General features: G+C 42.7%; 3 protein-coding genes across 3 annotated transcripts in view; 1 reads left to right on the top strand and 2 right to left on the bottom strand.

The window, feature by feature from the left end:
• Positions 1-4322, top strand: part of LOC311148318 (synaptotagmin-1-like) — a gene marked incomplete at its 3' end in the record, with an annotated part of 11639 nt that extends 7317 nt beyond the window's left edge. The window contains exons 5-8 of the mRNA XM_084185243.1: positions 1511-1678; positions 2664-2781; positions 3434-3567; positions 4107-4322. Coding sequence (XP_084041369.1) covers positions 1511-1678; positions 2664-2781; positions 3434-3567; positions 4107-4322 — 636 coding nt within the window. The remainder of the gene's footprint in view (positions 1-1510; positions 1679-2663; positions 2782-3433; positions 3568-4106) is intronic.
• Positions 4323-10854: 6532 nt separating this feature from the next.
• Positions 10855-45245, bottom strand: LOC311147682 (protein phosphatase 1 regulatory subunit 12B-like). Its single transcript, XM_084184437.1, has 7 exons — positions 44601-45245; positions 17482-17498; positions 17155-17284; positions 16366-16470; positions 15986-16036; positions 15658-15708; positions 10855-11545 (listed from the first exon to the last, which is right to left on the bottom strand). Exons 1-7 carry the CDS (start codon positions 44700-44702, stop codon positions 11459-11461), a joined length of 543 nt encoding a protein of 180 aa, XP_084040563.1. The 5' UTR covers positions 44703-45245; the 3' UTR covers positions 10855-11458.
• A 21657-nt stretch (positions 45246-66902) lies between these two features.
• LOC311148104 (immunoglobulin-like and fibronectin type III domain-containing protein 1) lies at positions 66903-126017 on the bottom strand (the record flags this gene model as incomplete). Its single annotated transcript, XM_084185012.1, has 34 exons — positions 66903-66907; positions 67153-67516; positions 72081-72240; positions 72345-72832; positions 78661-78794; positions 82180-82506; positions 82683-82979; positions 83195-83387; positions 83569-83654; positions 83817-84125; positions 84267-84395; positions 84506-84685; positions 84884-85180; positions 85393-85686; positions 85905-86046; positions 86154-86278; positions 89266-89373; positions 100513-100620; positions 101726-101833; positions 103666-103770; positions 104036-104116; positions 104879-104959; positions 106762-107199; positions 107560-107832; positions 107941-108103; positions 108572-108685; positions 109005-109194; positions 112514-112556; positions 118269-118313; positions 118540-118639; positions 118724-118863; positions 119257-119379; positions 123123-123158; positions 125969-126017. 34 exons carry the CDS (start codon positions 126015-126017, stop codon positions 66903-66905), a joined length of 5835 nt encoding a protein of 1944 aa, XP_084041138.1.
• Positions 126018-144179: the final 18162 nt, after the last annotated feature.

Genomic DNA, 144179 nt, shown 5'->3' with positions numbered 1-144179 from the left:
CGGTGATGAAGCATAGCCTTAGAAACCCCAGAGCTGACCTGAGCAGAGCAGAGCAGAGGAGGGGATAGTTAAAGGAGAACGCCACCTCTCTCCCTCCTGTCTGAGTGCTGACACAGCTCTCTATGAGAAAGGGATCAAACCTGCTATACCTTCCAAAGGATAGGACAGGACTGTACTGTTCAGTTCTGCTGAATGAGCAGCACACCATGCAGGCTGGCTCTGGCCCTCTGTTCCTCTTCTCCCACTAATCATCCCCACGCGCCATCACTTCTCTGGGGACACAGAGAGAGAGAGAGCATCTGCTCCAACTGCAGGAAATACAGCCCAGACCCATTATAGAGATGACCAAAGAGGTCTAAGATACTCTGCCCTCAATTTAATGGCTATTCATATTCAGGTTTCTGTATACAACTCCAAATTGTGAGATTCTTTGGATGCTACATACAGCTATTTGTGCATGTCTGGCTCTGATCATTCAAGGTCAATGTATGTATATCAGGTCAAAATAATGCTATGGTTGTTCCACCAATTCGGTGCCTTTTGTGAAGTGTAACTTTGTCAAACAAATGTTTGATTTCACCTAATCTTAACATTTTGTCATAAATAGCACATGGTCAACTTTATAAAAAAAACTGTTTTCCCATCTCAAGAGGTTAAATTAAAAATTTACTATAGCAAGTGCCTATTAAGTGCAAATTAAAGAAACAGGGTTGACCGTAACAGGGTTGACGATTTCATCTTAAATCAGCCATAAATCCCCTTGTAACGAGGGGAATGGAAGCTTGTTGTGTGCAACAGGGAGTGGCAATTGAATGAAAGCTTCATAAACATTTTTGAATTGTTAAAAAATATCTAACCTGTCTATCTATGGGTAACAGGGTTGGCATGTTATGCTCGACCCGCTCAGTTTTCCACCACAAAACCCCAGAAAATGACCAAAAAGAGTAGAACCAGCTTACCTGCTTTTACACTATGATTAGATGTTTAATGTTTCTTTCGAAAACAATATTTAAAAAGGGATAGTTTCACCATATTAAAAATGAGAGTTCAGTTCATGTAACATGGTTGACCTCAAAATGAGGGACAGACTAAATTGATCACTAATCACATTAAATAAATAATAATCTTCAAAAATGACTTTGTCAAAGCAACCAAATAACTAGGGCTTTACAATGATGGTGAAAACTTGGAGAAATGTTGGGGTTAAGTGGGTTAAAATCATCATAGAATCACAGAGGGTGCACGGAGGGACATTGTAAAATGCTGAATTCAGGCTTTTAATAACAGGCTTTTAAAATGCAATATTGGTGCACAATTTCTACTTAAAATATCAAAGGGATGCAAAAGGCACTCTTTTCATGGAAAGACCCTCTGTCTAAAATAGCATTGGCAAACCTGTTAAAAAAAACACTCCCCTCAGCTAAAAATAAAAGGTGTTCTTGCTTCAGAGGGTAACATTTATAAAAGATAGTGATATTAAATGTTGATGTTTTTAAAAAATGTTTTTCAGATTCCATTCCAAGAGATGGGTGGCAAGACTTTGGTCATGCAGGTCTTTGACTTTGACCGCTTCTCTAAGCATGACGTCATCGGAGAGGTAAAACTACCCTTGCACAAACTGGACCTGGCCCAGCCACTGGAGGAGTGGAGGGACCTGGACAGTGCAGAGAAAGAAGAGGTAAATTGGGAGGACCATCTCCCCACTTTTATTCAGTCCTTTGAAATATCATGTTGTACAGTTCAGAACGATGTTCATCCTCGTAGTGTGAATGGTTCCCTATATTTAGGTGTTGTTTAGTGTGAATGGTTTCCTATATTTAGGTGTTGCTTAGTGTGAATGGTCCCCTATATTTAGGTGTTGCTTAGTGTGAATGGTTCCCTATATTTAGGTATTGCTTAGTGTGAATGGTTCCCTATATTTCGGTGTTGCTTAGTGTGAATGGTTCCCTATATTTAGGTGTTGCGTAGTGTGAATGGTTCCCTATATTTAGGTGTTGCGTAGTGTGAATGGTTCCCTATATTTAGGTGTTGCTTAGTGTGAATGGTTCCCTATATTTCGGTGTTTGCTTAGTATGAATGGTTCCCTATATTTTCTGTGTTGCTTAGTGTGAATGGTTCCCTATATTTAGGTGTTGCATAGTGTGAATGGTTCCCTATATTTAGGTGTTGCTTAGTGTGAGTGGTTCCCTATATTTAGGTGTTGCTTAGTGTGAATGGTTTCCTATATTTAGGTGTTGCTTAGTGTGAATGGTTCTCTATATTTAGGTGTTGCTTAGTGTGAGTGGTTCCCTATATTTAGGTGTTGCTTAGTGTGAATGGTTTCCTATATTTAGGTGTTGCTTAGTGTGAATGGTTCCCTATATTTAGGTGTTGCTTAGTGTGAATGGTTCCCTATATTTAGGTGTTGCTTAGTGTGAGTGGTTCCCTATATTTAGGTATTGCTTAGTGTGAATGGTTTCCTATATTTAGGTGTTGCTTAGTGTGAATGGTTCCCTATATTTAGATTTTTCCTATGGACAAGGGCATGCACACAATGAGGATGAACATTGAGGATGAATATCATTAGATTGAACATTATTACATTGAACATTATTACATTGCACATTATTAGATTGAACACGTTTTGTTCTCCTTTTTACCCCCTTCTCCCATCCCACACGCAGCAAGAGAAGCTCGGAGATATCTGCATCTCTCTCCGCTACGTGCCCACTGCTGGGAAACTCACCATCTGCATCCTGGAGGCCAAGAACCTCAAGAAGATGGACGTGGGAGGACTGTCAGGTAAAATATGGAACCATAATGATCACTGTGAACAAAACAATGGAAACAGATGCACAGTGGAGTTTAAGCCGCCCATACAGTATCTCCCATATCCTGGTTCAATGTGCTCCCCTTGGTCAAGGTCAACGAGACAGTACAGGACAAGGAGGCAATACCTCTATTCACACAGTACACCCAAATCTATGTTCCCATCAGAGTGTTTCTTTGTGCATTATTCTGTGGTAAAGGTTAGGCTATACATGAAATAGGATCCAGTAAAACCTTGTGAATCGACCATGTGATTTTGATCTGTATGGTGAGCTGCTGTAGGCTACATTGCAAGCAGCCAATCTCCAGGGCCATTCAGTTTGCCCTCACGTGCTGACGCTGATGTACCCATGACCCTCCACTCCCTTCAGCTAAACTGCACTGCACCCATCTGCTGGCAGTTTACTGCATTACAACCACTGCTGGGTTCCTTTTGTTACTGGAGCCCTGATGGTAATGAAGTATTGTGTTTTAATGATTGAACTCTGCTGAAACAATGTGACAGGGACAATAAGATACATCTATTAAACTACAAAAATACATGTTTGTTAATAATCCCAATAGCGAATCTGCGACCAGGCTTGTTTTAATACATGGCTGTGTATATCACTCCCTCTGTGTGCAGATCCCTATGTGAAGATCAACTTGATGCAGAACGGCAAGCGTCTGAAGAAGAAGAAGACCACGGTGAAGAAGAACACTCTGAATCCATACTACAACGAGTCCTTCAGCTTTGAGATCCCTATTGAGCAGATGCAGGTAGTGTACAGCTGGGAACAAAGCACTCAAAGACAGACAGACAGACAGACAGACAGACAGACAGACAGACAGACAGACAGACAGACAGACAGACAGACAGACAGACAGACAGACAGACAGACAGACAGACAGACAGACAGACAGACAGACAGACAGACAGACAGACAGACAGACAGACAGACAGACAGACAGACAGACAGAGACACACACACACACACACACACACACACACACACACACACACACACACACACACACACACACACACACACACACACACACACACACACACACACACACACACACACACACACATTCCTGACCACAGCACAGCTGTGCTAAAACCAGAATTAATCATGCCCCCTTGTGTATCATTGAATTTGATTACAGTAATGCAAGAGTGTACAGCTGGGTGGGAACAAAGTGCCCAAAGGCATACATACTGTACACCATGGAATTAGAATTCAATGATGCAATTATATTCTGTAAGATCATTCTAAACGTCAATAATATAACACTTTATTTTTCTCATTCCCTAGAAAATCCAAGCTGTGGTCACAGTGCTGGATTATGACAAGATCGGTAAAAACGACGCCATCGGGAAGATCTGGGTGGGCAGCAAGGCGACGGGCACCCAGCTGAAGCACTGGTCCGACATGCTGGCCAACCCTCGCCGCCCCATCGCCCAGTGGCATCCACTGCAGCCCGAGGAGGAGATCGATGCTTCGCTGGCAGCCCTGAACGCCAAGAAGTAAACCTCCTCTACCCACAAACACCCACACCCAAACCTACCCATCATTCTCACCCCTGGTCCTACACATCTCCCAATACTACATTTCAAACTAACACACCAACCAATTCTACACCCTTCACCGCAAAAGATACCTACCTATATCCCAATTGACATGATCAACAAATAATAGAAAATAAAAGCTGTGCCATTCCACAAGGAGACAGTCACAAGATCACTCAATTGATTTTCATATTGGGGTTGCAGTTAGTTACATTGTATCATGAGGATAGGAGCCTAGAGTGTGAAAACAGGGGTCCAATGTGATGGAGGATTAGGGAAGTAAAACCACACATTCACTCATTTTGTACCTTTTCACCCCCTCCCCTTAGAGACAACGTTTGCTTCAATACTGCTTAATAATTAAAATGCTTTATACTGCCATGTAATAGAGGAAAAACACAAGCAAGTTAATTCCTTAGGTGTATTGTTGCACCATGCTCCACACCTGCCAGTTACTTACTTACTACTTACTTACTACATACTACATACAATTCCATTAGTTTGAAGTACATTCCTAGAGTTGGGTAAAGAGTAGAGATACACAGTATCCAGTTAACCCACACTGTTAACACACTGCCTTTTTGATTATTAGCTCATCTGCTCACCCATATTCTCAGGTACACTGAGAGAAAACTGAAACTTCATGCCTTTCTTTCGAAACGGGTTGTTATTAAAAATGCTCCGCAACATGATCAGAGAATAATGTTTTGATGATTTGAAAATCTCAGTCTGGTGCTGGATTGGTTTATTTTTCCATAATCTAAGACTAGTCTAAATTTATCACTGAAATGGCAACAGGAGATAGTCTCTCTAGAGTGTCTCTCAATAACACAGTTTGTGGCTGTCAGTCAACAGAGTTGAGATGTGAAATATGTTTAGGATAAAGGGACTATGAGCCACTGTAAGTGTCTACCATGGCCCTATGCTGGCAAAGCATGCAAGAGAGAGAATATCTGTGTGGAAACTCCAAGGACTGAATGGGACCCTGGTTGACACAATGTTGTTTGTCAGGTGTCCATTCTACTGCCTGCAATCTACCACCTTCCCCTCTAATGCCTCTACAATTTATGATCTATCTCCCTGTTCAGTGCTACTGCCATTAGTCATGGACTCAAAACAAGGATTTCACTTGTTCAAAGGAATCCCTGTATCCGTCTTACAGTCATAAAGGAGACAAGCCTTCCAAGTAATAAAATAAGCAATTCTCAACTACCAGGGACGCCTTCCAATTAGCTGTGTTGTTTTTTACTCACCCTTTTCTTTTCAACCTCAAACACTTTTATTCCTCAAGCACTTTAAATCCAAATGTTCTGTTCTAATTCTACTCTCCGAAAACCAGAGCTTTAACAATTTATTTTATGATGAATAATTCCTGGTAAAAAAGCAAGAGAGTGAATTTGTGTGTGAATCATTATTTTTGTAGGTTTGTTTGATCATTTCTCACCTTGTTTTTCTTGTGAATGCACTTTGATTGTTCTGAGATAATTGTTCTTAAGTTCGATTGAAAGGATAAGATCTGGAAGTAGGTTCCCGTTATGTGTACGTATACACAGATTACCAAACTGCTGAATCTAATTGCACTATACTGGATATCACTATGTTTCGTGGTTATAGATTGTTATTTGATCTATGGAGTTTTTGTGATGAGATGTCGTGAGTTTGAGTCAGGTCTCGTATTCAAAAGTCTTCTGATTGGGAATAAGACACATTTCAATTAAATGATGCTCTTCAGATCCTTCGCTGAATAAGGGATTTTCACATTTTGACTTTCTCTTGAGATACATTTGAGTATAAAACTAATCATATGACTGAATTAAATGTACAATTTAAACATTTAAAAGCCGTAGCAAAATACCATTAGACATTCGAGCCACACTAGTAATTTGATGGGACATGAACTGTCTCTGTGCACCATCTTGTTCCAAACGACAAAATAGTCCAAAGCAAAGCAATGTCTTTCAATGACGGCGGAAAGTACTTGATTGTGTTTAATAACAAGCAGTTTGATGTTTAAACAGTTTGACAACTTTTATACGTTTGGGAATTACAGTAGTAAATGTTGGTTAATGTATTGCTTTTCTCTATTGGACAACTATATCTTTATTTATATGTCCATTAGGGGTCAGATTAGTTATGTTTTATATTTCATTTGATTTAGATTATTCTATATGTTCAAAAAGCAACACTAAAGAAAATACAAAATGCAAGCAATCAAACAACCATCGGTGTGTAGTTTTGCCTATATACATAGTTCATCCATGTTGATACTGCATGTTTCTACAAAATACTGTACAAAAGAGCATGTTTTAGAGATAAAGCAAAAATATATTGTGTACGTATGTGGGTGTCATTTGTCATTTTAATACTCTAACACAATGCAGGAAAAAATATACACTGTATATTTTCTAAATGAAACAAATGTGTATTTATTTTCCATGAATGGGTTATTGGAGAAAATGTCATAATATATTAGAATAATACGATTCTGTCCACGCCTAAACTTTTAGGCAAATTTGTCGTCAAGTACTGTGTGTGAGTTCACGTAGGATGAAAATGTAGCCGCATGCTTGCTATCTAACTCCTTGTGATTTATTTGGATTAATTATAATTTATTTCAAATGTATTTATTTCAAATGTATTTATTTATTTATTCATACAATGTTTTCTTTTGGGATTATTTAAGTCTATGTTTGTCTTCTTGCCAAATATCAGACATTGTAGGGGGGCTCCAAGTTCAAGGAATACAACTATTCCAAAGTGGAACTCTCCAATGATCAGTGCCAATGCTGAAACGTTTACACCATTTGGTTAAAAAGACAAGAAAAAATATCATCCTGATTTTTAGACGAACATGTATTACAAGCATACTACTTAGGATGCTAAAGAGCCTCCCCATAACTGAATCCACACACCTCCAAACTGGACAAAAAGCTTGGAGTCCCCTACTGTACATTCAACTTTTTGGGGGGAGTTTTACTTTGCGTTGGTTTAACGACCTGACACCCTTTGCAATTATGTACATTTTACAGTGTTTATTATACAAATATATGTGTATGTGTAAACAGATAGTTGAATTAGATAAAAACTAAAGCCATAATACTCAAGCACTAACTCTTTAGAGCTCTGCTGTATAACTAGTTATTGATTTGTAAAAAAACAACAACAAAAAAACGTCTTAATCTTTCTAGGTCAGTGTTTCTCATCTATGTTCTGTTCAGAACTCTGTACTCATCTAGATTCTAGAAGGCAAAATACTGAGCACTGAGAGCAGTTGTGAGTTTAGTAGAGTGGATGTGATTTTGTTTTCTACTTTGAAGATGTTGAAGCTGTCTTTATTTTATAAATGTAGTAGCTGATATATTCCAGTGATGTAATTTGTATATGCCTTGTTTTGATAGTATGAATCATGGATCTTCTTATCTCACAAGATGTTATTGAAAATACTAAAAGAAGGCATGCAGAACATTTACATTATTGAAATGTGAGTGTCAGGCTGGCCTGTTGGTGATCCTTGGACTGAGTGCAATTTATTTAGGACCCTAACTGCGATGTGTGGATCCCTCTATTTTCATCCACAGTGGCTTTACAGACATTACATAACATCGTGATCAAAGATATGGCAGAAATATATATCTAACTTGTAACAATGCCAAGCCTCAGCATTATTGATTGATCAACATAGGTTGCGTTCATGGCACACAGTAAAGTTAAGATAAATAATCTACAGCCTAATCTTAGCCACTTTGATGGAAACTAGCTGTTTCAAGTCAACATTTCCTCTAATAGCAACACTATTGAAATAATAATCATAGTGTTGTCTGATGTTTGCAACAATTTTATAACGGGATCATTGATGTTGCTTCTTCACTCAATGTCACAATCAATCCTGTTGAACTGTGACCAAACCAATGCACATGGAACTTTAATCCAGTTGAAGATTTCAGTGTCTTTCCAAAATACTGCCAGTATATCCATCTATATTTACAATTCCATGAAATCATCATCAGTAATCTGTTTGAATCTATTTCAGAGCCAAAATAATTCCACTGATGCGGATGCAGATTAGATGATAAAATAACTGTGATTAAAGGGTCATATGCAGCACATTTTTATTAAAAAAAGTAGATTGTTTCAATGCGTTTTACACTGCCACGGTCATTGCAATCATGACCACCGACTGGACAGTTAGCTGTATGGGGAAAAAGACTGACAACTGTGTATTTATGTATGTTACAGGACAAAAAGCATAGGCCCTTTATAAAGTTAGCGGTTGCAGTGCTAAAACACAGTACTACTGCAACTTACTATACCTTACTATACCTACAGTATACCTATACACTTATATATCTTCATGCCCAGAATACATAAACCATTCTTAAGTGTACATTTAAGTGGTGATGAAAATAATTAACAAACATGTTTTTATTTACAATGTTTAATAGAGTTTAAAATTATTTATATTATAGGATTACCTATTTTTTTGATAGCCTAAATTGATATATCTACTTTATGCACAACTGCTTTAGAAACTAACTGTAGGCTATATCTCAGCGGGGAAGAAACAATGGATTGAGAGCACGATGATTCACACACTACATTCTACAGTTCTTTTGTACTACTGGCTGCTTTGTTTCTATCAGGCTTTTAAATTAAGTATTCAAGTACATTATAAAAAGGGTCAATGTGATTTACAAAGGGATACCATCCGAACTAGAGTCCATCGTATCAAATCAAATTTTATTCGTCACATGCTTCGTAAACAAAAGGTGTAGACTAACAGGGACATTTTTACTTACGGGCCATTCCCAACAGTGCAGAGTGAGAGAAAATAGAGAAATAGTTGAAAAGTCATACAACTTCCATGTAAATAATGTGTTAGGGAGTGTCTCAGTGGGCCTAGGTCACTCACCACCTAACGGTGTGTTCTCCTGTCTCTGTTTGTGTAGCTCACTTTGGGTTTCCTCTTTCTACTGTAATAATCACTATGTTAGTGTTGTGTTTCTATTGTATTATATTTAGAATGCAAAACTGCATTAGGACCAATGGAAGAGACAATTATTGAACTTTTCCACCATGAATTCACTGTTTTTCTGTCTTAGCATTAATGTGCTGTTGTTGTGGAACTGGGCTCGCTGGGGGCTCCTTTGGATCCAGAATGATACTGTCTGATTTTCAGAGGAACGTCGTCCTTCACGTTTACAACATGGATATATATACTGCCAAAAACACGCAGAATAGTACCAACCCTCTCTCTTGAACTCTTCCTTCAATTCTCATTCTCCATACTACAATTGTATTCCTAAACACTCCTTTTTTCTCCTCTCTTTCCCTTCATCCTTGTTTTAAGCCCCAGAGGACCATGGGATTGTGTGTCCTCTGGCTGTGTTTCTACGTGTCTTAGTGTTGTGGTGCGCGTGTTCATGTCAGTACTTGTGCCTACTGTGGATCGCATGTTTTAGCCCTTGACTGGACACAACACGTTGCTCACATACAAACTGCCCACGGGCCGTAAGTGGATGAGCATCGGGGATCCTTGTAAAGTTATCGAGGGAACCAAATAACTCCATACAGATCTATAATAAGTGTTACCAGCTCTGTATGAAACAAATAGGAAATAAAGGCCTTTTAATAAGCTTGGACTCATGTGTTGTCTGTGCATCATGGCTCTTGTCTTTATTCTGTAACCTTTCTACAAGGGGATTTTAACTTCAGCATCAGAGTGTTCATTGGTTGGATTAAGAGCTACCAGTTTCTATCGCAAGATGTCTGGAATTGAGCACACGGTACTGAACAATTCCTTTGAGAAGCACTTAATGCCAAGTGATAAAGATTTTGGTAGAGTGAGAACACACATAATGACAGTTATCACATATTTAACCATCTATAGTTTATTGAGCAAGTGATCAAACCACAGCCATGTGTACAAGTAGCATTTCAGTTTTATCAGTCTCTTATAATACATACATACATGGTAAAGTTGTTTCAACGTAAAATACCGTCTTTAAATATACTTACAGTACATGTGTAGACAGATAGCTGTATTGGTCTTTCAGGAAAGGCACATGTAGTATACATAAAGAGCAGTAGAGGCTGCTGAGGGGAGGACGGCTCATAATAATGGCAGGAACGGCGCAAATGGAATGGCATCAAACCATGTGCTTGATGTATTTGATACCATTCCACTGATTACGCTCCAGCCATTACCATGAGCCCGTCATCCCCTGTTAAGGTGCCACCGACCTCCTGTGAAAAAGAGGCCCTGTGTTGTGCCCTGTGCTATCTGCATTACAAATCATGTACAGGTTTCACTTGAAATAAAAAAATATGCTGTCCATCTCATAACGTGAGGCACTATGTGGACTAATAGTACTGTTTCATAAAATGCTTTGAAGATACATATTAATAATATATTGATTAAAATAGTTGACTATAAGTAAGAATATTCTAAACAAAAAATTCATAAATTATATACAAATATCCAACAAATGTGACATCTGTCTCTCCAGAGACCATGGTACACCACACTAAAATCAAAGCAGGAAAAGGTTAATGAGCAGCTCAGAGAAAATGGTCTGTGATGGAAATTCGGACTTCAATTGAGCTACACACCATAAAGACTAATCATATAAACACCTCATAACAATTGACAATGTGTAATGTTATCAATATCATGAACGATTATTGAAAGTTTTACCTGTGATTGTATTTTCAGTTGTTTTTTCAGCAGTGCACAATGAAGCACAAAATAAACATATGTTTGTGGATGTGATATTGTTTAGAGATTGCTGCCCTGGAGTTTACTGTACCCCAGATCAACACTCTCTTTGTGCGGACGCTGTGGGATGCTATGTGCTCTTCTTCTCACCTTTGACCTCCTGGAATGAAGTGGGCCAATGATCATGGAGGTCAAGGGTCAGGCCAGGGGTCATCTGGAGTTTGATGGTTCCTCACCATGCCTCTGAGAACAGTTAGCAGGTAGGTATCACTGAGCACCATGGTACAGTCTCAGGGTGGAGGGTGCCGAATGCCAATGATAGTGACACACGTTGCAAGCTTCAGGGAAGTATACTGTGACTTGGACAGGGGGCTTCCAATCTCTTACTTGGACAGCTTGCTGATGACACGGATCAGAGCCCCGTTCTCGTCCTTCAGTCTCTGGTTGTCTGATTTAAGCTCTGTCAAGACCTACAGGAACAGAGAGAGCAGCATTATGTTGTCATGGTAGCTAGTTCACTACAAGGAACAGTGGTGACACATACTGTCCTGTAGACAGAAATATGTGCAAGTGACCCTGCCTTGTCCTTTGTCTATGGTCCTTCTTATTTAAGGGACATTGACAGACACATTATATACACATTGTTTATCATTTTCAGGCAAAGTAAGAATGATATGCAATATTTAATCACCAGGAACTCATTGCTAAATTATTGAACACTACAATCTCTACAGTCACTACAAGCAAAGGGTGGACAAAAGGCAGGCTTTCAGCAAAATATGATGTAAAGCAATGAGAGCATGCGGGTACAGTATGATCGTGGAAAAGGTTGGGACATGATTTGGCGTATGGTTCTATGTGAAAACTGCGAACCGAAAGAGAGAGAGAGAGATGCAAGGCAGTCAGCTTCCGTAATCTAGGTCACCTCCCACAGCATGAGTAATGATTAAAAATAACCACAATCTTTGTCAAAATCTCCCCCAACCCCCACAGACAGTGAACAATAACGTTTTGTGCTCGCCTGAAAAAGCCTACCAACACAGACAATGATGAACTCATCCCCCCACTCCTGCCTATTCCAGTTAACGCAATTAAATAGCAGCATATTGTTATGTATTATTACATTTACATTTTAGTCATTTAGCAGACGCTCTTATCCAGAGCGACTTACAGTTAGTGATTGCATACATTATTTTTGACGATGCACACGCGTACACACACACTATTGTGCACATGTTTTTTGGCCAGAGGAAAAGGGTTTAGTGAGTCGACGGATACCAATGAGATCACACATTCCATTCCCACTCCAACATGATTGAGACAAACGTAATAGTTTAAAATGTCAGATTCCCTATCAGCCACTTTGCATTGGACATTGTGGTAAAAGAATGAGCATACAATGAAAATGTCAAATTTGTGAAATGGAAAATTGCAATCATTTTAATCCCTACAAGGTTTCCTTGGCGACTTCAGCACTTTGCCATGCAGCAGTCTCTGAAGCAGCGTCCAGACTGTTTCTGGGTTCGTTCAAGCTGATGATTGAGTGACTTGTTGACTATACTGTAGCAATAATAACCACTGGAGAAACGTCAGGCTGCCACCACTACTGTCCTGGTCTTTACACAGCCTAGTAAATCATGCAGCATGGATGTAGCTAATAATAGATGAAGGGGTTTAAGGGGGTTGCCCTTCATTGGCCTTATGGGACAGTGAGTCAGAGAGAGGCATGCCACATGAGTGAGAGAGGCCTTAAGGTGGAGGAGTGAGAGTGGGAAGTAGGAGGGGGGACCTGCCTGAGAAGAGTGCAGCAGAGAGGAGGGAAGGAGGTTCAGCAGCAAGAGAACCAGAAGGAAGACAGATGAGAGGAGGTGTGGCTGAAGACTCAGGGAGGGGAGAGCAAGGAGGGGTAGAGAGGTGGAGGCGTGGGGGACAGGGGGTTAGAGGTCCTCTGTCTCAGGCAGGAAGGCCATCTGGGAGAGGCGGGCGAGGACACGCAGCATGGCCCTGTTCTCAGCCAGCAGACGCTCGTTGCCGCTTCGCAGTGCCTGCAGCTGAGTCAGATCAGGGAGGGCCTGCAGTAAACACAGGAATACAGAGAGATAGAGAGATAGAAAGAAAGAGAGCAAGGGGACAGGCCAGTGGAAAGGAGGAGGCAGAGCTATAAACACACACACACACACACAAACATTCACACACAAAGAGACACAAAGAGATACTGTAAAAGGAAACAAGAAAGGAATCGGCAAAAGAGACAGCTATGCAAAAGAAAAGCAAAGTGCAGCAGGAGATATCCTTAAGTTTGCTCTCTACAAACCTGGGCAGTTTTAAAAGGCGGTGGGTGGGGAGGTGCTATATGGTTTACATAGCTTGTCAGTCATGCTGGGGTGAGAAGGGGGTGGGGGACTTTCAATATAACCTTCAATTTCAGCCTCAGTCAGAGAGCCCAATAAGTTATAGGTCATAGAAAAAGGAAATTATTAATTTCCCTGGGTTCCCTGGCAGGCTTTAGAGGTAAACCTCAGTGCGGTTTAGTGGAGAGGCAAGGAGGCAGCACACACAGAGACAGAGGAAAACTGAGCCCTGTGTGGCTCAGAGAGTGGCCTCAGAGGCTTCCCCCAAGAAGCCCAGAGAGGAGAGGAAGGCTGGGTAGAAAGGGAAGAAATGAAGGTGAGCCTGGAGGGAAGGGAAAAGCTGGGGAGAAAGAGAAGAGAGAAGCCCAGTGAGGAGAAGAAGGACACAGAGAAAGAGAGAAGAGAAGTGAGGAAGGCCAGGAGAAAAGAGATGGAGGAGATCCAGCTGCTAACACCCCAGGGAACCATTTGAAGTCTGCCTTTACTCGGACTGAAGAATTCATGGATATGTCAGACTGTTTCTCTCTCTCTCTCTCCTCTCCTCTCCACTCTCTCTCTCTCCTCTCTCTCTCTCTCTCTCTCTCTCTCTCTCTCTCTCTCTACTCCTCTCTCTCTCTCCACTCCACTCTCTCTCTCTCCTCTCCACCCTCTTTACTTTCCACTCTCTCTACTCTCCACTCTCTCTCTCTCTACTCTCCACTCTCTCCTCTCCACTCCCTTTCTCTCTCCACTCTCTCTCTCCTCTCCTCTCCTCTCTCTCCTCTCTACTCTCCACTCTGTTTCTCTCTCCTCTCCACTCAAAGAGAAACTTGTCAATAGTGGTTCTTCAGAACAGTGTGCTGTGAAAGACTTACTGAGACTTACGGAGAGAGAGAGGAGAGGAGAGGAGAGGAGAGGAGAGGAGAGGAGAGGAGAGGAGAGGAGAGGAGAGAGAGAGAGAGAGAGAGAGAGAGAGAGAGAGAGAGAGAGAGAGAGTGGAGAGGAGGAGAGAAAGCGGAGAGGAGAGAGAGTGGAGAGGAGAGGAGAGGAGAGGAGAGGAGAGGAGAGGAGAGGAGAGGAGAGGAGAGGAGAGAGAGAGGAGGGGAGAGAGAGGAGGATGTAGCCAGAGGGGTGAGATTGAGAGAGCATGCTTAATTATTTATTCCTCATGATGTTTTAATGCTCTTGAACTCTTTGATTTTTAACCAGAGCTGAGTCCTATAGATAAATTCCCACATTTTGCCAGTGCTGGAGTTTCAGAGGCTGCCAGGAATAATCCTAGCCCATTATCCCAGAGAGACCCATCCCACTGGGCACACCCTGGTTGAATCAACGTTGTTTCCACGTCATTTCAATGGAATTACGTTGAACCAAAGTGGAATAAACTGTGAATTGACGTCTGTGCCCAGTGGGATATTAGAGAGCCATAGAGTAACCAGAATTGTAAAACATCGGACAGACACTATGGCAAAATAAATATGTAGAATCGCATCAGACCTATGTGAAAAGAGGAAAAGTATGTCTGTATAAGGTTGTCTGTATAATATCTCTAACCCAGTGGGCAAAACCGGTTGCAATGATGTCAAAGCAACCGAGTTTCTGGTTGTAATGATGTTGCAGCCTGCCTGCTGGGATATGACTTTACATACTTCTAATGTGTGCCAATGTGTGTGTGTGTATGTGTGTGTGCAATGTGTGTGTTTGTGTGCACAGGCATGTGTTCATGTCCAGGTCTCTAAAGAGGTGAGGTGACAGGCAGGTGTCAATCACTTCTCCTTGGCTCCCAGACAAGACCACTCACCGTCCCCCAGGTCACAACATGGGGTCAAACACTCTGTTCCCATCTTCCGTCTCACTTCTCTGTGTCACATACTGAGTTGTCATCATAACCTTTGGCTATTGCTAGAAGTGGTTCGCACTTGCTTAAGGTTCACATCTATTCAGTCTTGAATTATATTAATTATATTCAGCCCGTCGCTCTTCGAAATGCTAAATATGCACAATTAGTGAAGGAATGCTTAACATAAGCAGGTCCTTTGCTCTTGGACGGAGCCTGGTATTCAGCTGGATCTAGGTCAGTCAGTGTGTAGCCAACAACAGACAGCAGGCCTGCTCCTCTCTCTCTCTCTCTCTCTCTCTCTCTCTCTCTCTCTCTCTCTCTCTCTCTCCCTCAACCTCATCATCACCTGTTTGCCTATAATAACCAAGCAGGGCAATGTAGTGACCTCTCCCTGTTGCAGTGGAGACCTTACCTTGAGCTCTTCCTCCATGTCTGTTACCCTCTTCTCCAGAGCCTGTTTTTCCTGAGGAGAGGAGGAGAAATGTTATAGCAGGTAGTTCAGGTCAGAATCATAATGGACGTTAAGTTAAATTAAGAGTTATTTTTCATTCCCACACATGATGATGAGCCCATAGTGGAATGAACAGACAGACACCAACACACTACAGTAAGTAAGTAAAATATCTGAAAAAAGAGACTGAGATCAGAAAAAAAGAAGAGAGTGGTAGAAAATGTAGATGTCAAGGTGTCAGGATTGGAATGTTGAGAAGTCCTCAAGATGTATAACACGTTATAGATACCCTTTTCTCTGATTCAAGTACAGTGGATCTTTCATATATTCTGTCCTGTTTCTGTAAGACAGAGTGGCACAGTTATCACAAAGTGAAAAATAAATATGCAGTGGGTTGACTTAAAATAGAATAAAACAGAATTTGAAAACTTTGAAGGGGATACACTGGTCCGTTTTCAAAGCACCTTGCGGTTGCCTTGAACTTTGTATAGCTCAAATGCTATATGCATGCTGTTGAGACGTGTGAACTACACTGAACTTAATTAAGATGGTCGACAGAAGGCTATGCAGGACAGTCTCAGTGTTGTGCTCAGTATTGAGCTTGGGGAGGGACTCTATTGTATGCCTGATAGTCATCAGCCAATCAGACCCACTCCTAGTATACTGTACCTGGGTAACTTTGTCCAGCTGGGTGCGTATCTTGGTCAGCTCCTGTTTGCTGTCATCCAGCCGGGACTTGAGCTTGTCATTCTCTGCCAAAGCGTCTTCATACATCTGAAAGAGGACAAATCAAAAGGTTAACGCTTATGCCACTTGGAGATACAGTACCTTGTCATATGATAACATTTTCCCCACAATAGGTCAGCTCTGTAATCTCTGCGTCAGGTGAATCAACAAGAAGTGGTTATGTATTACATTGATCACTTTTTTCCCCATACACAACTCTCTCCTGATTAAAACATGGATGGCACTGTATGTGGGATAAAACAAATGTACATATGGCATCTATTTACCGCAGACCACATGTATGGCGTTGTGTGGGCGAGCGGTTTGCTGATGTCAACGTTGTGAACAGAGTGGTGGTGGGGTTATGGTATGGGCAGGCATAAGCTACAGACAACGAACACAATTGCATTTTATCAATGGCAATTTTAATGCACAGAAATACCGTGACGAGATCCTGTGAGGCCCATTGTGAGGCCCATTTTTTAAAAGGTATCTGTGACCAACAGATGCATATCTGTATTCCCAGTCATGTGAAATCCATAGATTAGGGCCTAATGAATTTATTTAAATTGACTGATTTTCTTAAATGAACTGTAACTCAGTAAAATCTTTGAAATTGTTGCATGTTGCGTTTATATTTTTGTTCAGTATATTTAACGTTTATTTAACCAGGTTAGTTTCGTTGAGATAAAAAATTGACATCTTCTGTTTCCCTTCTGGGTTCTACATTACCTTCTTGTAATCCCTGGGGCTGGTGTCGTCTTCCTGCTTGTTCAGCGCTGCCAATCTGGTTTCCCTACGTGTGTAGGAGCTGGTTCTGCCCAGGGGTTCAGCCCTGTTGTCCCCACCACCAGAGTACAACCTGGGATGAAGGACGAAGCACAGCTCCTTGAGTGGGGGGTGTGCAACATCCAGCAACTCAGCTGACATTACAACAGTGTTTGAACACTGACATACATAACATACAAACATTGAGTGCTGTATGTGTTTCTCATGAAGCTAAAATAGCAATCAGGTTTAGAAGAAAGCAAGAGAAGGAAGATCTGAATCTGTACATACCTTGATGCCCTATCATGCTGTAAATGAACAGAGAAAAAACATGTTAGCGAAGTGTGACAATGTATTACAAAAACCTCTTACTGTATGTATGAAATCATTTTGATTAGAACTAGCAGAGTGGTTGAATCTGAGACATTTAATTTGTATGAAGTATCATGCAGAGACTTCAGACAGAGTAAAACATTTTCCATGAGGACACCATGGAGAGAAAAAGAGAACCTTTATGTGACATCCAACCCACAATGTGTTCAGATTACTTGCATCCCAAAGGACAGGAATTGCATAGGCCAACACAAGTGATATTCTTGTGATATATACAGTGCATTTGTAAAGTATTCAGACCCTTGACTTTTTCCACATTTTGTTACGTTACAGCCTTATTCTAAAATGGATTAAACTAAAAAATGTCCTCAAACATCTACACACAATACCCCATAATGACAAAGTGAAAACAGGTTTTTAGAAATGTATACTAATTTATTAAATATAAAAAACAAAAATATCAAATTTACATAAGTATTCAGACCCTTTGCTATAAGACTCGAAATTGAGCTCAGATGCGTCCTGTTTCCATTGATCATCCTTGAGATGTTTCTATAACTTGATTGGAGTCCACCTGTGGTAAATTCAATTGATTGGACATGATTTGGAAAGGCACACACCTGTCTATATAAGGTCCCACAGTTGACAGTGCATGTCAGAGCAAACACCAAGCCAAGAGGTTGAAGGATTTGTCCATAGAGCTTTGAGACAGGACTGTGTCGAGGCACAGAACTGGAGAAGGGTAACAAAACATTTCTGCAGCATTGAAGGTCCCCAAGAACACAGTGGCCACCATTCTTAAATGGAAGAAGTTTGGAACCACCAAGACTCTTCCTAGAGCTGGCTGCCAGGCCAAACTGAGCAATTGTGGAAGAAGGGCCTTGGTCAGGGAGGTGACCAAGAACCCGATGGTCACTCTGACAGAGCTCCAGAGTTCGTCTGTGGACATGGGAGAACCTTCCAGACGGACAACCATCTCTGCAGCACTCCAACAGTCAGGCCTTTATGGTAGTGGCCAGACAGAAGCCACTTCTCAGTTAAAGGGCACAGTCAAAAGGCACCTAAAGGACTCTTAGACCATGAGAAACAAGATTCTCTGGTCTGATGAAACCAAGATTGAACTCTTTGGCCTGAAAGCCAAGCGTCACGTCTGTAGGAAACCTGGCACCATCCCTACGGTGAAGCATGGTGGTGGCAGCATCATGCTGTGGGGATGTTTTTCAGCGGCAGGGACTGGGAGACTGGTCAGGATCGAGAAAAAGATGAACGGAGCAAAGTACTGAGAAATCCTTGATGAAAACCTTCTCCAGAGCGCTCAGGACCTCAGACTGGGGGCGAAGGTTTACCTTCCAGCAGGACAACAACCCTAAGCACACAGCCATGACAACGCAGGAGTGGCTTCTGGGACAAGTCTCTGAATGTCCTTGAGTGGCCCAGCCAGAGCCCGGACTTGAACCTGATCGAACATCTCTGGAGAGACCTGAAAATAGCTGTGCAGCGACGCTCTCCATCCAACCTGACAGAGCTTGAGAGGATATGCAGAGAAGAATGGGAGAAACTCCCCAAATACAGGTGTATACATTATTATTTTTTATTTGATTTTTTATACAATATAAAATAATACAAAATAAAAGTAACAAATAATTAAAGAGCAGCAGTAAAAATAACAACAGCGAGGCTATATACAGGGGGTACCGGTACCGAGTCAATGTGCGGGGGCACCGGTTAGTCAAGGTAATTGAGGTAATATGTACAGTGGGGAAAAAAAGTATTTAGTCAGCCACCAATTGTGCAAGTTCTCCCACTTAAGAAGATGAGAGAGGCCTGTAATTTTCATCATAGGTACACGTCAACTATGACAGACAAATTGAGATTTTTTTTCTCCAGAAAATCACATTGTAGGATTTTTAATGAATTTATTTGCAAATTATGGTGGAAAATAAGTATTTGGTCACCTACAAACAAGCAAGATTTCTGGCTCTCACAGACCTGTAACTTCTTCTTTAAGAGGCTCCTCTATCCTCCACTCGTTACCTGTATTAATGGCACCTGTTTGAACTTGTTATCAGTATAAAAGACACCTGTCCACAACCTCAAACAGTCACACTCCAAACTCCACTATGGCCAAGATCAAAGAGCTGTCAAAGGACACCAGAAACAAAATTGTAGACCTGCACCAGGCTGGGAAGACTGAATCTGCAATAGGTAAGCAGCTTGGTTTGAAGAAATCAACTGTGGGAGCAATTATTAGGAAATGGAAGACATACAAGACCACTGATAATCTCCCTCAATTTGACCCGTGGGGTCAAAATGATCACAAGAACAGTGAGCAAAAATCCCAGAACCACACGGGGGGACCTAGTGAATGACCTGCAGAGAGCTGGGACCAAAGTAACAAAGCCTACCATCAGTAACACACTACGCCGCCAGGGACTCAAATCCTGCAGTGCCAGACGTGTCCCCCTGCTTAAGCCAGTACATGTCCAGGCCCGTCTGAAGTTTGCTAGAGTGCACTTGGATGATCCAGAAGAGGATTGGGAGAATGTCATATGGTCAGATGAAACCAAAATATAACTTTTTGGTAAAAACTCAACTCGTCGTGTTTGGAGGACAAAGAATGCTGAGTTGCATCCAAAGAACACCATACCTACTGTGAAGCATGGGGGTGGAAACATCATGCTTTGGGGCTGTTTTTCTGCAAAGGGACCAGGACGACTGATCCGTGTAAAGGAAAGAAGAGATTTTGAGTGAAAACCTCCTTCCATCAGCAAGGGCATTGAAGATGAAACGTGGCTGGGTCTTTCAGCATGACAATGATCCCAAACACACCGCCCGGGCAACGAAGGAGTGGCTTCGTAAGAAGCATTTCAAGGTCCTGGAGTGGCCTAGCCAGTCTCCAGATCTCAACCCCATAGATCATCTTTGGAGGGAGTTGAAAGTCCTACAATGTGATTTTCTGGATTTTTTTTCCTCATTTTGTCTGTCATAGTTGACGTGTACCTATGATGAAAATTACAGGCCTCTCTCATCTTTTTAAGTGGGAGAACTTGCACAATTGGTGGCTGACTAAATACTTATTTTCCCCACTGTACAGGTAGGTAGAGTTATTAAAGTGACTATGCATAGATAATAAACAGAGAGTAGCAGCAGCGTAAAAGAGTGGTGGGGGGCAATGCAAATAGTCTGGGTAGCCATTTGATTAGATGTTCAGAAGTCTTATGGCTTGGGGGTAGAAGCTGTTTATAAGCCTCTTGGACCTAGACTTGGTGCTCCGGTACCGCTTGCCATGCGGTAGCAGAGAGAACAGTCTATGACTAGGGTGGCTGGAGTCTTTGCAATTTTTAGGGCCTTCCTCTGACACCGCCTGGTATAGAGGTCCTTGATGGCAGGAAGCTTGGCCCCAGTGATGTACTGGGCCGTACGCACTACCCTCTGTAGTGCCTTGTAGTCGGAGGCCGAGCAGTTGCCATACCAGGCAGTGATGCAACCAGTTAGGATGCTCTCGATGGTGCAGCTGTAGAACCTTTTGAGGATCTGAGGACCCATGCCAAATCTTTTCAGTCTCTTTAGGGGGAATAGGTTTTGTCGTGCCCTCTTTACGACTGTCTTGGTGTGCTTGGACCATGTGAGTTTGTTGGTGATGTGGACACCAAGGAACTTGAAGCTCTCAACCTGCTCCACTACAGCCCCGTCGATGAGAATGGGGGCGTGCTCGGTCCTCTTCTTTTTCCTGTAGTCCACAATCATCTCCTTTGTCTTGATCACTTTGAGGGAGAGGTTGTTGCCCTGGCACCACACGGCCAGGTCTCTGACCTCCTCCCTATAGGCTGTCTCGTCGTTGTCGGTGATCAGGCCTACCACTGTCATCGGCAAACTTAATGATGGTGTTGCTTGAAACATGTTGGTATTACAGACTCAGACAGGGAGAGGTTGAAGATGTCAGTGAAGACACTTGCCAGTTGGTCAGCGCATGCTCGGAGTACAGGTCCTGGTAATCCGTCTGGCCCTGCGGCCTTGTGAATGTTGACCTGTTTAAAGGTCTTACTCACATCGGCTATGGAGAGCGTGATCACACAGTCATCCAGAACAGCTGATGCTCTCATGCATGTTTCATTGTTACTTGCCTCGAAGCAAGCATAGAAGTAATTTAGCTTGTCTGATAGGCTCGTGTCACTGGGCAACTTGCGGCTGTGCTTCCCTTTGTAGTCTGTAATAGGCTGTAACGTAACAAAATGTGGAAAAAGTCAAGGGTCTGAATACTTTCCGAATGCACTGTAATTCACCGGGACCCTGCATGCTCTTCTCTCCTGCTCTGAAAGAGTTCAGGGTTTGTCTTTATTTTTTACTATTTTCTACATTGTAGAATAATAGTGAAGACATCAAAACTATAAAAGAACACATATGGAATCATGTAGTAACCAAAAAAGTGGTAAAAAGATCTATATATATATATTAATATATATATAAAAATATATTTTAGATTTTAGATTCTTCAAAGTAGCCACCCTTTGCATCTCAACCAGCTTCATGAAGAATGCTTTTCCAACAGTCTTGAAGGAGTTCCCACATATACTGAGCACTTGTTGGCTGCTTTTCCTTCACTCTGCGGTCCAACTCATCCCAAACTATTTCAATTGGGTTGAGGTCGGGTGATTGTGGAAGCCAGGTCATCTGATGCTGCACTCAATCACCCTCCTTCTTGGTAAGATAGCCCTTACACAGCCTAGAGGTGTGTTTTGGGTCATTGTCCTGTTGAAAAACAAATGATAGTCCCACTAAGCGCAAACCAGATGGGATTAAGTGTGCCTTGAATTCTAAATAAATCACAGACAGTGTCACCAGCAAAGCACCCCCACACCATCACACCTCCTCCTCCATGCTTCACGTTGGGAACCACACATGCAGAGATCATCCGTTCACCTACTCTGCGTCTCACAAAGACACGGCGGTTGGAACCAAAAATCTCAAATTTGGACTCATCAGACCAAAGGACAGATTTCCAACGGTCTAATGTCCATTGCTTGTGTTTCTTGGCCCAAACAAGTCTCTTCTTCTTATTGGTGTCCTTTAGTAGTGGTTTCCTTGCGGCAATTCGACCATGAAGGCCTGATTCACGCAGTCTCCTCTGAAAAGTTGATGTTGAGATGTGTCTGTTACTTGAACTCTGTGAAGCATTTATTTGGGCTGCAATCTGAGGTGCAGTTTCTTTTTTTTGTATATATATATTTATATTTCACCTTTATTTAACCAGGTAAGCCAGTTGAGAACAAGTTCTCATTTACAACTGCGACCTGGCCAAGATAAAGCAAAGCAGTGCGATAAAAACAACAACACAGAGTTACATATGGGGTAAAACAAAACATAAAGTCAAAAATACAACAGAAAATAGAAAATATATATACAGTGTGTGCAAATGTGTCAAGTTATGGAGGTAAGGCAATAAATAGGCCATAGTACAAAATAATTACAATTAGTATTAACACTGGAATGATAGATGTGCAAGAGATGATGTGCAAATAGAGATATTGGGGTGCAGATGAGCAAAATAAATAACAATATGGGGTGAGGTAGTTGGGTGGGCTAATTTCAGATGGGCTGTGTACAGGTGCAGTGACCGGTAAGGTGCTCTGACAACTGATGCTTAAAGTTAGTGAGGGAGATAAGAGTCTCCAGCTTCAGAGATTTTTGCAGTTCGTTCCAGTCATTGGCAGCAGAGAACTGGAAGGAATGGCGGCCAAAGGAGGTGTTGGCTTTGGGGATGACCAGTGAGATATACCTGCTGGAGCGCATACTACGGGTGTGTGTTGCTATGGTGACCAATGAGCTAAGACAAGGCAGGGATTTGCCTAGCAGTGATTTATAGATGGCCTGGAGCCAGTGGGTTTGGCAACGAATATGTAGTGAGGACCAGCCAACAAGAGCGTACAGGTCACAGTGATGGGTAGTATATGGGGCTTTGGTGACAAAACGGATGGCACTGTGATAGACTACATCCAATTTGCTGAGTAGAGTGTTGGAGGCTATTTTGTAAATGACATCGCCGAAGTCAAGGATCGGTAGGATAGTCAGTTTTACGAGGGCATGTTTGGCAGCATGAGTGAAGGAGGCTTTGTTGCGAAATATGAAGCCGATTCTGGATTTAACTTTGGATTGGAGATGCTTAATGTGAGTCTGGAAGGAGAGTTGACATTCTAACCAGACACCTAGGTATTTGTAGTTGTCCACATACTCTAGGTCAGACCCGTCGAGAGTAGTGATTCTAGTCGGGTGGGCGGGTGCCAGCAGCGTTCAATTGAAGAGCATACATTTAGTTTTACTTGTGTTTAAGAGCAGTTGGAGGCTACGGAAGGAGTGTTGTATGGCATTGAAGCTCGTTTGGAGGTTTGTTAACACAGTGTCCAATGAAGGGCCAGATGTATACAAAATGGTGTCGTCTGCGTAGAGGTGGATCTGAGAATCACTGATCGATAATAGACAGTACTGTGCAGCCGTCTTCATCGACCTGGCCAAGGCTTTATACTCTGTCAACCACCGCATTCTTATTGGCAGACTAAATAGCCTTGGTTTCTCAAATGACTGCCTCACCAGAGAAAAGAGTCGGCCCAAGAATTGAACCCTGTGGCATCCCCATAGAGACTGCCATAGGTCCAGACAACAGGCCCTCCGATTTGACACATTGAACTCTATCTGAGAAGTAGTTGGTGAACCAGGCGAGGCAGTCATTTGAGAAACCAAGGCTATTTAGTCTGCCAATAAGAATGCGGTGGTTGACAGAGTATAAAGCCTTGGCCAGGTCGATGAAGACGGCTGCACAGTACTGTCTATTATCGATCGTGGTTATGATATCGTTTAGGACCTTGAGCGTGGCTGAGGTGCACCCATGACCAGTTCGGAAACCGGATTGCATAGCGGAGAAGGTACGGTGTGATTCGAAATGGTCGGTGATCTGTTTGTTAACTTGGCTTTCAAAAACTTTCGAAAGGCAGGGCAGGATGGATATAGGTCTGTAACAGTTTTGATCTAGAGTGTCACCCCCTTTGAAGAGGGGGATGACCGCAGCAGCTTTCCAATCTCTGGGGATCTCAGACGTTACGAAAGAGAGGTTGAACAGGCTAGTAATAGGGGTTGCGACAATTTCGGCGGCTAATTTTAGAAAGAAAGGGTCCAGATTGTCTAGCCTAGATGATTTGTGGGGGTCCAGATTTTGCTGCTCTTTCAGAATCAGCTGTCTGAATTTGTGTGAAGGAGAAGTGGGGGGGGGGGGGGGCATGGGCAAGTTGCAGCGGAGGGTGCAGAGCTGGTGGCCAGGGTAGTGGTAGCCAGGTGGAAAGCATGGCCAGCCGTAGCAAAATGCTTGTTGAAATTCTCGATTATTGTAGACTTATCGGTGGTGATAGTGTTTCCTAGCCTCAGTGCAGTGGGCAGCTGGGAGGAGGTGCTCTTATTCTCCATGGACTTTACAGTGTCCCAAAACTTTTTGGAGTTAGTGCTACAGGATGCAAATTTCTGTTTGAAAAAGCTAGCCTTTGCTTTCCTAACTGATTGTGTATATTGGTTCCTAACTTCCCTGAAAAGTTGCATATCGCGGGGGCTATTCGATGCTAATGCAGTACGCCACAGGATGTTTTTGTGCTGGTCAAGGGCAGTCAAGTCTGAGGAGAACCAGGGGCTATATCTGTTCTTAGTTCTGCATTTTTTAAATGGGGCATGCTTATTTAAGATTGAGAGGAAAGCACTTTTAAAGAACATCCAGGCATCTTCTACTGACAGAATGAGATCGATATCCATCCAGTATACCTGGGCCAGGTCAATTAGGAAGGCCTGCTCGCTAAAGTGTTTTAGGGAGCGTTTGACAGTGATGAGGGGTGGTCGCGGAGATCCTGGATGTAGACAGCGGAGGTGTATTTAGAGGGTAAGTTAGTCAGGATGATATCTATAAGGGTGCCCATGTTTACGGATTTAGGGTTCTACCTGGTAGGTTCCTTGATAATTTGTGTGAGATTGAGGGCATCTAGTTTGGATTGTAGGATGGCCGGGGTGTTAAGCATATCCCAGTTTAGGTCACCAAGCAGTACGAACTCTGAGGATAGATGGGGGGCAATCAATTCACATATGGTGTCCAGGGCACAGCTGGGGGCTGAGGGGGGTCTGTAGCAAGCGGCAACAGTGAGAGACTTATTTCTGGAAAGGTGGATTTTTAGAAGTAGGAGCTCAAACTGTTTGGGCACAGACCTGGATAGTATGATAGAGCTCTGCAGGCTATCTCTACAGTAGATTGCAACTCCACCCCCTTTGGCAGTTCTATCTAGACGGAAAATGTTGTAGTTGGGGATGGACATTTCTGAATTTTTGGTGGCCTTCCTAAGCCAGGATTCAGACACTGCTAGAACATCAGGGTTAGCGGAGTGTGCTAACGCAGTGAACAACTCAAACTTAGGGAGGAGGCTTCTGATATTAACATGCAAAAAACCAATGCTTTTACGGTTACAGAAGTCAACAAATGATAGCTCCTGGGGAGTAGGAGTGATACTGGGGGCTGCAGGGCCTGGGTTAACCTCTACATCACCAGAGAAACAGAGGAGGACTAGAATAAGGATACGGCTAAAGGCTTTAAGAACTGGTCTTCTAGTGCATTGGGTACAGAGAGTAAAGGGGCAGATTTCCGGGCATTGTAGAATAGATTCAGGGCATTATGTACAGACAAGGATATGGAAGGATATGAGTACAGTGGAGGTAAACCTAAGCGTTGGGTAACAATGAAAGAGATAGCATCACTGGAGGCACCGATTGAGCCGGTCTCCGCGTGTATGGGGGGTGGAACAAAGGAGCTATTTGAGGCAGTTTGAGAGGGACTTGGGGCTTTACAGTGAAATTGTATAATAAGAACTAACTGGAACAGCAATAGGCAAGGCATATTGACATGGGAGAGAGGCATAAAGCAATCACAGGTGTTATTCGAGAGAGCTAAGACAACAACTGGTAATGGTGATGAAAGTTTGGGCTGAGGCTAAACAGATAAACAGGACAGGGTACCGTGTGAAGGAACAGTCCAGCAGGCATCAGCTGTGCAGCTGAGTGATCATAAGGTCCAGTGAACAGCAATATGTGAGTCCGAGAGCAGTTCGAATTGGTGCTACAGCACTGGCTAGCAGGAAGCACGGCTGTTGTTTGCGTGTGCTAGCGGGCCGGGGCTAGCAGATGGATCTTCGTGGTCGTCGCAATGGGAAGCCTGTTGAAACCACAGACGATTACATCGGCAGACCAGTCGTGATGGATCGGCGTGGCTCCGTGTCGACTCTAGGAGGTCCCGTCCGGTTTACAGAGAGGTAGATAGCCAGGAGATGGGCCTGACTCGAGGCTAGCTCAAGGCTGATTAGCCAACAGCAACATCCATTCGGTTGCGGCTAGCTAGTTGCGATCCGGTGTTAATGTCCAGTGATTCAGTTATTCCGGCAGAAAATCTGATGTTCTGGGTGAAAACCCGTTAACGGTGGCTAATAGCAAGTAGCTAGTTAGCTGGCTAGCTAGTCTCAACTGGAGATTCTAGATAAAAGGTAAGTCAATAATAGAATCCGTTCCACATTGAGTGAGGCGGGTTGCAGGAAAGTATATTTAGTAGAAGGATGAAAAGTGTGATAGGGAAATATGTACGAAAAAAATAAAAAATATATACAAAAATAGGCTATTTACACGGACACACACATAGTACACGACCGCACTGCTACGCCATCTTGGATTCCTTTCCTGTGGCAGTCCTCATGAGAGCCAGTTTTATCATAGCGCTTGATGGTTTTTGCGACTGCACTTGAAGAAACTTTCAAAGTTCTTGACATTTTCCGGATTGACTGACCTTCATGTCTTAAAGTAATGATGGACTGTCGTTTCTCTTTGCTTATTTGAGCTGTTCTTGCCATAATATGGACTTGGTCTTTTACCAAATAGGGCTATCTTCTGTATACCAACCCTACCATGTCACAACACAACTGATTGGCTCAAACGCATTAAGAAGGAAAGAAATTCCACAAATTAACTTTTAACAAGGCACACCTGTTAACTGAAATGCATTCCAGGTGACTAGCTCATGAAGCTGGTTGAGAGAATGCCGAGAGTGTGCAAAGCTGTCATCAAGGCAAAGGGTGGCTACTTTGATTTGTTTAACACTTTTTTGGTTACTACATGATTCCATATGTGTTATCTAATAGTTTTGATGTCTTCACTATTATTCTACAATGTGGAAAATAGTCAAAATAAAGAAAAACCCTTGAATGAGTAGGTGTGTCCAAACTTTTGACTGGTACTGTAGGTAATCCTTCTCCTGTAAGCCCTGTTAATCTTTTAGTGAGTGTTGTCCACGCAGATGCCTGCAGCGCAGAGATGACATCATGCTCTGAAAGGCCCCAGTTTACTGGGTGAGAAACTCCAAGCGATGACCTCAGGGTACATCATGCTGCTGATATCATACTGACTGTGTCTCAAATGGCACCCTATTCCCTATATAGAGTGCTAATTTTGACCAGAGCCCTATGTAAGGTGCCATTTGGGACACATAATGGCTTGGCGTGATCTGGTCCTGACTAGATGACTGCATGGCTGCAAAGGCCTGGCCTGAGATGTATACTGCCTTTCAGTTCAGTAAATTGTGTACAGATATGAGGCATTTACTTAAATAAAGTGTAAAGTCTAGACTATGTTAGTTCCAAAATGTTTATCTTCAGTTTCCATCTGTGCTCTCCATTCTTAGTGAATCAGGCACCAAATATGATTGGCTGCACTCAATAATGACTAGGCCTATCTGATAGCATGGAAAGAGCCCTCTATGTTCTGACAATCTGTTACGTGCTGGGAAGTTCCTTGCCAAGAGTCTATATACATGACCCATGGTGGCTGATCTTTGATCAGTGCTCATTATGACATGACACGATAAAAAGTGAAATTGTGAAAGAGAGAGAGAGAGATAGTGTGTGATCTCCTTGTGATCTCTGCTCAGATCTCATGTTCTCTTGCATTCTTTGAGATTAGGAGCTGTTCTCCTGCCTGGGAGAGGGACCCCTTTAAACACACAAAATAACAGATCAGTTTATTCCATGGCCACTAGATCGTATCCTGTTTGGAAACACTCTGGATGACAGACTGGTCTGTCAGTGTTGGAGAAGCTACTCTGAAAATATAGTTTACCAAGCTACCAATTACTTCACACTGGAAGAAGTTGAGCTACACTAAATCGAAGGGGGAAAATAGTTTAGAAAACTAAAACTACCTTGTGAAAAAGTATTATATTAGCTATTGCACATGCAGCAGCTACTCTACCTGGGGTCCACATAACACATAAAATAAATAACAGAGTACAGAACAGTTATAGACAAGAACAACATAACATAATATTTAATAAAAATAAAATAAATATATTGTCAAGACACAACAAAAACACTATTTTCCCACTATTCATGTACACTCAGTTGCCAGTTTATTAGGTACACCCATCTAGTATTGGTTAGGATCCCCTTTGCCTCCAGAACAGCATGAATTCTTTGGGACATGGAAACATTGCTCAATTGGTATCAAGGGACCTAACGTGTGCTAGGAAAACATTCCCCAAACCATTACACCACCGCCACCAGCCTGTACCGTTGACACCAGGCAGGATGGGGCCATGGACTCATGCTGCTTACGCCAAATCCTGACTCTGTCATCAGCATGACTCAACAGGAACCGGGATTCGTCGGACCAGGCAATGTTTTTCCACTCTTCAATTGTCCGGTGTTGGTGATCACGTGCCCATTGGAGGCCACTTCTTCTTGTTTTTAGCTGATAGGAGCTGAAATCCGGTGTCGTCGTCTGCTGCAATAGCCCATCCGTGACAAGGGCCGACGAGTTGTGCGTTCCGAGATGCCGTTCTGCACACAACTATTGTATTGCACCGTTAATTGTCAGTTTGTGGTCCGCCTGTTAGCTTGCAAGATTCTTGCCATTCTCCTTCGATCTCTCATCAACAAGCTGTTTTCGCCCACAGGACAACCATAGTCCCTGTGCCCAAGAAAGCCAAGGTAACCTGTCTAAATGACTATCGCCCCGTAGCACTCATATCTATAGCCATGAAATGCTTTGAAAGGTCTGGTCATGGCTCACATCAACACCATCATCCCAAACACCCTCAACCCACTCCAATATGCATACTGCCCCAACAGATCCACAGATGATGCAATCACTATTGCACTCCACACTGCCCTTTCCCATCTGGACAAAAGGAAAACCTAAGTGAGAATGCTGTTCATTGACTACAGCTCAGCGTTCAACACCATAGTGCCCTCAAAGCTCATCACTAAACTAAGGACCCTGGGATTAAACACCTCCCTCTGCAACTGGTTCCTGGTCATCCTGACAGTCCGCCCCAAGTGGTGAGGGTAGGCAACAACACATCCGCCACGCTGACCCTCAACACAGGGGCCCCTCAGGGGTGCGTGCTTAGTCCCCTCCTGTACTCCCTGTTCACCCACGACTGCATGGCAGCGCACGACTCCAACACCATCATTAAGTTTGCCGACGACACGACAGTGGTAGGCCTGATCACCGACGACGAGACAGCCTACAGGAAGGAGGTCAGAGACCTGGCAATGTGGTGCCAGGACAACAACCTCTCCCTCAAAGTCAGCAAGACAAAGGAGCTGATCGTGGACTACAGGAAACGGAGGGCCAAGCACGCCCCCATCCACATCGACAGGGCTGTGTTGGGGCGGGTCAAGAGCTTCAAGTTCCTCGGTGCCCGCATCACTAAGCAATTATCATGGTCCACACACACCAACACAATCATGCAGAGGGCACGCCTCTTCCCCCTCAGGAGGCTGAAAAGATTTGGCATGGGCCCTCAGATCCTCAAATAGTTATACAGCTGTACTATTGAGAGCATCTTGACTGGCTGCATCAACGCTTGGTATGGTAACTGCTTGGAATCCGGCCCAAAGGCGCTACAGAGGGTAGTGCGTACTGCCCAGTACATCACTGGGGCCGAGCTCCCTGTGTCAGAGGAAGGCCCTAAAAATGTACAAAGACTACAGCCACCCAAGTCATAGAGTGTTCTCTCTGCTACAGCACGGCAAGCGGTACCGATGCACCAAGTCTGGAACCAACAGGACCATGAACAGCTTCTACCCCCAAGCCATAAGTCTGCTAAATCGTTTCTTAAATAGTTAACCAATAGCTACCCGAACTATCTGCATTTAAGCTTTTGGAACAAACTCTTTTGACTCATCACATATGCTGCTGTTACTGTTTATTATCTATGCTGTTGCCTAGTCAATTTACCCCTACCTATATGTACATATCTAACTCAATTACCTCGTACCCCTGCACCTCGATTCGGTTCTGGTACCCTGTGTATATAGCCAAGTTATTGTTACTCATTGTGTATTTATTCCTCATGTTATTATTATTTGCATTGTTGGGAAGGGCCCGTAAGTAAGCATTTCATCCTTAGTCTACACCTGTTGTTTACAAAGCATGTGACAAATAACATTTGATTTAACTGAATGCCTCGATGCCGGCCAGCCTACTTTATATAGCAAGCCATGGCCACGTGACTCACTCTCTGTAGGAGGGAACCATTTTCGTGAACTGGGTGGAGTACCTAATAATCTGGTCGCTGAGTGTATATACATATTCTTATATACTGTACAGTTAAATTAGATCTTCAGAAAGAGTAGAGGCGCTGTGATACAATATGTTTTTCATCTGTTTCTTAAAGCTAAGCTTTGTTGTGAGTCTATGCAGGACAAACCAAGAGCAGAAGCAGAACTAACTGCCTGGTCTTTATTAGGAGGCTCATACACTAACAGCCACATGGATTTTAGAGGGGAAGTAAATTCTAGGCGCACCACGAGAGACCTCCTCTGTGAATGTTTAGACAGCACTGCTAAAGCTGCCTGGCCTTATGTGGTCATGTGTTAGTCTCCGTCCAGGGACAGAGAGACCCCAATAAACTCTGATGAAGAAGGGCCATGGATGGAGAAGGCAGGATGACCGCTCTGATGAACTGTTCATACAACACTAACACTGGATGGTCTCATGTCTTTGACAACCTATCCACAGTTTCACTGACAGGCAGCTCACTTGAGTCTCACTTTAGGCTAAAATGTGTCTCCAAACTGGCATATTTAGAGACTAAGACCTACCAGATTTATGAGACCTATCAGCTCACTGTGTACCTGCTGGACACATTTTACGGGTACTTGAGTGCTAATTTATACTGAACTAATAGTAAAGGAACTTGGACTTTGAGTAACAGGTCAAAGTAAAATGGACGACCTGATCATAGCGAAAAAGAAAGACGCCGTCTTTGGTCCTGTCCTGACGGACCGTCTTTTTTTGGTGTTTTACAAACGGTAGGCCTACCAGATGGATGGGCATTCATAAAGTTCCATTGCGGGCCGACACTGTAGACCACACCCCAGTAAGCATGGACCGATGTTGACATCTTTTGGACCGCTTTTTTTGTGGCCCGGACCGGCCTTGATTTCCATGGACGTTGATTTTTGGTCCAGTCCGGACCAGCCTTGATTTGTCCCAAACATAGACGTCTATGTTTGGTTCAGATTTGGTTCAGTCTAGACCGGCCTTGATTTGGTCCAAACATTGATGTATATAAATGACGTCTTTTTAACTTTAATTCAGAGCCCAAAATTTACCTGATTTAAACGTCTGGAAAATACGTATTTTCAATGTCCGGAAAATACTATTTTTTAACGTCCAGAAAATACATATTGTCAACTTTCATTCAGAAACGAAAATGAATATGATTTCAACGTCCGGAAAAGACGTATTTTAACCTTTCATTCAGAAACTAAAATGAACCTACAGTGGGGAAAAAAAGTATTTAGTCAGCCAACAATTGTGCAAGTTCTCCCACTTAAAAAGATGAGAGAGGCCTGTAATTTTCATCATAGGTACATGTCAACTATGACAGACAAATTGATAAAAAATTATCCAGAAAATCACATTGTAGGATTTTTAATGAATTTATTTGCAAATTATGGTGGAAAATAAGTATTTGGTCACCTACAAACAAGCAAGATTTCTGGCTCTCACAGACCTGTAACTTCTTCTTTAAGAGGCTCCTCTGTCCTCCACTCGTTACCTGTATTAATGGCACCTGTTTGAACTTGTTATCAGTATAAAAGACACCTGTCCACAACCTCAAACAGTCACTCTCCAAACTCCACTATGGCCAAGACCAAAGAGCTGTCAAAGGACACCAGAAACAAAATTGTAGACCTGCACCAGGCTGGGAAGACTGAATATGCAATAGGTAAGCAGCTTGGTTTGAAGAAATCAACTGTAGGAGCAATTATTAGGAAATGGAAGACATACAAGACCACTGATAATCTCCCTCGATCTGGGGCTCCACGCAAGATCTCACCCCGTGGGGTCAAAATGATCACAAGAACGGTGAGCAAAAATCCCAGAACCACACGGGGGGACCTAGTGAATGACCTGCAGAGAGCTGGGACCAAAGTAACAAAGCCTGCCATCAGTAACACACTACGCCGCCAGGAACTCAAATCCTGCAATGCCAGACGTGTCCCCCTGCTTAAGCCAGTACATGTCCAGGCCCGTCTGAAGTTTGCTAGAGTGCATTTGGATGATCCAGAAGAGGATTGGGAGAATGTCATATGGTCAGATGAAACCAAAATAGAACTTTTTGGTAAAAACTCAACTCGTCGTGTTTGGAGGACAAAGAATGCTGAGTTGCATCCAAAGAACACCATACCTACTGTGAAGCATGGGGGTGGAAACATCATGCTTTGGGGCTGTTTTTCTGCAAAGGGACCAGGACGACTGATCCGTGTAAAGGAAAGAATGAATGGGGCCATGTATCGTGAGATTTTGAGTGAAAACCTCCTTCCATCAGCAAGGGCATTGAAGATGAAACGTGGCTGGGTCTTTCAGCATGACAATGATCCCAAACACACCGCCCGGGCAATTTCAAGGTCCTGGAGTGGCCTAGCCAGTCTCCAGATCTCAACCCCATAGAAAATCTTTGGAGGGAGTTGAAAGTCTGTGTTGCCCAGCGACAGCCCCAAAACATCACTGCTCTAGAGGAGATCTGCATGGAGGAATGGGCCAAAATACCAGCAACAGTGTCTTGAAAACCTTGTGAAGACTTACAGAAAACGTTTGACCTGTGTCATTGCCAACAAAGGGTATATAACAAAGTATTGAGAAACTTTTGTTATTGACCAAATACTTATTTTCCACCATAATTTGCAAATAAATTCATTAAAAATCCTACAATGTGATTCTCAGGATTTTTTTTTCTCATTTTGTCTGTCATAGTTGACGTGTACCTATGATGAAAATTACAGGCCTCTCTCATCTTTTTAAGTGGGAGAACTTGCACAATTGGTGGCTGACTAAATACTTTTTTCCCCCACTGTATCTTTCAAGTCTGGAAAATATGTATTTTAGACATCTTTTCAACGTCATTTTGCTTACTGGGACTTGTATCGTAGACGCAGGGAGTCAGGAAAAAGGTGCAGTTAGTGAGTTTAATAATAACGAACATGGAACGACACAAAACAAGAGAAGCGTCTGACATAGAAACATAAACAATACTACCTGATGACTGATAACAAAAGAGTGCTATATAAAGGGTAAGTAATCAAGGGAGTAATGAAGTCCAGGTGTGACTGATGATGAGACACAGGTGTGCGTAATGATGTGTTTTTTTAGTGTTTTTTTTAGGGGGTAGATCAGCTTTAATATTGCAGATAGATTGTAACTTCCATCAACGTAATTGTCTGCATCACTTTCAATCCTCCATATGTTTTTTTTTCTCGCAAATATATATATTTATATATATACATATACATATATACACATACAGTGAGGGAAAAAAGTATTTGATGGTAGGTTTATTTGAACAGTAAGAGACAGAATAACAACAAAAAAATCCAGAAAAACGCATGTCAAAAATGTTAAAAATGGATTTGCATTTTAATGAGGGAAATAAGTATTTGACCCCTCTGCAAAACATTACTTAGTACTTGGTGGCAAAACCCTTGTTGGCAATCACAGATGTCAGACGTTTCTTGTAGTTGGCCACCAGGTTTGCACACATCTCAGGAGGGATTTTGTCCCACTCCTCTTTGCAGATCTTCTCCAAGTCATTAAGGTTTCGAGGCTGACGTTTGGCAACTCGAATCTTCAGCTCCCTCCACAGATTTTCTATGGGATTAAGGTCTGGAGACTGGCTAGGCCACTCCAGGACCTTAATGTGCTTCTTCTTGAGCAACTCCTTTGTTGCCTTGGCCGTGTGTTTTGGCTCATTGTCATGCTGGAATACCCATCCACGATCCATTTTCAATGCCCTGGCTGAGGGAAGGAGGTTCTCACCCAAGATTTGACGGTACATGGCGCCGTCCAACGTCCCTTTGATGCGGTGAAGTTGTCCTGTCCCCTTAGCAGAAAAACACCCCCAAAGCATAATGTTTCCACCTCCATGTTTGACGGTGGGGATGGTGATCTTCGGGTCATAGGCAGCATTCTTCCTCCTCCAAACACGGCGAGTTGAGTTGATGCCAAAGAGCTCGATTTTGGTCTCATCTGACCACAACACTTTCACCCAGTTCTCCTCTGAATCTTCAGATGTTCATTGGAAAACTTCAGACTGGCTTGTATATGTGCTTTCTTGAGCAGGGGGACCTTGCGGGCGCTGCAGGATTTCAGTCCTTCACGGCGTAGTGTGTTACCAATTGTTTTCTTGGTGACTATGGTCCCAGCTGCCTTGAGATCATTGACAAGATCCTCCTGTGTAGTTCTGGGCTGATTCCTCACCGTTCTCATGATCATTGCAACTCCACGAGGTGAGATCTTGCATGGAGCCCCAGGCCGAGGGAGATTGACAGTTATTTTGTGTTTCTTCCATTTGCGAATAATCGCACCAACTGTTGTCACCTTCTCACCAAGCTGCTTGGCGATGGTCTTGTAGCCCATTCCTGCCTTGTGTAGGTATACAATCTTGTCCCTGACATCCTTGGAGAACTCTTTGGTCTTGGACATGGTGGAGAGTTTGGAATCTGATTGATTGATTGCTTCTGTGGACAGGTGTCTTTTATACAGGTAACAAACTGAGATTAGGAGCACTCCCTTTAAGAGTGTGCTCCTAATCTCAGCTCGTTACCTGTATAAAAGACACCTGGGAGCCAGAAATCTTTCTGATTGAGAGGTGGTCAAATACTTATTTCCCTCATTAAAATGCAAATCAATTTATAACATTTTTGACATGCGTTTTTCTGGATTATTTTGTTGTTGTTCTGTCTCTCACTGTTCAAATAAACCTACCATTAAAATTATAGACTGATCATGTCTTTGTCAGTGGGCAAACGTACAAAATCAGCAGGGGATTAAATACTTTTTTCCCTCACTGTATACACATACATACATATAAATACATATACAGTTGAAGTCGGAAGTTATTAAAACTAGTCATTAAAACTATTTTTCAACCACTCCACAAATTTCTTGTTAACAAACTATAGTTTTGGCAAGTCGGTTAGGACATCTACATTGTGCATGACACAAGTCATTTTTCCAACAATTGTCTACAGACAGATTATTTCACTTATAATTCACTATATCAATTCCAGTGGGTCAGAAGTTTACATACACTAAGTTGACTGTGCCTTTAAACAGCTTGGAAAATTCCAGAAAATGATGTCATGGCTTTAGAAGCTTCTGATAGGCTAATTGACATCATTTGAGTCAATTGGAGGTGGATGTATTTCAAGGCCTACCTTCAAACTCAGTGCCTCTTTGCTTGACATCATGGAAAATCTAAAGAAATCAGCCAAGACCTCAGAAAAAACATTGTAGACCTCCACAAGTCTGGTTCATCCTTGGGAGCAATCTCCAAACACCTGAAGGTACCACATTCATCTGTACAAACAATAGTACGCAAGTATAAACACCATGGGACCACGCAGCCGTCATACCGCTCAGGAAGGAGACGCGTTCTGTCTCCTAGAAATGAACGTACTTTGGTGCGAAAAGTGAAAATCAATCCCAGAACAACAGCAAAGGACCTTGTGAAGATGCTGGAGGAAACATGTACAAAAGCATCTTTATCCACAGTAAAACGAGTCCTATATCGACATAACCTGAAAGGCCACTCAGCAAGGAAGAAGCCACTGCTCCAAAACCGCCATAAAAAAGCCAGACTACGATTTGCAACTGCACATGGGGACAAAGATCGTACTTTTTGGAGAAATGTCCTCTGGTCTGATGAAACAAAAATAGAACTGTTTGGCCATAATGACCATCGTTATGTTTGGAGGAAAAGGGGGGTTGCTTGCAAGCCGAAGAACCCAACCGTGAAGCACCGGGGTGGCAGCATCATGCTGTGGGGGTGCTTTGCTGCAGGAGGGACTGGTGCACTTCACAAAATAGATTGCATCATGAGGAAGGAAAATTATGTGGATATATTGAAGCAACATCTCAAGACATCAGTCAGGAAGTTAAAGCTCGGTCGCAAACGGGTCTTCCAAATGGACAATGACCCCAAGCTTACTTCCAAAGTTGTGGCAAAATGGCTTAAGGACAGCAAAGTCAAGGTATTGGAGTGGCCATCACAAAGCCCTGACCTCAATCCTATAGAAAATGTGTGGGCAGAACTGAAAAAGCATGTGCGAGCAAGGAGGCCCACAAACCTGACTCAGTTACACCAGCTCTGTCAGGAGGAATGGGCCAAAATTTACCCAACTTATTGTGGGAAGCTTGTGGAAGGCTACCCGAAACGTTTGACCCAAGTTAAACAATTTAAAGGCAATGCTACCAAATACTAATTGAGTGTATGTAAACTTCTGACCCACTGGGAATGTGATGAAAGAAACAAAAGCTGAAATAAATCATTCTCTCTACTATTATTCTGACATTTCACATTCTTAAAATAAAGTGGTGATCCTAACTGACCTAAGACAGGGAATTTTTACTAGGATTAAATGTCAGGAATTGTGAAAACTGAGTTTAAATGTATTTGGCTAAGGTTTATGTAAACTTCCGACTTCAACTGTATATTTCCTTTTATTACTTTCCAAACCCACCACCCCTTCCCTAATTGGAGTACACTAGTGAACAACAATGCTTAGGCCTCTACTTCCAGCTTGTACATACTATATACATTTTATGGACAAAGTCAATTTTACAATAATTATATTTTGTTTGTTTTTACTCCTGAACTTCCTCTACCCTCAACCTCTCCGATCATTTTCATGATGCCCACCCGGTTTGCTTCTATATGCGTAGTGATGGTTGCCAGGTGTGCGTAAAGATGGGTTGCAAGGACCGGTGGTTAGTAGACCGGTGACGTCGAGCGCCGGAGCAGGAGCGGACATGACAGGACTATTCTAGTTTTGCGGGGTATACGGCTGCAGAATGACCACGACCGGGCCAGCAAGTCTCTATAAAGATTCTTGATAATCACTTAAAACACAGCAAGACACAAAATGCAGTAGTCCTGGAGCTGGCTTGGAGATAGCTGGGGTACCCGAACATGTACCATAGTTTGGAAACCACAGATATAGGTCATGCAGAAACATCCATTGTGACATTTCTAAATCTCCTTCCATTTTAGCTCCATTAGCCTTACAGTGAGCCAGGCCAGGCTCGGACGTCAGACAAGTGGGATCTATTTCACAGAGCAGGATTTAATGAATTACAGAGAGGAATTTCCTAAATGTTTTGTTTCACTCTTGCCAAGTACATTTATTTCTAATTAATTTACAATGTGTATGCATCGTGAAACATTGTAAACTTACAGAAACCTACTCTGTCTTCTGACTAACCAGGAGGCAATCCTTAAAGGGCAGCAGATAAAGATATGATGGGCACCTGCTGGCACTGCGCCTGGTCAAAGTTATATCTCTCTATTTATATAAAAAGCACCAGAATCTGCATTTGAGGCTCCATAAGGCCTAGCAAATGACTGGGGAGACATTCCATGAGGGTAGAAATAACAGCACAGCCTTGGATTAATGGAACTGGCTGTGCTGAACGGGTGCGTGCCTGAACTGCACTATGGGCTCTGTGTAAACACACAGCCGATTGGTTTACGACTCGTCACGACCAACCAACACAGCAAGCTGGGAGTCTGCTGCTGTACAGTACATGCGCTGGGGGTTGACTGGGATCCTTAGTACACTCCCCAGTTAACAGCACTCCCTTCTATGCAGCCAGTAAAACCATCACCATCACTCCCTCCAACACACTATCTATGCTTTTTAATCAGCTCCCGACTGTGTCACAGCTCTGATGCAAAGCCTATCACAGTGTCGTGACGTGACTTACTTTAATGTGGTGACTGTTATTTATCGAATCAACTAACTATGTTTAATTGTCACTCAATTAAATTAATCTTGTAACAATTAACTCATTAGGAATTTGGGTCACCACGGAAGAAGTTGTTTAACGAGTTACCATCTCCCGAATTAAACTCTTAGAAGATATATGTTATATATCGATAACAGTCACTTATTAAATAATTACCTCTTATTAGTCTCATTCTGAACATCGCATATTCCTTGAACCTGCAAGAACCCTAACCTTATTGATGAATCAGCAATACACAATTTGTCTTAATTACTTATTTACTAACTAACTAAATAATAACACACACACACACACACAGGTTATTGATTACTAACGTAATACAATGAAAACAGGTCCCTAGTGGACTGGACTAAGAATAGCATGAATGCTTGGGTAGAAGGAGGGTTGGCTGATTCAGAGAGAGGGAGGAAAGGAAGAGACAAAGGAATTCACCTATTGGACATTTGTAAACTACGCTCACGGAAATACAAATGCTTTGGACCCGCTAATTCGGATTAGAAATGCAACATGTATTTACGTGTAGCTGTCCTCGATAGTTGAGTTGATGATGTAGGACTCTGGTTTGCCCACCAGAGATCCCAATGTCATTGGTAGAGTTTCTGGTCGTAGTGGTGATTAGAATGGATACTTCAGCGTACCCTGTAGTTCGTAGAGTTGATCTGTTAGGATAGATACTTCAGATGTACCAACAGTTGTCTGAGAGGGATTGTCCTTCCCAACTCGTGTCTTTAGTGAAAGTTCTCTAGACGACATACATGCCAGCTAAGTTCTAGTGCATTGTCTTCTTCTTCACCTCATGTAGAGGTTGAAAGTTTCTGAGTTTCACCAGTTTGCCATATTCAGCTCGCGCTGCATGTCGGCTGGTCTGTAGAGTGTCAACCATTATTCCGGATGACTATGTGATCACGCTCTCCGTAGCCGATGTGAGTAAGACTTTTAAGCAGGTCAACATTCACAAGGCCGCAGGGCCAGACGGATTACCAGGACGTGTACTCCGAGCATGTACTGACCAACTGGCAAGTGTCTTCACCGACATTTTCAACATGTCCCTGACTGAGTCTGTAATACCAACATGTTTCAAGCAGACCACCATAGTCCCCGTGCCCAAGGACACTAAGATAACCTGCCTAAATGACTACCGACCCGTAGCACTCACGTCTGTAGCCATGAAGTGCTTTGAAAGGCTGGTCATGGCTCACATCAACACCATTATCCCAGAAACCCTAGACCCACTCCAATTTGCATACCGCCCCAACAGATCCACAGATGATGCAATCTCTATTGCACTCCACACTGCCCTTTCCCACCTGGACAAGAGGAACACCTACGTCAGAATGCTATTCATTGACTACAGCTCAGCGTTCAACACCATAGTGCCCTCAAAGCTCATCACTAAGCTAAGGATCCTGGGACTAAACACCTCCCTCTGCAACTGGATCCTGGACTTCCTGACGGGCCACCCCAGGTGGTAAGGGTAGGTAACAACACATCTGCCACGCTGATCCTCAACACGGGGGCCCCTCAGGGGTGCGTGCTCAGTCCCCTCCTGTACTCCCTGTTCACCCATGACTGCATGGACAGGCACGAATCCAACACCATCATTAAGTTTGCCGACGACACAACAGTGGTAGGCCTGATCACCGACAACGATGAGACAGCCTATAGGGAGGAGGTCAGAGACCTGGCCGTGTGGTGCCAGGATAACAACCTCTCCCTCAACGTGACCAAGACAAAGGAGATGATTGTGGACTACAGGAAAAAAAAGAGGACTGAGCACGCCCCCATTCTCATCGACGGGGCTGTAGTGGAACAGGTTGAGAGCTTCAAGTTCCTTGGTGTCCACATCACCAACTAACTATCATGGTCCAAACACACCAAGACAGTCGTGAAGAGGGCACGACAAAGCCTATTCCCCCTCAGGAGACTGAAAAGATTTGGCACGGGTCCTCAGATCCTCAAAAAGTTCTACAGCTGCACCATCGAGAGCATCCTAGGCCAGTATGAAAATGTATGCACTCACTAACTGTAAGTCACTCTGGATAAGAGTGTCTGCTAAATGACTAAAATGTAAAATGTAAATCCTGACTGGTTGCATCACCGCCTGGTATGGCAACTGCTCGGCCTCCGACCGCAAGGCACTACAGAGGGTAGTGCGTACAGCCCAGTACATCATTGGGCCAAGCTTCCTGCCATCCAGGACCTCTATACCAGGTGGTGTCAGAGGAAGGCCCTCAAAATTGTCAAAGACTCCAGCCACCCTAGTCATAGACTGTTCTCTCTGCTACCGCACGGCAAGCGGTACCGGAGCGCCAAGTCTAGGTCCAAAAGGCTTCTCAACAGCTTCTACCCCCAAGCCATAAGACTCCTGAACAGCTAATCATGGCTACCCGGACTATTTGCACCCCCACCCCATCTTTTTACGCTGCTGCTACTCTGTTAATTATTTATGCATAGTCACTTTAACTCTACCCACATGTACATATTACCTCAACTACCTCAACTAGCCGGTGCCCCCGCACATTGACTCTGCACCGGTACCCCCCTGTATATAGCCTCCCTACTGTTATTTTATTTGACGTCTGCTCTTTTTTTCTCAACACTTTTTTGTTGTTGTTGTTTTATTTTACTTTTTTATTAAGAAATAAATGCATTGTTGGTTAAGGGCTGTAAGTAAGCATTTCACGGTAATGTCTACACCTGTTGTTTTCGGCGCATGTGGCAAATAAAATGTGATTTGATTTGATTTGATTTTAAGCCGTGTAGCTTCAGCTTCACGCTTCCTGGTCTGGTAGAAATTCAACCATTTGCAACATCCGGCTTATACCGTAATCTGCTTGGTCTGAGGTGAATTTCATCAGGAGGGGTTTTATACTTGAGTAGAAAAGGGGGCGTTTCATCATGTTTTTGCTCATCTGGGCGTGGCCACTGACTGAGAACAAATCAATATGGAAAACAATCATCTCATCTAGAATGCTAAAATCACAATGTTATCTTCACAAAAGTATTATTATACTTAATCATTCGTTTTATACAACAATTAGATGCAAACCTCATAACTGGGAAGTGTACACCCCCAGAGATCCAGTTATGTTGTTCCACTGTCTTTAATGACATCACAACATAGTAACAAATTTGACATGATTGTTCTTTAAGTTTCCCACATTCTTTGTGGTAGAAATATTGTTTAATTATCCACTTTTGGTTGTTGGAGTTTTGGCTGGAAGAATCTCTGTGTTAACAAAGGGGTCCTTTCTCCCAATACTTCATGGCACGGAAGAGAAAGTCTGCCCGGTATTTACGACCGGTCATAAAACTGGCCCCCAGGAGAGGGGGTGTTCAAACCTTTGCCGAGCCGGCATCTTTGATCCTCAGCTCATGAGGGCAAGTCATGACAACAGTGAGGCTGTGCTTGATCTTATTGCTCTGCAAAGTTTTTCATTTCTTGAAGGACCCCTTTAATGGACAGCCCTCCTCTCTCTTCTCTCTCACCCCCTCATCCCATAGGCTGCCTGCCTGGACTACTGCCTATTCACCCCACTGGAAAACCTGAGTTAGTTTCACCCCACCGGAATGACCATAGGCTACTGCACTGTACACACAACCATAAAAGCTAATGTTGCTTCCCCAGATATTCACTGCAGATCTCTCCCTTTTTTCACTCCCCCTTCCACGTCTTTATTCATTCTCTCCAGCCGTTTCTGGATATAATTTAGGAGTTACTGATAAGAGTAAACAACTAAAGTACCTCTCCATTTTGGGTTATTATTATTATTTTCACTTGGAAGAGTTTTCCTCGTCCAAGTACTGAGAGGCGGCAGGACTTCTGGCCAAATCTCTTGTCTTGTCCGAAGTGTGACATGAAGAATTGCCTCTGAGGAGGCAGATGTGTTTGCTTGTTTACAGTCAAGGCCTGTTGCTTATTGTCTGCAGCTGTGCTTCAACACAACACAACATCTCCTTTCGCAGAAAGAAATGCACCAGGTTTTCATCATAAAAAATGAGGAGAGTTCTAATATCACACCAACAGCAACGTGCCCTTCTGGAGTTTTTTATCTCTCGCTTACATTTTTCTACCTGGAAAAGTTTGCCTATATGGGCTTGTTAGTGTGCTGACATGACGGACATTTCATGCATGAGCTCACTGTGGATATATATGGGAATAATAGAAAAGTACAGTTAATGAAAAGAAAATGATGGACAAAACCGTGACTGTATTCTTTGGATTTCTACTGAAAGCATTGGATGACCGTGATACTGTCAGTACTGCAGTAGTGGGGGGTCATGATACGGTACTGTCAGTACTGTGGTAGTGGGGGGTCATGATACGGTACTGTCAGTACTACGGTAGTGGGGGGTCATGATACGGTACTGTCAGTACTGTGGTAGTGGGGAGTCATGATACGGTACTGTCAGTACTGCGGTAGTGGGGGGTCATGATACGGTACTGTCAGTACTACGGTAGTGGGGGGTCATGACACGGTACTGTCAGTACTGCGGTAGTGGGGGGTCATGATACGGTACTGTCAGTACTGTGGTAGTGGGAGGGTCATGATACGGTACTGTCAGTACTGCGGTAGTGGGGGGTCATGATACGGTACTGTCAGTACTGCGGTAGTGGGGGGTCATGATACGGTACTGTCAGTACTGCGGTAGTGGGGGGTCATGATACGGTACTGTCAGTACTGCGGTAGTGGGGGGTCATGATACGGTACTGTCAGTACTGCGGTAGTGGGGGGTCATGATACGGTACTGTCAGTACTGCGGTAGTGGGGGGTCATGATACGGTACTGTCAGTACTGCGGTAGTGGGGGGTCATGATACGGTACTGTCAGTACTGCGGTAGTGGGGGGTCATGATATGGTACTGTCAGTACTGCGTTAGTGGGGGGTCATGATCATTAAGCACCTGTTTCTGTGCCTCTCTAAACAGATGGAATCCCATTACTTCCATCTGAAAACCCATATCTTCTTGTTTGTTAAAATTATTTAAATGAGCATATTGTGCTACTAAAGGAAAGGCAAGACCATGAAATAAATAAAACATCAATAAATGGCAATCATATCAATTAATAAGACATGAGAATAAGACATTCTGAAAAACAACAACAGGAAATCGCAGATGGAATGTTTCAATCCAAAAGCATTTTCCAGAATGAGCGGCCATGCGCACAGCACTTCACAGCAGATACTCCCTCCTTCCCTTTCTCTCTTTCAAGGGTTGTGAAACGCTCAAGTGGTTGGAACAGTGACACGTCCAATCATGTGTTAAGGAGCCTCCAGAGCACACATCTAAATACATATAATCTACAGAGAAGCCTTTTTTCTCTCTATGAGTAACAGATCAAATGAGTATGGATGATATATCAGGTACTAACACCCATGTACTGTAAGGTGTTTTGTTTAGGTTGAATGAAAAGTGATATTGGATTAGCACACTACAGAGGTGACAATTCCAGTAGGAGCTGGGAGTAAACCGGCCACAACATGATCAGCATGTAAGAGCCTTTGATAGCTACAAGTCGATTTAGATGTCACACACCCCACACACAGTTGATTACGGACTATCAGTGATACTCTGAGACAGATGCAAATTCTTAGGAATTCATACGAACAGAAAGCGCTTGTTTCTAAAGTTCAAATAAGTTTAAAGGGGAAACAGTGACTACTCTGAGGATCCGACAGAGAAAAAGGTTGGGGTCTTACTCTGAAGTTCTTGGCGGTAGGAGAGGGTGAAGAGGGTGGTGAGTCGGACAGAGCCTTCCTAGTCCTGGACAGCTCCTTGGTGCGGGGGTACATGGATGACATTTCCACACTCTACCCAGGACAGAGAGGCAGGTCTGGTCAAGCCTCTACAGTAACATCCACAAACAGAGGCTTCTATCCAGAACAGCTGCACAGATCCACAGATCTCCTCTTAGGCTACGACTGCGCAGACACCTATGGCTGTTGTTGCTGCTGCACTCACCCTGACTGGGGATCCTGACCAACAGGTGTGTGTGTGAGGAGCCCGCTCCACAGTCCAGAAGGCTGGAGAGAGAGACTGCTGCTAACTTTAGAATGATTGCTGCTGATATGACCTACCTTCCCATCTTCCTCCACAAAGTAAAGACAGCAAAGTGATCATTTGACAAGAATGAAAACAACCAAAATAGCTATTTCTCCTCTTAGCTAGTACAACTCCTACAAAGACATGCACCTCTGTTTTGCTTAAAAAGTAGACTAATCAACTTAGTTGTGGATTGTTAGACCACAGCTTCAGCACTCCGAGACCCTATCGCACATCAAAGTCGACATAACGCACTAAGTCCTCGCATCCAAAGATAAACCCAACCACAGTGAAAAGTTTGTTCCAGATGATCTCTCTTCCCATGTTTCTCTAAATATCCACTCTCTCTCCATCGCCCTCCCCTTCTTTCTCTCCTCCCCAACTCTCCTCTCTCCTGTCCCAACTCACTCTCTCACCCGCCTCCCCTCTCTCTCTCCCTTCTCCCTGCTCACTCTAGCTCTGGCAGTACTCTCTGGCAGGCTGCCAGAGGCTCTGCTGTGTACAGGCTCTGGGCTAAAGCTGTCCATTGATGTGGATGAGGATAAGGAGAGGGGGGAGTAGACAGACAGAAGTAGGGGGGCTGATACTGAGTCCCAGAGGTTCAGCTTTACCACTCGGGGGGAGTCAAGATCAACAGTGACCCGTCAAGTAACCCTGTCCTCCCATGATGCTCTGGGGAGAAGTAATGCTAGTATGAGTGTTGACATTTGGATGTAGAGCCACTGTGTCCGAGCCCTCTCTCCTTTTCAAAATCTGTTTCATTGTACTTGCTTTGCTGCACTGTAAAGTGAGCTAAGCTCACAGGCTAATTTTAAGGCAACACTTCACTGCATAGTGGTTTTGATTTCTTCCTGCATTGTCGGTTACCTCACACACACAGAGGCCTATCAACAATGACTCAATCTATGGCAACTGCACTGGGTTCTAGAACACTGAAATATTAAGTCGCTGCTGCGTTTCTCTCTCTATCGTACACAATCCCCCATCCCCCCATCCCTTCCTCTCAGATTCTGCACACACAGGCCAGAGGCTCACTGCTACCTTCCTTTTAAAGAGAGGTTTGCAGCGCTGTGGCTCTTCCTGAACTCTTTTATCCTCCTCGCTCATCTACTGAAAAAGACAGAGAGAGAATGAGACAGAATGAGACAGAGAGAGAGAGAGAGAGAGAGAGAGAGAGAGAGAGAGAGAGAGAGAGAGAGAGAGAGAGAGAGAGAGAGAGAGAGAGAGAGAGAGAGAGAGAGAGAGAGAAGAGAGAGAGAAAGAGAGAGAGAAAGAAAGAAAGAAAGAAAGAAAGAAAGAAAGAAAGAAAGAGCATGAGAGAGAATGAATGCTGGCCTGGCGGTCTTGTGTTGAGCCCTAGCCTGGCACGCTCCCATCCCAAGCTCTGAGTCATAATGAGGACAGAGGTCTGTCTCTCCTGTTTCCCTCCTTTTTAACGAGTGGACCCAGTGACCGTTGCACAGGGTAAATACAGCCATTCAACTGCAGCAAAGCAATGAGACACAATAAGAGAAAAATAAATCTGCAAACTGAAGATCTGAGCACATTTTCAAAGTTAGATTATAATTTTTTTATGTCCGAAATTTGACGAATGTCCTATGCACATTGATTTTGCACATTAGATCTCTCTGTGAATTAAAATATTGGTGTGCAGGCAGAATATTAATTTTTCCTGGAGTTTTGACTTGTGTCATGTCATATCAATGATACATTATATGTGCTTTATGGCCCATAGGTTATGATAAGCACCACAGAAGTTTCACATATAACAAATCCTGATATATGAGATTCCAATCTGACCGTATGGATTGTTCCAATACATATTCAACCAGCTTTGCAGACCATCTGTGCGAGTCTGCTGGACAGTCTGAGTTTCTACTAGCTCATCAGGAAGTCCAATGGCTTCCCTGTGGCAGTGAACTGCACTGGTCCTGGCTGTGGAGATAGGCCTGCTGAGACCTATATAAAGAGTTGATTTCAGCTGAAGTTCCACACACTGGATCTGGGGTTTAGGTTGAGTAGACTGGCTCTCTCCTTTTATGACATTCAATATGGAACATTCTCATACATCACTTGGCTAGGGTCCCCTCCTCTCCTCTCTCTCCCATTCCAACTCAGAATAACTCTGGTCCTTAAACACTTACTTTTAAGTAAAGTCGTGGTTACTGTCATCCGTGTTTTGTCATATGTTACTCTGGCAGGTGTAAAATAACGAGTTTTCAAGAAGTGGATAGTGGCTGCTCCACTAGTGTAAGTGTTCCTGACAGAGACAGGTCCCTGGTGTGTGGTCATTCTGCAAGTCACAGAGAGGCCAAAACCCAAACAGTCACGGAGAAACAAAAACACATATAAATGCACAGAGACACACATAATAAAACTACAGATACCTTCAGACAGACAGACTCTCTCTCCATCTGTTTTCTTGCCTTCACTGGTCTGGTGATCTTTAGCATCTTTACGGGGGATGAGCTGTGCCTTGGCCTAAGTCACAGCTGAGAGATGATGAGTTCTGAGAGAGGTCACAGATACTCTGGGGTTCTAATCCTACCCTCAACCCTCCTAAACCAACCTGTTAACTGCTGAATCTCTGTAGCACACATAGCTAAGCTCCATGCCGTGATGGGCTATCCAGAACTATCTCTCCTTACATTGAGAGTGGGTCTATCAAACACTCCTGTGTTTAGCTCTCAGAGCTGTCATGAATTCTGAATAAGTGAATAATCAGGTCTATGACGATAGAGGGAACAGAAGGCTCTCTCTGATAACTTAATCTAAACATCAGGAGCAGGAGAAAGTAGTAATTATGCCTGGCAGCAAAGTCTCTCCCTCTATTTTTCTCTCTCTTTCTCTCCCTCGTTCTTTCTCTCAGCCTCCCCGTTAATAATCCCCTTTCAGAGCAGTGAAAGCCGTGCACCTGTCTCTGGGCTCTGTTCTTGAAAATCAGAGAGAGAGTGGAGAGAGTCTGCTCAGATCATTATAGAGGCAGGCAGAGGTCATCGTTGGTAATGAGGCCTGCGGTCACCTTTCCATCCTTTCCAGATGAAACCATGCTCGCTGGTTGGGGGGGGGGGGGGGGGGGGGGGGGGGTCGTCATTATCACAGTCAGATTTAGGCCCTTGGTTAACGCTGTGGAACACTCATGTTACTAACCGTCCATGTCTGGGATTCGACCTAGTGATAGCTCAAAAAGCTATCACTACCCCTTTCACACTATAGTATACAGTATACCATCCCCATGTTAATCTACATTATTCTCTGGGACTCCCCTCCACTGCCATGGCATCCACCAAATTGCCTCAGCTCACTCCCATTCTCCTTTCCCCTGTCAGTATCTATTTCTGGGCATCTCCATTTCACTGTAAGCCCATTAAAGTTGGAAACCCTAATGGTGAAACTGCCACGACCGTTTGCGATATTACAACAACAAAGAAGTTACTGCAAACAACGAACACTGTTATTTTCCCTCTGACATAATTGCACGCACGATAGAAGAGCACAATATGTACTGCAATTATGTTTACCAGGCTCCTCAGTTCAGCAATAACAACAATAACAACGGTGGTGGGGCGGCCAGTGGCGCTGTTTCCCCCTACTGAGGATTCTATCTTTAAGGGAAATCAGTAACTCTGTGAGCTTTTTGCTGAAACACATTGTTTTGAAAGGGATTTCCAGCCTCATAGGGTCATTCTGCCCTGGGAGGAATGTACACAGTGGGCTGCATGGAGACATTCTGTGCAGATGCCTAACCTACAGGTGGAAGGAACACACCATCATAGACAGAGAGAGACGGAGCTAGACAGAGAGTGTGTGTGATAGAGAGAGAGAGTATTGAATTGAGAGAGTACAGTATAATTATGGCTGTAGAATTCAACGCTATGAAGCAGAAGAGGCGCTCCCAGTTTTGCCCAATATGGTATGGAATGTCAAGATACCTGGAGCATGTATGATGAGGTAGGAGAGGGAGAGAGAAGGGAATGGGAGGAGAGGGGGTTTGTGGGTACTGCAGCCTGCCCTGGAATTCTCCCACTGTGATAGCAAAACAGCCCTATCACAAACACTCCCAAATCAAACTACACTAACATTGCAGTACATCTATAAACATTGCATCACAGATCCTCTGGCAATAAAACACACTTTCATGGCCTCTGTGTGCAAGGCTATTGTTAATATGTGAATCAAAAGTTTTATCAAAGAAATGCACCTTTGAACACACACACACACACACACACTAAATTGCAATACAATATGATATTTCAAGAATCATAGGAATCCCCCACTATGACAATAGAATCAGTGAGGTGTGTAATAGAATATAATAATAAAATGGCCCATTGCGAACGCATCTAATGTTGCTCAACAAATGCCCCATCATCTGGGAGGAAAATGGTACTGTCCTGAAATCATACTTTTTTCGGGCACCACCTACTGGTAGCTGAAAATGTCACAGACATTTCTCGAAGGAGTTTGCTCACTATTTGGATTTCGTTTTTATTCACCTTTAATTCTGAAAAATGTCAAATCTATAGGATCATATCTTTGACATTGTTAGTAAATGTGCTGCTTTTAGTAGGCGCCATACACCACATACCTCAAAAGTCTGGTAGGCTTCATCTGACTCTTGGTCACAGACAGGGACGGCTTGTTCAATAGGGCGATATGGGCGACGCACTGCCAAACGGGAAAAGGAAGGGATTTTTTTTCTAATCAATTATATAAAAAAAAAAAAAAAAAATTTTTTTTTATTTTTATAAATTTATAAAAAATTATATCACGGCAACAGCAGTTATCAGTGTTCACGTCTGATCTGCCAGCCACTAAATGTCAAATCAGGCTAAAGTCGTGCTTCAAATGGCCCCGCCCGTTTTTTGGGCGATTTCAGTCAGGTTGAAAATCGCCCAGAAGTCTGTCATAGACTCCCATGTAAAATCTATTTTTGTCACATTTCAAAGCTTTCAATACATTCTCTATGGGTGTCTGTGGGCTTGCACTTACGTGCTTTCGTCATACATAACGTAACCACGAATGAACGTAACTAAGAAAAGACCAGGTAGCAGCCTCAATCAATTCACTACTACTATCAAAATGGCTAGGCTTCAGTCCAACTCGATTGTGTCTTTGAAAGAAGTTCCTTTTTGTCGGCGAACAAATTAAGATAAATTGGCAACGAAACAATTAGGACCTCCCAGACCAAATTTAATAATTCAACAGGTGTCTACTAAAGGGGGGAAGTCCTACACCCGAGGATTTTCCCAAAATTGGTATGAACGGAAAACCTGGCTAGCAGGCTGCGATGTAGCTAATGCAGTTTTTTGCTACCCCTGCTTACTCTTCCACCCTGAAGGCGGCACAGCAGACAGCACCGCTTGGACAGCGACTGGTGTAACCGACATGCACCATCTTTCAGAAAAGATTAAGAAAAATTAGCTGTCAAAGACCCACATATAGCTGTTTGAGATTGTCTGCTTTTGGGAGAGTGAATATTGCCACTCAACTGGATGAGGGATACAGGCTAGCTGTCCGCCGCCACAACGATGAGGTTAGCAACAGCAGAGTCGTGAACACTGTCTACGAGAATCGAGACGACCTCATATAATGTTTTGAAGCCATCCGGACGGGTTCATTGGGTTCATTTGACCAGCACACCTTGAGAGAGGCAGCTGGCTACGTGAGGATACTACATGATGAAGATGTAATTTTTTTCCTGCGGCTTTTTCACAAAATCATGCCCCACGTCGACATTCTGTACCAGAAGCTACAGAAGAAGGACATCGATGCTGTCTCTATCAAACGTGCCCTCGACAGCTTCACAAGCAAGTGCAGGCCATAAGGTAAGATTAAACAGATATCAAAAAATGTGGTAAAAGCTCTTGTTGATCCTGCAATCTGAACAAATACCAAGATGCTGTATTTTCAGCTGATATTTCATTTGTTTATGGAAATGCATATTGTTTATGCAGTGTTGAGGAATGTGAAAGAACACCCTTGATTATTTTTACTGTGATAACTTATTTTGCTTTTGTAAGCCAACACTTTTGAGATCAGTCAATAAATGCTTCTGGTATTGACTTATATGCTGCCCCTGTCTTCATGTTGTTGCTGGACATATCTTTTTAAAAATGTGTGTAGGTCACCTAAATCATCAGAAAAATTGCCCTCCCTGAGAATTTGTTCAGGAGCCGCCACTGGTCACAGAATTGAACTTGTTTCTCTCTTGTATTGAGGACATGTTTGGAGGGATCCTCAATGGGGTTCTGGTTTTCATCTTTCCATTCAACAACTACAGTATTCACATGATAAGAAACAATTACTAAACAGTTACTGCACCTTACCATGACAAGTTCTTTATCCTATAGAGATCTTGCAGTAAAAAATAATAATCTAAAAACAACAACTGATGCACTGACTGCGGACAGTCTTACATAAATTGGGTGGCAGGTATAACCTGTTCTTCCTATGGTACAGTACGTCACATGACAAGGATATACTGGTAGAGTAAAATTTCTGTAACAAAGCAACTTTCTTAACATGATTAAGCAGAACAATTGAAACACATCTGTATTGAATGGTTGGGTTTCTGACCTCTGGAGGATGTGCGGTTGGCCAGGTTAGTGGAGGTGTAAGGTAGGGTATAGGGCCCACTGGCAGAGGAATACTCTGCCTCCATGGTCCCCAGCCTTGATCTATGATTTCCAAACTTGAAATGAGAAAACAGCACTTCAATGCTTGGCTCATCTGAACCTCAAACTACACAGCTACTGTAGTACAAGATGACCTCTCACAAAATTACATTATAATAGATGATCTATCGTAACAAAAACCAATGACAACAATACGATCCTGAGGTGAAAGGTTAACGCTAAATTATTAAAGTTTTATCCCCACCTCGTCTATCTCCCTGCTCCATGTGGGACTGTGATCCTCTGTCTCCATAGACTGAGCCAGGTTGGCCCTGGTCTCTTCTCTGTCCTCTGCAGCCCATCTCCCCCGCAGACAGGACCTGTCAGTCAGTCTGCTACGTCCATCCTCTGTCTGTCTGTCTCTGTTCAGGGTAGACAGACTGTTGGTCCTCTGAGCCTCCTTCAGTTCAGCCAGGGTCACACCCTGAGGAAGATACAGACAGTACATCCTAAGATCAACAAGATACTACAGATAAATAGTCCAATAAAATCACATTGATACCAAATAATATCTTGGGGCCGCTTTCCCTGAGACAGACTAAGCCTAGGCTTGGGTTCGTAATGGAGAATTTCCATTGAACATGCATTTTCAGTCCTGGCCCTTGGAGTGTATTTTGTTTTGTACCTGTGTGGATCTGCGGGTTTGCCTGGCTTGGCGAGATCTGGCCTTCCTCTGAGACTCTGCCTCCTCATCTCTCACTGGGGTTAGATAGGACCTGCACAGGTTGGAAACAGGGCAGCAGCACTTTGTAGGACATACAGTGCATTTGGAAAGTATTCAGACCCATGACCTTTTCCACATTTTGTTACGTTACAGCCTTATTCTAAAATGGATTTAATTATTTTCCTCATCAATCTACACACAATTACCCATAATGACAAAGGGGAAACAGGTTTTTAGAAATGTTTGCTAATTAAAATTTTAAAAAATAATAATAATAATACCTTATTTACATAAGTATTCAGACCCTTTAATATGAGACTCGAAATTGAGCTCAGGTGCATCCTGTTTCCATTGATCATCCTTGAGATGTTTCTACAACTTCATTGGAGTCCACCTGTGATAAATTCAATTGATTGGACATGATTTGGAAAGGCACACACCTGTCTATATAAGGTCCCACAGTTGACAGTGCATGTCAGGAGCAAAAACCAAGCCGTGAGGTCGAAATCATTGTCCGTAGAGCTCCTAGACAGGATTGTGTCGAAGCACAGATCTGGGGAAGGTTACCAAAAGATGTCTGCAGCATTGAAGGTCCACAAGATCACAGTGGCCTCCATCATTCTTAAATGGAAGAAGTTTGGAACCACCAAGACTCTTCCTAGAGCTGGCAGCCCGGCCAAACTGAGAAATCGGGGGAGAAGGGCCTTGGTCAGGGAGGTGAACAAGAGCCCGATGGTCACTCTGACAGAGCTCCAGAGTTCCTCTGTGGAGATGGGAGAACCTTCCAGAAGGACAACCATCTGTGCAGCACTCCACCAATCAGGCCTTTATGGTAGAGTAGCCAGATGGAAGCCACTCCTCAGTAAAAGGCACATGACAGCCCGCTTGGAGTTTGCCAAAAGGCACCTTGTCACGGATTCTGCCGAGGCTGCTCCTCCTCCTTGCTCGGGCAGGCTTCGGCGTTCGTCGTCCCCGGAGTACTAGCTACTGCCGATCGATGTTTTCGGTGTTTGTCTTGTGTTGTCTAGTTTATACACCTGTTGCTTATTTTGTGTTGATTGTGTAACATATAAGTTCCTTGTTTTACGTTTGGCCTTTGTGTGTTATTGTCATTTTGTCTCGTTGATGTTCGGCATATTTATTTCGCCTTTTTACGCACAGAGTGTTTTTCTCCTCCAGTGTTGTGGAGACTTTTGTTTGTGCGTTTTGCATTAAGTAAAGTAGTCATCCTGATTCTCTGTGTCCTGCGCCTGACTTCACTGCCGCGTACACATCACCCCTTTTGACAGAATAACACACCACCATGGAGTCAGCAGGACCAGCGGTGGTAACGGAGTCTCTGGAGGATCGTGTCAGCAGCCAGGACGCCATGATCCGTAGACTTGGCACCGCCATGCAGGATGTGATGGACACGCTGAGCCGATGGGAAAGAGGAGGCTTGCCCACACCTCCTCCTACAATACCACCACCATCGGCCAGACCCATCGTTCCATCTCCGGAGTCCAGTGGGATTCGGCTCTCGCTCCCGAGGGCATATGATGGCACCGCAGCCGGGAGTCAGGGTTTCCTACTTCAAGTAGAACTCTACCTGGCAACCATTCACCCGGCGCCCTCGGGATACGAGAGCGTTTCCGCCCTCATCTCCTGTCTATCCGGCAAGGCATTGGAGTGGGCCAATGCCGAATGGAGGGGAATAGACGCCGCCACCATCAGCTATGCGGAGTGTCTGTTCCACCTCCGACAGGGGAAGAGGAGCGTGCAAGAGTTCGCCCTGGATTTCCGGACTCTGGCGGCCAATGCGGGGTAGAATGAGAGGGCCCTCATCGACCACTATCGGTGCAGCCTACGAGAGGACGTTTGCCGAGAGTTGGCCTGCAGGGACACCAACCTAAGCTTCGATCAGTTGGTGGACATGTCGATCCGTCTGGATACCCTGCTGGCTACCCCCGGACGTCCGGAGTTGGGGCCGTCCATTCCATCCCCCAGCACCTCCGAGCCGAGCCCTATGGAGCTCGGGGGTGCTGGTGCTAGAGAGAGGAGGAGAGAGACCCGGAGAGAGGCCGTCCCCTGCACCAACTGTGGCCGTAGAGGACACACTGCGGCTCGGTGCTGGGGAGGGTCTCCTGGGAATCGAGGCAACAGGTCACGCACTGATGAGTCATTTCAGGTGAGTAGGCGCCCAACTCACCCAGAGCTCTCTGTTGTCCACTTGTGTATTCAAGTTGAATTTCCCCAGGTTTCATCTCATTCCCAGCATAAGGCGCTAGTCGATTCAGGCGCAGCTGGGAATTTTATTGATCGTAATTTCTGTGTTAAGTTAGGGATTCCCCTCCTACCAGTAGATGTGCCTTTCCCTATCCATGCCCTAGACAGCCGTCCTTTGGGGTCAGGTTTAATTAGGGAGGTCACAGTGCCACTAAAGATGAAGACGCAGGGGGGTCATGAGGAAATCATACAGTTGTATCTGATCGACTCTCCTGCGTTTCCCGTGGTGCTGGGGCTTCCTTGGTTAATCTCTCATGACCCCACAATTTCGTGGCAACAGAGGGCTCTCAGGGAGTGGTCTGATCAGTGTGTCGGGCGGTGTATAGGTGTTTCCATAGGGGCGACCACGGTGGAAAGTCCGAACCAAATGCCCGCACTGCACATTCCTCCTGAGTATGATGATTTGGCACTCGTTTTCAGTAAGAAGAGGGCGACACAATTACCACCTCATAGACAGGGGGATTGTGCGATAGACCTCCAGGCAGGTGCTGCACTTCCGCGTAGTCATGTGTATCCTCTGTCTCAAGAGGAGACGGCGGCTATGGAGACATACATTGCAGAGTCTCTGGGACAGGGATACATACGGCCCTCCACTTCTCCTGCGTCCTCAAGTTTCTTTTTTGTGAAGAAGAAGGATGGAGGTTTGCGCCCGTGTATTGATTACCGTAGTCTCAATCAGATCACTGTTAAATACAGTTATCCTCTCCCTCTGATTGCGAGTATGACGGAGTCATTACATGGAGCGCGCTTCTTCACAAAATTGGATCTCAGGAGCGCCTACAACCTGGTGCGCATTAGGGAGGGAGATGAATGGAAAACAGCATTTAGTACCACCTCGGGTCACTATGAGTATCTCGTCATGCCATACGGGTTAATGAATGCTCCTTCAGTCTTCCAATCATTTGTGGACGAGATTTTCCGGGATTTGCATGGGCAGGGTGTAGTGGTGTATATTGACGACATTCTAGTATACTCTGCTACACGAGCCGAGCATGTGGCCCTGGTGCGTCGAGTGTTGGGTAGGCTGTTGGAGCATGACTTGTATGTGAAGGCGGAGAAATGCCTGTTTTTCCAGGAGTCCATCTCCTTCCTGGGCCATCGGTTGTCCGCGTCAGGGGTGGAGATGGAGATTGACCGCGTTTCAGCCGTGCGTAATTGGCAGACTCCTACCACGGTTAAGGACGTGCAGCGGTTTTTGGGTTTTGCCAATTACTACCGGAGGTTTATCCGGGGTTTTGGACAGGTAGCAGCTCCCATCACCTCCCTGCTAAAGGGGGGCCCGGTGCCAGTGGCGGCTCCTGAAAAAATTCTCAGGGGGGGCAATTTTTCTGATGATTTAGGTGACCTACACACATTTTAAAAAAGATATGTCCAGCAACAACATGAAGACAGGGGCAGCATATAAGTCAATACCAGAAGCATTTATTGACTGATCTCAAAAGTGTTGGCTTACCAGGGTTGGTGGAGCCCTCAGTTTCATCTTTGCCTCGCAAAGCTAACTCAAACACTCCGCAAAACTTCACACACTGGATTAGCCGGCTGAGGATGTGGCGGTTCTTGCTAATGTCGTAGTAAATATATTTGTTATAGTGAATATGGAATATGATATGTTGAGTAAAATGTTGTGCTAAGATCTATTTAGGTCAGGAGCTGGTTATAAGTTCTGTTCCTATCCAATAACAATGGACAAAAGGGTCCTATCTTGTCAGCCTTGTCAGTTTCAGTTCTCCAGTAAACTTGTGATTATCAACACTAACCTCATCGTTGTGGCGGCGGACAGCTAGCCTGTATCCCTCATCCAGTTGAGTGGGAATGTTCACTCTCCCCAAAGCAGACAATCTCAAACAGCTATCCATGTGGGTCTTTGACAGCTCATGTTTCTTAATCTTTCCTGAAAGATGGTGCATGTCCGTTACACACCAGTCGCTGTCCAAGCGGTGCTGTCTGCCGTGCCGCCTTCAGGGTGAAAGAGTAAGCAGGGGGTAGCAGAAGACTGCATTAGCTACATCGCAGCCTGCTAGCCAGGTTTTTCGTTCGTACCAATTTTTGGAAAATCCTCGGGTGTAGGACTTCCCCCCTTTAGTAGAAACCTGTTGAATTATTAAATTTGGTCTGGGAGGTCCTAATTGTTTCGTTGCCAATTTATCTTGATTTGTTCGCCGACAAAAAGTAACTTATTTCAAAGAGACAATCGAGTTGCACTGAACGCTATAGCCATCTTGATAGTAGTACGTGAATTGATTGATGAGGCTACCCGCTCTTTTCTTAGTTACGTTCATGGTTACGTTACGTATGACGAAAGCGCGTAAGTGCAAGCCCTCAGAAACCCATAGAGATTGTATTGAAAGCTCTGATATTTGAAAAAAATTGATTTTACATGGGAGTCTATGACAGACTTCTGGGCGATTTTCAACCTGACTGAAATCGCCCCAAAAGGCCATTTGAAGCACGACTTTAGCCTGATTGGACATTTAGTGGCACTGTGGCAGATCAGACGTCTAGATTACAACACTGATAACTACTGTTGCCGTGATATAATTGATTAGAAAAAAAATCCCTTCCTTTTCCCGTTTGGCAGTGCGTCGCCCATATCGCCCTATTGAACACACCGCCCCTGCCCGGTGCGTTTGCAGTGGTCGGCTGAGGCGGACAGGGCGTTTAGACAACTGAAGGACCTGTTCACCTCGGTTCCGGTGCTGGCACATCCGGACCCCTCTTTGGCGTTCCAAGTGGAGGTGGATGCATCAGAGGTGGGTATTGGGGCTGTACTGTCTCAACGCTCGGGCACGCCTCCTAAACTCCGGCCCTGTGCTTTTTACTCTAAGAAGCTCAGCCCGGCGGAACGTAATTACAACGTGGGGGACAGGGAGCTGCTAGCTGTGGTCCAAGCCCTAAAGGTGTGGAGGCATTGGCTTGAGGGGGCTCAACACCCTTTTCTCATTCTGACTGACCATCATAACCTGGAGTACATCCGGGCAGCTAGGAGACTGAACCCTCGTCAGGCTAGGTGGGCCATGTTTCTGGCCCGGTTTGTCTTTAAGCTCACCTATATACCAGGGTCACAGAACGTTAAGGCAGACGCCCTGTCCCGGCAATATGACACAGAGGAGAGGTCCATTGAGCCCACTCCCATACTTCCGGAGTCTTGTCTGGTGGAACCGGTGGTGTGGGAGGTCGATGCGGAGATCGAGCGGGCGTTACGTACCGACCCTACTCCTCCAGAGTGTCCGGAGGGGCAGAAGTACGTGCCGCTCGAGATTCGTGATCGACTAATTTATTGGGCTCACACGTCACCCTCCTCTGGACATCCTGGTATTGGCCGGACAGTGCACTGCCTTAGTGAAAAGTACTGGTGGCCAACATTGGCAAAGGACGTGAGGGTTTGTGTCTCCTCCTGCTCGGTGTGCGCTCAGTGTAAGGCGCCTAGACACCTGCCCAGGGGGAAGTTACAACCCCTACCCGTTCCACAACGGCCGTGGTCTCACCTATCGGTAGACTTTGTCACGGACCTTCCCCCCTCCCAGGGGAATACCACTATTTTGGTCATTGTGGATCGGCTTTCTAAGGCCTGTCGTCTCATTCCAATGCCGGGTCTCCCTACTGCCCTACAAACTGCTGAGGCCCTGTTTACTCACGTCTTCCGGCACTACGGGGTCCCCAGTTCACCTCTAGAGTCTGGAGGGCGTTTATGGAACCCTGAGAGTAATGGGCAGGTGGAGAGAGTAAACCAGGATGTGGGTAGGTTTCTGAGGTCTTATTGCCAGGACCGGCAGAGATTGCCCAGAACACCCTTCGCCACTCCTCTACGAATCTGACTCCTTTTCAGTGTGTGTTGGGGTATCAGCCGGTTCTGGCACCCTGGCATCAGAGCCAGATCGAGGCTCCTGCGGTGGATGAATGGTTTCGGCGCTCGGAGGAAACATGGAACACTGCGCATGTCCATCTGCAGCGGGCTATCCGTAGGCATAAGGCGAGCACCGATCGCCACCGCAGTGAGGGTCCAGCGTATGCACCTGGAGATCGAGTCTGGCTCTCGACTCGAAACCTGCCCCTTCGCCTGCCCTGCCGGAAGCTGGGTCGGCGGTTTGTGGGGCCATTTAAAGTCCTGAGGAGATTGAACGAGGTATGTTACAGGTTACAACTGCCAAATGATTATCGCATTAACCCCTCGTTCCATGTGTCTCTCCTCAGGCCGGTGGTAGCTGGTCCACTCCAGGACAATGAGATACGGGAGGCTCCTCCGCCCCCACTGGACATCGAGGGGGCTCCGGCGTACTCAGTCCGGTCCATCGTGGATTCGAGACGTCGGATGGGGGGTCTGCAGTATCTCGTGGAGTGGGAGGGGTACGGTCCGGAGGAACGGTGCTGGGTGCCTAGGAGGGACATCTTAGATCCCTCCCTCCTGACGGAGTTCCACCGGAGTCATCCCACTCGCCCTGCTCCACGTCCTCCTGGCCGTCCCCGAGGCCGGGGTCGGCGCACGGCTGGAGGCGCGCGTCAAGGGGGGGGTACTGTCACGGATTCTGCCGAGGCTGCTCCTCCTCCTTGCTCGGGCAGGCTTCGGCATTCGTCGTCCCCGGAGTACTAGCTACTGCCGATCGATGTTTTCGGTGTTTGTCTTGTGTTGTCTAGTTTATACACCTGTTGCTTATTTTGTGTTGATTGTGTAACATATAAGTTCCTTGTTTTACGTTTGGCCTTTGTGTGTTATTGTCATTTTGTCTCGTTGATGTTCGACATATCTATTTCGCCTTTTTACGCACAGAGTGTTTTTCTCCTCAAAAGTTGTGGAGACTTTTGTTTGTGCGTTTTGCATTAAGTAAAGTAGTCATCCTGATTCTCTGTGTCCTGCGCCTGACTTCACTGCCGCGTACACATCACCCCTTTTGACACACCTAAAGGACAACAAGATTCTCTGGTCTGATGAAACCAAGATTGAACTCTTTGGCCTGAATGCCAAGCGTCACGTCTGGAGGAAACCTGGCACGATCCCTATAGTGAAGCATGGTGGTGGCAGCATCATGCTGTGGGGATGTTTTTCAGCGGCAGGGACTGGAAGACTAGTCAGGATCGAGGGAAAGATAAACGGAACAAAGTACAGAGAGATCCTTGATGAAAACCTGCTCCAGAACGCCCAGGACTTCAGACTGGGGGCGAAGGTTCACCTTCCAACAGGACAACGACCCTAAGCACACAGCCAAGACGATGCAGGAGTGGCTTCGGGACAGGTTTCTGAATGTCCTTGAGTGGCCCATCCAAATCCCGGACTTGAACCTGATCGAACATCTCTGATGAGACCTGAAAATAGCTGTGCAGTGACACTCCCCATCCAACCTGACAGAGCTTGAGAGGATCTGCAGAGAAGAATGGGAGGAACTCCCCAAATACAGGTGTGCCACGCTTGTAGTGTCATACCCAAGAAGACTCAATTCTGTAATCACTGCCAAAGGTGCTTCAACAAAGTACTGAGTAAAGGGTCTGAATACTTATGTAAATGTAATATTTCCGTTTTAATTTTTTATTAGCAAACATTTCTAAAAACCTGTTTTTGTCATTATGGGGTATTGTGTGTAGATTGATGAGAAAAACAATTTAATCAATTTTAGAATAAGGCTGTAACTTAACAAAATGTGGAAAAAGTAAAGGGGTCTGAATACTTTCCGAATGCACTGTAGCTGTCATGCCCTATAAATAGCTTCAATGAACTCTGGCCACACTCTGGTCACACGCTTGTCACCTAGTACTCGAGCACAGCACGAGGTGACGACATATCAGGGTGAGGTGACATTAGGCTCAAATTATCAGCACAACCTTTCAAGATTAGAGGGTGGCAGTGCAATCAAGTGATCGTTTTGAAAGGTACTGCACCAAAACAGATAATCACAGGAGGTTACATATAATTATTATGTGTTACATGCAATGACTTTGGTGAAGCTGTTCTTCTCTACATACTGTTTCTCACAATGAAATGCATGCAGAATTTGTTCAGTTGTGCATACAGTGCCTGATGAAATCACAAAACAACTATGGATTGTTCAAAGCACACAATAAGTTCACAGTAAATAACCCCCTCAATCAATAGTACAGTCGTGGTCAAACGTTTTGAGAATTACGCAAATATTAATTTTCACAAAGTCTGCTGCCTCAGTTTTTATGATTCTAATTTGCATATACTCCAAAATGTTATGAAGAGTGATCAGATGAATTGTAATTAATTGCAAAATCCCTCTTTGCCATGAAAATGAACGTAATCCCCAAAAAACATTTCCACTGCATTTCAGCCCTGCCACAAAAGGACCAGCTGACATCATGTCAGTGATTCTCTCGTTAACACAGGTGAGAATGTTGACGAGGACAAGGCTGGAGATCACTCTGACATGCTGATTGAGTTAGAATAACAGACTGGAATCTTTAAAAGGAGGTTGGTGCTTGAAATCATTGTTCTTCCTCTGTTAACCATGGTTACCTGCAAGGAAACACGTGCCGTCATCATTGCTTTGCATAAAAAGGGCTTCACAGGCAAGGATATTGCTGCTAGTAAGATTGCACCTAAATCAACCATTTATCGGATCATCAAGAACTTCAAGGAGAGAGGTTCAATTGTTGTGAAGAAGGCTTCAGGGCGCCCAAGAAAGTCCAGGAGGTGTCAGGACCGTCTCCTAAAGTTGATTAAGCTGTGGGATCGGGGCACCACCAGTGCAGAGCTTGCTCAGGAATGGCAGCAGGCAGGTGTGAGTGCATCTGCACGCAGTGAGGCAAAGACTTTTGGAGGATGGCCTGGTGTCAAGAAGGGCAATGAGGAAGCCCCTTCTCTCCAGGAAAAACATCAGGGACAGATTGATATTCTGCAAAAGGTACAGGGATTGGACCCCTTTCCGATTGTTTGGGGCATCTGGAAAAAAGCTTGTCCAGAGAAGACAAGGTGCGCGCTACCATCAGTCCTGTGTCATGCCAACAGTAAAGCATCCTGAGACCATTCATGTGTGGGGTTGCTTCTCAGCCAAGGGAGTGGGCTCACTCACAATTTTGCCTAAGAACACAGCCATGAATAATGAATGGTACCAACACATCCTCCGAGAGCAATTTCTCCCAACCATCCAAGAACAGTCTGGTGACGAACAATGCCTTTTCCAGCATGATGGAGCACCTTGCCATAAGGGAAAAGTGATAACTAAGTGGCTCGGGGAACAAAGCATCGATATTTTGGGTCCATGGCCAGGAAACTCCCCAGACCTTAATCCCATTGAGAACTTGTGGTCAATCCTCAAGAGGCGGGTGGACAAACAAAAACTCACAAATTCTGACAAACTCCAAGCATTGATTATGCAAGAATGGGCTGCCATCAGTCAGGATGCGGCCCAGAAGTTAATTGACAGCATGCCAGGGCAGATTGCAGAGGTCTTGAAAAAGAAGGGTCAACACTGCAAATATTGACTCTTTGCATGAACGTAATGTAATTGTCAATAAAACCCTTTGACACTTATGGAATGCTTGTAATTATACTTCAGTATACCATAGTAACATCTGACAAAAATATCTAAAAACACTGAAGCAGCAAACTTTGTGAAGACCAATACTTGTGTCTTTCTTTTTTCTTTTTTCTTTTTAAAAATTCTCTAAACTTTTGACCATGACTGTACAATGGTCTTAGGACGTTGTGTGTTATTCCTTTCATGATCATGTTTAATGCCTCTAGCGTGGATAGTAGCCAATCAATGACCTCTAAGAGACAGCCATGTTAGCAGCCATTGGGCTCCATAGAGAGAGGAAGAGTCGAGTAAGCAGCATTCAGTCTAATGGCTCATGTTGTTCCCACTAGTACCGGCTGCCAGCTGCCGGCTGCACTCCCTCCCTTTTACTGTACTGAGTATCGATCAATCAACTTCTGCTGTGCCGGAGAAGCACCATCCACACCCTCTATTCTGAGAGAAAGCTTAAGTCGACCGACGGTCAGGACGTCAGTCTACTGCATTATTTAACACTGACTACAGGGCTGTGGATGGCTACATTACTAGCAACTGTAATGTATCCTGGTAGCCTACCAGTTAAGCGCACTGGGCCAGTAACCAAAAAGTCACTGGTTTGAAACCCTGAGCCGACTAGGTGAAAAATCTGTCGATGTGCAAGGCACTTAACTCTAATTGCTGCTGTAAGTCACTCTGGAAAAGAATGTCTGCTAAATAATTTACATGTAAACTGTGATTCTACAGCAACATTACAAATCATATTTCTACACAGTGGAATGACTTGAGGCAAACATGATACAGGAGACGTCCTACAAAACATACAGTACATTTGCTTACGTTGCAGGATATAAAAAAAACACTTGATTTAAGCATGTCCAATTTGATTTAAGCATGTCCAATTTCCAATGCAAATGCATTATATAGGATGCATTTGTTGGGGTTGTAATTTAAACATACTGATGGGAGGTATTTGAGTGCCAATGCATTTAGAATACTAAATATGTACAGCACTATACACACACCCACACTCCAAGCCATTCAGCTAACACACACAACCCAGGGGCACCAACTTCCCACACAGTACAATACAAATACCAGGGAAGGGTATACCTTCCAATTCTAGGAAATCCCAAACAACACCAGTGAGAGAGGCCGCACCACGTTCACTCTCGGATCAAAGTAAAAGACCTATAGTCTCACATTCTGCCTGCAAAAGCACAGGGAAGTCATGCAGATAAGGGGATAGGATAGGGTTCGGGGGCAGAATTAGTTCCATACCTGGGCAGGCAGGCTTGCATAGTCCCAGGCTAGCTGAAGGTCAGAGACTGAGAACGGTGGAGAGAGACGCAGTGGGAGAGGCCAGATAGGATCCTGAGAGAGGGAGTGATTGGAAGAGAGAAGGAGGGAGCGATAACGGGGAACGGGGGAGGGGAAGAAGAGTGGGACAGGAGAGAGAGAGAGAGAGAGAGAGAGAGAGAGAGAGAGAGAGAGAGAGAGAGAGAGAGAGAGAGAGAGAGAGACTGTTTCCTCCCCATCAGCTGGGCAAGACGAGGCACAGTGCGTTCAATACACAGACTCATAGGCGGGCCGCGGGGCACTCTGACCCAATTGTGTCTCCAAGAGCCTGATGCAAGCAATGCAGTTTATACACCACAAAGCACACACCAAGCGTGTTCGATGGGATCGACATTAGCAAGTGCTGTGCAGATTCGCCTAACTTGATCACAATATGAGGGTGGTAGATGATTTGTAGATCAGTGATTCTGTGCTGAGCTGTCGTCATGCCGATCCTCTCAAACATGCTGAAAAAATGTTCACATACAGCAGTTTAACATACACACAATGGTTGCAGTCTTTACAAATTTAGAAATAATTGTATAACATGATACTAATCCATTATGAATTGTTAGAAAGCAATATCACTTCCTGGGGCCTTACCCTTTACCGTGTAACAATGGAATAAGACAATATTTCTGGTCAGTTGAATGATTTCCAAGTATGCAGTAGCTCATCAACTTAGCTTAATTGGATGAAATAATAGCAAACCATAGTGTTTGGCAGTACCAAACCAGAGTTCAAGTTATTCTTAACCAGAGGATTCCACACGCAAATGCACACACAGGCGTGTGCCACCATACACACACGTCTTATCTGTGTTTTTCAGGATTTCATCATGAGTCACTCCTCACATTAGTCCAAGGGCCACATAACAAAAAAGGCCTCAGAAAAGGAAAGGTAATTTTATTAAGCTGAAGAATTTGTGATCTACAACTTGTAAAAGTTGCACATTAATTAAATATTATAAATAATAGGTACGATTTCGAAATCATAGCACATTTTAGGTAATTTCCCCTAGCAACATTATGAGGTTGCCATGTTACATCTTGGTTACAATTGTTACACACCGAAAACAATGCATGTACCGGACCGGAGGAATCACAAAATCATACGAGATATGAAGCTGTTGAAACATGCTAAATCTATTTTTCTTAGATGCCAGAACAGCGCTTTATTTAGCTGTCTTTATTTAGCTGCTTGCTTGTTTTTAGCCTAACCGGCCGCCAGATGGCACTATTAATCCTTTTAAATTGTCATATTATGCGTACAACTTTAACCCAGCTGCCTATACACTCCCCGGCGACCGCCTCATACTTAAAACACCCTTCATTCAGGAAGTAGCAAAGCCACTCTAGCATGGTGGTGGAAAATTGTGTTGTATTAAGACAGTATTATTGTCAGACGCAAATGGCAAACGACGTAAAAGGAATAATAGTCCCATCTGGCGGCGGGCCGGGTCTGCTAGTTTGTTTTGAGAGCTGTGTTAGCTAGCAAACGTTGTACTGTCTTTAGTTTGGCTAGCAGGCAAAAGCAACGATGGCCCTTGTAGGCTAAATACAGCTGCCAAAACATCTTATATTAACTGAGAAAACCACTGTACATGGTTAAAACATATTTCCTCATTTCGAGGTTCATCTGGATCAGTGAAGATGCTTTTGCTGATGCAAGGAAACTGAACGCACAAATAGTTCTGTGCACCAGTGTGCAACAAAATTAACCAAGGTGAAACATAGCAACGTTCATATTACCCAAGATGCACAGTGATTTCTATGCTAAGTATCATAAGTTTGATTAATGATAAAACAATTGCAACTTTTACAAGTTTTGAATCACACAGTATTTATGTTCATAGAATTATCTTCATAGTGTTGCTGAAATGTAACAGTTCCATTTTCTGGGTTATGGCACAACACATTTTTGGTGGGTGGCCCTTGGACTACATGGCATGCACTGACATATGGAAAACAAATATTACAGACACCCACTCTTCCACAATATATCTATGCTGATAAGTAGCACTAAGTGGGACCACCGTACACAGCAGTAAATTAATAGGAATGTAAAAATGGCAACACAACATTTTGACCTTGGTGAAGGTGTCTCAGATGCAGTACAGGCTACAGAGCTGATTGTACAGGGAGAATGAGTGTGTCACTGTCACCACATGTTCACTCACTGTCCCTGGAATGAAGGCATTTTCTGCAACTGTAAAATTACAAGACTGCATCCAACACATTCACTTCAGTTCATATGAGATACAATTCAATCAATCATTGAAAAATATTTTTAAAACAAGGAGACAGAAATCAGTGTAAAAAATAACAGAGGAACCAGGGTTTATTTGATCAAAGATACATCACAGAGACCTGAGATGAGCAATACATTGTGAAAGACGGAGACATTAGACGAACCCATGGCTTGGCAGTAACAGTGCACTTTGTGTACAGACAAAAGTCAAAAGAAAAGTAAAACAAAAATAAAACTTCTAGACGAACATCATCTTTAGTGAAGCTGCATGAAAATGTTAGAATTTCATAGATATGGCCCTTGCTACCCCCCCATGCTATTCCTTTAGTAAGCGGGTTTGCCTGTGTAAACAAATAAGATACAGTAACTTATGTTCAGTAACTTTCGTTCTGTATCCCTTATCCAATCAAAATCCCAAGACACATTTCAGACAACAACAAAAGGAAACCATTTTCATGTCAACAAGACAAGCACATTTTATGTCTTTGTTTGAATGTGTGTGATTGTGTGACTGTGTGTGAGTGAATGAGTGTTTTTCTATTGGCTTTTAGTTTTCTCCCTGTCACATTGAACTCTGACGGTTAGAACTGAGCTTGCAGAAAAAGTGGGACAGTTTGGTGTAAGGAAAATAATCTATAGAAATACAGCTGTGTTGTTAAAATAGATTAAGGCTTCTTGAGGTTGGTATTGGCAAGTGAGTCCTGAATATTATTAACCATTGCCTGACCAGGTAGCCCTCTCATACACACATTCATTGAGGTAACAATACTGATTCCAGAGAGTTGTGTGGATTCTATTGACCAGCCATTTCCCTTGGAGAGAAAAACTAAATGTTTTTGCACCTCAACATCAGCAATGCCTTCCCATTTGTCATGATGCAGACTGAACGTGTCGATTATCCTCTGTGAGTTTGGTGGCTGTCATTGCTGCTTACATTCACACTGTAATATAGAATAACATAACAGTTAACGTTACAGTTATTAGAGAGGTCAATGGCAATGTTCTTCACTAAAGGCCTTAGAGCTGACCAGGCAAATCAGAAAAACAACATTTCATATACTATTGCCCACAACAACTTTTAGTGAGGAACACTGCTCTACCAATGAGAGAAGATTTTGAAATCCTAAATGGTCTGTTGTCATACTTTGTAAGTGGAGTCGGTAAAACTTTACATTATATGGAGTACAGGTTACATTAACTGCACTTTGCTCCTATACTGTGTAATAACACTGTAATTTGACTAGTAACAACATTGTATTCCCATGTTAGTGCTCCTCACTTGAAACAACAATTTCTGTAAGGTCAGGCTAAAAGAGGTCAAAGAGAAATTGTAAACACCTTGAAATAAAGATGGATAACCTCACAGTGTGCACATAACATCAGCCTGACGAAGGGCAGACGAGGACTTTGAGTTGAAACATTGCACAATAACACTGAGGAGCATTCATCGGTGTGCAGGTATCTATCTTTATTTCATTCATTTTGTACTCTGCACCTTGCAGTCACTGGATGTTTGTACTCTAGTTTGAAATTGATTTTAAGACAGACTTACATTCCTCCTCAGGAGAGGCCTCATCTTCTTCTGGTTGTTCCTCCTCTTCCTCCATGGCCTGCTCCTCCTCTGCTTCAGAATCCTCTTCTTCCACCTGCTCTTCTACATTCTCTACCGCCTGCACCTCCTCCTCTGGTGCTGCCTCTGCCAAGTCCTCCTGCTCCTCCTCCACCACCTCCTCCTCTGCAGGAGCAGTCTGTTCCTCTGTGACAGCAGAGTCCTCCTGTTCAACAGACTTCACATCTAAGTGAGCCGCCTCCTCCTCTTCCACCTCCTCAGCAGCAGCAGCCTGCTCTTCTTCCGCAGGAGCAGCCTCTTCCTCCACCTCCTCTGAGGGCTCATCTGCTTGAACCCCTCCTTCCAGCTGGAACAAACAGAATTATAGTGATTTAGTACTTACAGGAAGTACAGGGCCTATGGTGACTTTGTAATCACATTGATGTAATGTATTTGGCCTACATTGCAGTATATGAATGGGAATACAACATTTACCCAGAATTCATCAGAGAATCCACAGCAGGCAATTAGCCTCTACATACTAATGGGTTAGCAGCAATCTCATAAAAGTTCCCCATGGGCACATGCTGGGCAAAAATAGTTATGAGAATGTGCATGCTCCAAAAATATGTGCCATTAGGAACACTAATGCTGAGATGAGAAAATGTGATGAAAAGGTTTTAAAAGGCATTATAAACTGGGTGGTTCGAGCCCTGAATGCTGATTGGCTGACAGTCGTGGTACAGTTCAAGTCGGAAGTTTACATACACTTAGGTTGGAGTCATTAAAACTCGTTTTTCAACCACTCCACACATTTCTTGTTAACAAACTATAGTTTTGGCAAGTTGGTTAGGACATCTACTTTGTGCATGACTGTCACGATCGTCGAACACAGTGGACCAATGCGCAGCGTGATGAGTGAACATACTTTATTTTGATTCACCACACGAAACAAAACAACAAAACGATAACGTGAAGTCCTTGGTTACAATACAAAACCAACACGGAACAAGATCCCACAAAACACTGTGGAAAACAGGCTGCCTAAGTATGGTTCCCAATCAGAGACAACAAGCAACAGCTGACACTCGTTGCCTCTGATTGAGAACCACCCCGGCCAACACAGAAACACATGAGCTAGATAACGAACCTAGAACCCAAATACATAGAAACTACACACCCTGGCTCAACATAACAGAGTCCCAGAGCCAGGGCGTGACAGTACCCCCCCCCCCAAAGGCGCGGACTGCGACCGCGCCAAACATAAACCGAACAGGGGAGGGCCGGGTGGGCATTCCTCCTCGGAGGCGGTTCCGGCTCCGGGCTTGACCACCACCCTCCGTAGCGCCCCTGGTCCGGTCTGGCCCCGCTGGCTGGAGCTGGACATCGGTGGAGCGGATTGCTTAGGCTCCGATGTGGAGCAGCTGACCGGTACCTGACCAGGCACCGGTGACCCAGGCACGGGCTGTGCCGGACTGACGACGCGCACCACAGGCTTGGTGCGGGGAGCAGGGACGGGCCGAACCGGGCTGACGAAGCGCACTACAGGCTTGGTGCGGGGAGCAGGAACAGGCCGGGCCGGGCTGGCGACGCGCACCATAGGCTTGGTGCGAGAGGCAGGAACAGGCCGGGCCGGGCTGGCGACACGCACCATTGGCTTGGTGCGGGGAGCAGGAACAGGCCGGACCGGGCTGGCGACGCGCACCATTGGCTTGGTGCGGGGAGCAGGAACAGGCCGGGCCGGGCCGGGCTGGCGACGCGCACCATAGGCTTGGTGCGAGAGGCAGGAACAGGCCGGACCGGGCTGGCGACGCGCATCACAGGCTTGGTGCGAGGGACAGGAACAGGCCGGACCGCACTGGGAACACACACCACTGGCCTTACCCGGGGATCAGGAACGGGCCGGACCGGACTGGCAACACACCTCAGTACCTCTCGCCGTGCCTCTACATTTTCCTTCCCTCTACTCGCCAATGGCTCCCGTAACCCGGTGGCCTTCTCTCCTCGTCCACTAACTCGCCCCTTATCTGCCTCCAGCAGTCCCGTCGTCCACGGTGTGAGACCCCCCCAAAAATGGTATTGGGTTCGTCTCTCCCCCGTGGCTATGGCCTCCATGGCTCTCGCCAGACTCTCCAGCCTCTGCTCCCAAGTCCAACCTCTCTCCTCTTCACGCGACTTGACCCAGTCGAGGTGGATATCCGCTAGAGTTACCTCTGGCGTTGGCTCCTGGACACGCTGCTTGACCCAGTCGAGGTGGATATCCATTAGATTCACCTCTGGCGTTGGCTCCTGGACACGCTGCTTGGTCCAGTTATGGTGGGATCTTCTGTCACGATCGTTGGAGGAAGAGTGGACCAATGCGCAGCGTGATGAGTGAACATACTTTATTTTGATTCACCACACGAAACAACACGATAACGTGAAGTCCTTGGTTACAATACAAAACCAACACGGAACAAGATCCCACAAAACACTGTGGAAAACAGGCTGCCTAAGTATGGTTCCCAATCAGAGACAACAAGCAACAGCTGACACTCGTTGCCTCTGATTGAGAACCACCCCGGCCAACACAGAAACACATGAGCTAGATAACGAACCTAGAACCCAAATACATAGAAACTACACACCCTGGCTCAACATAACAGAGTCCCAGAGCCAGGGCGTGACAATGACACAAGTAATTTTTCCAACAATTGTTTACAGACAGATTATTTATAATAATTCACTGCATCACAATTCCAGTGGGTCAGAAGTTTACATACACTAAGTTGACTGTGCCTTTAAACAGCTTGGAAAATTCCAGAAAATGATGTAATGGCATTAGAAGCTTCTGATAGGCTAATTGACATCATTTGAGTCAATTGGAGGCCTAACTTCAAACTCAGTGCCTCTTTGCTTCACATCATGGGAAAATCAAAAGAAATCAGCCAAGCCCTCAGCAAAAAATGTGTAGACCTCCACAAGTCTGGTTCATCCTTGGGAGCAATTTCCAAACGCCTGATGGTACCACGTTCATCTGTACAAACAATAGTACGCAAGTATAAACACCATGGGACCACGCAGCCGTCATACCACTCAGGAAGGAGACGCGTTCTGTCTCCTAGAGATGAATGTACTTTGGTGCGAAAAGTGCAAATCAATCCAAAACAACAGCAAAGGACCTTGTGAAGATGCTGGAGGAAACAGGTACAAAAGTATCTATATCCACAGTAAAACGAGTCCTATATCGACATAACCTGAAAGGCCGCTCAGCAAGGAAGAAGCCACTGCTCCAAAACCGCCATGAAAAAGCCAGACTACGGTTTGCAACTGCACATGGGGACAAAGATCGTACTTTTTGGAGAAATGTCCTCCGGTCTGATGAAACAAAAATAGAACTGTTTGGCTATAATGACCATCGTTATGTTTGGAGGGAAAAGGGGGTAGCTTGCAAGCCGAAGAACACATTTTTATATTTTACATTTTAGTCATTTAGCAGACGCGACTTACAGTTAGTGAGTGCATACATTCTTTTTATTTTTTTCATACTGGCCCCCCGTGGGAATCAAACCCACAACCCTGGCGTTGCAAACGCCATGCTCTACCAACTGAGCTACATCCCTGCCGGCCATTCCCTCCCCTACCCTGGACAACGCTGGGCCAATTGTGCCCCGCCCCATGGGTCTCCCGGTCGCGGCCGGCTACGACAGAGCCTGGATTCGAACCAGGATCTCTAGTGGCACAGCGAGCACTGCGATGCAGTGCCTTAGACCGTGAAGCACGGGGGTGGCAGCATCATGCTGTGGGGGTGCTTTGCTGCAGGAGGGACTGGTGCACTTCACAAAATAGATGGCATCATGAGGAAGGAAAATTATGTGGATATATTGAAGCAACATCTCAAGACATCAGTCAGGAAGTTAAAGCTTGGTTGCAAATGAGCTTCCAAATGGACAATGACCCCAAGCATACATTTACATTTACATTTAAGTCATTTAGCAGACGCTCTTATCCAGAGCGACTTACAGGAGCAATTAGGGTTAAGTGCCTTGCTCAAGGGCACATCGGCAGATTTTTCACGCCCCACTTCCAAAGTTGTGGCAAAATAGCTTAAGGACAACAAAGTCAAGGTATTGGAGTGGCCATCACAAAGCCCTGACCTCAATCCTATAGAAAATGTGTGGGCAGAACTGAAAAAGCGTGTGCGAGCAAGGCGGCCTACAAACCTGACTCAGTTACACCAGCTCTGTCAGGAGGAATGGGCCAAAATTCACCTAACTTATTGTGGGAAGCTTGTGGAAGGCTACCCGAAACGTTTGACCCAAGTTAAATAATTTAAAGGCAATGCTACCAAATACTAATTGAGTGTATGTACACTTCTGACCCACTGGGAATGTGATGAAAGAAACAAAAGCTGAAATAAATCATTCTCTCTACTATTATTCTGACATTTCACATTCTTAAAATAAAGTAGTGATCCTAACTGACCTAAAACAGGGAATTTTTACTAGGATTAAATGTCAGGAATTGTGAAAAACTGAGTTTAAATGTATTTGGCTAAGGTGTATGTAAACTTCCGACTTCAACTGTATATCACACGTATACCATGGGTATGACAAAACATTTATTTCTACTGCTCTAATTACATTGGTAACCAGTTTATAATAGCAATAAGGCACCTTGGGGGTTTGTGGTATATTGCCAATATACCACGGCTAAGGGCTGTATCCAGGCTCTCCGCGTTGCATCGTGCATATGAACAGCCCTTAGCCGTGGGATATTGGCCATATACCACACCCCCTCTCGTGCCTTATTGCTTAAATAACCTGTGACCAGTCCTGATGTACCTCTTTATCAGACTATTCATAAAAGGAAGTATATTTGAGGGTGACCCAGTCCCCTTCTAACACAATATTCGAAACCCTGGCATGTGTGAGACTTCCTGTAGGCGTTACCCGGGCGACCTGTTTCTGCACGACCTCCAGCTGAGCGCGGAGCTCAGAGTGCAGACTGTGGGCCGCTGAGTTCTGCTCCTGCAGACTCTTTTGTACTGTCACCAGCTGCCCCTCTCTGGCCTGCTGGGCCCTCTGAGTCTGCTCTTTCTCAAACAGTTCTCTGAAACACATGTATGCACACACAGTGAAACCAACCAATACAATGGAAGATACAACAACACCAAACATTTCAAACCTCTTTCCAATACCCAATACACTACATACCTGACACTTGTGATCTCCGCTGTACTGGCCTCCAGTTGAGCCTGGTTGGCAGACACCTGTTCCTTCAGCCCCAGGAGGTCTGATGCCTGGCCCTCCATGGTGGCGCTCAGGGTGCCTAGCAGCCCTGCCATCTCCTCCAGCTTGGCCTCAGCCTCTGCCAGGCTCCCTGTCAGGCCCTCCATGCTCTGGGCCAGCTCTGTGCTCAACCCTACCAGGCCCTCCACCTGCAGCCGGACAGCCTCAAACTCCTCGCTCTTCCCCTTCAGCTTGGCCTGAAGCTGGGTCAGCTGCTCCGTGGACACGGTGGCATGCTGCATCTCAGCCAGCCGGGCCTTCATCTCTGTGTGGAGGGAGAGGACCTGGGCGGGCAGGTCTGAGGTCTTTAGCTGCTCAGTCATGGCCAGGGCCATGACTACCTGCTTCTGGGCCAGCGTGTAAGACTCTTCCAGGATGTTGAGGCGATGCTCGAAGCCACCGGTACCGTGCTGCTGCAAGGACATAAAACAAAAATAGCTCAGAGTCAGCACATAGTGCAGCCATAAGCTGTCCCGTGTAGCTCAGTTGGTAGAGCATGGCGTTTGCAACGCCAGGGTTATGGGTTCGAATCCCACGGGGGGCCAGTATGAGAAGAAAATAAATGTATGCACTCACTAACTGTAAGTCGCTCTGGATAAGAGCGTCTGCTAAATGACTAAAATGTGAAACAAGTAAGTCAGCACTCTTTATCAAGTATTTTACCTCTCATTCTATTCATCCTGATTGAAAACGATCTATTGGTGAAGACAGTTACAGTAAGTGGGTCTAAAGAAATGAGAACAAGACATTGACCAGGTACTGCAGTGGCTGTAGGATAATCCTATGATTTAAGTAGACCAATTTAATTATGTCAGCAGTTAAGTGAATCCACATCCTGGCCCCATCAGTGATGAAGTCCCACTGTGTGAAGGCTAAACTTTGATCTTATAAGTTAAGGAGGGCCTCCCTTCCTGTGCCGGGGGAATACCACTTTAATGACTCTCCCCACAGTATGAGGACAGAACACTGTGGCTGCTTTCCAGCCATACTGACACTATTCATTGGATACTAGTTCAAGCATTTACATTTTACACATTAGTAATTTAGCAGATGCTCTTATCCAGAGCGACTTACAGTTAGTGCATTTATCTTAAGATAGCTACAGTGCCTTGCAAAGGTATTCATCCCCCTTGGCGTTTTTCCTATTTTGTTGCATTACAACCTGTAATTTAAATTGATTTTTATGTGGATTTCATGTAATGGACATACACAAAATAGTCCAAATTGGTGAAGTGAAATGAAAAAATTAACTTGTTTCAGAAAATTCTAAACAATAAATAACAGAAAAGTGGTGCATGCATATGTATTCACCCCCTTTGCTATGAAGCCCCTAAATAAGATCTGGTGCAACCAATTACCTTCAGAAGTCACATAATTAGTTAAATAATGTCCATCTGTGTGCAATCTAAGTGTCACATGATCTGTCACATGATCTCAGTATACAGTGGGGAAAAAAAGTATTTAGTCAGCCACCAATTGTTCAAGTTCTCCCACTTAAAAAGATGAGAGAGGCCTGTAATTTTCATCATAGGTACACGTCAACTATGACAGACAAATTGAGGAAAGAAATCCAGAAAATCACATTGTAGGATTTTTAATGAATTTATTTGCAAATTATGGTGGAAAATAAGTATTTGGTCACCTACAAACAAACAAGATTTCTGGCTCTCACAGACCTGTAACTTCTTCTTTAAGAGGCTCCTCTGTCCTCCGCTCGTTACCTGTATTAATGGCACCTGTTTGAACTTGTTATCAGTATAAAAGACACCTGTCCACAACCTCAAACAGTCACACTCCAAACTCCACTATGGCCAAGACCAAAGAGCTGTCAAAGGACACTAGAAACAAAATTGTAGACCTGCACCAGGCTGGGAAGACTGCATCTGCAATAGGTAAGCAGCTTGGTTTGAAGAAATCAACTGTGGGAGCAATTATTAGGAAATGGAAGACATACAAGACCACTGATAAAATCCCTCGATCTGGGGCTCCACGCAAGATCTCACCCCGTGGGGTCAAAATGATCACAAGAACGGTGAGCAAAAATCCCAGAAACACACGGGGGGACCTAGTGAATGACCTGCAGAGAGCTGGGACCAAAGTAACAAAGCCTACCATCAGTAACACACTACGCCGCTAGGGACTCAAATCCTGCAGTGCCAGACGTGTCCCCCTGCTTAAGCCAGTACATGTCCAAGCCCGTCTGAAGTTTGCTAGAGTGCATTTGGATGATCCAGAAGAGGATTGGGAGAATGTCATATGGTCAGATGAAACCAAAATAGAACTTTTTGGTAAAAATTCAACTCGTCGTGTTTGGAGGACAAAGAATGCTGAGTTGCATCCAAAGAACACCATACCTACTGTGAAGCATGGGGGTGGAAACATCATGCTTTGGGGCTGTTTTTCTGCAAAGGGACCAGGACGACTGATCCGTGTAAAGGAAAGAATGAATGGGGCCATGTATCATGAGATTTTGAGTGAAAACCTCCTTCCATCAGCAAGGGCATTGAAGATGAAACGTGGCTGGGTCTTTCAGCATGACAATGATCCCAAACACACCGCCCGGGCAACGAAGGAGTGGCTTCGTAAGAAGCATTTCAAGGTCCTGGAGTGGCCTAGCCAGTCTCCAGATCTCAACCCCATAGAAAATCTTTGGAGGGAGTTGAAAGTCTGTGTTGCCCAGCGACAGCCCCAAAACATCACTGCTCTAGAGGAGATCTGCATGGAGGAATGGGCCAAAATACCAGCAACAGTGTGGGAAAACCTTGTGAAGACTTACAGAAAACGTTTGACCTGTGTCATTGCCAACAAAGTGTATATAACAAAGTATTGAGAAACTTTTGTTATTGACCAAATACTTATTTTCCACCATAATTTGCAAATAAATTCATTAAAAATCCTACAATGTGATTTTCTGGAATCTTTTTTCTCATTTTGTCTGTCATAGTTGACGTGTACCTATGATGAAAATTACAGGCCTCTCTCATCTTTTTAAGTGGGAGAACTTGCACAATTGGTGGCTGACTAAATACTTTTTTTCCCCACTGTATATACACCTGTTCTGAAAGGCCCCAAAGTCTGCAACACCACTAAGCAAGGGGCGCCACCAAGCAAGCTCCCGGACCAGGCAAGAAGGGCATTAATCAGAGAGGCAACAAAGAGACCAAGGATAACCCTGAAGGAGCTGCAAAGCTCCAGAGCGGAGATTGGAGTATCTGTCCATAGGACCACTTTAAGCCATACACTGCACAGAGCTGGGCTTTACGGAAGAGTGGCCAGAAAAAAAGCCATTGTTTAAAAAAATAAATAAGCAAACACGTTTGGTGTTCGCCAAAAGGCATGTGGGAGACTCCCCAAACATATGGAAGAAGGTACTCTGGTCAGATGAGATTAAAATTAAGCTTTTTGGCCATCAAGGAAAACGCTATGTCTGGCGCAAACCCAACACCTCTCATCACCCCGAGAACACCATCATGTTTTTCATCGGCAGGGACTGAGAAACTGGTCAGAATTCAAGGAATGATGGATGGCACTAAATACAGGGAAATTCTTGAGGGAAACCTGTTTCAGTCTTCCAGAGATTTGAGACTGGGACGGAGGTTCACCTTCCTGCAGGACAATGACCCTAAGCATACTGCTAAAGCAACACTCGAGTGGTTTAAGGGGAAACATTAAAATGTCTTGGAATGGCCTAGTCAAAGCCCAGACCTCAATCCAATTGAGAATCTGTGGTATGACTTAAAAATTGCTGTACACCAGCGGAACCCATCCAACTTGAAGGAGCTGGAGCAGTTTTGCCTTGAAGAATGGGCAAAAATCCCAGTGGCACGCTCAAGTTTTCTGTTTTTTTTTGTCTTATTTCTTGTTTGTTTCCCTATAAAAAATATTTTGCTTCTTCAAAGTGGTAGGCATGTTGTGTAAATCAAATGATACAAACCTCCAAAAAATCAATTTTAATTCCAGGTTGTAAGGCAACAAAATAGGAAAGATGCCAAGGGGGGTGAATACTTTTGCAAGCCACTGTAGGTGGGACAACCACATATCACAGACATTGTAAGTACATTTTTACTCAATAAAGTAGCTATCAGCAAAGTCAGAGCTAGTAAGGGGCAAAAGAGTCAAGTGCGAGTGTTAGCTCACCAAAATCTTCCTTCTACTGAATTCCTGCCTCTCAAAAATATGGGCTTCACCTTACTCTGCATGCACAAAGTCTATGACTCTGGCCCCTCAAGTGTTGCATAATCCCCAGCCTCAAATGGAATTTACTGAACAAGGGGCAAACAAACCTTCACTCATGGGTGTAACAGCTACATAGGTTACTAACTTTTCATATTTGCTGTGACCCACAAGGTCAAATTGCAGCATAGTGTGTGTATGGTGAGGTCAATGTGTAAACATGTTAGGATTTGTATGAGGAAAATCACATGCCTGTATTCAGCCCTGCTGAGTTCTTTTAAAAGAACTTCAACAAACTTGTGAATGGTGGTTTCTTATCTCAACTGTGTGTATGAAGTACCTGTAATACCTGTAGGTGGGGCCATGTTTTAATACTACAAAGTGACTTCTTATTGATGCAGGTTATTCTGGTATGTATAACACATGTTCCAAAGTAACTTAGAACATGCGTTAAGCATGTGCAGATAATGGTGTATATACCTCCTCATCCTAATTGAGAAGTAAATTGAGCCCATAAACGGGTTCAATTAGTCTACAAATTCCCCTTGGCAAAACTTTTGTTTTGGTAACATTCATCCGGGTGGCCACGTCTGAATCAGTTTAATCTCTAGAACATGTTTCTATGTATGATTAAAGACCAGCCAGGGAACCATTGCAATGAAGCTGGAAAACTAATAGGAGGACTTGTTATAGGGACTAACCACAACTAGGGTCAATATCTGTTGTAGCAGGCTATTTTTATCCCCATGTAGACAACTGGCTTCTTTATTTGAGCCACTGGACAGTGCACACTGAAATCAGTACCATGACTATGTGAAGCATGGTTTCAAGCAGGGTCAACTGCTGTAAAACTGTAGTCGATTTGGAAGTGTAATGTGTGTTTATTTCAAAACGCTTCTACATCTCATCTTTTATTGAAATATGCCTATATTCTAGGGACATTCAGTGGCTTATGTTATGTAACCTAACGAAATATTGGTGCAGTCAGTGTTCCCACATTGTAGGTCAAATTTAATCTCCATTACAAATGGCAACAGCTGCATGATGTGCACCTCAACCTGGTCTCAGAGCATTTCGTATTATTCTGTACATAAAACCGAGAGACTCCGTTCAGTATGATATGTTACGTTTCATATGGTATGTATTAAATTGTGGCTGTCCATCACCCATTTCCTATAATATGTTACAAATTACAATTTTGATTATATGTAATGAAATCGCAAAACGTACAATATGCTACTAATTTGCTGAACATATGATATGTTACGAATTGTAGCTAGGTGGCTAGTTGGCTAACGTTAGCTAGCTTGCTAACTTTAACTAGGCTAGGGATTAGGGTTTGGGGTTAGTGTTAAGTTTTGGAGTTAGGATAAAGGGTTAAGGTTAGGGGAAGGGTTAGCTAAAAGGGTAAGGTTAGAGTTAGGGGAAGGGTTAGCTAACATGCTAAGTAGTTGCAAAGTAGCTTAAAAGTACTAAGTAGTTGAAAAGTTGCTAATTAGCTAAAATGCTAAAGTTGTCTGTGATGAGACTCGAACTCGCAACCTTAGAGTTGCTAGACGTTCGTGTTATAAGTTTTATACAACCAAAACCAACCACCCTCATTTCGTTTTTGCCTTAAGTAACCATCTGTCTTATGTAACCATACCAAACGTAACGTATCATACTAAACCATTTTGTATCGGATTTACATACAGAATAATACGAAATGCTCTGAGACCAGGTTGCGCACCTTGGTGGCGGTTAGAAATAGAATCATTTGGCAGTATTACATTTGATATGAGTTCAGAACTATCATATCCTATCCTGAAATGTTGCTGACAACTGCAGGCAGGCTATAGGAAGGCATATAAATACCGACTGCTAGAGCTTTCCATAGTACTGAATGCAAAATAAATTAGGACGGTCGGAATAGTATTGCAATGGGTCTAAACACAAAATGATTTTGACCACAAAAAACGTTGCACAGAATGTTCTTTTGAAATTTTGCTGACGCATGGAAACTTCAGAGCCTTTGTAATGCGCCTATTATTTTTGCCCATGTTCTTATTACGCATGGTTAACTATTTACCTTTTCATTTGTCTGTCGAATTTCTTCCTGGAAGGACTGAAGCTTCACCATCTTCATCTGCATGCCCACGAAGTTGTCTGCTAGGTAGGTTATACTTTGGTGCTGCTGGAAACAGTACCATGTCGCCGTGGCACCTCCGACCACAATCAAAAGGAATAAAATGAACAAAAGCACATTCTGGTTTTCACCTCGCGCCTCCGGTTCCGAAGATTCATGATTCAAATGGTTAAAGTCTTCGTGATTGTGTTTGTTCTTCTTCCCTCGGTGCTTTGCTGTCATTTTAACACAGTAGCGTAGTAGTTACTGCAGTATAATGGCCAGAGGTGGTGGAGGACCAGTGGTTGAAAGATGGATGTTTGCTCCGGTGATATTACAAAGCGTAAATGGGTCCTCATTCAAAACCAGTCAACAAAGTAGGAAAAAGAGAGAGTTCTTATTGAAGGGGTGGTTTGGGCTGCAAATAAGAAAATAAAGAAGCGTGTAGTACCCGGTTCCAGGAAGAGAGGAGTGCGTGAGGGGGCGTTCCATGCCCGAGAGTGGCTAGTCTCCCTGTACGTGTGCTGCGCTGTCTTACCTAATCAGTCCCTCCAGGATTCCGCTATGATTGTGTCCAATTTGTTGCAAAATGGCTTGACGTGTGGCTTGATTGAACGATATTATGCGGTAAATGTGCGTTGATTGGTTGAAATTGCCAGCCCTCTTTTTGTACTGAGGTGATGGGTCAGTTTTGTGCGAAAATATTGCTACGAATTGACTCTTTTATGCCGAAATAGTGCAGTGATTGGTCAAATTTGCAAGCCCTAGCTTGCATAATATGCGGGGAATTGTTGATTTTGCAACTAAAAAAATTTGATTGTAGAATCCTGGAGAGATTGCCTAATACGAAGGCCACACGTGTGCCTATGGTAATGATGTACAGTGCATTCGGAAAGTATTCATACCCGTTCACTTTTTCCACATTTTGGTTACTTTACAACTTTGTTCTAAAATGGTTGAAATGAACATTTTCCCTCATCAATCTACACACGATACCCCTTACAATACCAAAAACATTATTATTATTTTTTTTTTTTGCATATGTATTACAAATAAAAGACTGAAATACCTTATTTACATAAGTATTCAGACCCTTTGTATGAGACTCGAAATTGAGCTCAGGTGCATCCTGTTTCCATTGATCATCCTTGAGATGTTTCTACAACTTGGAGTCCACCTGTGATAAATTCAATTGACTGGACATGATTTGGAAAGGCACACACCTGTCTATATAAGGTCCCACAGTTGACAGTGCATGTCAGAGCAGAAACCAAGCCATGAGGTCGAAGGAATTGTCCGTAGAGCTCCGAGACAGGATTGTGTCAAGGCACAGATCTGGGGAAGGGTACCAAAAACTTTCTGCAGCATTGAAGGTCCCCAAAAACACAGTGGCCTCCATCATTCTTAAATGGAAGAAGTTTGGAACCACCAACACTCTTCCTAGAGCTGGCGGCCCGGCCAAACTGATCAATCGGGGGAGAAGGGCCTTGGTCAGGGAGGTGACCAAGAACCTGATGGTCACTCTGACAGAGCTCCAGAGTTCCTCTGTGGAAATGGAAGAACCTTCCAGAAGGACAACCATCTCTGCAGCACTCCACCAATCAGGCCTTTATGGTAGAGTGGCCAGACGGAAGCCAGTCCTCAGTAAAAGGCATGCCAGCCCACTTGGAGTTTGCCAAAAGGCACCTAAAGGACTCTCCGACCATGAGAAACAAGATTCTCTGGTCTGATGAAACCAAGATTGAACTCTTTGGCCTGAATGAAAAGCGTCACATGTCTGGAGGAAACCTGGCACCATCCCTATGGTGAAGCATGGTGGTGGCAGCATCATGCTGTGGGGATGTTTTTCAGCGGCAGGGACTGGGAGACTAGTCAGGATCGAGGGAAAGATGAACGGAGCAAAGTACAGAGAGATCCTTGATGAAAACCTGCTCCAGAGCGCTCAGGACCTCAGACTGGAGCGAAGGTTCACCTTCCAACAGGAAAACGACCCTAAGCACACAGCCAAGACAACGCAGGAGTGGCTTTGGGACAGGTCTCTGAATGTCCTTGAGTGGCCCAGCCAGAGCCCGGACTTGAACCCGATCAAACATCTCTGGAGAGACCTGAAAATAGCTGTGCAGCGACGCTCCCCATCCAACCTGACAGAGCTTGAGAGGATCTACAGAGAAGAATGAGATAAACTCCCCAAATACAGGTGTGCCAAGCTTGTAGCGTCATACCCAAGAAGACTTGAGGCTGTAATCACAGCCAAAGGTGCTTCAGCAAAGTACTGAGTAAGGGGTCTGAATACTTATGTAAATGTGATATTGCCGTTTTTATGTTTAATACCTGTTTTTGCTTTGTCATTATTTACATTTTACATTTTAGTCATTTAGCAGATGCTCTTATCCAGAGCGACTTACAGTTAGTGAGTGCATACATTTTCATACTGGCCCCCCGTGGGAAGCAAACCCACAACCCTGGCGTTGCAAGCGCCATGCTCTACCAACTGAGCTACACGGGGTATTGTGTGTCGATTGATGAGTAAAACAAAACAATTTAATCCATTGTAGAATAAGGCTGTAATGTAACAAAATGTGGAAAAAGTCAAGGGGTCTGAATACTTTCTGAATGCACTGTATATAATTTTAGTTCGGCACCACCATGTCATGTAGCTTCTTAGTGACTGAGTAGGCCAATTATCAGTATGTAGCCTAAAATATGAATAGGTCTTTCAAAAAGCCTTAAAAAACATTTCACAATCACAACAACTTTGCCAAACTCTTTATTTGCATTGCACCTTACAAGTGACATAGTTGAGTTCTCAAAAAAATTGACAGCACAGCTCAATTCTTTTCTGTTGTCATATTTTGTATTTCATGGGACCTACAGTAATCTGTCCACTGCATTCATGTCTATTGCCATCACTTCCACAGGCTTTACACAACACTTTCTGTATGTGTGTGTGTACACTTTCGGTCACTTTCTAATATTTTTTTTATGAGGAATGTCAACATTATTCAGCATTAAATTTGTATGTTTAACATTACAAAAAAATTGGAGAGGGTTTTGGTAATCTCAAGTGATTTAGGATCAGAATTAATTTAAATCTAGGAAACTCCAACTCCCAGGTTGGGTCAATGCCATCTCAATTCAGGTCCTTTTAGGTCGTGAAATATCCACATCAAACATAATGATCAAAAACGATAACTCTGATTTTTACTTCCTATCCTCAACAAACACAGTGCATGTCTTACAAGCAGTACAGCCATGCATTTTGGAAAATAACTTAATTCAATCATATAACAAACTTGACATTTTCCACCTTGATACATAATAATGCCTCTACATACTGAAGCACTGTAAAATGTTTCTTCATTCTGTGAGCAAGAGAGAGAAAGAGAGAAACAATATTACCCTATTTTTATTACATTTAATTATATTCCAACTCACACCGAGGTACTAAACATATTTATCAGAGTAGGTCAGTGGAGTTCTCACCTCTGACTGTGAGTTTGGTGGAGCACTCGGCCCTCCCCAGGGCACTTTCTATTTGGATGTTGTACTCGCCCCAGTCTTTGGGGGTCACACGGAGTATCAGCAAGGAGCAGACGCCACAGATGTTGGTGATCAAGTAGTTGGTGTTAGTGTTGAGACTGATGTTGTTGCGGTACCAAGTGATGCGAGGCTTGGGATTTCCCTTTATGGCACAGCTCATATAGCACTCGTAGCCTTTGGGTGCTGTGTGCTGTCTCAGTGGCACAAGGAAGGCTGGAGCGGTCCGCAAATCACAGGTTTTGTAGGCTGGCATGTTCAACACAAATTTGTCTAGAGAAGAAACATGGCAGAAAGATAAAATGCTTATACATTTGTAATAAACAGTTATAATAACACATTAGTACTTGTCAAATGTTGCGCTTAATGACTGTATTAGTTCCAGTCTATCCATAAAAGCTGATTTATATGACTTGGCAAAGAATCTCTCTGTGCCTGGCTACTAATACCTTTCCTCCTCTCGCTTCCCCAAGTGGGAGACTCAGACGGGGCAGACATGCCCATGTCGTTCTTGGCGTAGACCCTGAAGTGGTACTCCCTGCCGTGCATAATGTTACAAGCCGTGAACTTGTTGTTGAAGAGCCTGTCGGCCACTGTGCTCCATGAGCCTTTGGTGGAGTCCCGTTTAGACACAGAGTAGTGGAGGTGGTCGTCACGCTTCTCATCAGGGGATGGCTCCCAGATCACTGTCACAGTGCCTGGGACGTTCTCCTCAAGTTCTACTGGTCCTGGAGGCTTGGGATCATCTAGAGCCAGAGTCAGAGATGATAGTCAGTAGGATGTTACACTTTGGGAGGACATTCTATCATTTGGTGGTAATTGTTGTTGATTCAATTATGGCCGATGTTCATTGTGTCTGCTGATATTTTGCTGGCCCTGGCTGTCTTTTTCATTTTGTGCAAGTTCTAATCCCTTCTCAGTCTGAAACACACTAGGAGAGCTTTACTGTATGTTACTGTACCTGTAACCCTGACCTCCACACTGAAGCTCTCCTGGCCCACCAGATTTTTTACCACTATGGTGTAGATCCCTGAATCAGAGCGCTCAGAAGAAGTGATCAGAAGTTGAGATGACGATTCAGAGTTGGAGATATTGACCCGCTTCAGCACTGGAACATCGTCCTTCAGCCACGTGACTTCTGGCCATGGGGATGCCTGTTAATAACAAGATGATAATCAGGATTCAAAACATCACGATAGTATGCATTGCACATGGATCATGCTCTTAAAGCATAAGCCAATTCCAGGAAACTACCGGAAAGACCTACCAATGCCATCTAAGGATAATAGCGTTTAGAGAAAGATGAGTTAACAGTTTCACCTCTTACCCTCTTACCTCAAAGTTCAAGAGGATCCTGACAGAATTCCCTGCTCTCACCACCATGAAACTCTTCATCTTATTATCGGTGAAACATGGTCTCACTGAAAAACAGTGACAAAAATAAATGAGGACATTTGAAACTCATCTTATGTAATGCTTACTTATATATGCTTATAAGGACTCTTGGGAGATTATCCCCATTGTGGGCTAAAACAGACAAACAATCCAACACTATTCCTAATGAAAGCATCACCGTCACCCACCAGGTGGAGGCATGGCCAGGATGTAGTTGTCCAGATCCTGGGGCACTCCCTCTCCTCCATCATTGATAGCGATCACCCTGACCCAGTACATGGCCATGGCCTTCAGGCCTTTCACAGTGAAGGCGGTCAGGATGATGGGGGTGGCATTACAGCGGGTCCAGTCTATGCACTCAGCCTGCCTGACCTCTATAAAATACCCTTTGGCCTCATCCTGGACCCCCACTTCCTCTGTGGGTTTGTTCCAGGACAGGGAGAGGGCGGTGTAGGAGGTGTCTGTCACCTTCAGATCTTCCACTTTCCCTGGGGGATCTAAAACAAACAAACAAACAAACAGAGGCAGTCTTGATTGCAGGAAGTAGAGCTAAGCACAATTATGAAACATTGTTTATCCAGTTAATGGTTTTGATAGTTGTACATGTTGCTCGCACTTTGAAAGGATGTGTGACTTACTTTTTGGGTCCTTTGCGAAAATAAACTCTGAAGGTGCACTGGGCTCGCTGAATCCAGAGACGTTGATAGCATAAACTCTGAACTCATATTCGTTCCCTGCTACAACATCTGTCACTTCACATTTCTTTTCTAGTAGTGAGGATAAACAGAATCAGTCACAGAAAGTCCAATACAATTGAATAAATTAAACCAAAGAAGCTGTGGTATACTAACGGCCCTAATTCACAAAAAGCAGAGACCTTGGATAGGCTCATCTGTAGGGTTGACGGGACTCCAAAGATTACTCCCCTTCTTGCGTTTTTCCAAGTTGTAGCCCAGTATGCGAGATCCGCCAGTGTCGGTCGGGGTAGACCATGTCAGGTTGATGCAGTTGTTAAAAGCACTAGCCACTTTTGGTGGGGCGGGGCTACTAGGAAAGGCTGAGATATTTCAGGGAAAGTTACATAACATTTCATGTTCTTTGGGTAACACTTTTCAAAATGTTCTGTCATAATATCTAAATAAGGTTATCGTAAGCACAACTTTTGAAGTAGATTCTAATGACAGCATATAACAACTTACATCACATTGTTGAGATCAGCTATAAACCTGCTATCTATGCCATACAACTAGCTCACCCAAGGTGCCAGCTGTGAGGTCATCAGTCTCCATCATCTCACTGACGCCCTCCTCGGTGACCACCCTGATACGATAGCAGTACTTCCTGCCATGTTCCACGTCGTTATCCTTGTATTTGGGCACGCCAGGGATGTCCCCCAGCTTCTTCCAAGTGTTGCGGCCCACTTGCTGGCGCTCCAGGTTGTAGTTTATTACTGGGCAGCCACCGTCGTCCTTTGGAGCTCTCCATTTGATATTAATACAAGAGGCTGTGCTCTCGAGGACCTCCACAGGGCCTTGGGGCGGGGTGGGTTTGTCTACCAGATCAGATAGAGAGAGAGGGAGGTCACATTACCCTGGCCTAAACAGTCTGCAGTCATGTGTCTGCATTGGAATGTAAGATAGAGAACTGACTGTCCACAGCACAGATACACCTGAATATCTGTGAACAATGATTGAGCTGAGACAGTTCTTACCTTGAATTCTTGAATTGAACTAATTCTAACATTGGTTCCATTTCTCAACTCACCGAGGACGATGAGTCTTGTGATAGCCTCCATGGTACCATGTTCGTTCTTGAGCTTGATCTTGATCTCTCCAGTGTCTTTGCGCTGGCACTTGCTGAGGAGCAGGCGGCTTTGGTTGAAGGACTTCTCTATCTTGGTGGTGTTGTCGTCCAGGAGCTGCTCTCCTTTTCTGTACCACTGGATCTTCATGGGCTCGCGGCCCACAAAGGGCAGTTTGAACGTGGTGCTATTCCCCACTTTGACTATGACCGGCTGAGAGAATGCTGACAGGTCATCAGTGTCAAACCTAGGAGGGTCTGGAATAGGACACAGATCATGCAATGTAACTGACAGTTGACTCAACTGCAATGATGTCAGATTTTGTAATCTGAATACTAAAATTGGATATGATTTTTTTCAAATGCATAATGATTTTATAATTTGAGTATTGTGAAATGGTAATTAAAATTATGTTGAGACAGTGTAGACATCGTAATGTACATGTAACCAAAATTAATGCCTTTCATTTTCTAACCTTCCACATTCAGCATTGCCTCAGTTTTACGCCCGTCTGCCTCAAAGCGGTATTTTCCAGAGTCTTCCTCCTGACAACGGTTGATGACCAGCTTGTGGCTTGCACCATCTCTGGACATTATGTGTCCATCGTCTGCAGTCAACTGTCAGTAAAGATATAGGCACCAATAATATATTATCGTTTATCTTAAGATATTATCAAATCAAAAAAATGTTGGGGGTGAGCATGACAAAGATAATTCAGTCTAACCTTCTTGCTATCTCTGTACCAGGCCCCTTCACAATTATCACTGCTCAGCTTACACATCAGTTCAGCAGGCTGGCCTATGAGGGCATGGACGTTCGACAACCCGCTTACGAACTGAACCCCTGGATCTGGCATACACAACAGCAAACAATTAGGAACTTAAGACTGGTTTTATTACATTTGGATCAGACATACTTACCAGATGTTAACATCTAATGCCATTTTATAGTGCTCTGAATAAATTATTATTTTGGCTGTCTTGAGTAGGATAATGGGTAGTCGATGTATGTCCAGTCAATGTTATCACAAGAGTTCCATTTTTTTTCTTGTTCAGATTATTTTCTCTTCCTCTTTTTTGGGGACTGTTTCATCATCCACTTCATGTACTGCTCCCCGCCACATGGTTGCTTTATGTACTTTTCAAATTATTACTCTTGATCAATGCATTTCTGATTTATCTTCTTCTTCTTCTTCTTCCTTTTTTTATATATATCATTTTCACTTAATGTATTTTTCACTTCATGTATTTTGCCCTCCTGCCACATTTGGTTCCTTTGTGTATTTTATTATTATTATTACCCTCCTCATCATTTAGGCACTTTGTAAAGTTATCATTGTATCTGTGTTTATCATGTGCATCTTCTCGCAAATGTCCAATCCACTAGTATTTTCAATTTGTTAATAATGTCTGGTTGAACTGGTAACGGTGTAAAGATTCTTCAAGAAACTGTAGTTCATCCATGGTTGTCCTCTTCATCTGGTGTTTTGAATTTTTTACTTCTACTTGGAATAAAGTAACAGAATAATAGAACATTGACAACTTTGTCTTCTGATCTGTAAAATGTAGTATTTCAGTTCAGAGCATATGAAGTGTTGGTGTCTACTGACATCTTCTCATGACGAACAGATCCTCAACCAGTAGGCCCGGAAATTCTGGTAGTCTTGGCATAGGGTAATTTTCTTGTTGTGGAGATCCTATCCACAGTTTGATTTACAATGATTTGTGGAACATTTGAAAATCAAGAAGCTTTCAGTGTCTTGTGAATTGAACACATAAAGCATTACAATAATGCACACAAACACACAACACAACAAGCATTTCTATGGCATCAGATCTTATTTTTTCAAGATACTAGGAATTAGAACTTCATTTCTATAGCTACATCTACAGTATAGTTAGAAGAGTTCTATGGAACATAGAAGAGTTTCATAGAAAATCTGCCCAGAAGAACACATTGCACAGAATATACTATTGATGTTATTATAGGACTACGTAAATCCATTCTCAAAAATTAACATTCTATTGGTTACTTTGAGATGTGCGCATACATACAGTACTGTATGAGATGAGATTCAACATTCCCCTTTAAGGTACATGTACAGTGGGTAAAAAAAGTATTTAGTCAGCCACCAATTGTGCAAGTTCTCCCACTTAAAAAGATGAGAGAGGCCTGTAATTTTCATCATAGGTACACGTCAACTATGACAGACAAATTGAGAAAAAAAAATCCAGAAAATCACATTGTAGGATTTTTTATGAATATATTTGCAAATTATGGTGGAAAATAAGTATTTGGTCACCTACAAACAAGCAAGATTTCTGGCTCTTACAGACCTGTAACTTCTTCTTTAAGAGGCTCCTCTGTCCTCCACTCGTTACCTGTATTAATGGCACCTGTTTGAACTTGTTATCAGTATAAAAGACACCTGTCCACAACCTCAAACAGTCACACTCCAAACTCCACTATGGCCAAGACCAAAGAGCTGTCAAAGGACACCAGAAACAAAATTGTAGACCTGCACCAGGCTGGGAAGACTGAATCTGCAATAGGTAAGCAGCTTGGTTTGAAGAAATCAACTGTGGGAGCAATTATTAGGAAATGGAAGACATACAAGACCACTGATAATCTCCCTCGATCTGGGGCTCCACGCAAGATCTCACCCCGTGGGGTCAAAATGATCACAAGAACCACACGGGGGGACCTAGTGAATGACCTGCAGAGAGCTGGGACCAAAGTAACAAAGCCTACCATCAGTAACACACTACGCCGCCAGTGACTCAAATCCTGCAGTGCCAGACGTGTCCCCCTGCTTAAGCCAGTACATGTCCAGGCCCGTCTGAAGTTTGCTAGAGTGCATTTGGATGATCCAGAAGAGGATTGGGAGAATGTCATATGGACAGATGAAACCAAAATAGAATTTTTTGGTAAAAACTCAACTCGTCATGTTTGGAGGACAAAGAATGCTGAGTTGCATCCAAAGAACACCATACCTACTGTGAAGCATGGGGGTGGAAACATCATGCTTTGGGGCTGTTTTTCTGCAAAGGGACCAGGACGACTGATCCATGTAAAGGAAAGAATGAATGGGGCCATGTATTGTGAGATTTTGTGTGAAAACCTCCTTCCATCAGCAAGGGCATTGAAGATGAAACGTGGCTGGGTCTTTCAGCATGACAATGATCCCAAACACACCGCCCGGGCAACAAAGGAGTGGCTTCGTAAGAAGCATTTCAAGGTCCTGGAGTGGCCTAGCCAGTCTCCAGATCTCAACCCCATAGAACATCTTTGGAGGGAGTTGAAAGTCTGTGTTGCCCAGCGACAGCCCCAAAACATCACTGCTCTAGAGGAGATCTGCATGGAGGAATGGGCCAAAATACCAGCAACAGTGTGTGAAAACCTTGTGAAGACTTACAGAAAACGTTTGACCTGTGTCATTGCCAACAAAGGGTATATAACAAAGTATTGAGAAACTTTTGTTATTGACCAAATACTTATTTTCCAGCATAATTTGCAAATAAATTCATAAAAAATCCTACAATGTGTTTTTCTGGAGAAAGAAATTCTCATTTTGTCTGTCATAGTTGACGTGTACCTATGATGAAAATTACAGGCCTCTCTCATCTTTTTAAGTGGGAGAACATGCACAATTGGTGGCTGACTAATTACTTTTTTTCCCCACTGTATCTTCTCAGTATCATATCTTGTCAGTGTAACAGATGACCCTGTTACATCAGTATCATATTTCTCCAGTCATTTCCCAAACTTGAGTGATACTCATGTGAACGCCATCTCCTTCATGCAGTTAGTGCACGATGTCACGTGTAGTCTCTTACCAATCACTGTGTCCTTCAGCAGTGGGCCTTGCCTTGTGCGTACTGAATGCTTGCCAGATGCATCAGTGCACTCCTCAGTTTCTCCTGTACCACTTAGTGCATTGGGATCTGTGGTTTGGCCGTAAAATAATAAAAACCTTGCAGGCATTTTTTGTTCAATCTGAAATTAAACCATCAGCTGTAGGCTTGGAGTTCTTAAAATGGTCTTGACATGGAGATATTGTTTGTTTTACAATGATTTGTTAAATATTTGGAAATCAAGGAAGCTTTCAATGTCTTGTGAATAGAACACAAAAAGCATGACAGCGATAACCAAACACACAACTCAACATGCCTCTCTATGGGATCAGGGATTAGATCTCCATATATATACACATATACACTGAGTGTACAAAACATTAGGCCTGGCTCGCAGTTGGCGTTCCAATTCATCCCAAAGGTGTTAGATGGGGTTGAGGTCAGGGCTCTGTGCAGGCTAGTCAAGGTCTTCCCCACCGATCTCGACAAACCATTTCTGTATGGACCTCGCATTGTGCACGGGGGCATTGTAATGCTGAAACAAGAAAGGGCCTTCCCCAAACTGTCATTGTATGCTGTAGTGTTAAGATTTCCCTTCACTGGAACTAAGGGGCCTAGCCCGAACCATGAAAAACAGCCCAAGACCATTATTCCTCCTCCACCAAACTTTAAAGTTGGCACTATGCATTCAGGCAAGTAGCGTTCTCCTGGCATCCGCCAAACTTAGATTATTCCGTCGGACTGCCAGATGGTGAAGCGTGATTCATCACTCCAGAGAACGCGTTTCCAGGCTTGTGTGCGGCTGCTCGGCCATTGAAACCCATTTATGAAGCTCTCGATGAACAGTTCTTATGATGACGTTGCTTCCAGAGGCAGTTTGGAACTCGGTAGTGAGTGATGCAACCGAGGACAGACGATTTTTAAGCGCTACACGCTTCAGCACTGGGCAGTCCCATTCTGTGAGGTTGTGTGGCCTACCACTTCGCGGGTGAGCCGTTGTTGCTCCTAGATGTTTCCACTTCACAATAACAGCACTTACAGTTGACCGTGACAGCTCTAGCAGGGCAGAAATCTTACGAACTGACTTGTTGGAAAGGTGACATCCATGACGGTGCCTGGTTGAAAGTCACTGAGCTCTTCAGTAACGCCATTCTACTGCCAATGTTTGTCTATGGAAATTGCATGGCTGTGTGCTGAATTGTATACACCAGTCAGCAACTGGTGTGGCTGAAATAGCCAAATCCACTAATTTGAATGGGTGTCCGCATACTTTTGTGTATATATATATATATATATATATATATATATATATATATATATACAGTGAGGGAAAAAAGTATTTGATCCCCTGCTGATTTTGTACGTTTGTCCACTGACAAAGAAATGATCAGTCTATCATTTTAATGGTAGGTTTATTTGAACAGTGAGAGACAGAATAACAATAAAATAATCCAGAAAAACGCATGTCAAAAATGTTATAAATTGATTTGCAATTTATTGAGGGAAATAAGAATTTGAACCCCTCTCAATCAGAAAGATTTCTGGCTCCCAGGTGTCTTTTATACAGGTAACGAGCTGAGATTAGGAGCACACTCTTAAAGGGAGTGCTCCTAATCTCAGTTTGTTACCTGTATAAAAGACACCTGTCCACAGAAGCAATCAATCAATCAGATTCCAAACTCTCCACCATGGCCAAGACCAAAGAGCTCTCCAAGGATGTCAGGGACAAGATTGTAGACCTACTCAAGGCTGGAATGGGCTACAAGACCATCGCCAAGCAGCTTGGTGAGAAGGTGACAACAGTTGGAGCGATTATTCGCAAATGGAAGAAACACAAAAGAACTGTCAATCTCCCTCGGCCTGGGGCTCCATGCAAGATCTCACCTCGTGGAGTTGCAATGATCATGAGAAAGGTGAGGAATCAGCCCAGAACTACACGGGAGGATCTTGTCAATGATCTCAAGGCAGCTGGGACCATAGTCACCAAGAAAACAATTGGTAAAACACTACGCCGTGAAGGACTGAAATCCTGCACGCCCGCAAGGTCCCCCTGCTCAAGAAAGCACATATACAGGCCCGTCTGAAGTTTGCCAATGAACATCTGAATGATTCAGAGGAGAACTGGGTGAAAGTGGTCAGATGAGACCAAAATCGAGCTCTTTGGCATCAACTCAACTCGCCGTGTTTGGAGGAGGAGGAATGCTGCCTATGACCCCAAAAACACCATCCCCACCATCAAACATGGAGGTGGAAACATTATGCTTTGGGGGTGTTTTTCTGCTAAGGGGACAGGACAACTTCACCGCATCAAAGGGACGATGGATGGGGCCATGTACCGTCAAATCTTGGGTGAGAACCTCCTTCCCTCAGCCAGGGCATTGAAAATGGGTCGTGGATGGGTATTCCAGCATGACAATGACCCAAAACACACGGCCAAGGCAACAAAGGAGTGGCTCAAGAAGAAGCACATTAAGGTCCTGGAGTGGCCTAGCCAGTCTCCAGACCTTAATCCCATAGAAAATCTGTGGAGAGAGCTGAAGGTTTGAGTTGCCAAACATAAGCCTCGAAACCTTAATGACTTGGAGAAGATCTGCAAAGAGGAGTGGGACAAAATCCCTCCTGAGATGTGTGCAAACCTGGTGGCCAACTACAATAAACTTCTGACCTCTGTGATTGCCAACAAGGGTTTTGCCACCAAGTACTAAGTCATGTTTTGCAGAGGGGTCAAATACTTATTTCCCTCATTAAAATGCAAATCAATTTATAACATTTTTTACATGCTTTTTTCTGGATTTTTTTGTTGTTATTCTGTCTCTCAATGTTCAAACAAACCTACCATTAAAATTATAGACTGATTATGTCTTTGTCAGTGGGCAAACGTACAAAATCAGCATTGGATCAAATACTTTTTTCCCTCACTGTATTTATACAGTGCATACACACAGTGCATTTGGAAAGTATTCAGACCCCTTTACTTTTTCCACATTTTGTTATGTTACAGCCTTATTCTAAAATATATTTTTTTCCTCATCAATCTACAAACAATACACCATAATGACAAAGCAAAAACAGGTTTTTTGGACAATTTATATATCACATTTACATACGTATTAAGACCCTTTACTCAGTACTTTGTTGAAGCACCTTTGGCAGCGATTACAGCCTTGAGTCTTCTTGGGTATGACGCTACAAACTTGGCACACTTGTATTTGGGGAGTTTCTCCCCTTCTTCTCTGTAGATGCTCTCAAGCTCTGTCAGGTGGGATGGGTAGCGTCGCTGCACAGCTATTTTCAGGTCTCTCCAGAGATGATCGATCGGGTTCAAGTCCGGGCTCTGGCTGGGCCACTCAAGGACATTCAGAGACTTGTCCCGAAGCCACTCTAGCGTTGTCTTGGCTGTGTGCTTAGGGTTGTTGTCCTGTTGGAAGGTGAACCTTCACCCCAGTCTGAGGTCCTGAGTGCTCTGGAGCAGGTTTTCATCAAGGATCTCTCCTTTAGTCAATTCTTAGTATGGTTGAGACAGAAAAAACAACCAAGATGGCGTATTGAACACAGCGGTGCAAATCGCCTCAAGATAAAAACGTAATATTCAATATCAGTAAGTTAGACTAAATATTAGCACTTCATATACTCGTGGGTAATAACATTCAATCTGAATAATAACACGAAACAAATCATAAGGCTAGAGAAATGTATCGACAAATATTACGAAAACAAGCAATACTCAAATATGTGGAAAGCGATCTGTTAAAGTCGATAAATGACAAACTGGATATACTTGAATTAGTCAGTAAGGATATAAAGGAGTTGAAAGCGAGCCTTGAAATGAGTGACGAAAAAGCAGCGATAATGGAGAAAGAAACAAAAAAGCTGAAAGGGACAGTCCCTAAGATAGAAACGGATGTTAATGAACTTAAAAAGGATAACATCTTTCTGAGAGAAGCCTTACTAGACATACAGACTAGATCTATGAGAGAAAATCTAGTACTTACGGGTATCCAAGAAAGAGAAGGAGAGGTTCCCAAAAAGGTAGTGAAGGAATTATTTTTTACAGCGCTTCAAATCCCACACGATGCTGTCGATAAAATCCAACTCGAACGTGTACACCGTTTCGGACAAAGTGGACAGAGATATGAGCATCCAATCGTTGCCAAATTTGCTTTCTTTAAGGATAAAGTAATGGTTAAAAGCCTGGGTAAAAGATTTGCTGGCACAAAAATAGGCATTAATGTTCAGTTCCCGAGGGAGATTGCAGAACGGCGCAAAGTTCTGTACCCAATCTTCAAGGAGAATAGATTAAAAAGGAAGCGTGTAGCTCTCGTAGTCGATAAACTGTATATTGACAACCAAATGTTCTGAGACACAAAGACTACCATGGCTATTCTAAAAATTACGAAGTTCTCATAGATGAGTTGAATAATGGAACACACAAAACTAGCCATGGTAGGGATTGGAATAATAAAAAATATAGATAGAAAAGCAATAAAATAAAACATTTGTTAAATAAATATAGTACAACTACCCTGTACCTTACAAGATAGGGAATGATGTAAAAGAATTAGTATTCCATTTTCTATTTATAGTATTTTATAAATGGATAAAACATAATTAGAAGAAAGGATAACTAGCAAAATAATACATTTTCAAAATAACTAATTGGAACACAAAAGTACTCAATCAACATGATGGAGATAAAAACACAGCAAACAGAAGACATAGAAGGCACAGTATGTGGATATGTGTGGATGTATTGTGATGGAAGGTGTGTTGTGTGTTTTTGTGTTTGGAAAAGTGTGGCGTTAATTGATTGAGAAAGGAAAGGGTTGCATATCCCAGAACCAATGTGTGTCTGTGAGCAGGGTTTTTGAGAGAGAGCTTTCAATTTTGTGCAGATGAGGGATATACATTTTAAAATAAAGTATACATCTAATTAATTATTTTCTTGTCCTATCATGATGGAACGGTCCCCAACCCTATACCCTAGACACCCACCTGAGGGACCCATACACCAAAGAGAAGTCCCTATCTGTTTTATGGGCCTGCTGTAAGTTGCCTATATGCAGCCAAAACAGAAAGATAAATGCGGTCAGAGACCTACTAGAGCAGCACCGCCCCCTCAAGATTCTGAGCCTGCCTGGCAGGGTTGGTCCTACAAAGCCAGAGCCCCCTGATGGGAGAGCATAATATACAAGGAAATTCTAAAAGCTGCTAATGAGAAGCTTGACGACCTTGTACCTAGTTGGTGGGGATTCCGGTGGGGTACCCCCACCCAGGTAGTGGCAGTGCTGGCAACACTGGCTGCAGTAACCCATGGGGAGGGGGTCACACTCGAACAATCAGAGAGGGGGCATATTATTGTGGCCCTGGTGGCACAAAATAATCAAAGGTCTGACTGCACAGAGATGCTTGGGAAAATGGTCACAACGGGGGACCAGCGTGTGTGTGTTTCAGGGGAAGGATCTGATCTCCATCACCTAGGTCTTGACATTGGTTAATCAAATCTCAAATTGTTGCCAATTATTGCTCAATCTTGCATGCTTTCTCAAACAGCTGTAACTGTATATGCATTCGTAAATCAGGTCCTTTCTTGAGTTGGGCTCTGGGATGTAACAACCGTTGAGCATCTGAGTTTATGGTTGATTGTGGGGGAAAGGGGTTGAGTTTGTAAGAGTATGTGTGTGTGTGTGTGTGTGTGTGTGTGTGTGTGTATGTGTATGTATCCCACATCTGTTGGAAGAGGGTAAGGATGTTAGGGACAATATAGGATGAATCACAATAACTGTTTGCTAAAACAATAATTGCTTGACAAAAATGTAATGTAATGCAATGGCAATCCTGGTTATAGGTAACAATCCTTTGCATGAAATGCCGACATTATTACACATATTAATTGTTAATGATGGAAATTAAGATACGCAAGATATTTGAATAGATACATATTTTTAATAGCTACAATTGAAGTCGGAAGTTTACATACACCTTAGCCAAATACATTTAAACTCAGTTTTTCACAATTCCTGACATTTAATCCTAATTAAAATTCCCTGTCTTAGGTCAGTTAGGATCGCCACTTTATTTTAAGAATGTGAAATGTCAGAATAATAGTAGAGAGAATGGGTGAATTTTGGGTGAATTCACGTTGGGTGAATTTTGGCCCATTCCTCCTGACAGAGCTGGTGTAACTGAGTCAGGTTTGTAGGCCTCCTTGCACGCACACGCTTTTTCAGTTCTGCCCACACATTTTCTATAGGATTGAGGTCAGGGCTTTGTGATGGCCACTCCAATACCTTGACTTTATTGTCCTTAAGCCATTTTGCCACAACTTTGGAAGTATGCTTGGGGTCATTGTCCATTTGGAAGACCCATTTGCGACCAAGCTTTAACTTCCTGACTGATGTCTTGAGATGTTGCTTCAATATATCCACATAATTTTCCTTCCTCATGATGCCATCTATTTTGTGAAGTGCACCAGTCCCTCCTGCAGCAAAGCACCCCCACAGCATGATGCTGCCACATAATGATGGTCGTTATGGCTAAACAGTTCTATTTTTGTTTCTCCAAAAAGTACGATCTTTGTCCCCATGTGCAGTTGCAAACCGTAGTCTGGCTTTTTTATGGCAGTTTTGGAGCAGTGGCTTCTTCCTTGCTGAGCGGCCTTTCAGGTTATGTCAATACAGTGGGGAAAAAAAGTATTTAGTCAGCCACCAATTGTGCAAGTTCTCCCACTTAAAAAGATGAGAGAGGCCTGTAATTTTCATCATAGGTACACGTCAACTATGACAGACAAAATGAGAAGAAAAAAATCCAGAAAATCACATTGTAGGATTTTTAATTAATTTATTTGCAAATTATGGTGGAAAATAAGTATTTGGTCAATATCAAAAGTTTCTCAATACTTTGTTATATACCCTTTGTTGGCAATGACACAGGTCAAACGTTTTCTGTAAGTCTTCACAAGGTTTTCACACACTGTTGCTGGTATTTTGGCCCATTCCTCCATGCAGATCTCCTCTAGAGCAGTGATGTGTTGGTGCTGTCGCTGGGCAATACAGACTTTCAACTCCCTCCAAAGATTTTCTATGGGGTTGAGATCTGGAGACTGGCTAGGCCACTCCAGGACCTTGAAATGCTTCTTACGAAGCCACTCCTTCCGACGGGAGCTAGCCTGCCGAGACACCATGTTGTCCTTCAACAAACTGGTGGACATGGCCATTCGTTTGGACAACTTGCTGGCAGCCAGAGGACGTCCTGGTAGGGGTCTGCCCGGCAGCCGGAGGACAGTGACAGTGCCACTCTGGTGGCACGAAGGGACAATACACCACACGTCGTAGTCAACGTTATTTTGGGCTGGGAGGCGGCAGGCAGTGCACTCTCGCATCACCCCAGGTATCGAACACCCACACTCGTTCAGAGCCCTCTGCTGCGCACTGTAAAATACACATCTCCTTTCCTGAGCACATGGTAGTTCCCCAGTGTAAGGCGCTAGTCGATTCAGGCGCAGCTGGGAACTTTATGGACAGGGCATTCGCACACCGTATAGGCATTCCATTGATTTCCCTATCCATTCCACGCCCCATCAGAACACTTGATAGTTGACCATTAGGGTCCGGGTTGGTTAAGGAAGTTACTGCACCAGTCACCATGATTACCCAGGAGACTCATTGTGAGCAGGTTACCTTTTCCATTATTGAGTCTCCTGCTTTCCCTGTGGTATTAGGTATCCCTTGGCTAGCACTGCACAACCCCACCTTCTCATGGCCGCAGAGGGTTCTCACGGGGTGGTCGCGAGAGTGTCAGGGTAGGTGTCTAGGTGTTTCCATTGGTGCAACCACGGTGGAAAGTCCAGACAGTACCTCCACCGTGCGCATTCCCCCTGAATACCTCGATCTGGCGCAAGCGTTCTCTAAAACGCAGGCGATGAAATTACCACCTCATCGGGCAGGGGATTGCGCGATAAATCTCCGGGTAGACGCTGTACCTCCCAGGAGTCATATATACCCCCTGTCACAGGCTGAAACGGTCACTGAAGCCCTGCGCCAGGGGTATACAGTGAGGGAAAAAAGTATTTGATCCCCTGCCGATTTTGTACGTTTGCTCACTGACAAATAAATTATCAGTCTATAATTTTAATGGTAGGTTTATTTGAACAGTGAGAGACAGAATAACAACAAAATAATCCAGAAAAACGCATGTCAAAAATGTTATAAATTGATTTGCATTTTAATGAGGGAAATAAGTATTTGACCCTTCTGCAAAACATGACTTAGTGGCAATTTACATTTTTACATTTCAGTCATTTAGCAGACGCTCTTATCCAGAGCGACTTACAGGAGCAATTAGGTTTAAGTGCCTTGCTCAAGGGCACATCGACAGATTTTTCATCTAGTCGGCTCGGGATTAGAATCAGCGACCTTTCGGTTACTGGCACAATGCTCTTAACCACTAAGCTACCTGCCGGCAATCACAGAGGTCAGACGTTTCTTGTAGTTGGTCACCAGGTTTGCACACATCTCAGGAGGGATTTTGTTCCACTCATCTTTGCAGATTTTCTCCAAGTCATTAAGGTTTCGAGGCTGACGTTTGGCAACTTGGACCTTCAGCTCCCTCCACAGATTTTCTATGGGATTAAGGTCTGGAGACTGGCTAGGCCACTCCAGGACCTTAATGTGCTTCTTCTTGAGCCACTCCTTTGTTGCCTTGGCCGTGTGTTTTGGGTCATTGTCATGCTGGAATACCCATCCACGACCCATTTTCAATGCCCTGGCTGAGGGAAGGAGGTTCTCACCCAAGATTTGATGGTACATGGCCCCGTCCATCGTCCCTTTGATGCGGTGAAGTTGTCCTGTCCCCTTAGCAGAAAAACACCCCGAAAGCATAATGTTTCCACCTCCATGTTTGACGGTTGGGATGGTGTTCTTGGGGTCATAGGCAGCATTCCTCCTCCTCCAAACACGGCGAGTTGAGTTGATGCCAAAGAGCTCAATTTTGGTCTCCTCTGACCACAACACTTTCACCCAGTTCTCCTCTGAATCATTCAGATGTTCATTGGAGAACTTCAGACGGCCCTGTATATGTGCTTTATTGAGCAGGGGGACCCTGCGGGCGCTGCAGGATTTCAGTCTTTCACGGCGTAGTGTGTTACCAATTGTTTTCTTGGTGACTATGGTCCCAGCTGCCTTGAGATCATTGACAAGATCCTGCCGTGTAGTTCTGGGCTGATTCCTCACCGTTCTCATGATCATTGCAACTCCACGAGGTGAGATATTGCATGGAGCCCCAGGCCGAGGGAGATTGACAGTTATTTTGTGTTTCTTCCATTTGCGAATAATCGCACCAACTGTTGTCACCTTCTCACCAAGCTGCTTGGCGATGGTCTTGTTGCCCATTCCAGCCTTGTGTAGGTCTACAATCTTGTCCCTGACATCCTTGGAGAGCTCTTTGGTCTTGGCCAAGAGAGTTTGGTCTTGGTGGAGAGTTTGGAATCTGATTGATTGCTTCTGTGGACAGGTGTCTTTTATACAGGTAACAAACTGAGATTAGGAGCACTCCCTTTAAGAGTGTGCTCCTAATCTCAGCTCATTACCTGTATAAAATACACCTGGGAGCCAGAAATCTTTCTGATTGAGAGGGGGTCAAATACTTATTTCCCCCATTAAAATGCAAATCAATTTATAACATTTTTGACATGCATTTTCTGGATTTCTTTGTTGTTATTCTGTCTCTCACTGTTCAAATAAACCTACCATTAAAATTATAGACTGATCATTTCTTTGTCAGTGGGCAAATGTAGAAAATCAGCAGGGGATCAAATACTTTTTTCCCTCACTGTATATATGTGGGATTGGAAGTGATGCAGACAATGATATTGATGGAAGCTACAATCTATCTGCAATATTAAAGCTGTCTACCCTTTAAAAAAAAGCAAAAAAATAAAAGGTTCTCTCTGTACTTTGCTCCGTTCATCTTTCCCTCGATCCTAACTAGTCTCCCAATCCCTGCCCCTGAAAAACATCCCCACAGCATGATGCTGCCACCACCATGCTTCACCGTAGGGATGGTGCCAGGTTTCCTCCAGACGTGACACTTGGCCTTCAGGCCAAAGAGTTCAATCTTGGTTTCATCAGACCAGGGAATCTTGTTTCTCATGGTCTGAGAGTCCTTTAGGTGCCTTTTGGCAAACTCCAAGCAGGCTGTCATGTGCCTTTTACTGAGGAGTGGCTTCCCCTGGCCACTCTACCATAAAGGCCTGATTGGTGGAGTGCTGAAGAGATGGTTGTCCTTCTGGAAGGTTCTCCCATCTCCACAGAGGAACTCTGGAGCTCTGTCAGAGTGACCATCGGGTTCTTGGTCACCTCCCTGACCAAGGCCCTTTGCCCCCGATTGCTCAGTTTGGCTGGGCGGCCAGCTCTAGGAAGAGTCTTGATGGTTCCAAACTTCTTCCATTTAAGAATGATGGAGGCCACTGTGTTCTTGCGGACCTTCAATGCTGCAGAAATGTTTTGGTACCCTTCCCCAGATCTGTGCCTTGACACAATCCTGTCTCGGAGCTCTACGGACAATTCCTTCAACCTCATGGCTTGGTTTTTGCTCTGACATGCACAGTCAACTGTGGGACCTTATATAGACAGGTGTGTGCTTTTCCAAATCATGTCCAATCAATTTAATTTACCACAGGTGGACTCCAATCAAGTTGTAGAAACATGTCAAGGATGATTAATGGAAACAGGATGCACCTGAGTTCAATTTCCAGTCTCATAGAAAAGGGTCTGAATACTTATGTAAATAAGGTATTTATGTTTTTTATTTTTAATACATTTGCAAAAATGTCTAAAGACTTGTTTTCACTTTGTTATTATGGGATACTGTGTGTAGATTGATGAGGAAAATGCTTTATTTAATCAATTTTAGAATAAGTCTGTAAAGGAACAAAATATGGAAAAAGTCAAGGGGTTTGAATACTTTCCGAATGCACTGAATATAGTGCATATATATATTTAAGCCCCATCATGTAAAATTTTGTTAGAAGATTACATCACAAGGAAGATACTATGGATGTTATCATAGGAGTATGGAAATCCATTCCAGATAATTATCATACTATTGGTTATTCTTCTCCTAGTCATTTCCCAAATTTGAATGACATTTGTCACTCATGTGAACGCCATTGCCATCTCCTCCATTCAGTCAGTGCATGATGTCACGTGTATGACATCACGTGTGGTCTCTTACCAATCACTGTGTCTTTCAGCAGTGGGCCTTGCCTTGTGCGCACTGAACGCTTGCCAGCCGCATCAATGTCCTCCTCAGTTTCTCCTGTCCCACTTTTCGCATTGGGATCTGTTGTTTGGCCGTAAAAAATAATAACAACCTTGATGGCACTTTCCACAATTACTTTTCATTTGATTAAATATGATGAGACAGAAACAGAGACAGAGCAACAATGAACAATACGTGACAAAATAGCCATATATATACAGATTAATAGAACAAAAACACAGTCAGACATATTATTGTGAACAAAACATACACTGGGACATACAAGCAAACCAGTAACGCTTTACATTAAGGCATACTTAAAAGGATTTATATAGGGGTTTATAAGTAGTTTATAAAGAGTAAATTATATTTTTATTGTTTATGTTTTTACAAACCACTTATAAACCCCTTTTAAATCCTTTTAGGTAAGTATTCGTTAATGTGAAGTGTTACCAACAAACACTGCTCTACACATATGAACAATCTTGAACAAGTCACAGAGACGTAAGCACAAAGTTGTGGACAGACAAACATGTTTGACCAATTGTTTGCAGGAGAGGTCATTCTAAGTAATACTGTGTCTTCTAATCTAAACTTGGACAAGAACAGATGTTGGGTTGGTGTCTATTGACATCTTCTCATGATGAACAGATCCTCAACCATGCTGTTGGCTTGGAGATTCTGGTATCAGAGTTATTGGAATGGTCTTACCATGCAGATACTGTTTCCATGGTTTGTTTTACAATGATTTGTTGAGTATTTGAAAATCAAGGACGCTTTCAAAGTCTTATGAATACAACACAAAAAGCATGACAGAAATATACAAACACACAATACAACAAGCCTCTACGGGATTCAGTTATTAGATATTTTTTGTATTATTATAGATATGTAAAGTTTAGTTTGAGTTCTATGGAACATAGTAAGGTTTCATAGATCTTCCATTGAAGATACTACTGATGTTAGAGGACTGCATACTGTACATCCATTCTCAAAAATAAACAGACATGGATTATTTTGAGATACTGTATGAATGATTAGATTCAACATTCCCCTTGAATGAACATTTCAGTATCATCTCGTCAGTATCATACTTCTGCAAGTAATTTCCCAAACTTTAGTTATATTTGTACGAACGTCATGTCCTTCATGCAGTCAGTGCACAACGTCAAATGTGATCCCTTACCAATCACCATGTCTTTCAGCAGTGGGCCTTGCCTTGTGTGCACTGAACGCTTGCCAGACACATCAATGTACTCCTCAGTTTCTCCTGTCCCCATTTTCGCATTGGGATCTGTGGTTTGGCCTTAAAGTTAGAATAATCCTGCCGACACTTTTCATAATTACTTTTTGTTTGGTTAAATATGAAACGAAACAATCCATTCCATGATTGTAATGGTAACGATGACACGGTAGAGTAACAAATAACAATATATGACAAAATTCAGACATATTATTGTGAACAAAATATACACTGGGACATACAAGCAAACCAGTAATGCTTTACATTTAGGCATACTTAAAATGATTTATATAGGGGTTGACAAGCAGTCTATAAACGGTTAATTAGTAGTTTACATAGATAGTTTATGATTCTGTTATAAATAGTTATAACACAATGGTTATTTTGGTACTGGCCAAATAATGAGCTAATATATGACTGCAATGTTATTGATTATTATTGTGAGTAAAGCCAGTGCTGTCATATAAGCTCAGTATTTGGCTAGCAGATAAATGAGAAGCACAATTTTCACCAATGTATCATTACTGTTTATTACAGATTTATAAACTATCTACAACAGTTTATAAACTACTTATAAACCTTTTTAAATACTTTAAGGTAAGTATTCCTTAACCTGTTCAACTCTGATGCCCTCTGGTGGCATTTTCTAAACTACACATAATATTGTATACTACATGCTTAGTAGTGTTAGAAAGGTAAGAACTGTGGGATTCTAATTGTCAAATGTTGGGGAATAATACATTTGAAAGTCTAGGTTTTTTCATAAAATATGTCACTAATTACTGTTCCAAAAGGATAAATAGGAACACAGACATTTCAAAAGTGCAGGGCTTGTGCAACTTAATTTCTCGTCTTACATGAATAATTTATCCTCTTACAGGAATGATATACATACGAGGAGAAAGCTGAAGTCTCTACCTATCCATTGATGTAAATATATCCCCTGTCTGATTCCCAGTTCATCCACTAGAAAGCAGTAGGTGATCACATGACGTCTCTTGGCCTCTTGAAACCAGTTGCGTCTGGTTTGGGTAGTGTGTCACTGTGTCAAAATGGCTGAACGGATTTTCAAGCCTGACATATTTAAATGACCATAGCAATCACGACTTTCGGGTTATCACTTAAAAAAATTTAATAAGACACAGACAGGTGAGGAAACTTCAAACTTATTTTCCCATTCACTTTTGCTATTGTAAACGAGTGAAATAGATCAACAGCGCATGTGGAAGATGCATATAAGGTCATGTGGATGGAGAAAGAAATGCATTGCTTTACAATGACCATCAGGGTGTACCTTTTCCATACATACTAAATGTTTGCACTTTTGGTGACTTGACCTACATTGCATACTCTATGAATATGGCCAAAGCAGGGAGTGGGGATAACCAAACTGTCTGGACCTGGAACCAGGTCCAAAACAGCCTCTCAGTGTTTACAGGTTTTTAAAAAGTTACTAACAAGAGCAAACTGTTCTAGACGAACAGACGTGAGTAAGTCACAGAGAGATAACATACATGTGAACAGAAGAACTTGTTAAAAAATGTATGCATGACATTCAATATTTGAAATATTTACTATTTTTAGGAGGGTTTTAAAAAATACATTTTGCTTGTTAAAACTGTTTTTAAGTAAACTGCATACTGGTTAATCACTTGATGTCAAGTGGAATACAAAGATACTGTACGTTTATTACTGCGTGTTACTCTAAGTTAAATTACTGTACAATTAGTTAAAATGTTGACTAATTAAAATCAAGTTTGTACACTTTTTAGTTTTTATCGTTTAATGCAATCCTAAGGTTACTTGTTAATTCATTAAGATGCATCTGAGATTTTAGAGACTACCTCCATGCAGTAACCAAGGTGTCTCAGTGTATTTCTTACCAATGACTGTGTCTGGGATAAGTGGACCAGTATGCCCCTTACGTCCCTTACTGTCTCCATCGCCATCCCCGTTTGCGTTTGGGTCAATATCATCGTTTGATGTTCCTGTCAGTAATTATTATATCAGTTTGAAAAATCGTAAAAAAATTGCATAAACCAGTATACAGTACATCTGAATACATATTGTACATTCCTATTAATGTAGGATGTTGTGCCAATGTGTTATCATTTCCATTATACATAGTATTTTAAAGGGTTTATAAGTAGTTTATACTATTTTATACTTTTCCAAGTTGACTATATCATATTTTTCAAGTACAGTATATAACATGTCCAATGTGTTTTTAATAGAGATATAATTTTGTCTTACCTTTGCCTTTGTCAGAATCATCAGTGGATTTCTTGTTCTTCTTGTCATCTCCTTCCTTCTCAGCATCTTTGATTTTACATACTTAAAAGGATTTATAAAGGGGTTTACAAGTCATTTATAAATGGTTAATTATTAGTTTATATAGATAATATAGTATAAACTAATTATAAACCCTTTAAAATTATTTTAGGTAAGTATTCCTTAACGCAAAGTGTTACTAACAAGAACAAATGTTCTACACAGACTTGAATAAGTCAATGAGACATAACATACAGTGAGGGAAAAAAAGTATTTGATCCCCTGCTGATTTTGTACGTTTGCCCACTGACAAAGAAATGATCAGTCTATAATTTTAATGGTAGGTTTATTTGAAGTGAGAGAAGCACATTAAGATCCTGAAGTGGCCTAGCCAGTCTCCAGACCTTAATCCCATAGAAAATCTGTGGAGGGAGCTGAAGGTTCGAGTTGCCAAACGTCAGCCTCGAAACCTTAATGACTTGGAGAAGATCTGCAAAGAGGAGTGGAACAAAATCCCTCCTGAGATGTGTGCAAACCTGGTGGCCAACTACAAGAAACGTCTGATCTCTGTGATTGCCAACAAGGGTTTTGCCACCAAGTACTAAGTCATGTTTTTCAGAGGGGTCAAATACTTATTTCCCTCATTAAAATGCAAATCAATTTATAACATTTTTGACATGCATTTGTCTGGATTTTGTTGTTGTTATTCTGTCTCTCACTGTTCAAATAAACCTACCATTAAAATTATAGACTGATCATGTCTTTGTCAGTGGGCAAACGTACAAAATCAGCAGGGGATCAAATACTTTTTTCATTTTGTCTTACCTTTGCCTTTGTCAGAATCATCAGTGGATTTCTTATTCTTCTTGTCATCTCCTTCCTTCTCAGCATCTTTGATTTTACATACTTAAAAGGATTTATAAAGGGGTTTACAAGTCATTTATAAATGGTTAATTATTAGTTTATATAGATAATATAGTATAAACTAATTATAAACCCTTTAAAATTATTTTAGGTAAGTATTCCTTAACGCAAAGTGTTACTAACAAGAACAAATGTTCTACACAGACTTGAATAAGTCAATGAGACATAACATACAGTGAGGGAAAAAAAGTATTTGATCCCCTGCTGATTTTGTACGTTTGCCCACTGACAAAGAAATGATCAGTCTATAATTTTAATGGTAGGTTTATTTGAAGTGAGAGACAGAATAACAACCAAAAAATCCAGAAAAACCTATGTCAAAAATGTTATAAATTGATTTTAATGAGGGAAATAAGTATTTGACCCACTCTCAATCAGAAAGATTTATGGCTCCCAGGTGTCTTTTATACAGGTAACGAGCTGAGATTAGGAGCACACTCTTAAAGGGAGTGCTCCTAATCTCAGTTTGTTACCTGTATAAAAGACACCTGTCCACAGAAGCAATCAATCAATCAGATTCCAAACTCTCCACCATGGCCAAGACCAAAGAGCTCTCCAAGGATGTCAGGGACAAGATTGTAGACCTACACAAGGCTGGAATGGGCTACATTGCCAAGCAGCTTGGTGAGAAGTTGACAACAGTTGGTGCGATTATTCACAAATGGAAGAAACACAAAATAACTGTCAATCTCCCTCGGCCTGGGGCTCCATGCAAGATCTCACCTCGTGGAGTTGCAATGATCATGAGAACGGTGAGGAATCAGCCGAGAACTACACGGGAGGATCTTGTCAATGATCTCAAGGCAGCTGGGACCATAGTCACCAAGAAAACAATTGGTAACACACTACGCCGTGAAGGACTGAAATCCTGCAGCGCCCGCAAGGTCCCCCTGCTCAAGAAAGCACATATACAGGGCCGTCTGAAGTTTGCCAATGAACATCTGAATGATTCAGAGGAGAACTGGGTGAAAGTGTTGTGGTCAGATGAGACCAAAATCGAGCTCTTTGGCATCAACTCAACTCGCCGTGTTTGGAGGAGGAGGAATGCTGCCTATGACCCCAAGAACACCCCATCCCCACCGTCAAACATGGAGGTGGAAACATTATGCTTTGGGGGTGTTTTTCTGCTAAGGGGACAGGACAACTCAAAGGGACGATGGACCGCATCAAAGGGACGATGGACGGGGCCATGTACCGTCAAATCTTGGGTGAGAACCTCCTTCCCTCAGCCAGGGCATTGAAAATGGGTCGTGGATGGATATTCCAGCATGACAATGACCCAAAACACACGGCCAAGGCAACAAAGGAGTGGCTCAAGAAGAAGCACATTAAGATCCTGAAGTGGCCTAGCCAGTCTCCAGACCTTAATCCCATAGAAAATCTGTGGAGGGAGCTGAAGGTTCGAGTTGCCAAACGTCAGCCTCGAAACCTTAATGACTTGGAGAAGATCTGCAAAGAGGAGTGGAACAAAATCCCTCCTGAGATGTGTGCAAACCTGGTGGCCAACTACAAGAAACGTCTGATCTCTGTGATTGCCAACAAGGGTTTTGCCACCAAGTACTAAGTCATGTTTTTCAGAGGGGTCAAATACTTATTTCCCTCATTAAAATGCAAATCAATTTATAACATTTTTGACATGCATTTGTCTGGATTTTTTTGTTGTTATTCTGTCTCTCACTGTTCAAATAAACCTACCATTAAAATTATAGACTGATCATGTCTTTGTCAGTGGGCAAACGTACAAAATCAGCAGGGGATCAAATACTTTTTTCATTTTGTCTTACCTTTGCCTTTGTCAGAATCATCAGTGGATTTCTTGTTCTTCTTGTCATCTCCTTCCTTCTCAGAGTCTTTCATTTCGCCAACTGATTCGCCAACTGATTTGCCAACTGATTTGCCAACTGATTCGTCAACTGATTTGCCACAATCTTTGGATTTGTTTGATCCACTTTTAGACTTGTTCTTTCCATCTCCGGTGTCTTTGCCTTCCCCACTGTCTCTATCCCCAGTATCAGGAGGAGGGGGAGCCAGGAGTGCCTCTCGGGCTAACCTCTCCTCCTCCTCCACTCTGGCCTTGTTTGCAGCGTCGATCCTCTCCTGCCTTTCCTTCGCCAGTTTTTCCTGCTGTTCTTGAGCCAGTTTCCCCAGATCCAACCCTGTTCCACCAGCCTGGGTTGTTTTACGGGACTTCTTTTTACCATGGGAAGCAGGATCGCTGTCAGCTGAGAGAGAGAGAGAGAGAGAGAGAGAGAGAGAGAGAGAGAGAGAGAGAGAGAGAGAGAGAGAGAGAGAGAGAGAGAGAGAGAGAGAGAGAGAGAGAGAGAGAGAGAGAGAGAGAGAGAGAGAGAGAGAGAGAGAGAGAGAGAGAGAGAGAGAGAGAGAGAGAGAGAGAGATTATTGATATGGAACATTTCGATAAGTGTTGAGAAGACATAGTACCTCGCAAATTTGTCATGAGACCAGAACTGAGTTACTGAGGTGAAACTACATAGTATATGTTGTTCAACCAAAAATGAACCCCTCTGCTGTTTCCTTCATCTGAAAAATTACATATTGTGCAAGATATGAAGATGTCATGTTACCTTCCACTATCAGCCAGGCACTGCATGTCTTGATTCCTGCCGCAGCAGAGTAGATGCCCTTGTCCAGCTGGCTACAGTCTTTTATTAGCAGTCTGTGTATCAGCTTGTCTTCTGACACAGTTATAGTGTATTTCTCTCCCTCCTCCAGAGTGGCGTTCTTGCCCATCCATTTGCTTCTGGGGCAGGGATGTGACAGGACACACTCAAACATAGCATCCTCTCTCTCTTTGGCCTTCACCTCCTGGATCTTGACAATGAAATCCACTGTGGAAACTGGAATGAAAAGGGCAAATGGAGCAAGGTCATGTTAAGAAATAAAGAACGTTTTTTATCTTCTATCAAAAAGGAATGTTATTCATAATCATTCTGTTGTCATCTTACACTTGAAGTCTGTAGAGAAGAGATTGACCTCCTCAACATCCACCTGATAGAGCCCAGCATCCTCTGCCTTAAGGTCCCGCACACTGAATATGAACTTCTTCCCAACAGTCTTTAAGCTGTGTTTCATATCTTCCTCATCACTGTAGGGAATCATTACACCATCCTGCAAGATGATACGGAGTTGCACACAGTGACAGCTACTATCAGATATGACTTGAAATTGAGTTAATAAAATTTTTTTTTTTTATGAAAAAACGAAAATCCTCATAGTTGATGGGATGTATGACTATTGACATGTTTTGACATGGATGTGTTCCATTATGATGGCAAGATGATAACAGGGGATGAAGTTACTCTGGAACCAAAGAAAATGTAATTCTATGCCCGGAACTTTGGGTGATGGGCAGAACTTTAAAGGAGATACTACTGCCTTACAAGAAAGACAGTGACACATTCTGTTCTAATTGTGCAACGTCAGTCTTTCTTGTAAGGCAGTAGTCATCCATTAGAATGCTGTACAACGTTGAATGATAAAATTGTTGTGTAAGTTGAGATAAAAGCTAAATTATGTATAATGATACCTTTGCCTCATGTGGAAACTGAATCAGAGGTCAACTTCTAGATGTCTCACCTTGTAGAGGAAAATCCTACTGGCGGGGTCTTTGAGCTCAAGGTCAAACTCAAACGAAGCAATGCCTACTCCTTTAATATCAATATGTTTCAGGTTACTGATGGTCTCAATATACTGAGGAAAGGATGGCAGATGGTTTGGAAGATCACAATGAGGAAAGTGGTGGAGAGAAAATAATGGATGAGAGGGAGGGGAGAGAAATGGAGTTTAAAATCATGAGGATGAAATTATAGGTTAAGGCTATTGCCACAATGACTTAATGTAGTTAACTGGTTACACTCAAATTAATCAGTGCCACCTTTGAGACATTATGAACCCTGAGGTTCATAGTGGTCATATAGGTTTTCACACAGTCCATTAGCTACATTATATGACCAGAAACAGTACACACAGAAGAAGTTTTGCACATACTGAATGTGCCCAATTCTCAAACCTTGGCCTGTTCCTCCTCTCGCTCCTTTTTCTTCTCATTGAGTTTCTTCAGCATCACACGGAAGTCTTTGACACCAAACTCAGCACAGATTCGTTCATAATCCTTCCTGTCTGCAGTCATGATGATTTCCCAGAACCTTTCATCGATTTCTCCAGGTTCTTTCACGGCTTCCTGTTTGTCCACTCCCTTCCTGGTTGAAAAATGACAGAAGCATTACTTGAGTATTGGTACAAAACCATATAGGTTCTTAGTCAGTGGCGGTCGGTGCCGTTTAAGATGTGGGAGGATGATACTTAAAAAAAATTAACTTGGCCTTATTTCTATTACAGCATATTGGATGACTGTCATTCATGTTCCATTCACCCAGCTCAATGTAACATCGATAGGTTTAGGCTACTACATGATACTAGAATTTTCCCTGTACCCATCATGAGTTTGCTACAACCTAGCCTGTGAATGAAAGTTTACAACTTAGGTGCACAGGTCGAGAGAATTTTGAGTAATCAAGGTTACAGACAGTGACACATTCAATACCGCCTTGCACACTCTTGCCTGCATCTAGCTGATCTAGGGTGTAATCATTAGTCCAACAGTTGCAAACAAGAGTTTCTATTGGACAAATTCAGGTATGTTTATCCCCGTTTCGTTTGCTTCCTTTTAAGAAAAGACATTCAACAGAATCGGCGTAATGAATACACCCCTGATCACACGCAAACACATTTCACTTTCATGCCAGACACATACAAACAGCTCGTTGTATATACAGTTGAAGTCGGAAGTTACACTTAGGTTGGAGTCATTGAAGCTCGTTTTTCAACCACTCCACAAATTTCTTGTTAACAAACTATAGTTTTTGGCAAGTCGGTTAGGACGTCTACTTTGTGCATGACACAAGTAATTTTTTCAACAACTGTTTACAGACAGATTATTTCACTTATAATTCACTGTATCACAATTCCAGTGGGTCAGAAGTTTACATACACTAAGTTGACTGTTCCTTTAAACAGCTTGGAAAATTCCAGAAAATTATGTCATGGCTTTAGATGCTTCTGGTGGCTAATTGACATAATTTGAGTCAATTGGAGGTGTACCTGTGGATGTATTTCAAGGCCTACCTTCTAACTCAGTGCCTCCTTACTTGACATCATGGGAAAATTATAAGAAATCAGCCAAGACCTCAGAAATTATTTTGTTGACCTCCACAAGTCTGGTTCATCCTTGGGACCTATTTCCAAACGCCTGAAGGTACCACGTTCATCTGTACAGACAATAGTACGCAAGTATAAACACCATGGGACCACGCAACCGTCATACCGCTCAGGAAGGAGACGCGTTCTGTCTCCTAGAGATGAACGTACTTTTGTAAATCAATCCCAGAACAACAGCAAAGGACCTTGTGAAGATGCTGGAGGAAACAGGTACAAAAGTATCTATATCCACAGTAAAACGAGTCCTATATCGACATAACCTGAAAGGCCGCTCAGCAAGGAAGAAGCCACTGCTCCAAAACGGCCATTAAAAAGCCAGACTACGGTTGCAACTGCACATGGGGACAAAGATCAAACCTTTTGGAGAAATGTCCTCTGGTCTGATGAAACAAAAATAGAACTGTTTAGCCATAATGACCATCGTTATGTTTGGAGGAAAAAGGGGGTACCTTGTAAGCCGAAGAACACCATCCCAACCGTGAAGCATGGGGTGGCAGCATCATGCTGTGGGGGTGCTTTGCTGCAGGAGGGACTGGTGCACTTCACAAAATAGATGGCATCATGAGGAAGGAAAATTATGTGGATATATTGAAGCAACATCTCAAGACATCAGTCAGGAAGTTAAAGCTTGGTCGCAAATGGGTCTTCCAAATGGACAATGACCCCAAGCATACTTCCAAAGTTGTGGCAAAATGGCTTAAGGACAACAAAGTCAAGGTATTGGAGTGGCCATCACAAAGCCCTGACCTCAATCCTATAGAACATTTGTGGGCAGAACTGAAAAAGTGTGTGCGAGCAAGAAGGCCTACAAACCTGACTCAGTTACACCAGCTCTGTCAGGAGGAATGGGCCAAAATTCACGCAACTTATTGTGGGAAGCTTGTGGAAGGCTACCCGAAACGTTTGACCGAAGTTAAACAATTTAAAGGCAATGCTACCAAATACTAATTGAGTGTATGTAAACTTCTGACCCACTGGGAATGTGATGAAAGAAATAAAAGATGAAATAAATAATTATCTCTACTATTATTCGGACATTTCACATTCTTAAAATAAAGTGATGATTCTAACTGACCTAAGACAGGGGATTTTTACTAGGATTAAATGTCAGGAACTGTGAAAAACTGAGTTTAAATGTATTTGGCTAAGGTGTATGTAAACTTCCGACTTCAACTGTATAATTCCTTCTCGCATCTATCTACGTTCTCTCCTCTCACCTTTTCCCTTTGCTTGTGGACTTCAGTGGACTACACATCAGCTGTCTGTGACCAGGCGAAAAAACTTTGCCAAACCAAACCTTCATATCATGACCGCTAACTGCTACAAACAGCCTACATCGTTGTCACGTCATAGTCAACATAGCTACTAGAACTAACACGTTAGTAAACCCGCTACAATCATGCAGTAAATTGTACTCAGTAGCAATCAGTTTAGCAGTTACACCGGCGGGCCCCAGTGGTAATAAATTAATAAAACCAAAAGCTTACCTTGACATGGAAGAGTTCCAGTGTTGGATAGCATAGCCAGCTAGCTAACATAGCATCTCTCTCTGTTTGAGCTGGGTGTTTGAGTAGGCTAAACTAGCTCCATTTGACACTAGCTAAGTAAGTGAAAGTGAAAGAAATTATACTACGAAATATAGCTAGCTCTCTCTCTCATTTCTCCTTAATTTTGGAATAAATTAATTTGTTCAAAACTGTTCAACTATTGTCTTTCTCTCTCTTTGAGTCAACTACTCACCACATTTTATGCACTGCAGTGCTAGCTAGCTGTAGTTTATTCTTTCAGTACTTGATTCATTCTCTGATCCTTTGATCGGGTGGACAACATGTCAGTTCATGCTGCAAGAGCTCTGATAGGTTACTGTGGAAGTCTATGGAAGGGGGTGAGATCCATGAGCCTCATAGGTTTTGTATTGAAGTCAATGTACCCAGAAGAGGACAGAAGCTAGCTGTCCTCCGGCTACACCATGGTGCTACCCTACAGAGTGCTACTGAGGCTACTGTAGAACTTCATTGCAAAACAGTGTGTTTTAATCAATTATTTGGTGACATGTGAATATATTTAGTATAGTTTTATCTAAAAATGATTTTTATTTTTATGAAATTCACTGAGTAGGAAGGTCTTCCCTTCCTCCTCTGAGGAGCCTCCTCTGATCTTAGTCTCCCCATTTTCATTGTGGTCATCCCATCGCACTGTTTTGTCAGGCACAGAGGTCCCTGTTTACAAATACATGTAATGTCAATAGAAGGATCTGGTTAGTGATATCATGATATCATGAATCATCATCTCATATCTTACCTTTTTCTGAGCAATTTCCTGAACTCTGCTGGATCTACTGAACCTAAACAAAATAAAGGACACTCAATGTTACCCAACTTAATGTAAAGTGACAGAATACCAGTGGAGTCTGGTGGGAGAAGCTATAGGAGGGGATCATTGTAATGGCTGGAATGGAATAAATGGAACAGTATAAAACTCCTCAAACACATGGAAACCACGTTTGACTCCGTTCTATTTATGCCATTCCAGCCATTACAATGTGCCTGTCCTCCTATAGCTCTTCCCATTAGCCTCCACTGCAGAATACCCACTGGGCAAAAACTGGTTGAATCAACGTTGTTACATAATTTTAACAAAATAAATCAATGTGATGACGTTGAATCAATGTGAAAAACTGATTGGATTTGCAAAAAGTCATCAATGTAAGGGAATTTTGTCTTTTTTTCACCCAACTTTTAACCTAAATTAACTCCAATGGCATGGTGAATTTGTTTTTGGATTTCATGTTGAATTCACAGTAGCTGACAACTCAACCAAATGTAAATCAAACTAGACATTGAACTGACGCCTGTGCCCAGTGGGTAGTCAGATTAAATATCTGCTTCTCATAACACGTTATTTGGATAGTCCCAAATAGATGTTCAAGTAACTGTCAACAAACTATTCAACCAACTACTCACTACCCAGAGTTTGATAGTTTGAACATCTATAGATCGTCTATATATCCAAATGTCAAAAAGTGGTGCTATTGGTGGTGGAGTGTTCAGTAAGGAGGAAACTAGATGGTAACAGGCCAGCTAAACCGGACTCATGTTTTCAGAGCAGGATACCATCATATTAATTTAAATGAAACCAGGCATAAGAGCGCCGGCTATGTGAGATTATGCTTTGGTTCTATTTTCAAAATTTCAACATGCAGCTCACGCCCGAGAACAGGATAAAATGTCTCATTCTGCTCAAGGCAGCAAAAAGTAACGATTCCAATGTAGCAGATAAAAAGCGTACTGTTTTCTCAATGCCCCATTGTAGTTGTGCAATGCCCATGGTGAGGCGGTTACTTTTTACTGTGATGTAGGTAAATAAGCAGTAGCAAATGTATGTACAATATGTACAAAGTATATACAGTGCTTTCGGGAAAGTATTCAGACCCCTTGATATTTTCTACATTTTGTTACGTTACAGCCTTATTCTAAAATGGATTGTTTTTCCCCTTCATCTACACACAATACCCCCTAATGACGACGCAAAAACAGGTTTTTAGAAATGTTTGCGAATTTATTAAAAATAAACAACTGAAATATGACCTTTACATAAGTATTCAGACCCTTTACTCAGTACTTTGTTGAAGCACCTTTGGCAGCGATTACAGCCTCAAGTCTTCTTGGGTATGATGCTACAAGCTTGGCACACCTGTATTTGGGGATTTTCTACCCTTCTTCTCCGCAGAGCCTGTCAAGCTCGGTCAGGTTGGATGGGGAGCGTCGCTGCACAGCTATTTTCAGGTCTCTCCAGAGATGTTAGATTGGGTTCAAGTCCAGGCTCCGGCTGGGCCACTCAAGGACATTCAGAGACTTGTCCCGAAGCCACTCCTGCGTTGTCTTGGCTGTGTGCTTAGGGTCATTGTCCTGTTGGAAGGTGAACCTTCGCCCCAGTCTGAGGTCCTGAGCGCTCTGGAGCAGGTTTCATCAAGGATCTCCCTGTACTTGGCTCCGTTAATCTTTTCCTCGATCCTGACTAGTCTCCCAGTCCCTGCCGCTGAAAAATATCCTCACAGCATGATGCTGCCACCACCATGCTACACCATAGGGATGGTGCCAGGTTTCCTCCAGACGTGACGCTTTGCATTCAGGCCAAAGAGTTCAATCTTTGTTTCATCAGACCAGAGAATCTTGTTTCTCATGGTCTGAGTCCTTTAGATGCCTTTTGACAAACTCCAAGCGGGCTGTCATGTGCCTTTTACTGAGGAGTGGCTTCTGTCGTGGTGAAAAGTTTTGAGAATGACACAAATACAAATTTTCACAAAGTCTGCTGCCTCAGTTTTGATGATGGCAATTTGCATATACTCCAGAATGTCATGAAGAGTGATCAGATGAATTGCAATTAATTGCAAAGTCCCTCTTTGCCATGAAAATGAACTTAATCCCCAAAAAACATTTCCACTGCATTTCAGCCCTGCCACAAAAGGACCAGCTGCCATCATGTCAGTGCTTCTCTCATTAACACAGGTGAGAGTGTTGACGAGGACAAGGCTGGAGATCACTCTGTCATGCTGATTGAGTTAGAATAACAGACTGGAAGCTGTAAAAGGAGGGTGGCGCTTGAAATCATCGTTCTTCCTCTGTTAACCATGGTTACCTGAAAGGAAACACGTGCCGTCATCATTGCTTTGCACAAAAAGGGCTTCACAGGCAAGGATATTGCTGCTAGTAAGATTGCACCTAAATTAACCATTTATCGGATCATCAAGAACTTCAAGAAGAGAGGTTGAATTGTTGTGAAGAAGGCGTCAGGGCGCCCAAGAAAAATCCAGCAAGCGCCAGGACCGTCTCCTAAAGTTGATTCAGCTGCGGGATCGGGGCACCACCAGTGCAGAGCTTGCTCAGGAATGGCAGCAGGCAGGTGTGAGTGCATCTGCACGCACAGTGAGGCAAAGACTTTTGGAGGATGGCCTGGTGTCAAGAAGGGCAGCAAAGAAGCCACTTCTCTCCAGGAAAAACATCAGGGCAGACTGATATTCTGCAAAAGGTACAGGGATTGGACTGCTGAGGACTGGGGTAAAGTCATTTTCTCTGATGAATCCCCATTCCGATTGTTTGGGGCATCTGGAAAACACCTTGTCCGGAGAAGACAAGGTGAGCGCTACCATCAGTCCTGTGTCATGCCAACAGTAAAACATCCTGAGACCATTCATGTGTGGGGTTGCTTCTCAGCCAAGGGAGTGGGCTCACTCACAATTTTTCCTAAGAACACAGCCACGAATAAAGAATGGTACCAACACATCCTCTGAGAGCAACTTCTCTCAACCATCCAAGAACAGTTTGGTGACAACCAATGCCTTTTCCAGCATGAAGGAGCACCTTGCCATAAGGCAAAAGTGATAACTAAGTGGCTTGGGGAACAAAACATCGACAGTTTGGGTCCATGGCCAGGAAACTCCCCTTAATCCCATTGAGAACTTTGGTCAATCATCAAGAGGCGGGTGGACAAACAAAAACCCACAAATTCTGACAAACTCCAAGCATTGATTATGCAAGAATGGGCTGCCATCAGTCAGGATGTGGCCAAAAAGTGAATTGACAGCATGCCAGGGCGGATTGCAGAGGTCTAGAAAAAGAAGGGTCAACACTGCAAATATTGACTCTTTGCATAAAGGTAATGTAATTGTCAATAAAAGCCTTTGACACTTATGGAATGCTTGTAATTATACTTCAGCATACCATAGTAACATCTGACAAAAATATCTCATAACACTGAAGCAGCGAACTTTGTGAAGACCAATACTTGTGTCATTCTCAAAACCTTTGACCACGACTATTATAAAGGCCTGATTGGTGGAGTGCTGCAGAGATGGTTGTCCTTCTGGAAGTTTCTCCCATCTCCACAGATTAACTCTGGAGCTCTGTCAGAGTGACCGTCGGGTTCTTGGTCACCTCCCTGACCAAGGCCCTTCTCCCCTGAGTGCTCAGTTTGGCTGAGCTCTAGGAAGAGTCTTGATGGTTCCAAACTTCTTCCATGTAAGAATGATGGAGGCCACTGTGTTCTTGGGGACCTTCAAATCCGCGGACATTTTTTGGTACCCTTCCCCAGATCTGTCTCGGAGGTTTAAGGACAATTCCTTTGACCTCATGGCTTGGTTTTTGCTCTGACATGCACTGTCAACTGTGGGACCTTCTATAGACAGGTGTGTGCCTTTCCAAATCATGTCCAATCAATTGAATTTACCACAGGTGGACTCCAATCAAGTTATAGAAACATATCAAGGATGATCAATGGAAAATTGATGCACCTGAGCTCAATTTCGAGTCTCATAGCAAACGGTCTGAATACTTATGTAAATAAAGTATTTCTGTTTTTAAATGTTAATACATTTGCAAAAATGTCTAAAAACCTGTTTTCACTTTGTCATTATGGGGTATTGCATGTAGATTGATGAGGATTTTTTAACAATGAAATCCATTTTAGAATAAGGCTGTAACATAACAAAATGCAAAAATTCAAGGGGTTTGAATACTTTCCGAATGCACTGTATACACAAAGAAAAGAGGGTTCCTCAAGGGTTCTTTGGGAAGAATGTGGAATCATACTGACTCTAATAACCCTTTGAGCCCTTCAATAGTTCTTTGCTGTTCTCAAATGGATTCTTTGCTCTGAGTGATAATTAAAATGTAGGGGCGGCGGTTCATTCTAATATTTTTGGGTGTGGTTTGCGCACAGCTCTTTTTGTGTCATTGTGCCATTATATGCTACGCATGACTATGGCCAGTGTCAGAGTCTTGTGAAAGAATCACACAATATGGACTTGTGTCAACTGAGACACAGTAGTTCACAAATCTCTCCTCAGGGACCCCCAGCCGTTCCAGAGCTAGTGTATAAAATCCTGGTCTTCTTCTCTGCTTTTCAAATACAAAATCTGAACACTTCTTCCACTACCACAAAAATAATTTTCAAAAGCTAAAGCAAGTACCACAATTTTACTTCATGTAAAATTACCATCTAGTTCATATTTAACAATGGTTTTGCATGTGTCACTGAGCTGGAAGTTGAAAGACAAACGCGTTTGAATGGCTTTGGGCTACATGACGTTAATACAAAACAATAAACAGGACGATGAACAGACAGGAAAATAAACTGGACAGAAATCAAATAATAAGTAAACCAAAGTCAAAACCAAGATTTTAAGGGCTTAATAATGCCCGATAATAGCCATGTAGCAATCTGTCCCCTGAATGGCTGCAAGAGGAATGACAGAGCTTACATATGTTTCCATTAAGGCCTCACATTTCAATATAAGCCTACCACTGCAACAAATTAACAAATAATGGAATGATTTTTTTTAAATTTTGTGGCCCATGAGAGGGCCACAAAAACACATTCAGGTAATACAAGCACACAATTACCATAAATACACACTTAAATTATTAGTGGAGAACCATGCCTAAGTATTAAATTAAACAGGGTACACATTGCTCTCCCCCTGGGATTTAGCCAACGGGGCATTACCCAACACAAAGGATGGACGAACACAAGGACGAACGTAGTTCTGGTTGATACGCCCCCTTCCTGAGCACGACAAAAGGAACAAACATTTCACCTCTTAAATTACGAGGAATCAAAGGTAAGTTCTAACCATTACTTAACATAGGAATAGCGATCCTAATAATAAAATATGTGCACTTTGTAGTGGTAACATTAATACCCAAAAAGCATGATTAACAGGGTGAAACTAGTGGAGCAACAAACAAATGTTTGGCGCCAAAACCAATTGAATGACTGCATCCTACAAACTTCCCATACGTTTCTTTCTCTTTTAAAAGTTTTACATGTTGGTTAATGATCAACAGTACCAGATGACATGGTAAGCAAACACATAAATGCAATTATTAAATGTGCTTTTCATAATTAATAAATGGTTTCCATAAGCAATGCTGTTTTTTTAGAGAGCAGGTCAGAATATTAGGCCACGGTTTGACACATCTCCTCCAAATACTCTGCCTCTTTTGTAGGTTTCTTACTTTTATCATGGATGGATGGATGAATGAATGAAAAGACCCACCTATGTCTTCTAACTGCTCCATGGCCTTCTGCTTCTTGAATCCAACTAATAACAGATGTTTAGGATTAGCACCAAATACAAAGACTCAACTGTAGCTCAGTTGGTAGAGCTTGGCGCTTGCAACGCCAGGGTTGTGGGTTCGTTTCCCACGGGGGGCCAGTATGAAAATGTATGCACTCACTAACTGTAAGTCGCTCTGGATAAGAGCGTCTGCTAAATGAGTCAAATGTAAAGTAAGTTATATGAAGTGTAAAGAAACAAGCATTCTCACCCTCAATCACATTCAATGCAGCGGTGCAAATAGCCTTGCCATATTCATTGGTAGCATAGCATTTGTAAGTGTCTGCCTCCTCTCCAGACACTCTGGGAATCTGGTGAAATAAATTAACTGTTTAATCACAACTGAACAGAATCATGGGTTATATGCACACTCTTGTGCACAAGTTTAGACTCACCTCTAAAGTGTATTCACCAGTAGGTTCATCATATTTCTTTTGAAATCTTTCTGTGTCTGACATATCCCCTTTAGCTCTTCCCCATGTCACCTCTGGTTTGGGATCCCCACACACATGGGCTTTGAAAATTGCTAATTTACCTGTAGGATGAGCAAAAACATTGATTCATTATAAAATACCCCAATCCCAACGTGAAAAAGGATTGAAAGGAATGTGAGTCTTATTTAGTTATTGCTTGCTTTTGTAAAGTCTACCAACCTTGCCAGCAGGCATGCCAGCTAAGATAGTTAGACAAGCTAGCTACTCTAACTTGATTGATAGCCTGAAATGGCTTCTTGGTAGCTAGTTATGAGTTTGGGAGATTGGGAACTTATAGTATTACAGAGAAAAAAAATGTATTTAAAAATGTTTGACAAATCTTAGGGGGCACGTGCCCCTGTGCCAACTATGGGCATGACGCCTCTGAGCACATAGACCAACACTAAGAGGGCCTAGGCCTGATAAAGATCTCCTATAACACCCTGGGGGCTCACCCTCTTGAATGGTTAGAGCGATGGGTTTGCGAAGGAAGTCTGGGGTGCTCTTGCCCTCCGGTAGATCCTCTATAAACTGCGTGATCATAACCCCAGGGACCTTGGACCTCTTCTTGATGCCAGCTGGAGAAAAGATGAGAAGCAAGAGAAAAATAAGTCTGATTAAGCCCCAACAAATGTTAAACAAAAACATAAATCCAACCAATGAATAAAAACATGAACTGCACAAAAATGTAATTGATCAATTATTAAAAACCTACACTCGATCCCTCCGATGTCAACAACTACAGACCAGTATCCCCTCTTTCTTTTCTCTCCAAAACTCTTGAGCGTGCCGTCTATAGCCAACTCTCCTGCTATCTCTCTCAGAATGACCTTCTTGATCCAAACCAGTCAGGTTTCAAGACTGGTCATTCAACTGAGACTGCTCTTCTCTGTGTCACGGAGGCTCTCCGCACTGCTAAAGCTAACTCTCTCTCCTCTGCTCTTATCCTTCTAGACCTATCTGCTGCCTTTGATACTGTGAACCATCAGATCCTCCTCTCCACCCTCTCCGAGTTAGGCATCTCCAGCGCTGCTCACTCTTGGATTGCGTCCTACCTGACAGGTCGCTCCTACCAGGTGGCGTGGCGAGAATCTGTCTCCGCACCACGTGCTCTCATCACTGGTGTCCCCCAGGGCTCAGTTCTAGGCCCTCTCCTATTCTCTCTATACACCAAGTCACTTGGCTCTGTCATATCCTCACATGGTCTCTCCTATCATTGCTACGCAGACAACACACAATTCATTTTCTCCTTTCCCCCTTCTGATAACCAGGTGGCGAATCGCATCTCTGCATGTCTGGCAGACATATCAGTGTGGATGTCGGATCACCACCTCAAGCTGAACCTCGGCAAGACGGAGCTGCTCTTCCTCCTGGGGAAGGACTGCCCGCTCCATGATCTCGCCATCACGGTTGACAACTCCATTGTGTCCTCCTCCCAGAGTGCAAAGAACCTTGGCGTGACCCTGGGGGACACCCTGTCGTTCTCCGCTAACATCAAAGTGGTGACCCGATCCTGCAGGTTCATGCTCTACAACATTCGCAGAGTACGACCCTGCCTTACACAGAAAGCGGCACAGGTCCTAATCCAGGCACTTGTCATCTCCCGTCTCGATTACTGCAACTCGCTGTTGGCTGGGCTCCCTGCCTGTGCCATTAAACCCCTACAACTTATCCAGAACGCTGCAGCCCGTCTGGTGTTCAACCTTTCCAAGTTCTCTCATGTCACCCGGCTCCTCCGCACACTCCACTGGCTTCCAGTTGAGGCTCGCATCTACTACAAGACCATGGTGCTTGCCTACGGAGCTGAGGGGAATGGCACCTCCTTACCTTCAGGCTCTGATCAGACCCTACACCCAAACGAGGCCTTAGTCCAGCCTCTCTCAGCCTATTGCGGACAGTCTTAGTAATGATGGCGAGATTGTGCGTTCCTGGTGTAACTCGGGCAGTTGTTGTTGCCATCCTGTACCTGTCCCGCAGGTGTGATGTTCGGATGTACCTGTGCAGGTGTTGTTACACGTGGTCTGCCACTGCGGGGACGATCAGATGTCCGTCCTGTCTCCCTGTAGCGCTGTCTTAGGCGTCATTGCCCTGGCCACATCTGCAGTCCTCATGCCTCCTTGCAGCATGCCTAAGGCATGTTCACGCAGATGAGCAGGGACCCTGGGCATCTTTCTTTTGGTGTTTTTCAGAGTCAGTAGAAAGGCCTCTTTAGTGTCCTAAGTTTTCATAACTGTGACCTTCATTAGCTGTTAGTGTCTTAACGACTGTTCCACAGGTGCATGTTCATTAATTGTTTATGGTTCATTGAACAAGCATGGGAAACAGTGTTTAAACCCTTTACAATGAAGATCTGTGAAGTTAGTTGGATTTTTACAAATTATCTTTGAAAGACAGGGTACTGAAAAAGGGACGTTTAATTTTTTGCTGAGTTTATATATACTGTATATATATATCCAGTACCAGTCAAAAGTTTGGACGCACCTACTCATTCAAGGGTTTTTCTTTATTTGTACTATTTTTTACATTGTAGAATAATAGTGAAGACATCAAAACTATGAAATAACACATATGGAATCATGTAGTAACCGAAAAAGTGTTAAACAAATCAAAATATATTTTATATTTGAGATTCTTCAAATAGCCACCCTTTGCCTTGATTCTCTCAAACAGCTTCACCTGGAAAGCTTTTCCAACAGTCTTGAAGGAGTTCACACATATGCTGAGCACTTGTTGGATGCTTTTCCTTCACTCTGCTGTCTGACTCATCCCAAACTATCTCAATTGGGTTGAGGTTGGGGGATTGTGGAGGCCAGGTCATCTGATGCAGCACTCTATCACTCTCCTTTTTGGTCAAATAGCCCTTACACAGCCTGGAGGTGTGTTGGGTCATTGTCTTGTTGAAAAACAAATGATAGTCCCACTAAGTCCAAACCAGATGGGATGGCGTATCGCTGCAGAATGCTTTGGTAGTCATGCTGGTTAAGTGTGCCTTGAATTCTAAATAAATCACAGACAGTGTCACCAGCAAAGCAACCCCACACCATAACACCTCCTCCTCCATGCTTTACGGTTGGAAATACACATGCGGAGATTATCCGATCACCCACACCGCGTCTCACAAAGACACCAAAAATCTCCAATTTCTATCGGTCTAATGTCCATTGCTCGTGTTTCTTGGCCCAAGCAGGTCCCTTCCTCTTATTGGTGTCCTTTAGTAGTGGTTTCTTTGCAGCAATTCGACCATGAAGGCCTGATTCACACAGTCCCCTCTGAACAGTTGATGTTGAGATGTGTCTGTTACTTGAACTGTGAAGCATTTATTTGGGCTGCAATTTCTGAAGCTGGTAACTCTAATGCACTTATCCTCTGCAGCAGAGGTAACTCTGGGTCTTCCTTTCCTGTGGCGGTCCTCATGACAGCCAGTTTCATCATAGCGCTTGATCGTTTTTGCGACTGCACTTAAAGAAACTTTCAAAGTTCTTGAAACTGGTACTGTATATATATATATATATATATATATATATATATATACATGTGTATATATATATCTTTAACATATTATGCATCTGCTGCATCTCTGGCCAGGTTGTTTATTTTGCATGACCTAAATTTAGGTTGGGCTTTAGCTGACTTCTTATCCCTACCAGCAGATGTCAGTCATGACATGCTTTTCCACAAGTGAGGTACTGGAAATGGTTCCAATGCCTTTGCTGTTCACATGACAGGACAATAAACATCCAAAATGCACTGGGCAGACAATTGTTTACAAACTATTCTTGTCCTTGAATGTGAATAGCATTTTACATTTTCACACAGGAGAATGGCTCAGAGTTTTAGGAAGTTTTTTGTCACATCAGAGTTTTTGTATTTTTATATTTTACGTAGCAGAATGTAGACATCAAAGGTAAACCAACATCTTTATGCTGAAGTACATTGATTACAGTTTACCTCTGTCTTACCATTTCTTAAGAAAATAAACATTTATATTTCCCGGTATGTGCATTCCAGGGGAACGGGCATCAATAATACATACTACACAATCTCCTTAAACATGAATACAACACAGATACTATACCACTGTTGTTTGAATCAAAAATAGCTTGAACATTTTGTTTGTTTGTGTTTTTCATCTTCAAATCTGACCAGAGTTCAGATCTGCCCTGAAGGCAGAATGAGGTTAACTGATTTAATTAATTGCCCAGAATATTTCTAATCTCAGGACAACCAATCAAAATCAATTGACCTCAATGTATGGAATTTGAAAACCAAAACACCAGTGAGTGAAAAAGCTAAACTTGCTTTTTGATCATCACTGTCCTACCTTTTTTATCTTCTTCCTGTTCAGCCTCTGAAGGGCCTGGGCGTGCAAAGACAAAGGGATGACATGGAAGCAGAGGGGACAAGAAATATTAATCCTGGTAAGGACTTGGGGTGAGGGAGAGGAGAAGTACCTTTCTGGCAAAGACATGGTTGAGGCCTACTACTTTGGCAGAATGGCAGAGAGACAATAGAATCCTCATACATTACGGTATGTATGATAAAGACAGGATAGATTCCAACATGGAGACATACAATACATTTTTAACACTTAAAGCCATACATTAACAAATTAGGTAACATACTATTTAAGCCTTACAATACATCACCAAAAAGGCTCATATACTGTATGCCTAAAACAAGTAATGAAGGATTGTTGGCTTAAAGTAAAGTGTGACCAATTTAATAAAAGGGGGGAAAGACAAATACAGGTACAAAGACATTTCGCTAGATTTGGAATGTAGTTTTGTACATTTAAGGACAATAGTTAAAGACATATCCCTAATGAATTTAACTAATGCTACTACAAGGAGCAAGTTAGTAGGGCAATACAACTTCATTCATTTCTTGCAGATGTGTCTGAATCTCAGACAATTTCAGTGTTGTAGAGATTTTTTAAATCTCCTGTGAGACATGGTACTAGACCCTAGAGCTTGATTTCATGGTCCTCCCTCCCCATCCTCAGGGCAATTCCAATGTTCTTGTGTTTATGGTCAACTCTGATTGAATGGTTATATTTCAAAGAGCTGCCATTGTGTATAAAGGAGACAACCCTCCATTTGCGACTCGGCCTCATCTGCAATGTTCAATATTCAATGAGACTGAACATTAATTTGAAACCGAGTTCCATCCTGTCTTGTTCATTGTCTTGGGTCTTACAGTCGCCTCTTCTGAAACTGCTGATCGCTTGAAACAAGATGTTCTTATTTTGGTGACCAACATTTGATGTAATCAATTCCTTGTGTTGTGGTTTTTCTTGGGGTGGTTCATCTCATAATAGACTGTTCAGGCACCTTGGCACATCCATAGTGCCTGAGAGTTAAGAGTTGTCAGGAGCCCTGATATTGCCATTCTGTGGTCCTCAGTAGTATCTTTTTACACATTTACCATAAAGCAAATAGCTGAAATGTTTGTCTCATCAGTTCCTTTAGGGCCCACTAGCCACACTGCATGAATAAATAACCAAAGTACAATTTCTTCACTCCATTAGGTTCCCTAAGGACAGCCTTTTCGCAAAATGAAAAAAGGTCAAACAAATTCTCCTGTGCATGATGGGAAAATAATTGGTGCCAGAAAAAAATAGTTTGCATGATTAAAGCATTTTTGTAACCCAGCTATTATCAAACATAGTTTTACTTGGCCAGAATAAGTAGCAATGCTAAAGCAGGCTTTCTGCCAACATACACTATACAGTGCCGTGAAAAAGTATTTGCCCCCTTTCTGAGGCAGAAAAGCATCCCCAAACCATCACACTACCTTCACCATGCTTGACCGTTGGTATGAGGTTCTTACTGTGAAATGCAGTGTTTTGTTTTAGCCAGACATAATGGGACCCATCTCGTCCAAAAAGTTGACAAGTTTACCAAAAAGCACCTGGAAGCACCTGGATGATCATCAAGACTCTTGGAAGAATGTTCTATGGACAGATGAGTCAAAAGTATAACTTTTTGGATGACATGGTTCCCATTATCCCATTAATGTTCAGAATAAGAAATATGCAAAAGTAAAGAAAATTAGAAAGGGGGCAAATACTTTTTCACAGCACTGTATATACCAAAGTATGTGGACACCCCTTCAAATTAGTATATTCGGCTAATTCAGCCACACCTGTTGCTGACAGGTGTTTAAAATCAAGCACACAGCCATGCAATCTCCATAGACAAACATTGGCCGTAGAATGGCCTTACTGAAGAGCTCAGTGACTTTCAACGTGGCACCGTCATAGGATGCCACCTTTCCAACAAATCAGTTTGTCATATTTCTACACTGCTAGAGCTGCCCCGGTCAACTGTAAGTGCTGTTATTGTGAAGTGGAAATGTCTAGGAGCAACAACGGCTAATTCGCAAAGTGGTAGGCCACACAAGCTCACAGAACGAGACCGCCGAGTGCTGAAGCGGTTGCAACACTCACTACCGACTTCCAAACTGCCTCTGGAAGCAAAGTCAGCACAAGAACTGTTAGTCGGGAGCTTCATGAAATGGGTTTCCATGGCCGAGCAGCCGCACATAAGCCTAAGATCATCATGCGCAATGTCAGGCGCCGGCTGGAGTGGTGTAAAGCTCGCCGCCATTGGACTCTGGAGCAGTGGAAATGCATTCTCTGGAGTGATGAATCACGCTTCACCATCTGGCAGTCTGACAGGTTTTGCAGATGCCAGGCAAATGCTATCTGCCTCAATGCTAGTGCCAACTGTAAAGTTTGGTGGAGGAGGAATAATGGTCTGGGGCTGTTTTTCATGGTTCGGTCTAGGCTCCTTATTTCCAGTGAAGGGAAATCTTAACACTACAGCATACAATGCCATTATAGATGATTCTGTGCTTCCAAATTTGTGGCAACAGTTTGGGGAAGGCCCTTTCCTGTTTCAGCATGACAATGCCCCGTGCACAAAGTGAGGTCCATACACAAACGGTTCGACGAGCAGGTGTCCAAATACTTTTGGTCATGTGGAGAATGCTGCCAATATAGGCTACTGCAATACCACAGTGAACCACAAGGTCTTTCCATCTTTATTTTCTCTGGCAATAATTGGGGGCCTTCTGAAGATAACGCTTGATGTTTGATGTCTTCTCTGTCTTATGTACTGTACTGGAATTAGGAAGGAGAGAAAGGAACACTCATGTATACAGTACCTCCTTGGCCAGTGGCTGTCTGGTCTGTGACCTTTGACTTCTTCCACATCTTGGCAGATGTGTGTGTGATCCAAAAGCTCAGTCAGTCAGGGGGCTCTCTGTAAATGAAAACATAATGTAAACATAAATTGATTGATTACTTAGTTCCTGAACACAGCTGAGCTGTATGTCTGTCTCCAGAAGGCAATGTTGACATGTCATCTGTAAAGTGTTGCACTTGTTGAGGTGTCCATTAAATGTGAAGTGTGAAGGATGCATGTCGTGTTTGAACTTTAGGCTGATGCCCTTCTCCTGTTTGACTGATAGTGACCACTGCTCATAACAGTGACAATGACACATGCTCAGGGTGCACAGTGTGTTGTACTGGAGACTGTATTTCATCTTAAGAGATGAAACCTTCCTTGTTGTTTGCTGACAATATTCATTATTTATGGGATGCATATGATGGTGTATCTTGAGCAAGGCAAAGTGTCTGTGTGTGTGTGTGTGTGTGTGTGTGTGTGTGTGTGTGTGTGTGTGTGTGTGTGTTTCTAATAATCTGGTAAAGATACAGCATACAGTGCATTGCCATTCATCTTATTGTGTGGTGTTGTCTTTATAAACTGTCAGAAGCCAATTTAATTACATGGGATTCAGAAGATTTATTAACTTTCATTTAACAGCCAAGACTAACCCTGTGCATGTGATAGGGTACATACCTCATAAAACTATGACCATGCTATCACCAAGATTGTACAAATGACTGGAGTGGTTATACTTGAATAGGTAAGCAGATAGAAATAGTAAGGTCATCAAAGTTTTTTTTGATCTGATCTGATTGGTTAAAAAAACAATTATTGGCAAAATATCAGAATTAGAGTGCCTGTGAAAATGCAGTCTAAGAATTGTCTTGCCAAAAAGTGGCAGACTAAGGTAATTGCAGCTGAAAAGCATAAGGGGCTTGGTTAGGGTTGCAAAGGGAGGGTATAATACTGGAAACATTCAAATTTTACAACTAAACTACCAGAATGTTGGTATCTTTCAAGGATTTTATGTAATCTATTACATAAAGTACCCTTTTGGGTACTTCACATTATCACAGATGTCTGTAATAATCTCTGGCCTTCTGTGTGGCTTTATCACATGTAAAATATATGAAATACTTTATTAACATGATTTTTAAATAAAGAATACAATGACAAAGCTGTAAAACAGTATCCTAAATATAAACCATCAACCAATTGAATACCATTGGTGTTTAATATGGGGGTTTCAGCATGAAATATCCTTTATATATATATATATATATTTATATATATATACTTTTATTTGTTTCACTGTCAACATGTATTTGTTGTCAATGTTTTGGCGTCAAACTGGTGGCAGTTGTGAAAAAAAGTCAATAGTTGGACAGGTTGCAGAGGTAATAAAAAAGATTAGATGCTTTTTTCATTATTTAGGCTATTTTCTCTTGAACCATATGATTTATCTACTAGAAACTCATGGACAATATGGACACTGATATAAACAAATTATAATATATATATATGAACACAGCATAAATTACCAACGCTACAATAGTTTGCCATAGATTTTCTGTTAATTACCAAAATTACAGAATATTTCGATAATTTGGTAAATTACTGGTAGCTTTGCAACACTAGTCTTGGTATGAGAGGCAATTCTCAAAAGTTTAGAGCTGTGGATATGTCTTATTATAAAGCACTTTGTGACAACTGCTGATGTAAAAAGGGCTTTATGAAATAAATGTGATTGATTATTAAGATAGCGGACCTTGTCAATAACGCACATGCTGTTCTAATTGAGCGTTCCATGCTCTAAGTCTAAACCATTTGAACTTCACTTGCATGTGTACCTGCCAACTGATACATAGTGAGAGGCTAAGCCTGGCGAAATATGGGCACAGACAGTTGAGTTTTACAAATCAGAGTGCTGGGCTACCCTCACATTTCCTCACAAGCTGATCTGAGAGATTGGTGTTGAGTACAGTATTTGCTTTGAATCCTAAAAAAAAAGGGAAAACAAGAAGACATTCCAAAACAAGAAGTATATGCTTAGCTGATGTGAGTACAATAAATCAAACCTGCTGAACAAAATGGCAAACTCTGAACCTTAATGTTTAGAAATTCCTAAGAGCTACAGTAGTTTGAATTAAAGCATTAATGCTACAGGGAAAGTGGCCCAAAGGGATTTGAGGGTCATCACATCTTGGCAGTCAGAGCACTATACTAAATAAAACGTATATGACTGGAATGAACATCAGGGTGCCAAGCATTCCCTTCCTGTCATGTTCCTCTCTGTCCCATGAGTCATAACAGTAACAGGACAAACACTGACTGTGCACACATCTCACGCTATAGTTAGCTGTGACCCTGCTGGTAACCTACTGCCAGACCTGGGATCAAATACTATTTTAAATAATTGCAAATACTGTATATGTGCATGATTGAGCAATGCAACCAATAGAAGAGTCTAAAAAATCCAAAGGCTGACCACCTGGCTCTCCAGGCAAACACTCAAAGTATTTGAAAGATTTCAAATAGTATTTGAACCCAGGCCTGCCTACTGCAATGACTTCATATGTCTTTACCAGTGGAGGCTGCTGAGGGGAGGACAGCTTATACAAATGTCTGGAACGGAGTCAATGGTATGGCATCAAACACATGGAAACCATGTGTTTGATGTATTTGATACCATTCCACAGATTCCGCACCAGCCATTACCATGAGCCCGTCCTCCCCAATTAAGGTGCCACAAATCTCCTGTGGTCTTCACTGCGCCTGACCTTACTACATGTGGTCCAACACATCATGGGTTCCATGGCCTGACATTTAATCCATAGCATGTCTTTTTTGACTCCGATGAGGACATTATCAATCAAGAAAGAAATACAAAAATGATCTTATATTTTTGTAATTAGAGATGATTATAAAGTGAAAGGCAGTTTTATTTTATTTTATATAGCCTACCAGAACTTAAAACCACATGACATGAATTACATTAATTGTGTGAAGCAGGAAATATTGCATTATAATAAATTGACGACATTAATCAAGTCATCACAGAGATAGTGTAATTGGGGAAAATACAGTATTGGTCCAGTGTAGAACACTCAGGGTGTTTGTTTTTTCAAAATCCAGTATAACTTAAACCTCTGCAGGTACATTTCAGGTACACCTGGGATTGAAATCTGTTTTATGGTCCCAGGAAACGAAATGTCTGTGGTGACCCTACTCAGTATGATCTTACAATGGTCAGTTAAAGGTAGCTTACCTGCCTGTCGCCTGTCTACAGCTCACGTCCTATTAGTCCAACTCTGACTGTATTTGATGGCTTGGGGATTTCTTTGGGTATTTCTTTGGGTATTTTCTCGCTGCCCTCAAGGTTTTGCTTTGTAGTAAATCCTTTGGGGGAAACTGGTTTGATTTCTCTACCAGGCAGTTAGTAACCAGACACAGTGACTCTGATCAAGAGGAGGCTCTCCCTGTATTTAGGCAGACGGTTCCTCAAAAGGGGAGGAGGGTGGTCTGGGGGTGGAGGGATATGTGTTGAAAAGGATGATGGAGTGAGGGGTACCAACAGATTGTCAGCGATGAGTTTCTCTACACCACATAATGACTGGTGACAGTCTAGCCATCTTTACATAAACATTTGCTGAAATAAACATGATTGGTGTGGTGGTCTCCATTTTTAAAGTTATGTAGACATTAGCTTGGTATTCAAATCTTGTCACACATACAGTGCCTATATCAATCAATGAGAGAGTAGATGTATCTTATTCACTAGCTCCTTTAATTCAAACAGAAAATGGGGATTGTTTCAAATGCAAGATACGTTATTAACATAATTCGTTTTCATTTCTTATATGCCTCTATTCAACGGTCAACTAGTGTTATCGCTAAAAAAACACTTCAAAGAATATTGTAGTTATTTCATCAAGGTGAAATGACAGTGACACCATATGCTTCCTATATGGCTTGACAAACACAACGTGGGTTCATATTGACCTCACATAGCTGACCTCTCATAGTGCTAATGCTCATCAGCTGCGATGATACTGCAAAGTAGACATCAGAGGTTGAGGTTAAGAAGGAGTCACTTGTCCCTTTTCATCAAGCTAAACGCATTATGTAACATGTTATGCGTAATCAAGGGTACCTTATCGCTATTGTGTCATATCTTGTTCTCTTCCTGCTAGTGCTCCGAGACAGTTGTTATTGGGGGACTCTTAGGAGTCTTGTAAAAGGAAACGCATTGACCTAAACTAAAGTTAAAGGGCTTTGAATGATTTGGAAAACTTCTGTGAGAACTTCACCTTCATCAATACAAGGATCTCAGTTTCAGCATTTCTCTAATATACAGTGCTGTGAAAAAGTATTTGCCTCATTTCTATTTTTCTCTATTTTTGCATATTTTTGATACTGAATATTATCAGATCTTCAACCAAAACCTAAAATTAGATTAAGTAAACCTGAGTGAACAAATAACACAACAATTACATACTTATTTCATAATGTCACGTTCGTTCATCGACGGGTGAGACCAAGGCGCAGCGTGATATGCATACATGTTTATTAGACTTATAAACACAACAAGAAACGAAACGTGAAGTCCAAGGTACACAAACAACATACCTAGCACGGAACAAGATCCCACAACCCACTAGTGCCAATAGGCTGCCTAAGTATGGTCCCCAATCAGAGACAACGAGCGACAGCTGCCTCTGATTGGGAACCACACCGGCCAACATAGAAATACAAATACTAGAATATACAACATAGACAATCACCACATAGAAAATACACACCCTGACTCAACAAATTCCCAGAGTCAGGGCGTGACACATAAACAAAGTTATACAACACCCAATGCCTCTGTGTGAAAAAGTAATTGCCCCCTTACACTCAATAACTGGTTGTGCCACCAAACGCTTCCTGTAGTTGTTGATCAGTCTCTCACGTCGCAGCTGGGTCATGCAGCAAGACAATGGTCCAAAACACACAATCAAGTCTACATGAAAATGGCTAATACATTTTTTGGAATGGCCTAGTCAAAGTCCAGACCTAATCCCAATTGAGATGTTGTGGCAGGACTTGAAACAAGCAGTTCATGCTTGAAAACCTCACAAATGTCACTGAGTTAAAGCAGTTCTGCATGCAAGAGTGGGCCAAAATTCCTCCACAGCGATGTGAGAGACTGATCAACAACTACAGGAAGCATTTGGTTGCAGTCATTGCAGCTAAAGGTTACACAACCAGTTATTGAATGTAAGGGGGCAATTACTTTTTCACACAGGGGAATTGGGTGTTGCATAACTTTGTTTATTTTAAACAAAAAAAAAGCTTTTTTTTTTTACTTAGGTTCCCTTTATGTAATATTAGGTTTTGGCTGAAGATCTGATAACATTCAGTGTAAAAAATATAAAAAAACAGAGAAAATCAGAAAGGGGGCAAATACTTTTTCACGGCACTGTACATTATAACTTATTTGAAAGGATACTGATAGCATAAAGAAGTCAGGAAACTAAGCATGAAAACACCACCGTTGATCTTTGCGTCAAAACAGCCTAGTCAAAACCTTATCTCATCTGCCTGATAGTCGTGTCTGACAGACTTTGTTTTTGCAGTTGTTCCTGCATTTCCAATGGCAGACACTTGCATGAGGAGGTCTGAGTGTAATGCCTGTTTATACTCGGTCCTCTCCATGGGAACGTGTCTCTTTCCGATATCTCTGAGATCTTAATCCTTCACACTCAGTCAGAGTGGCTTCTATGTAATTACTGCTGCTTTGACAGTCTGGTCATGATCCAAAAGAGAATTCCGAACACCGACTGGGGAATACAACGTATTGTGCTTGTACAATGTTTGCATCATTACTGTTCGCACAGACACTCTTTAGTCTTTCTGTAGTTTGCTTCTATGTCACCATCCTTTATAGTGGAATAAATAATCAAGAATATGAACTTGTTATGCTGAAGGTTGCATGTCCCCAAAACTTGATATGACAAATGCGGTCACTTGACCATGATTGATGAAAGGACAAAGAGGATATTTTAAACTGGGTAATAAAACATCTTACATTGCGCTGCAAATGAAAACACAGGGAGCAAGAGGTTTCGACGCCTTGGTCCTGTTGTTGTAGTTGGTGACAGCGATCTTTCCCTGACACACCACAATGCCGTACATGCTTTCCAAGCTGTTTGCTGCTAGTTTAATGCATACAGACCATAGTACCTTTTCCCAAGCATTAATATTTGTTTACATCAAGAAGTGAATATACGTCATCTAAACATGTTTGCTATCATTCATATCTGTCTAGACGTTTTTGATGTTTCTCATCTAAGCAACATTAACATATTTGTAAGTTCAATGAGTTTGCCTAGCTTCCCTTTCTAAAGTGAGCCATCCTAAAAGAATGACATACTAATCATCTGGAGGTACAAATATCATAACAAGCCACAGCTGACAACACCGGATGTGTTTTTTTCAATAAGACCAGCAAGTTTCATGTGGTGCCAGTCTCCTGCCATGTTCGTCCTTCCACGTACAGTTCCCCTAGTGGAACTAAATAGGCTCCTGAGTAGGCATGATCCCACATAAACCTACTGGATTAGGACTTAAAGTCCCTTCGTTGATCCTTTTCTATATTGATAAAATGTCATGGCACATAGTGATCATTCCGGCCATGGACAAGTACTGAGAGGAGCCGCCTGGGTGCTAACTAGACAGCAATGGCCGGCCCCTCATTGGAGCATGGCGGCCTTTGGGTTATGTCACCGGTGCCTGGTCATTCAAAATACAACAAGAGACATAACCAGATCTCGATGAGGAAAAGAGGAAGAAAAAACAAGTGAAGTTGACTTTTTTGTTAGCAGTTATCTTGCCATTTTAAACGTAACTATGTCAGCCATCTCTGATGTAGTTGGTGAAGAACTCTGGAAAATAATTTTGATACGTGTATGCAATGATGGGTAGTACTTCTGAGACAATAAAATAATACATTTCATATATCAAAATGTATATGGTAAGCATGGCCTCTTGCCTAGATGAGCCATACCTGTACTATGTGCAAGAGTAACAAGAGACAGGACTCTAAATGGACATAGAGGGTCTAAAACATGTACCGGGTGGTCTGCCAAGTGGTCACTCAAATGACCTGCCATTCATCAAATGTCTTCTTCAAATATTCTACAAATCATTTTGTGAGGTCGTGGTGAAATGACCCCTTCTAAGCTTCTAGAAATGCTTGTAAAAGTCCTGAATCAGCCTCTGGAGAGTAAATACATGTTTTAGCAGACATGCCTGAGGTCAGTGGTGTAAAGTACTTAAGTAAAAATACTTTAAAGTACTACTTAAGTAGTTTTTTTTAGGTATCTGTACTTTACTATTTATATTTTTGACAACTTCTACTTTAACTTCACTACATTCCTAAATAAAATAATGTACTTTTTACTCCATGCATTTTCCCTGACACCCAAAAGTACTCGTTACATTTTGAATGCTAAGCAGGACAAGAAAATGGTCCCATACACAGACTTATCAAGAGAACATCCCTGGTCAACACTACTTCCTCTGATCTGGTGGACTCACTAAACACAAATGCTTTGTTTGTAAATTATGTCTGAGTGTTGGAGTGTGCCCCTGGCTATCCATAAATTCAAAACACAAGAATATTGCCATCTGGTTTGCTTAATATAAGGAATTTGAAATGATTTATACTTTTACATTTGATACTATTTTAGCAATTCCATTTACTTTTGATACTTAAGTATATTTAAAACCAAATACTTTTAGACTAGTAGTTTACTGGGTGACTTTCACTTTTACTTGAGTTGTTTTCTATTAAGGTATCTTTTACTTTCACTCAAGTATGACAATTATTGGGTACTTTTTCCACCACTGCCTGAGGTAATACAGTATATTGAGAAGTTGGGTAAACAAGTGATCCCATGCTACTGAAGAGGCATGGAGAGTGAGAGGAGGGTCTCTGGCGGAGAGACGTGATTTATCTCTCAACGTGGGTATGCTATTCACAGCCAACCTGTTCAGGTCACATATCAAGGCCACATAAATAAATCAAATGCTATTCTTAAAGCATACATCATAAAATAATCGGCTGCAGAAAGGTCACAGGAAGGTGTTGTCCAGTCAGTATTATCATAATCAGATTAAACTAATGATGAGCTTGGCAGGATCTGTCAATGCAATGCGAATGGGGTATATCCTTCCTCTCTGCTAACATGTACTACTGTGCCTTCTGCCATATGTCTCAAACAGGCAGCGATCGCATTGTTTTATACCTGTTGGGCCCCACCTGTTCATTGTTGCCATTCAGTGCACGCTGACTGACTGACTGAGCTATGATATGCCTGAGACAAACAGCCTTTCACATGGCTGATTGACCTCTGAGACCTCGCAGACAACAATAAATCACATGATCACATGATGAAACTAAAACTAGCCAGTGACAGTAATAAAGTACAGGATCGGGGTGGCTGTAATTCTAATACGGTGACATTTATTGTAATGCTTGTAATGCTATTCTCATCTCCCCTCACAAAGATTCACATCGCTGGGTTAAATGTTGCACCCATGTTTGGATATAACTGGAGATACCTGAGAGATTATATTCTTGTAACCAGCATGTTGTCCCTTTTCCATACCACTGAACACTTCTACATTACAACCAGGCAAGGTTTTAGACTAGTATCAAATCTAATATCTCAGCCACTCCAGCATTATATCCCAGTTTATTCATACCGGAATTCGAAAAACCTTTGAATGCCAATATTGCAATTCTAATGGGCAAGTGAAAGCTAGTTACAAGTCATCCTGATTTTCACAAACATGCATCATTTCGTAACCAGTTAGAAGCCTACTAGAAATGGCTCTACAAACTTGAAGGCTGGTATTGCTCTAAAGACGAGACCAATTGTCGAAGAATAGATGTGGTTCAAAAGCCATTAGTTGAGGGATTTACCAATGAAAGTACATCCTTCACAGCTGTTGTACAGCTGAAATATATTGGCCGAGCACTTGATTCCTCTATAAAGCCTCAGAGACTGAGATGATCACAGGACCATTAGTTACTATTTTGGAGTCCAAATATTGTTGTCTTTTCCAAGAACACCATGAAGACTTTATAGTGGGTTTATACATCATAATCCAACTAGATATTATCTGGTCCACTGTCTGGCACCATTGTAACGAATGTCTGGTTTAATAATGCTTGCTACTTAACGGGTAGACAACAATGAACAGCCTACCCAGCAAACCGGGAACATTAACAGAACATTAGCTAAGATTCCCATTAAGTTCTAGTTAGGGTTTTATCTAACATTAGGATGATAACATCCAAAAACATAGAATGTTTTTTCAAAAAAATATTAAAAAAAAAATCCTTGGAATGTTCTCCTAACATTCACTAACATGTTATGCACAACATCTGTAAAAACCACCACAGAACATTCCACAAAAGTTCTCATTAGGTTTCCAGGTAATGTAATAACACAATGTACCAGTAATGTTTTCCTAGCAAACCAAAATTGGTTCTGTGAAAGTTCCCAGAACATTCAATAGGTAGCGGCAACAGTTCTCATAACATGTATAAAACATTCGCCTGATGTTGCAAGAACGTTCCTATAACACATTTAATCTGTTCTTTAAAGGTTCCCATAATGTTTCATTAGGTTGTGGGAACAGTCTGGTGGGAATACTGTGGGGACATCACAAAAGATATGTTACCAAAATACAAAAACTTTCGAGTTGTGCGGATGATTTTACATTGTTTCTTTTAGGGTGCAAAAATCATTCACCTGATCTTACAAGAACATTCCCAGAACACATTTTGTCTGTTCTATAAAGGTTCCCAGAACGTTTCATTAGGTTGTGGTAACATTGTGGGAACATGACAAGAGATAAATTCCCAAAACCCCAAAACTGTCTAGTTGTGCTGACATTCAGATACTGTTTGTATCAGGGTGCACAAAACAATGCACAGAATGTTGACAGAACCAGCCTTTCTGAGTTATTTAAAGGTTCCCAGAACCTGTTATTAGGTTGTGGGAACAGTGTGGGTACATTACAAGAGATAAGTTTCCAAAACACAACACAATATTATATATATATTATGGTCAGTTGTGATGACATTCACACAATGTTTAAGTTAGGTTGCACAGGACATTCCCTTAATGTTGTTAGAATGGTATGTCAGTTATGAAGCGCATAGCATACAGTGCCTTCAGAAAGTGTTCAATTAAGGATCCCGATCCATCCGCTCACCATATGTAAAGTGCATTCAGAAAGTATTCATACCCCTTCACTTATTCTACATTTTGTTGTGTTACAGCCTGAATTCAAAATTGATTAAATAGAACATATTCTCACCCATCTACACACAATAACCCATAATGACAAAGTGATAAAATGTTGTTTGACATTTTTGAAAATGTATTGAAAATGAAATACAGAAATATCTCATTTACATAAGTATTCACACCCCTGAGTGAATACTTTGTAGAAGCACCTTTGGCAGCGATTACAGCTGTGAGTCTTTCTGGATAAGTCTCTAAGAGCTTTCCACACCTGGATTATGCAACATTTATCATTTATTATTTTCAAAATTCATCAAGCTCTGTCGAATTTGTTGTTGATCATTGCTAGATAACCATTTTCAGGTCTTGGCATAGATTTTCAGGTAGATTTAAGTCAAAACTGTAACTCAGCCACTCAGGAACATTCACTGTGTTCTCGGTAAGCAATTCCAGTGTAGATTTGGCCTTGTGTTTTAGGTTATTGTCCTGCTTAAAGGTGAATTCATCCAGTATCTGGTGGAAAGTAGACTGAACCAGGTTTTCCTCTAGGATTTTGTCTGTGCTTAGCTCCATTCCATTTTATTTTTTTAATCCTGAAAAACTCCCCAGTCCTTAATGACTACAAGCATACCCATAACATGATGAAGCCACCACTATGCTTGAAAAGATGGAGTGGTACGCCACATTTTTTGCAGTATTACTTTACTGCCATGTTGCAAACAAGATGCATGTTTTGGAATATTTTTTATTCTGTACAGGCTTCCTTCTTTTCACTCTGTCAATTAGGTTAGTATTGTGAAGTAACTACAATGTTGTTGATCCATCCTCAGTTTCATCCTATTACAGCCATTAAACTGTTTTAAAGTCACCACTGACCTCTTGCTGAAATCCCTGAAACTGAGTTAGGAAGGATGCCTGTATCTTTGTAGCCAATGGATACACTATCCAATGTGTAATTAATAACTTCACCATGCTCCAAGGGATATTCAATGTCTGTTTTTTTTTTTTACCCATCTACCAATAGGTGCCCTTCTTTGCGAGGCATTGGAAAACCTCCCTGGTCACACTGTGGTTTGAATCTATGTTTTAAAATTCACTTCTCGACTAAGGGACCTCACAGATAATTGTATGTGTGGCGTACATAAATGAGGTAGTCATTCAAAAATCATGTTAAACACTGTTATTGCACACAGTCCATGCAACTTATTATGTGACTTGTTAAGCAAATGTTTATTCCTGAACTTATTTAGGCTTGCCATAACAAAGGGGTTGAATACTTATTGACTCAAGACATTTCAGATTTTAATTTTAATTTAATTTGTAAACATTTCTAAAAACATAATTCCACTTTGACATTATGGGGTATTGTGTGTTGGCCAGTGACAAAAAAATTCAATTTAATCATTTTTAATTGAGGTTGTAACACAACCAAATGTGGAAAAACTCAAGGGGTGTGAATACTTTCTGAAGGCACTGTATTTGTTTTAGGTTTAACATAATATTTAATTGATTTGAAAGAAATATACATTTGACCTTGTCTTGGAGGTCCTCAGAACATTTAGAAAATGTTATATTTTAGTTTTACCTTATATTACCACAACATTCTCAGCATGCAAATGAAAGCATAAGATAGCAGATTGGAATACATAACCTTTGTGTTTCTCTCCAGATTTAATGGCAATTCACATTTGAGAACTGTATTGTAGGTGGAGAAATGTTTTAATTTCACCAGCATTTAATCATATAAACCCAGTTTCTACAGTTCATATGTTGACAATCTGCAAATTATTTTGTTCATAGGACATTTGAACAGCATTTAATCACACAAACCTAAACATACTTTTTACACTTCATACGTTGACAATCTGCACATGTGGGGTTTGAACCTGTAAAGTGTGGTTTCCAACCAGGTCTTTTGTCCTCTGCGCCACCAGGGAAGCACTTTTGCAGCTTATTTTCTCCCAGTCTATAGCCATGGCATTATGGTCAATCAGGAATTCCATGCTTCCTTTTTAGCCTTCTTAGACATAACTAACCCAGGGAAATACTGCTAACTATTCACCACCACTTCACCCATCCTCTTTATATGCTTCATACTTCTGGGCCCATATTTACAAGGTATTCAAAACTATGAGTGCTGATCTAGGATCACTTTTGCTTTTCAGATCATGAAAAATAAGCCAGGGGGGACAATATCAAGTGTCTCAAAGTAAGAATTATATCGGGTACATTTTTTAAAGTTGAGCAGTCAATTTTTACACAAAGTTTTTTCTTTTTTACAGTTAGTCTAAATTCTGCATTTCTGACTGGATTTATAAATCTGGATGAAATAAAGACATCCTCTCTTTTAGTAGAGTATATCTGAGCCTCAATTTAAAAAAAAAAGAATTGTCAAAAGAAACATGGTTAAGGAATATGTGGGATTAAATCTGCACTCTTCAGATCTGCATTCATTAACCCTCTGCACCACCAGTGGATAGCTGTGGCTGTGTAAAAAAAAAAAAAAAAGGTCAATCAGGACGCGCTATTTCTGACTTATTTAAATGTTACCATACTCTTCATATGCTGTGTACTTGTAAAACTGTATTTTATGATTTTCTTTCTTCATCACGTGTTGTGATTTTGAAATTGAGAACATTTTTAGAAAATATATATTCTGAGTCTGTATTTAAGAAGCATATGAATAAACAATAATCCAGGTTATTGAAAGGAAGCTTTATCCAACTAGAATCACATTTCATAAGACTGTCAACACTTGATGAAGAAACTAAATCATAAAATATAGTGTTACAAGTAGACAGAACACTAAGTGATTCAATTAAAATAATTGAGTTCCGCTTTTAACCAAACCCCTCCGATTCAGAGAGGAGCAGGGGGCTGCCACTTTGGGCACTCTGGGGAGCTGTTGTTTTGGAGTGGTTAAGTGCCTGGCTCAATAGAACAACAACAGATTTGCCACCTTGTTGGCTCAGAGATTTGAATTGGCAACCTTTCAGTTACTGGCCCAGTACTCTAACCACTAGGCCACATGCCTCTAAGAAGAAGAACATTTTAATAACTATGAAATTGTGTTGTGAGTCCTGCTTGACTATATTTTACTAAGGAAAAAAAAAACACAGCAGGCAACAGCTTTCCACTGGTGGCGCAGATGGTTAATGATCTGTCTGAAGATCCAGAGATTGCAGGTTCACAAATTCTTTAACCTTTTTTTTATTTTTATTTTTTACTGTGAAATTGAGGCTCAGATATACTCTACTAAAAGAGTATATCTGTTTTATAAATCCAGTCAGAAATGCAGAATTTAGACTAACTGTAAAACATAAAACATTGTGTACAAATTGACTGTTCAACCTGCACCTGATATAAATCCTACTTTGAGACACTTGATATGGTCCCCCCTGGCTTACTTTCCATGATCTGAAAAGCAAAAGTGATCCTAGATCAGCACTCATGGTCTTGGAAACCTTGTAAATATGGGCCCAGAAGTATGCAGCATATAAAGAGGATGGGTGAAGTGAATAACCAGTTACCAGTATTTCCCTGGGTTAGTTATGTCTAAAAAGGCTAAAAAGGAAGCATGGAATTCCTGATTGCCCATACTGCCATGGCTATATACTGAAAGAAAGATGATGTACGAGAGCATCCCTGGTGGCACAGAGGATAAAAAACCTGGCTTGGGAACCAAACCCCATTTGTGCAGATTGTCAATATATGATGTGTAAAAAATATGGTTGTGTTTGTATGATTAAATGCTATGAATGAAATAATAATGCCATGTGTCTGTATATCACCTACAATACAATCCTCAAATGCAAATTACCATTAAATCTGGCGAGAAATATAATGGGGATATATTCCAATCCACTTTAGTTTGCATGCATAGAATGTTGTGGTAATATTAGGTATAACTTAAATGTAACATTTTCTAAATGTTCTTGAAATGTTCTGAGAACCTCCAAGACAAGGTCAAATGAATACTGCGTAAACTTCAATAGAATATTATGTTAAACCTAAAACAAATATGCCATGAACATCATAAAAACAGAGTTATTACAGTCTTACAACATTAAGGGAATGTCTTCTGCAACCTAGCTGTGCATACTTTGTGTTTTGGGAGGAACCTATCTCTTGTAATGTACACACACTGTTCCCACAAGTTAATTACATGTTCTGGGAATCTTTAAAGAATTCAGAAAGGCTGTTCTGTCAACATTCTTGCAACATCAAAGGAATGTTTTGTGCACCCTGATACAAACATTATCTGAATGTCAGCACAACTGGACAGTTTTTGTGTTTTGGGAACATATCTCTTGTCATGTCCCCACATTGTTACCACAACCTAATGAAACATTCTGGGAACATTTAATGAACAGACTAAATGTATTCTGGGAGCATTCTTGTAACATCAGGTGAATGCTTTTTTGCACCGTAAAATAAACATTGCAGAATCATCCACACAACTTTGTAATGTTCCCACATTGTTCTCACTAGACTGTTCCCACAACCTAATGAAACATTTTGGGAACCTTTAAATACCAAATGAAATGTGTTCTAGGAACGTTCTTGCAACATCAGGTGAATGTTTTATACAATCATTCTATACTCATCACCACGACTGGACAGTTTTTGTGTTATGAGAACATTTGCTGCGACCTTACGAATGTTCTGGGAACTTTCGCAGAAACAATTTTGGTTTGCTGGGTAGAGTTTCTTAAAGATCACAAACAACAATTCATAAAAACAATGATACATTTAATTTAATTTTAGATTACACACACAGCTTGTTTAAACATGCCAAGTCTTCTCACACATGCTCCACATTCAGGTTAATCCCAGAACGGTGTAGATCACATCAACTCTAATATGAAGTCTCCTGACCGGGCCTTAGTATTGTGATTTATCCCCGGCTGGAAGGATGATTTAGGGGGGGACCAGCTGACACTTGGCCTTTCTGGTATTTTCCTTACATCATATGGTCCCCAGCCAATCTGTTTGGGGTTTTCGGATGGAGAGAGATGGTCTGGCTAAGATGTCTCTAGTAACGACCTTAGATGATCTGTTATTTCTCGTACCATGGAGAGCTGAGAGTTCATTTTCTCTTTAGAAGGCCACTTTAGGCCCTCAGCACTTCATCCCCTCGCTGCCACCTCCATCCTACTCACCTCAAGTGGTCGCTGACAGTTTTTGGGGGTATCTGTACTTTAATATTTATATTTTTGACCACTTTTATTTTTACTTCACTACATTACTAAAGAAAATGTAATTTTGGCGCCATACATTTTCCCTCTCTTACTCTCTATTCTGCCCTGAGACTATATGCCCTTACAGACAGTCATGTTGGTGCCATAGCGGAGGGAGAGCCCACCTACAAAGCACACACCTGTTGCCTGTATTACCTGGGCCAGTTTAATCAGAATTCTGCAAACACAGTGACTCCTATACAGTCTGACCTTTCCAATGTACATTGGCTGGTCAGTGACACATGTCAAATTAATGCTACTCTCCCTCTCCAATAAATATACTGACAAAAATATAAACGCAACATGCAACAATTTCAACGATTTTACTGAGTCACAGTTCATATAAGGAAATCAGTCAACTGAAATAAATAAATTAAGCCCTAATCTATGGATTTCACATACCTGGATAGGGGCTCAGCCATGGGTGGGCCTGGGAGGGCATAGGCCCAAAAACTGGGATTGTAGCCCAGCCAATCAGAATGAGTTTTTCCCCACAAAAGGGCTTTTTACAGACAGAAATACTCCTCATTTTCATCAGCTGTCCGGGTGGCTGGTCTTAGACGATCCCGCAGGTGAAGAAATCAGATGTGGAGGTCCTGGGCTGGCGTGGTTACACATGGTCTGTGGTTGTGAGGCCAGTTGGCCGTACTGCCAAATTCTCTAAAATGGCGTTGAAGGCGGCTTATGGTAGAGAAATGAACATTCAATGCTCTGGCAACAGCTCTGGTGGACATTCCTGCAGTCAGCATGCCAATTCCACTCTCCCTCAAAACTTTAGACATCTGTGGAATTGTGTTGTGTGACAAAACTGCACATTTTAGTGGCCTTTTATTGTCCCCAGCACAAGGTGCACCTGTGTAATGATCATGCTGTTGAATCAGCTTCTTGATATACAACACCTGTCAGGTGGATGGATTATCTTGGCAAAGGAGAAATGCTCACTAACAGGGATGTAAACAAATTTGTGCACAGAATTTGAGCGAAATAAGCTTTTTGTACATATGGAAAATGTCTGGAATCTTTTATTTCAGCTCATGAAACATGGGACCAACACTTTACATGTTGCGTTTACAGTGCCTTCGGAAAGATTTCAGACCCCTTTACTTTTTGTTACATTACATTACATAAAAAATATAAAACATATCAGCAATATACACACACAATACCCCATCATGACAAAGCGAAAACAGTTTTTTTGAAATTTGTGCAAATAAAAAACAAAAAACAGATACCTTATTTACATAGGTATTCAGACCCTTTGCTATGAGACTCGAAATTGAGCTCAGGTGTATCCTGTTTCCATTTATCATCCTTGAGATGTTTCTACAACTTGATTGGAGTCCACCTGTGGTAAATTCAATTGATTGGACATGATTTGGAAAGGCACACACCTGTCTGTATAAGGTCCCACAGTTGACAGTGCATGTCAGAGCAAAAACCAAGCCATGAGGTCAAAGGAATTGTCCGTTGAGCTCCGAGACAGGATTGTGTCAAGGCACAGATCTGGGGAAGGGTACCAAAACATTTCTGCAGCAGTGAAGATCCCCAAGAACACAGTGGCCTCCATCATTCTTAAATGGAAGAAGTTTGGAACCACCAAGACTCTTCCTAGAGCTGGCCGCCCTGCCAAACTGAGCAATCGGGGGAGAAGGGCCTTGGTCAGGGAGGTGACCAAGGACCCAATGGTCACTCTGACAGAGCTCTAGACTTCCTCTGTGGAGATGGGAGAACCTTCCAGAAGGACAACCATCTCTGCAGCACTCCACCAATCAGGCCTTTATGGTAGAGTGGCCAGATGGAAGCCATTCCTCAGTAAAAGGCACATGACAGCGCACTTGGAGTTTGCCAAAAGGCACCTAAAGACTCTCAGACAATGAGAAACAAGATTCTCTGGTCTGATGAAACCAATATCGAACTATTTGGCCTGAATGCCAAGCATCACATCTGGAGGAAACCTGGCACCATCCCTACGGTGAAGCATGGTGGTGGCAGCATCATGCTTTGGGGATGTTTTTCAGCGGCAGGGACTCGGACACTAGTCAGGATCGAGGAAAAGATGAACGGAGCAAAGTACAGACAGATCTTTGATGAAAACCTGCTCCAGAGCGCTCAGGACCTGGGGCGAAGGTTCACCTTCCAACAGGACAATGACCCTAAGCACACAGCCAAGACAACGCAGGAGTGGCTTCGGAACAAGTCTCTGAATGTCCTTGAGTGGCCCAGCCAGAGGCCGGACATGAACCCGATCTAACATCTCTGGAGAGACCTGAAAATAGCTGTGCCGTGACGCTCCCCATCCAACCTGACAGCTTGAGAGGATCTGCAGAGAAGAATGAGAGAAGCTCCCCAAATACAGGTGTGCCAAGCTTGTAGCGTCATACCCAAGACAACTCGAGTCTGTAATCGCTGTCAAAGATGCTTCAACAAAGTACTGAGTAAAGGTTCTGAGTACTTATGTAAATGTGATATTTCCGTTTTTTATTTTTAATTAAAAAAATTGCTTTGTAATAAATATTTTTGCTTTGTCATTATGGGGTATTGTGTGTAGATTGATGAGGGAAACAACAATTTAATACATTTTAAAATAAGGTTGTAATGTAACAATGTGGACAAAGTCAAGGGGTCTGAATACTTTCCGAATGCACTGTAAGCCCATTAT

This window comes from Coregonus lavaretus, assembly GCF_964263955.1.
Source record: "Coregonus lavaretus genome assembly, chromosome: 20".
Classification (NCBI taxonomy): Eukaryota; Metazoa; Chordata; class Actinopteri; order Salmoniformes; family Salmonidae; genus Coregonus; species Coregonus lavaretus.
The sequence above is the reverse complement of the archived record's forward strand: the minus strand, read 5'-3'. Positions and strand labels throughout refer to the sequence as shown.

What these genes read in the sequence shown, in the direction of transcription:
- LOC311147682 (XM_084184437.1), bottom strand. Translation starts at nt 44,702, where the DNA reads ATGTCATCCATGTACCCCCGCACCAAGGAGCTGTCCAGGACTAGGAAG. An exon ending in GCCCCAGGGATTACAAGAAG is followed by an intron (nt 16,471 to 17,154) that starts GTAATGTAGAAC and finishes GTCCTCTTTCAG; the next exon opens with ATGTATGAAGACGCTTTGGC. An exon ending in ACATGGAGGAAGAGCTCAAG is followed by an intron (nt 11,546 to 15,657) that starts GTAAGGTCTCCA and finishes CTGTTCCTGTAG; the next exon opens with GTCTTGACAGAGCTTAAATC.